The sequence below is a fragment of the Melozone crissalis genome, unplaced genomic scaffold, assembly GCF_028551555.1.
Source record: "Melozone crissalis strain CALT ecotype California unplaced genomic scaffold, PUWL_Pcris_2 ptg000034l_1, whole genome shotgun sequence".
Lineage (NCBI taxonomy): Eukaryota > Metazoa > Chordata > Aves > Passeriformes > Passerellidae > Melozone > Melozone crissalis.
In genome coordinates this window covers 19948183-20092361 of record NW_026535812.1, presented here as the reverse complement: position 1 = coordinate 20092361, position 144179 = coordinate 19948183, and the positions used below count along the sequence as shown (strand labels likewise).

The following is a 144179-nucleotide window of genomic DNA, read 5'->3' as shown; positions in this document are numbered from 1 at the left end:
GGACAAGGTTTCATGTGCCACATGAGATAAGCAACAGGCTGGGGCGGAACTCTGCAGGAAAGGCCTTTTGAGGATTCACTCCTTGCAGAAGTGGGTGTTGGAGCAGGAGGAATTATGTTCCAAGAGTGTGATACATTTAATTACATTTGCTATTGTCCAATGAGGGTTTCAATTCAGAACAACAGAAGCATTTTTACCCAGTTTAGGTTCATCCAACTCCTTAATTTGTAGCATTCTCCATCAAGAGCATCAGAAGCCAATAAAATCAAACCTACCTGAATTCTACAGAGCTCAGCAGCATCAGGAGCTGGAGGCAATGCCCCCACCTGGGTCTGTGGGGGTCCTGGTCCCACTCTGACACTTGCTGCAGAACTCAAGCAGTTTATTGAGCTGAGACTGGCCAAGGGCACGAGTGTCACTGCCTCCTGCTCAGGAAACATCCTTGCTACAGAAAACATGGGCAGCAAACAATCAATTAGAGGAACAAATAAAGAGTTCAGAGCCAGGACCACAAACACATCAGCATTTTTTTCTCTTGTGTCACCAGTGTCACCTTGTGCTTCCTGAGGGTGTGATCCTGCTTTCAATGCAGAAGCCTTGGTGAGAGCTGCATGAACATGGCAAGGACAAACCCTGTGTGCTCAACACTGCCAGAGCACAGCCCAGGCAGCTGAAAATGCTGTTGACATGGGGAGAGATGCAGGAGCACACCTGTAGGTATGTAGCACATATGTCAGCATCAGCACTCACCTTGTTTATGAAGGATTTCATTGAGTAAAAGATCTGGCAAAACACTCCTTGAGTGATTCCAGTCTGCAGCACACACACCCCAGCACCTGCCTTCTCTGCCCCCAGAGTGTTTTATCTCACCACACTGGTGACAAGTGTTCAGTGCCACAGGCTGTCAACCACCCACAGGGAGCAGTGGTTTCCTCACCATTGCCCCTGTGCCTTCCCAGGAGCAGCAATTCCTGCAGGCTCCCAAAGCCCCCACATCTCACACAGGGGCATTCCTGTGTGGGAGCACAGCACAGGTACAGGGGCCTGTGATAGCAAAACATCATTTGTTCAGATCTCTGCCTTCAGGGTGAACACCGAGATGCTGCCAACAGCCAGAAAAATTTGTGATCTAATTTAGAGGCAGCCAGGCATGCCTTTTCTCCAGGCTCTTTGGAAAACAGAGCTGGGTTTCCACTTTTACATCATCTAGCTTTTTTTTTTTTTATTTTTTTTTTTCTTTTTGAAGTACTAGACAGTCTTCATCTGCCCAGAGCAGCATGCTGAGACAGAAATGAAGGCATGCTGTTGGCTGGGCATGCAGCCTCATGCTCCCACTGGATGGCAGGTCAGGCACTGGGACACTGGGTTTGGTGCTGGCAGTGCTCAATCACAGCCACTAGAAAGGGGTGAGAGTAGGAGTTTACAGTCAATTTTTGCCACAAGTGCACCATTAAATGTTTAGATGGCTGCTCTACAATTTTCTGTGCACTTTCTCCCTAGTCCTTCACGGCAATACAAAAAACGTGGTTACAATGAGTGATAGGAGATTTCAGCTGCAATTTTAATACACAACATCCCATTTTCCCTGTTTAACCCTGCCTCCTGTGGAGTGTTAGAGATGGGCTTAGCCATATCTCACAGACAGAATAGGGATATTTTTCCCTCCTCTTCCAGAAAATTTCTGGGTAAAATCTGCTTCTTCCAGTCGGGCTAAAACTACTGCAAGAAAGTCTTTCATTGTGAAGCAGCACTTGGAAAGGTTTCCTAAAAGTCACAGGCTGGGACTGAGAGTTTGAGCTCCTGAGATTCACACTTGGCTCTTGCACTGAGCTGTTGTGTGTTCTATGGTTTTGTTCTCCTTTCCCCCTGCTGCGCTTGGACACTTGACAGAGCCATCTCTTCTCCTAAAGGGAAAAGCTTCCCCTTTCCACTTTGTCTTCCCAGATTTGTGTCATCTTTGCTGGCTAAGGCAATGCTGGTTTTTGGCCATCAGCACCTCCCGGCTGCGCCCATCACCAAAAAAATGTGAGTTTTACTCACCTCTACCATCCCTGCTGGCTCCCCTAGGATCCCCCCAGTGCAGGGGAGAAGATGTGAAAATCCAGAGCCAAAAGTGAGTCCTGAAGATGAAATATGTGCCACCAGCCCAGCTCCTGGTTTCCAACACATGCACAGGGAGCACTCAGCAGGACGCATTGCTGCTTAGGTCAGGATAACCCTTCAGAGGCAAAGCTGCTGTTGGGGAACCTGCACCCCTCTCCCTGAGTTAGATCCAGCTTGTACAAGCAACTGCTTCCATGTCCTGTCTTTGGGGCTCTCGAGCAGATATTCACTGAATATTTGGAAAGAAAACCCCAAAGCCTGCCCCCCTTGTGAATACTTATTCGCAAATAAGTACTTGTGAGTAACTATTTGCAAATAAGCCATCTAATAAAAATGTTCCCAGGCTTTTTTTTGCGCTGTTGCCCGCCAAGCAGCAGCAGCGCTGAGGGAAGGCCGAGGCGACTTTCGCTCTGAGGCGCGCAATGGCAAAGGCCTCACGAGTGAGAAATGAGGGTGAGCCAGGTGCTCAGAAGCGGCTGCCTGCACCTTCAAACAGCCTCAGCGGTGACAAGGGGCATCAATCCATCAGTCCGTCCACCCATCAATCCGTCTGTCCATCCATCAATCCATCCATCCATTCATGCGTCCGTCCCTGAGGCACCCGGCGCGGTCTCAGGGCCGGGAGCGGCGCGCGGGCGCCACCTGGCGGCGCCGGGCGGCCATTGCAGCGCGGGCATTCCCGGTGTTCGGCATTCCCAGCGCAGGGCATTCCCGGGATTCGGCATTCCCGGGGTTCGATATTCCCGGGGTTCGGCATTCCTGGTGTTCACGCGGCATTCTCGCACCCGGGAAGAGCCGGGACACGCACAGGTCTTCCCCCGCCTGGACAAAAATGCCCTCGTAATGGTGTGTGTACGGCCTCAGCCCGCGCACACGGCCGCTGGGCAGTTGGCAGCTTTCCGGAGCCACCTTTAACTATATTATTTACAATACTACCGGCTAAGTTACCGAACTCTGATGCCCCTTCTTGCCTTTCACACCTGTGCAGGATGGGGACAGCGCGGTGACACCCAATGTGCTGTGTGTGACACCCAATGTCACACACAAGGATGGTCACTGTCACCAAGCAGGGTTTGGCTCCTGAGACAGACACCAGGGAGAGCCAGTGCCACCTGCACTGTGTTTATAAGGGACTATTCCCGGTGGCTGAGCTGCTCGGCTGATGCTGGGCTGCGGCACCGGGCTGGGACCAGCATCACACGGTGAGCCTGTGGCTGTGGGCTCTGGCACAGGGATGAATTCAGTGCTGGGCATCAGCAGCTCCTCTGGAGAGTCACTGTGTGAGCCCTGGAGAGCCAGCTGAGTGACAGAAACTGACTCGAGTGATGCCCATTCCTAGTTCCCAATGGACTTTGTCTCACGCACAGAGTGCCAGAATAAGAGCACCCAGAAATGAGCATTGCTGGCATTTGTGTTCTGGCATTTTGCTCTTCCAGCAATTAAACACAGCAATACCCCCAGCAATACCCTCAACACTGCAGACACGTGCAAGCAGCAATCACTGATATCACCTCCCCGCAGGAGCTGCTGACTGCTGCCATCCCCTCTACTCTTCCACTTAATAAAACCTGACCAAAACCAAACAACACAACAAACCGTTCTACATTGCTTGAACAATCACAGCACACTATCTGAGACACACCTGGCTGCATCAGTGCTTAAATCATTTCAGTAAAGATAGTGTGAAAGATATTGGTTCAAGCTACTCACCAGTGATGGTGAGTAACTGGAATTGTCCAGTTCCAGAGGCTGAGGGTCAGATCCTCAACTGAAGGACTTGACAGTGCAGCACTGTTGTTTTTCAAGGTGAGAAGAGATGAAATGGAAACTGGACACTCATATTTAATTCTCAGCCATTCCCTGAGGCTCCCATGGCTGATCTGAGGCCCTCCCCAGCCCCACAGCCTGGACAAACACGAGTTGCTCCACAGCAGTGCAGTATTTGTGATTATGCATGACTGGACCTCTAGTTCAGTGTCCATCAGTGGGATGACAGGTGACTGCTGCAGGGGCTCGTGTGAAGCTCTGGTATGTGAGTTAAGCTGGCCACAAACCTTTCCCTGCCAGCTCTCTCCCATCTGAGGGAACAGACACATCACCACAGTGCCCTGCTGCCAGCCTGGGAGAGCACAGGGACGATACAGGATTTGCCCACAGGCTGCCTGCTCCCTGTGTTGGCACGAGCTGGAGCTGATGGGAAGCCATCAGCCTGCTTTTGCAGATGCCTTGTGCAAACATTTACATTTCTCTGCAGACACCATTTGGTTTTATCTGTCTGCTTAAGCTTTTCTGTTGTAGCCAGCTGGGAGGGAAGAGGGTGATCCCAGACCACACCAGGAGGTGCCATGGATGCTGCAAGCTCACAGCCCAAGGAGGATCCCAAACAGGGAAGTCTGGGGTGTTCGGCATCATCAGGGACTAAAGGGGTGCAAAGACAACAGGACTCAACACTAAGGTCAAGTTGTACTCTTGAACTGTGTCTTACTTCAGAATTGCTTTTTGGAGAGCACCATCCCTCTCTCAGTGCCTCCTGATGGTGATCTGGAAACCAGGGATGTTCCCTTTCACAAGTGGATGACAAGGTGACAAAAGGACTCTACACCAGCAGTCACTGGAATTCCCAAGCCCTAAACCTGTCTTTATTTTCTGTCTGCTTTCCACCAGGAGAGGCAACTTAAAAATTTAAATCTCACCAAGGTTGAGTGATGTAAAATAAAAGCTTCCCAGAAAGTTGAATTCATGAATTTCAGGGAAAATATTGACATCTCAAAATATATTCTTATTCACTATTAGGAGAAAAACAAGCTTTCCTGTGAGACAAAGTCACAGAAATGTTCTGTTTCCTTGATATTGAGCCATTTCATTCTGATAATGTCAAAACATCCTAAAATATTGTCTTATGCAAAATAGTAAACAGATCAAGCATTTCAATAAGGCAAAATGAAATTAATTTACACAAGCAAGTAAAAATTATTTGTTTTGACATCCTCCTTTTAAAATTGTCAAATTACCAGAAACCTGAGATTTCAACACTCACAATGCAAGGTGACTCTTCCAGACTGTTTTAGACCAGCTCTTCACACAACAGCCAGACTGACTTCAGCCCCAGCAATATCCGTGTTTTGTTATTTCCTGGCCCACACTCCATTCTCCTGGAGGCCTGGGGTAAGGAGCTGAGCACAGCTATGGTGTGTGTACAACGCCCATGCTAAACCCCTGGGCTGCCTTTGCTTTATTTTCTGCAGGTCCTGTGACTTTGCCTGGGCCTGAGCAGGTAAAGCTGAAGAAACCAGCACCCAGGTGAGAGCTCAAAGGGAAATTGTGGCCATGGGAAGGAAGAACCTGGAAAAGAATCATCATCATCTCTGTGGAATCACCAAGAGCAGGCTTGGCTTGAGACTGGGAACTTCAACCTCGACTTCTGAAGCTGTACCAAACCACCCAGTCTGTGCTAATGTGTAATTAGGAGTGGGTGATTTCTTGTATTGACATCTCTTTTAAACCAAGCTGAAAAGCTCATCCTGTTAGAGTCTGTCTGTCAGCATTTCCAATTCTCTCTACGGTTACTGCTACCTAAGAAGCTTCAGACTGTGATGATCCAGGCCTCACCTTTCATGTAATTTTCAAGCATTTCAGCTGCTATGAAAGAGCTGAGATCTGCTTTTTGATGCTGCAAGACATGGCCCAAAATATTCTCCCTGTGTCTTTTCCTCCTAAGAAATAAAAACCTCTCCCCACCTACCCCAGTTTGTGCCCCATTTTTAAGAAATGCACAAAGCTTCAAATCCCACAGGTGGCAAGGCCAACCAGCTGCAATGCAATGCAGGGCTCCAAAAAATGAGGAAAAATTTTAATTGTCACAAAACCAGTCAGCAGGCAGCCTGGCTCCCTGCACACATCACAGGAGTGCCCCTGCAGACCATTTTGACAAGGGAAGGATCCTCTCTCTGACATTTTGTTTTCCATCCCCCCTGGCAGCCATGCATGCATGCAGCACCTCCCCTGTCTGACCCACTGCTGGGACATTAAATGGTTTTTCCATCTTCAAAAGGGATGGCAAAAGAGAGAAAAAACATTCACTTAATACATTTATGGCAGGTAACCCAACCCATCAGCCAGCCTGGCCTCCTTAGGGAAGGACCACAAAGGTCCAGATACATTTTTCCCACTCTGCCCTTTCATAGTGGCTTTTTCCAACTTCAACACTTTGTTTTACTTTTCAGGTTATTTCTTCCTGACCCCATCAAGCAGTGCCCTGAAAGACACAAAAAAAGATCAGTTTAGAGATGACAGTTTTAATTCAAACCATAATCTCTGTTTTTATAAATGCCTCCTCTCTAAGTTTCTTGGTTGTTTGCATACTAAATAGCCTGTCTTGTTTTCACTTTGCCACCTCTTTGTATTATATTATTTTTACAGCTGACAAGCACAGCTAGGCTATGAGAATGCTGCAGTGTCAAAAGCAGATTGAATTTGCTGATTGCTGGAGTTCTTTGTGCTGCTCACACAAAATTCCTTCTTTCCCCTATAATACATCTGTTGTTTGTATATTCGATAAAGTTAATATCTGTGAAATCAGTCATTTCCCCCAGCTCTAAATTATACTGCAACAGACAGAAGATTGACTTCATTGTATTGACAAGAGAGAACTCTCAACACTTATTATTTGTGGGGACTTGGAGAGATTACAAAAGCACACAGAATGGCTTTATCTGGGGAGTGTATTTCTGTAAAAGTTGATAAGGTGATGTATGCACATTAATGTGGGAATAGTCTTAAACAAACTTCTACCTTTCTAATATTTTTGGGATGAAGAGCTAAAGAAACAGCATAAATCAATACATCAACCCCTTCCTCTCTTCATGCCAGTATCCTCTTTAACACCAATCTCATGTGCAATATTTATGTCTACATAAATAATTCAGGAACCAATTAATCCAATTCTTTTATAATTACCTCTTATAATGGCATACAGTCCAAATCCCAGCAGCTTAATTGCTACTTAGTGGAGATATTTATGACACCAACACTAGTAAAGAATATAGGCACTCTCACTTATGTCAATTAGGGACAGGGCTTAAGCTACTAAACTCCTGATTTGGATTTCAAACACCTCTGGAATCCTGGAATTTGAAGGCACACAGGTTTTCACTTCAGAGCAAGAGGCTCCAGCTCCCCTATTTCACACATGTGAGGCTTCAGGAGTCAGCCCTCACCTACTGCCAGGTGAGAGCCCCAAAGTGCTGCCCTGTCCCCAGCTCTCCCAGCAGGGCTCTCCTGGGTTTGTGCCTTTCCTGCCACACCTGACCACACCTGTCCAGGCTGGCTTCACACCCCTGTGAATGCATGGGCACAGATCACCCTGGGCTCAGTCTGTGCTGGGTTTGTGCCTTTCCTGCCAGATCTGACCACACCTGTCCAGGCTGGCTTCACACCCCTGGGTGCATGGGCACAGATCACCCTGGGCTTGGTCTGTGAGCCTGAGTGTGGCAGCATCTCACATGGGAATACTGGGATGCACAATGGATCCTGCCCTAAGGAACCACCCTCAGCACCAAGCTGGACACTTGACTGAAGGACACCACTCAACCAAGGGAGAGCAGAAATGTGGAGATCTGGGAATGTCAGAAGTGAAAATTTCCTGTGTCTTGATTTAGAAGTTAAGGTCTTCCCACTTCAATTTACCAGGCCTGGGAAGATGAACGATTTCCCCATTATCCCTTCAGAGGAACATGTGAGAGACAAACCTTGAAAAAGGAATGAGTGTTTAGTGGCCTACCTAATCTGGTATTTTACTCAAGTGAGGAGGATATTTCCTGAGCACAGTGTGACACGCACTGCCTGCTGTAAAAGCATCTTGTGAGGTTGTCTCGCACATCCCTTAAAATAATCCTCCTTGGAATTCCTGTCAGGGATGTTTTAAGCAACCTGTAACAGGATCAGCCAAAAAAGGCACTGATTTTGGGGTAGACAGAGGCAGTGTGGTGTTTTTGAGAAAGGCTTTATCTGCATTTGGCTGCATCAGCCTGGTTTGCCTCAGCCCCAGAAACCCTGAAGTTAAGGCAGCACAACAGCCAGAGGATTGAGGCGCTTTGGATTCAAGGGACTGCATTTAGATCAACCTGAATGCATTTTTGATTGATTTAAGGGAAAATAAACAGTTCTTAAATGAAAAATGAACACCCACGTGTTGGCTGGCACGGGTTTAAGTACACTCATAGAAAATCACTCCTTCTCCCAGTGCAATTTTCCCTTTGTTACTAAGTTCTAAAATGTTAATGGCTTTCAACTTGCAAAAACACAATGCTCTGAAACTTTGTCCTGTTACTTGTAAAGTGCATTGCATCGAGAACTATTTGGTAATTAGAGGGAATGTGCATTTAAAAGCTTAAGAATACAGCTTCTAACTGAGTCACTTAGTTTTTATGATTGCTTTTACCTTTACAAGCAGCTGAAGGCATCCTCTGAAGTCTTAAACTTGTCCTAATCAAATGTTTCAGTCAGTGTATTTTCATGAGACCTGGCAAATTTATTCCATTATGCTGCTATTAATGGTGGATATTTATGCATTGGGATGCAAAGAAGCAACTCCTACAACTAACATTTCACTAAGGAAAGTTTTGTAATTACACCAAGAGATGGGGAATTGGGATTCCTGGGTTTCTGCTGAGCTGTGGGACAGACATGATGTGCTACTCCTTTATCCACTGAAGGCACAGTAGTGTTTGTAAGGAATAATTGTGAACATATTTGATAAAAGGGTGACTTCCTTTGGCATTTAATTCCTTCACCTGCACGCTCACTCCAGGGCACGTTACTACTGCTAAGGTTCTTAGAGATCCTCAGAGCAGCTTTATTGGTGTTTATGGGTTGTTAATGAGTTAATCCCTTTCTTTCTGACCCAGGTCACAAAGCTGAAAAGCTGAATTTGAAGCAGCAACACTGGATAAGGGGTAGAACAGAGAAGCTTATGAGGAAATCAAGGAGAAATTGACTTGTTACTAAAGGTGTTTTCAAATAAGTCCTTTTCATTTGGGGACAGGATTAATTTTTTTTTCTGGACTATCCAACTTTTCAGAAAGAATGAAACCACTACTGCTCCAAGACCCAAAGACTGAAAGCTTCTCAATTTCTAATACAATATTAGAGATTTTTTTGTTCAATAAAAAATAAGAACATCTGACCTCCACGCTGCTAGATCCTCACTCCCAGCACGTGGTGAGCAGGCAGGGCAGCAGGATCCCCTGGAGAGCAGCAGGCAGCAGAGGGACAGAGGGACACAGCTCCAGGTGCTGCACAGATCCCAAGGGAAGCTTAGAGGGAGCATCCAGGTTCCTCTCCCACATCTGCAGAGAGCCAGGAAGCTCCAGCCAGGGATTGTTCTGATCTCAGCCCCTGGTTTTTCCTCTGTTTCTATAAACCTGTCCCCAAGGACAAGGATATGAACAATTCCCTGGAGAGTCCAGGGCCTTTTAGCCTTGCTTGTTCCTCTTGTGAGATCCCCATCAGCAGCGGTGCCACGCCAGGATGGTGCTGGGCCACTGCAGACCTGGGGCCGCTGCTGATCTCCAGGGCCTTCTCCTGCCCTGGGCACCAAACACTCAGGAAAATTCAAGATTTGGGAACAAAACTGAGCCCTCTCAAGGCTTCTAATGAAAAAAAAGGCAGAATCCCATGCTAGAACAGCCTCTATCCTAGGACAGCTCTCTAGTGACGCCTCTCTGATCTGCCACATGGGCAACCCAAGCTTTGGCTTTTACTTGTGTAGCCTAGAATTCAAGGATCTGTTGGGTTGAAATTTCCCATGGAAACAGCTCTATCTGGCTGAAACCTTCAACAAAAGGCTTTGCAGAGAAATATATTTTATTCAAAGGAGTGTCTTGAGTTTTGTAAGTGCCCTGACTTTGGTGGAAGAAGCCTCCTCTCTGAGCTGATGGTGATTTATCTGCTCTATTAAGTCCAGTGTACAAAGCCCTGGTGCCTTCAATGGGACCAGAAATTAGACTGTCTGTGAAAAGGCAGGAATGGAGGTTTCACCTCAGTTGCTCTGATTTAAATGCAGAGAAGCTCTTGTGGCTCCTTTTGTGTTATCTCAGCTCTAAAGGAACAGAATGGGGAGCAGAGCTGTGCCATAATTGCCTAGGCTGAAACCAGCAAGTAGCTCAAGCAAAAATATTTTATCATGGAATTCCCAAGTATATTTGGGAAACTACTGATTAATTTCTCAAAAGCTACTTAATTTCTTTTCATTTAATTTTAACAAAACCAACAAATAATAATAATAAAAAAACAACCCATCATTGACCACTCCCCCCCAACCCCCAAAAAACACAAAACAACCAAACAAAATCCTTTGCCTCTTCTCGCATTAAGAATATACTTACCTGAACATGCGTATATTTTTTCCTCACAATTCTCTCAAGGTACAATTTGCCCAACAATAAATACCTGTGTTTTATCCCCTGTATTTAACAAATAAAATTCTATGGTAATTTCACAATCAACAATGCCTCGTGTTAGGAATTCCATTATTAAATCTGATTGAATATGATTAAATATGGCTCATGCTTTCCAAAATGGGTTGCATGATGGATTTAAATGAACTCATTAGTGGCTAATGCAGCAAAGCACTTTCTAAATGCTAATGTTTGGCTGCCTTTGGCTCGTTAATTAATTTGAAGATTGTGTAATTATGGGAGCTTTCGATTAGCATACATCGCTTCTTTTTATTCCCCAATGACAGTTGTTTGTGTGTAACTATTGGAAATTCAATTATATTTATAATAAAAAATAGGACATCAAACTGCCCAAACAAGCATACTCTGCAGGGGACAGCATCTTTTCCTTTAAAGTCTCTTTATTACTGTTATTTTCAAAAGGAACATGGGCTCAGCAGCCTTCTCTCAGCACAGAGAAGGGAGAGCTCAGTACACAGCCCTGCCAGACAATTACACAGCCCTGAAGAGCTGTGCAGGATGTGTGAGGGCTGGATATGGCTTGGGAAGAAGCAGGAGCAGAGCCTGGCCTGGTTCCTCTCTCTCTTCCCTCCCCCTCTTTCCTTTTTTTCAAATTTATTTGTGTTGTACTTTGCTTTTAAAGGCCAACAACCCCGAAATGAGGCCCAAGGGGCCCAGGCAGAGGAGAGGAGCTGGTCTGTGTGTGCCAGGGCAGGCACAGCCCTGGGCTCCTGCTGGATGAGCAGAGCCACAGATTGATTCCAAGGATCCTGCACCAGCTGGCAAAGAGACACCTGTTAAACTCTGCTGGTGTTTTGGGCACTGAATGCACTGGCAGCTCCACTGTAAATAACACCACAAATGGACATAAAGCAGAAATAGCCTCTCAGGCAGATATTAGACACAGGGATGGGGCTGTAAATGTAACAGAAACAGAACAGAGCCAAGTGTTGCAGTCAAGGCTCATGTCTGTAACAGAGACAGGGTTAAAAGAGCTGTGGATTCATGAGTCCTACAGGGATAACCCATGTCCAGGACCCCTGGAGCTGTAAGGCACCAGAAAGTGGCAGAAGAAAAAAAGAGCTGAACCTCCTGGGGACATTTTTGAATGACAACAACTAAAAAAATGAAATCAACTCCCTCAAGCATTTATCCCATGCTTTTCAAAGGCACATCTGATTTCACCAACAAGTCCCATGGTTGCCTTCCCAGCACACACTGAATTCACATCAGTCCTTATCATAACAGGAAACTTGTTTGTTATCAATAGATTTTGTTTCCACTGAGTACAGGGTTCTCTGCTGTAGCTATCCAGGGCCACCCACAGCTGGATGGAAGGGCATCACAAGTGTAGAAGCCAGGAAAACAAACCTTGGCATTCATTAGTATGCACAGCACTGCCTGAAAGGAGCCTTTCTCTGCCAGCAGCTGCAGGAGCAGCAAGGCATTAACATATGGAATAATTAAGCCAAATAAGTAACTACTGCATTTTCTAGTGAAACAGAAAAACCTCATTTTCTCAGACAGCTTGCATCTCAAAAACATCCAATGCGCATCACTTAGATAAATCACCTGAGCACTGTGGTTTTTAAATCGCTATTAGCCATGGATGCTCATCCTGTGCACTTCTATATGGATATATATATTATTAAAAAATGAGCAACTAGGCATGATTTAATAGGTAACATCAAAACCTCAACACTCTCACCACATCTTCCTTCAAGGGAAAAAAACAAGGAATGACTTTGAAGAAGGACCTGTTGGCTGGGCTGAACCACTGCTGCTTCCAAAACCAGAATCCCTGATCCATTCAGCTGCCAGGAAGCCCTTGATGGGTGTTAGTGATGACCTGCACTGAAATGCACTGAAATGTCACCTCCTGAGGCACCTGGGAAAGGGAATCCCTGACTCAGCAGCTGAGTGAAACCAGCAGAAGATGCAGGAACAGAAACAGGCCCGGGAGGAATAGGGCTGGTGAAGGGTGCAGGGAGAGGCAGCTAACAGGAAAATCAACAGAGCAGGGAGTGAGGGGGAAGGAACCAGCTGTCACAGACATCTTTTATGACAAATCCTTTCCTTAGGATTTTTCCTCCTGAGAAGCTGAGAGGCCTCAGGAACAAAATGTAAACATTGATTATCTGCTGCTGTGGAATGCAACAGGTGCATCTGTGATTGGCCCATGTTGATGTTTCCAATTAATGGCCAATCACAGTCAGCTGGCTCAGACAGAGAGCCGAGACACAAGCCTTTGTTATCATTCTTTGCTATTCTATTTTTAGCTAGCCTTCTGATGAAATCCTTCCTTCTATTCTTTTAGTATAGTTTTAATGTAATATATATATCATAAAATAATAAATCAGCCTTCTGAAACACGGAGTCAGATCCTCGTCTCTTCCCTCAACTTGAGAGCTCTGTAAACACTGTCACAACCAGGCTCCCAGGCAGCTCCTGACACCTGCAAAGTCTCTTGGGCTGATAAAAAATAAATGAAACAAAACCTAAAACATGCACTTCAACCATGGCATTGGCACCAGGAAAAGGTGCAGCACAGTTTAACAGGACAGCACCAAAAATGACAGAAAAGCAGTGGATTTTCATGCAGAACTGCAACCTCTGTCTGAGGTTACACCAAATGTAATCAATGTTTACAGCCAAAGTCACAGAGATGGGTGTTGGGTTTTTTGTACTGAGTTTCCCAGAGATTTGGCTGCTGGATTTAAAGTCAGCCACCCTAGAAGTATCTATAATTCCAGGAGGGAAAAAGCCTTCCACCTTCCTGGGGTATGACATTTATGGGTGAGAAAGGCAAAACAGAGCATTGCTGAAATCCCCCTCCCTGCTGCTGTCAGAGGCTGCTCTGCTGTTAATGCCATTAAATCCTGCACTGCTGGCCACAGACTGTGCCTCAGGGAAGAGCCAGCACTCCTGCAGGACAAATGATGCAAGGAAACAACAGGAAGGCCTGGAAGTGCACAGCAGCCAGCTGCAACATCCAGCTGTGCCTGTGGAAGTTCCCCTGTTGTTCTGCAAAGCTGACAGCCTGGTACTCTCCCTGAAATCCTCACCTTCCCCTGCATCCCCCCCACACCCACACAGACACCTGCACCTGCTGTAATTCCCTGTGGAAAGGCACTCCATCCACCCTTCAGCTGGAAGGATCATGGTCCCAATGCACCAGCTCGTTTATCTGCCTTTCAATCTCCTTTTTTCCACCCTTGAGGCGTGCTCCATCTTCCCTTCTGCAGACAGGGAGGGCCTGCACACCATCATTTACCCAGGGATGAGCAATCTGACAGTCTAATCCTAACTTCTTAACAGCTGTGTTTATTTACTTAAGTAGTAAATTGTTTCCTCTGAAGCACAGAGGGGCTGGTTTGAACAGACACACATCTCTGCAGTTGGGGGAGGTTTGGTACTTGCACATGCTTTCTCTTGAAACTGCACATTTTTCCATCACTTTAGGATCTGAATTAGAGGCAATCTTGGGATCTGAGCTTTGTTTTAATGACTCCTCTGGCTGCTGCTTTGTATGGAGGGGAAGGCAGGCTGGAAGTGAAGCAAATTGGCTTGCAGGAAATGGGAAATAATCACAATCACACCACTTCAGCTCTGAATCTGCCTGACTACACTTGCTCCCATTGCACGGCAGTTCTGCGTTGGCCATTTGCAGCTCAGTTCAGATCACAGGAGCAGTGGCAGCAGCACATTGCCCACACTCACCCACACGGGACAGCTCTGCCCAAGCAGCATCACTGCAGGTCAGAAGAGCTGCCAGGATACTTTAATGAGTCACTCACCCACACCCTGACACTCAAAATCCAGCCTATCAGTCCAGATCAAGCTGGGTTTGTGTTTCTGGAAACAGCCCTCAGTACGTGGTGGGTCCTGCTGGGGCAGCAGCACTCCTGGGCTCACAACAGGCTGGGACTGCTCAGGAACCTGCACAGAGCACTTACACTCCTGCCCTAACCCTGGGAGAAGGAAGCAAACCCAAAATCTCACAGCTTACCGTGAACCAAGCACTGCTGCAGCCATCCCAGCTGGAACTGCAAGTGTTAGAAAAGAGAGGAGAGGCAGAAATGGGAAAACAGCACATCCTTCCTGCTCAGCAGCAGTGGGAATTTCTTCATGTTAATGAACATGTACCATGATATTTGATCCCGTGCTAATAAAATCTCCTCTTCTGGCATCCACTTGTCCTGGGGATGTGGAAACAGCTGGAAATACAGCACACACCTACCCTCTCTATCACCACTGGGACTGCTGCATCCTTAAAGCCCCTCTCTCAAACAGGGCTGTAAAAGAAGGTGCATTTTCTCCGCACTCCCCATGGCAGCAGCAGTCTCAGCTGAGCAATGGCCTCTACTTAGTCTGCAGGTGCCTGGGGTTTTTCAGTTCTAAGACATGGTGTGTGTTTAAAGCTGTTTATTCACAACAGATTTGGTTGTTGTTGAATCCTTATGACTATGGTCTATTTAAGACAAGTCCTTCTTAAGACAGTGGTCAGAAACCAGGAATATGTGGGTCTCCATGAGACAGAAGCAGCCCTGTCTGAAATACATTTTTATCATATTAAAAAGCATTTACTGCTGAAAGCATGTTTAATATAGAGCAGTTAACATTTTTTCTCTCTTCTTTGTAACTACTACCAAGGTCTTAATGTATCACTGGAGCATTTCCTGAATTCACTTTTGTTTTGCTTCAGTGGAGGCCCTGCTTCCCAGGGGCCCTTCTCCACTCTCACGGTTTCTGGAACATTTCTGTCACAGTGCTGGTTTGGCAGCAGGCTCCCAGGTGGAAGCCATGGGCAGATACAACCTCAGCCTGGTCCTCTGTCCTATTCTGGGGGAAATTTTGAGTTTAATTCTTAACTTTGCCACAGACCTGCTGGGCAGCCTTGGACAAAAACCTGTCACTAGCCAAAAACCACGAAAGGGGAACACCACAAAGGTTGCAGAAGGGAAAAAAGGTGTTTATGTAAAACTTCCAAAAACCAGGGGGCTCATTGCTGGGACATTAGCCAAGCAAAAATTATAAATTGCTATAAAATACTGAGCTACTTCTCAACAGTTATGGCAGAATTGCAAAACCAGAAATCTTATTTTGTTTTCTGTTTCTCCCTTCCTTGTTTCAGAGATCGTATTTCTTATAAACAAGATTCTTATTTCAGTATTCATTAGATTGTCTGTCAAGGAGAGCAGCTGGTGTTGATAAATTGATTAAGACACTCTGAGGATGGTTCAGCTTAAAGAAGAAAAGACACAACAGATTTCAAAGACACAGAAGGCTGCTGTGGACAATAAACAGCTTTCTTGCCCCCTCACATTCAGGGTGGACAAAATGCTACATTTTTAATTGCACAGAAGGTTCAGGTTGGAGAGGAAAGTTGCTTACCATTAAGGTTATTGCAGTATTTCAATAAAGCCTTGGAGAGCAGCCTGGCAGGACCAGGAATGTGCAACTCCCCCTGCCCTTCCTCACCTATACCCTCAGACATTTCTCCCCACCTTCCTCATCACTTGGTGACTCCTGTTATTTTCAACAACAGAAACTCCAAAAGCAAAAGTTATTCTGCCCTTTATTCTGCTCATTTACAAGTCCTCACAGAGAAAGTGGAATAAACTGGCAGAAGAGCTGGATAGAACTCCTGGAATTCCTATATCCATGTAAAAAGTGATCCAGCTGCAAATGCAAAGAAAGCCACAACGTGCTGATTTCAAACTAACAGAGCACTATGGGCACAGAGTTCTCATCCTTATTGTTTCTTATTGTCCAATTCAAAGGCACAATTTACCTGCAACTAGAAAAGCCTTTGATGGAAACACTGAGTCGATTTATCCACCCAGCCAAGCAAACAGCAATAAGCGAGGAGATAAATAAATAAATGGGTCAACAAGTATTTTGCTCTTGAATGCCCAAGGTTAGAAATCATATACCTAAAGCCCCAAATTGGAGATCAATCATTGTCCAGACAGCAGCACCAAACTACATCTCTATACAGCTGACATTTCCAAGAATTATTGGAGAATTTCCTGCTTGAACAACACACAGGGCAAAGTTATAATTTGTTCCCTATGAAAACTACATTGAATGATTTTCCCACAGAATTAGCTGCAGGAACCGGATAGAAATAAATAGGATAAAATAATAGAATATTTAATTCAGCACACACAGCAAGTTTTACCAATCTGAGCATGAGATGGTAAACAACAGAATTGCAACTACACAAACTCCTACTTCTGCGTCTTGGGAATTGGCTCCTGGCTTCAAATTACTCACTGCTAGAAAGCAGTTTGTTCCCATCCACCTAATCAGCACCTGGCTTTTCTGCAGTGTTCAAGCAAGCTGAAGACAGATGGACTGCAGCCACAGAAAGGGAAAGAACTGCAAAACTTCCAAGTAACTATTTAAGAAGTAAACTAAGTGCAATTCTTCACTATTGTCCTGTGGTGGGAATTTGCTACTTTAAAAACGAATCATTTTTGAGAAATTAAGGGATATATGTTAAAATTACTGTGGCTCCCAAGTAATATGAATACATGATTATTGTGTCATTAAAAAAGGACTTTTCCCATATTTTTAAAGCAGAGAGACCCAGTGCAGCCCAAGTGCAACAGCCAGCAGACACTGTGCTCCACGTGGCTGCAGGAACTGCAAATGATGCAGCAGCACAACTCCCTGAGCAAGAAAGAGGCTGTGGGGACCCAGGGCAGCTTTGGGGAGCCCCCAGCCATTCCACATGACACAACCCCCAGATGTGCCCCTCTGCCTGGCATTTATTAAGGCAGGCCCCAAACCTTCAGATATTCTTGTCAGCAGAAAGCATTTGAAACAAGGAAAAAGGCACAAATTAAACTAGATGGAGCCTGCAGATGTCATGGATTCCATCAAGGCTGAGACAACACACAAGGAGGAAAAGGTGCCTTAGGCTTGTGGCATGAGCACTTCAGCATAGGAAACTTGATCTTTAATGGATGGATTTTTGATATGTCAGAATAAAAACTCCTTCATCCACCCACATCTCTTTTCAGCAGTGCTGCCCCTAGGTCTGCTTGCACTGAAATAATTGGGAATTTCCCAACAGCATCACTGCGAGCTGGGCCCTTTGATTCTCTAATTGGGAAGGCAGGACACTCAGTCTGAGCTGTCACCAGTCCAGCGAAGTCTTGAAAATGTTCAAGAACATGCAATTCAGAAAGCTCAAAATACAGCATTCTCAAGGTTCAAATCGGGGCACTCAGCATCTAGAACAAGTCTGAAAAACTCTGTAGAAAAAAAGAAAATAGTCTGCTGAAAGTACTCAACCTCTACCAAGATGTCTTGACTTTTTTTTAAGCCAAAATCTTGACTTAGTAACTGAAGAATTAATCTGGAAGCAGAACCTTTTCATATGACATATCTCTTAAGAAAAACCTGTCTTTATTAATCCTTGAACCAAGCCTTTATGGCACCAATTTTCAGTTAGTCAGATAACCAGAAAGCCTCTGCACTGCAGAACTCCTGGGTCAGCTTTCCTTAAGGACAAAATACAAACTGGGGCATCATCATTCTCTACAGAATCATCAATAAATCCCTCCCAAATTATTATTCCATTACAGCTGCCCCGTGCTGACATCAGCAAACCAAAGATATTGCTCTGACTTCCATTAAATCATTTCCCTGTGAGGTAGGGAACATGGATTTTATGAATACCTGAGATCACAAGCTCCTAGAGAGTTGTAAGAATCAGGCTGTAACTAAAGACCAAAGGGAAGATTTGGGAAGGGAAGGGAAGCAGGGAAATAAAGCACCTACCTGGAATGCTGTCTCCTCTTCACAGGATGGATCTGGCCACCACTACCATGTGAGAGCAACATGTACATAACAAACACTGCTCTGTGGTTCCTGCATTTGCACTGATGAAATATCAGCTCACACTCTGTCTCAGAACCATGAAACTGCTCCAACATTGCTGCCTCAAAATCCAGGTGATGCAGAAATCCTGCAATGTGCTCAGACTCCAGGTGAAGGGAAGGCAAGACTGGTTTTACACTTGTAAAACAGATTCCCTCCTCTGTTTTCAATTCATTACAGGCACTTTTCAACAGCAAGTTTCAAAATATTAGAATCAATTTTGATAGCATTACTGAGAAAGCTACTACTTTTGCATATAGAGCAAATCAGCAATCTACAAGAAAAAGCAGCAATCTCACCATAAATTGGTGACACATTGAAAAGAAACAGTGACACATTGAAAAGAAACTGCCCAGGCTCCCTCACTTGGATAATGACATGACCCACAATTCCAAAGGAATTAAATCATTATATGCATGATGGATGTGTGCTATTTCACACGTGAATCTGAATGGTTTCACACATTTATCTGCAATACAGTAACACAAACAAGGCAGCTCTGCACAGCCAAACTGAGTCACTCTGCACCACCAGATCCCCCCAATGTGAGATTCCATCACCAGGGAGGAGCTGCTCCCACGCCTCCAGAATCTTCCACACAGCTGCAAGCACCCCTGGAATCAGCTTCTGTTCCTCAGGTGTGGGGTGAGGGGAAGATGGAGCATGTAAAACACAAAATAATTCAGTTCCCCTAAATGGAACAGCAGGACAGGGCGGAGATCCTGCAGCCACACACTGCATTAGCTCCTGCTGCTGTTTGCACCTTGTCTTATGTGAAAATGTGCCAAACCAAATAGTAAAAATAGTGTTTCAGTCTGTCACTTCCCCAGCCTAATGATCTGCAAATCTTCCATCCCAAGCACCTAAAATTACTGGTATATAACATTCAGCCAAGGTAATATCAAAATATATTTTATTCTGGACCTCTTTCAGATCTGATTCAAATTACAGTTGTCAAAGCAATACAATGCAAAGGGAAACTGCAACAGAAAATGTGCCTAGAAGGGATATAAGGGCCTTGGGGACAAATCATTGTGATGTAGAACCAAAATACATCATAAAGTGTAATTAACATGGTCCAGGACAGTATAGAACATCTATATCAGTCTTCTTTAGACAATAATCATGAAAACTGAACAATAAAAGTCCTTTAAACAAGTACAAAAAACTGTCATGGGCTGGTTTACACTTTTACAACAGTTGTAGTTTAACTGGATAACTGAAGAAATGATGCAGACATTTTAATCCAGTGCTATAGGTAGGCTCACAGAATTAGACCCAAAGGATTTGTAACTCCAAATGAAACCATTACAACTACAATGTCAATGTCAGGAGAGAGAGAAAATTACTTCTGTATTCTAGAATTACTGTTCTGCACACTGCAGTCTGTTGAGGACAAGATTGCAAAGTACACTGGACTAGCAACAACATGCAGACTGTTTTCTTGTATTTACCCACAAATGTCAAAAAACATTATGAAGTAAAAATGAATGATTATTTAAAAATAAAAAAAAAAAACCAACAAAAACAAAACAAAAACATGCCTCAAGTTATTGTCAAGCTTCAAACTTAAAGGCAGAGAAAGCGAATTATGTACTCAAAACTACTGATCTGAAGCACTATTAACACTAAATCTGCAATCCACTCGAAATGGCAGATTCTCCTGGTTGGTCTGCCTCCCACCAGACTGACAGTGAAGACAGTCACACTTTCACAGCTCGTGGTATTTCAGAGCTTGCTCTGGAGGGAGAAGTGAAACTGCTCCATGTCTCCCTCCCTACGGAAAATGTCAGGGATCTCGATGGAGATTGACTGCTGTCTCCCGAAGCCGCATTTGCTGCTAACATGCCACAATGTTGCTTCTGCTTTCTTCAGGCGTCTGGAGAGGGTGGGATGATCCCACCGGGGAATGGCTCTACAGGGCTTTGGGAAGGGAGGAGCGATCCTGCTCATCAGCCAAAAAAAGGGAACTGGGCTAAATCCAGCAGGCCCTGCTCTGGCAAAACCCCACGGGCACTGGGGACCCTCGGCTGGAGGGGACGAGGCTGATTTTATCCACACCGGGGTTCGGCACAGCCAGCGCTCGCCTGGCGAGGGTGAACCGAGAGAATGGGATTCCTGGTGGAGTAAAGATTGGAAAAATCAGATCCCAAGGCTCCCCTTTTCTCTGAACAGCCTTGCATTTCCAGGCTGAACCCCCCAGTTTGCAATGAAGCTCCTGTAGCGAATTAAAGGTGTCAGCTGCTGAGGTGGCTCTGCTGGCACACCGGCACGGCCGCCCTGTGCCGCCCACTGCTCTCCCTAAACACAAAGGACATTCCCCATCAGACGCCCCAGCATGAGGTAAGCAGTGTAAGGAAAAAGGAGTGCTTTCTAAAATGAAAATCAATTAAAATTGGTAGAAATCTTTGGCCTTTCTCTCAAGATGCATTAAAGTGTCACGAAATCAAGAAACATGCTTCGAAATGCCATGTCGTTCTGACTCTGGTAACTACTACCTCCCCTCCACCCAACCCAGAAAAAGAGGCACTTTTAGTGTTTCATATAAGAATTTCCAATCATCTAGTAGACATGCTAAATAACCCTGCACAATGGTAGTCCCAGAATAAACTCAGTTTATCAACATTACAAAGAGTCTAAAAAAGCTTTTATGAAGACCTAGATATTCTCTTAACTACACTAAAAAGTCCACTGGTTGGGAATCTTTACATCAATTTAAAAATGCAGAAAAAGGTGAAGTAAAAATAGAAAAAGACGAACTCTACAGAAACCTGGATCTGGTCATGCAAAAATGACAAACGGGATTCTGAGATGGATGCACAGAAAGACAGCGAACTCAAGAGCAGTTAATTTCTTACCCCATTGTTAATTCTGAGCCCAGCTTTTCCCCTTTATCCTCTGTTTGGATATTTGCCTGTTATCTTGTTGAACTGATAAAAATGGGAACGACTCCATCCGTAAGACTGAGCATGCACGTGCACGCTACACAAAGTCAGGGCCTTGCTGCCATTTGGCTTCCCCTTTGAAAGGAGCAATCTGGACAGTCTACCCCACCCTGGAACACGAGGCCTTTGTGCTATTAAAACCAGCAATTAACGTCAGGGTTCTGCGGTGTTTTTGTCTGGTTTTTGGTTGGCGGGGTGGCAGAACGCGGCGCGCGGCGGCTCCGGGCGAGCGGGAGCAGGAGCAGCACTGTGGCATGACAGCTGGACAGCTGGACAGCTACGGCCAGAGCCGGGCTCGGGGACACTGCCTGGCCTGGGCACCCTGCCTGGCCCCGTGGCAGCGGGACACCTCGGCTCGGGGACGCTGGCCTGGCCCCACACTCCAGCCCACGGAGCCAACGTTGCTGACAGCCCTGCCTGGACACGCTGGAGCTCTGGTGCTCTCTATTTCTGAGTGGGGGATGCTATGCTGAAGCAACTGGAATTGCAACCAAAAAAACAGCTGATTGAGAAAGAGGAAAATGGCAACACCCTAAAACATGGCTGTGTGATTTTGCAGCTATGTCACAGAATTCCACCACAATTCGGTTTAGATTGGCTGAAAGAATCATCCAATAGCTTTTATGAAAATGAATAAACTGTCCGTATTAAAATACAAAAGTACTATCAAGAATCACTTCTGACTTTCAGATTTAAATTCAGTGCAATTGACAAATGCATTGCTAAACGAAAAATGCAGCTTAAACATACTCAAAACATTTGTGTCTATTCCTGGGAGCACAGTTTAAAATTATTGCACAGAATTTTTTTTTTATTTTTATTTTTTTTTTCATTAAATGACAGAGGTCAGCCACAGTCATGGACCTCCAGCAATAAAAGCAATATTTCAAGTGCCAGACACTCAATATATTAGGTTTCCTACATATTGTAACTCACAGGGTAATTGCTCTAAACATTTGCAATATGTTCCAAAACCCTAAAAATAGCTGGCACAGAACCACCACAGATAACTGTCTTTATGGATATGACTTGGTGTTGGTTTTAAATGCTGTGTATGATAGCAGTATAATCCTGGGCTGTATATAAACCATGTATTATTGTTGACTTGTCTTAACCACCGGCAAATTGCTACCCTACCTTAGCCAAACTCAGACTTGCTTCAAGTCATGTTTATTTCATGGAAATAGCAGAAATCGATGCCTAAAGAACAATGGTTAAATGTCAAAGCTGCATTATCTCAATTAAATGAATTTATACTTAACTTGGACAGGGGAAAAAGAACCCCAAATGAATAAAAAAATAGGTTAGAGACTAACAATCATAAGTCACAAAATTAATTGTGATTGAAATAGTGTTATAAAACCAATAACTTTGCAAAGCTCTGTAATATAAATCATTCCTTAAGTAAAATGTCTGTGACATAAATTTGACAACCTCTCTTTTTATAAATTTACACTCTTGGAATCTTATGCAAGACATGATGCAACCTTTTCGACTACACATACGCATAAACACAACCTCATGCTATCATTTACAAATAAAATCACTATTAGTATACTTTTAATCACATGAGCAGAAAAAGGTTTGCCATATACATCTGTCATTGTAAGAAAAATACTTGATATTGTAAACAGAGTAAAAGACACTATATAGTAGTGATTGTTAAAAAAATAGCAGCTTACATCTACCCTATATTTGGAAAAAAATGTAGTCACAAGATACAATAAACTGCAGGACTGGAGCAGCAGGGGAATTAGTGCAAGTATTCATCTTTTAAATAAGCTGAATCACTGCTATTAAAATAAACTTGAAGCAAGTCCTCTGTTTAAGATCTTTTTTCTTTTAAATCTAAGGTAGTAAACATTTTGCCCCTTAATGGCAGTGTTATCAAATATATGCCAAAGATTTTATTTTAATAAAGAAAAATTACATGAAATACTTTTAATACTGGAGTTTGGTTACAATTATACATCTAAGCTCCTACAAATAATGATGGGCAACTCTCAAAGAAGCTGTGGCATGAACCCTTGTCCAGAAAGATCTTAACCACTTAAACAAAATCCCCCAGCTATACTTTGCTCCTTTTCACAATAGTGCACAATTTAACCATATTTTACCTATGGTCTTAAAACAACAGAAGATGCATTTTTCCTCTTTATTTTTTTCTCCTTTTTTTTTTTTAGCATCCCTGTTTGTTTTCTTTTTCCTGTGTTTTTGTGCCCTTCTGTTCTTACTTTTGGCAGAATTATGTCCCAAATAAGAAATTACTGCATTTCAGCCATGTCACCAGAAAATCAAACATAGCATTATACCCATTTCCATCCTGCTTTGTAGATGAGAAGGATGTGGAATATCACGCTGCAAAGAAGGGTTTTTTTTTTTTCTTCTCTCTCCCTAATCCCTTTTCCACCCTCCCTCTGTTCACAAAATTGTGCTCTGGGAGCCACAAAATGTACCAAACATTATCAGGTTCAAACTACCTCTTCAAAGAATGCATCAAAACATGTTTCAAAGAAACGCCTTTTTTTTTTTTTTCCAAGGTGAAAAAATATAAACAAGAAACTAAATCACTCCCTTACTTCATGCATCCGTAAACTTAACCAAAACAAAACAGAAAACCCAATGTTTAAAAGCAAAGGAAAAAAAACTACTGCTGCAGATTTCTGTAAGTCCATTTTCTCTGTATACACAAACTGCTCAACTACTGAGAAGGAAAACAAAAACACCCCACAAATCCACGTGAGAATGGATCTCATGGGGGAAGGGGTAATGAAGGCTGCCATTAGTATCTTCTGATTTTGGTATGTATATGGGTCTGCTCTTGTATATGGTATATTTCTCTCTCTCTCGCTCTCTTCTGTTTTTCATATCCAAAAACCTTTAAATGTTATTTTGGGGCACAGCAGATTCCAGCACTTGGTGAACAGGATTCACAAGCTGTGACAAAACTCTGTCATCCTCTTCAGGGTGTAAATTTTTTTTTTTCTTTCTCCTCTTTTTCTCCTCTTTTTTTTTTTCTCCTTTTTTTTTTTTTTTTTTTATATACAGTATATGTATATATTTCTTTTACATTTGGCTGTAGTGGACTGGCCATGGTTCGATTGGGACTATAGCAGTACATGGGTCAGGGACAGTCATTTTGGCTATGTACACATTCATAGTCGGTCCATGGCTTCCAACTAAGAGCGCTATTTCCGGAGGTCTAGTACACAAACCTGCAAAGAGAGAGACACACATGCAGCAGCTGCACAGCACCACGGGCTCCCACAGCTCTGGGGCAAGCATCACAGCAAAACCTGACACGTGGGGTCTGCCAGCTTCACCTTGGATCCATTAACAATGATTAAATAATATCAAAGTGAACAGGTGAGCCATTAATGAACTAAGGCACTGCTGCCTTCAGAATTACAATCAGAGCAGCAACAACATCTTATGTAAGCTGTTTGCCTGTTATTTAATACTGTGAGGCTGAGAACTGACTCTAATTTCATTTTATATTTTTACAAGTACTAAAATACTACAATACTAAAATACTAAGTACAGAAAAACGTTAATGGTGTACAAATTCCAGTTTTAGTCTTCCCAAAATCTCCACTAAGTAGTGCTTAGATTTCCATATTTGACAGAGCCAGTGCTGCTGGGTCTGTCAGATATAGTAAAAAATAACCACACACAAGATAACACCAGGTGCAAGCACATTTAAAACAGAGTGGAGGAGAAGGGCTTTTGCTAGGGAACAATATAGAACAAATTAAGCCCAACATTTTTTAAAATATCAGAAACTAAATGAAAACAAATCTATTCCAAGTACAATCACCCTCTTGGGCCAAATTAATTGGAGGACTGGAAAGGTTACACAGCATGTATAAAAAAGGGTCATCTGGGAGAGTGATAATCAATTTCTGCTCAGGATATGCCTTGAGCTTTTATCTTTTTATGATATTGTCTATACTTACAAGACTAAAATTATATAAAGAGCAATCAAAATTAATTCTCTGGAATTCAGGCTTCTTAAAATCCAGAACTTCCTATTTTGTGATTTGAACGCTAACAGAACAGCATTACTTACCAGCAAGGAGCATTCAGGAGGGAATTGCTTTGGCACCTGTGCTAAGATGCCACCTGAGACTCTGCACTGCTGAGCTGCCAGGATGGCTTTTTGCTGACGCTTGTTAAAGGAAGCTACAGCACTTCAAAACACAATTCCCTTATCGGCCTTATTTTACTTTAATTTTGCTTTTCCTTAGGCTCTCCTCTTTCTTTGCCAACCATGGTGAGACAGAGGCAAGCAAAAGCCCCAGGGCTGTGCTCCTTATGGAGGCCCTGCACATTCCCACCCCACTGCAGCTCTCTGCAGGGCAGTGTCAGAGCAGCCAGGAGGAGATGCTCCAACACCCTGCAGTGAAATGGCAGTGGGAGCATCCATGATTAGTTAAACATGATTTTATTCCCTGCTTTTCCTAAGCAAAGTAAGCAGACTGATATTTATATATAGCTGCTGACATTTTTAGGAACTTTTTAATTACAAGCATTTGGAAATCTGCACTTTGTTTTGCTGTTGAATGTAATGCAGAAGGTATTTTATTCCTGTCATGCATTATAATAATATCACCTACACTGAGCATCTTCCCTTGAAAAGGGCAGAGAAAGAAAAACAAATTTGTTTCCAAACCAGCCACACTGAACACCCTGACACAGTAAGCCTCAGAAGGAACAGAAAATATAAATTGGAAATATCTCCACCTTCTGAGGTTTTTGGACTGGAATAAAGATATTCTCATTAAAATACCACAGCAGGGTTACAGTTGAAAACTACAGCTGAGCTGGCTGTATTCAACCTTCAGCTAGAGAAGGAAATTTTGTCTCCAGTGTTGGCTAAAAGATTTCCAGAAGATGTTTGTTATTGGAACACCAGCCAAGTCAAGCAACACTTACTGAACCATCTGAAGCACTTGCTCCAACTTTGTCTCCTGCTGCATTCCAGCAAACCTCAAAAATCCCTCCTGTTCCCCGATAACTGTGAACTAGGGCACCTGTCTAAAAAAGGGACAAGGTAAATAATTAATACAACAAAATCAAAGTGAACAAGCACAATTTGTACATGTAACATTTCCCCACTGCTTTGAAAAGCTAAAATTCTCAGAGGAAAGTGGTCCAGAAGAGATTTGTGGACAGCCTCAGCACCTTGTGGCATATGGCACTGCATCTTGAGCTCCTGTGTTTGATGGGCAAAACTGGGGATGGTCACAACTACTTCCAATTACTAAAATGAGCCTTTGAGAAATTTATACCCAATTCTCAGTAGCCAGAGATTGCATCATGCCTGACAACAAGGTCTTTAGACTTTGAATATAACATGCCCTTTTTTCCTGCCAGAAACACAAAACAAGTAATAGTGTCCTTTTTGAGAAAGTTTCATAGAAATACTTTGCCATCATTATCTTCCCTCACTTTGCATTCTCTTGTTTGTCAGTGAAATTCAATGAAACAGCCAATCAGATTAGTATGTCTAGACCCAGTCATCATTTATCACAAAAGCCCCAGTTTTATCAGGAATTTAAAGTTCACAGTTAACAAAGACAATTTTTGGATGAAATATATTCTTGGAGAAACTTTTTTCAATGTGGGGTTTTGTTGGTGTCAGAATTTTTGGTTTGGATCTTTCTGGCTTGTTTTTATGTCTTTTTGGTTTTTTTGCTAAGACAATGTAAAGACAAGTATTACCTCACCACAGGCAACCATTCAAAGAGAGAAATTAAATGCACAACCATTAAAAGAAATAATCTCAGAACAAAGAGAAAACCAGTGTGTTAGCAATGACAAAGGTCTTTGTGGCTGAAGTATGATGGATAAGCAAAGTTTGGAAGGATGGAAAAGACCAAAACACAAACTTCTCAACACAGACAAGAGCAATACCTGTGTATTCCAGATGTGCACACATTTATCAAAGGAGCCACTGGCCAGGTACCTGCCATCAGGACTGAAAGCTACACTGTACACAGGTTCTTGATGTTTTGTCAGAGTATGAATACAAATTCCTCTGTCTACATCCCATAACCTTACAGTAGAATCAAAGGATGCACTGCCAAGGAAAAAAAAAACAGATTAATTACATCTCAATTGAACATATGTTTTTGTTGCTAATACAAATAGAATATGATAAAGTATCTTATGTACTTCAAAACACTCTGTGAACTTACATTTATAGAATGTGAGGTAAAAAATAATGTTTAACAAGCATTTAAAACCAGGAATAAATAGTACCTTGCTAACATAAGATTGGCATTTGGATTATTTGTTCCTGGTCCTGTAGGACTCCATTTGATAGTATAAATTTCTTTGTTGTGTGCTTGTAAATCATGGACACAACTGTCTTGTTTCATACTCCAGATCTATGATAAAAAGGGAGGAAAACACAAATAAGTTAGCACAATATTGTACTAAAATACATTTTACATGTTTCTTCTGTATCATTTGCAGGCTGACTGTTACCTTTAGGCCACTCAGAACATTTGCTATGATTGCTAGGTTTCTAGAGTAATTATGCCAAGTTTTATTCTAGGACCTCTCATTCTTTGTGTTCTAAGTCCCCAGTGAGGTTAATGAATAATAAAGGTGCTGCCTGTAGAAACCAAACTGCCTGAGTGAACTGCAAACCCCTTGAAAAGTGCAGGGATGAGAGCAGATGCTGAAATGAGAAGAGCAGTATGGAAATGTTCATGCCTGAGTTGATAAAATACCACGATCCTATTTTTAAATGAACTTCTTGCTACACAGACTGAGTGAAATAAAGGGATAGTAGAGAAATTTTCTGTTTTCATACAAATCCAGAGACACAAATACCACTATGGCATTTTCCTGACATATTAGTATTTGCATTGCCAGATTTCAGTGTTCAGTACTTCAGAGAGGTCATTAGAGGACTCCAACTCCTGTATGATCATACTCAACAAACAAAATAACTTTATTCTATTAAGAGTTTCCATGGCTTCTACAGAAGGGATTTGGGAAGGCTTTTATATGACAGAAATTTTATATGGTAGATAACCACTTGAATGTTATTTTTAATGTCTCAGTAATGCTTTTAGTTCATTTTTTGTTGGAAAAAGCTACCAGGAGCATGTTTCAGCTGCAATTGAGGTACACGTGTAAACAAATGGTGCTTTTCAGAACTGCTGCTTTGCTGAAGAGGAAATTGATTTTCAATGTGCAGACAGAATTGAAATTGTATTTCCAGTTTAATTGATGGGATCAAAATCTAGCTTCTCTTCCCAAAACTAGCATGGATGAAAGAGTCTGTATCAGCTGCCCTAGTGTTAAGCTGTAGATAGAAACTGACCAAGTAAATAAATCCCTAGGCACCTTCCATGTGCTTCCAAACCTGGTATTTATTCCTTCTGCCATTGAAAAGTAAGAGATCCACAAGTGATTAGTGATGTGTAGACTTAGCCTCCAGCACTTGGCTTTTGAGCTAATCCTGAACAAAACAATAACATTCTTTCCAGCCTGGGCTCCATTTGAAACAGCCACCAAGAAGTTAATTTACTGAATCCCACAAATGCTGACACATTCCCAGTTGTCACCTCTGCTCCTGGAGAGGGCAGCAGCAACAGCAGCTCAAGCTCCAGACTGGAATTCATCACCCTGGAGTTTCAGCTGTTTAAGTATTAAATACCTGGCTTAAGCTGGCTATTTTGACTCCATGCACTGCCAGTGGAAAACAACTGATGCTCTCAGGGGTTTCCTCAGCACACTTGACTTAAGACACTTAACTTAGGAAAGGATAACTTGCTCTTTAGCACTGCTAGACAGTGCTGACTGGAGATGTCTAGACATCCAGCTTTAGACTGGAGGCTTAATGCTTAAGTGTTTGTATTTAGATAAGGTGATTTCCCTTGCCAGAGCCTGACCGTGTGCCAGCAGGAGGGATATGTGGCCACTCATTCAGCCATTCCCTGATTAAATAACAGTGAGCTGGATGGAATTAACTGTCCCAAGGGTTACCAGCAGGACAGTGCTGTCAATATAAAAGATGCATCCTGAAACTCTATCAAGCACAGTGCTAAAGGTCCCAGCGAACGTAAAGCATCTGTGCCATGGAAGCAGCACAGGCCTGTCAGGCATGAACAATCTCATTTTTGCTGGTGGCAGGTTTGTAAGGATGTCTGGAGTGCCCTGAAGCCACATGTGTAAGCTGCAGTGTCCTCTGCACTCACAAGTTTGCCCCTGTTCTACAAGAAAGCAGACAGCTGTGAAACACTTGGAGGACAAGTGTAGGTGTGATTGAAAACTGCAGAATGACTCCTGATGAACTGGAAAAATGCAGGAATGCACATGGCCTCAGAAGAAACAACATGCCAAAGATTTTAACTAGAAAGAAGGGGAAAGCAGAAGAAAACCAGGAAAAGAGCAAGTCACCCATTCCTGAATGTGCTACCTGACATGCATTCCAACTTCATTCTTTTAACCAAAAGCAACCATCAAGCGTGACAGCTTAATGATTAATGACCTGATTCTGTTCACAGCTAAAAGCACCTAATAAATCATGCTCCAAGTCTCAGGCTGGCAGCCTGTAACAAGTCCTCTGGACCAAAGCTTGGCCCTGATTAACAAGGATTTCTAGGATTGCCTAACCTTGTTACATTAAAAAAGAACGAATATAGGACAACACAGCAAGTACAGTGATATTGCTGGGATGTCCAGGCTAATGGGAATGCATTCCAGAGCCTACAAAGACAAGGGCCAGCCCACAACTCCCATTACCTTTAGAGTCATGTCATCAGAGCAGGATGCCAGCAGATTACCAGTTGGATCCCATTTGATTGCATTTACTTCATTCTAAAAGTGAACAATGAGAGTTAGTTGGAGTCCTCCCTTCCATTACAAAATGATAGCTTACAAAAGATAAAGCTGGACAGCAGTTATGAGCATTTGCATAATTGTCAGGATTTTAACACTTAATTTTTATTCATAGCTTTGCCTGCAATAACAACTAACAGCTTTTTGCTATCCATTTATCACATTTCCCATGCATTCTTGTACACCACCTGATAAAGTTTTGGAGTTACCATGCTGCTTCTCCTAAAGCTCACTCTTGCACCCTAACACTAGTAAAACAAGCTGCACATGGAGGAGACAATTATTCTGATAATCACAGAGATTGTGATTACCATAAGACCTTAACCACAACTACCTATGTGTGCCTCTACTGGCTGTAACCAATTACACCAGTGCTGGATACTGGTAAGTTTACTGACTCCCAATCTCTCATAAATAAAAACATCACAGAGCAACCCCCTTTTTGCAGTACTTACTGTGTGACCCTGGAAGGTTTTGATGGGCCTATCTTGTCCTAGTTTACAAACATGAATACACATGTCTGTACTGCAAGAGGCAAATGTGTTGTTACTCTGCCAATCAACATCTAATGCTGGTGCTAAAAGAAAAAGAAAGATATTTAAAGCTATGGTACACACTCTGCAGGAATTTGATGAACAAATTTAACATGCACCACCTTGGAATAAAAACCAACAGGAAGCAATCGTTAATTTTACAGCAGTTCTGAAGATCTACACTATGAACAGTAAGAAATGCAGCTAAAACAAGTCTTACACAAAATGGAACAAATTTAAAATAAGTCATCATAATATGGAACATATGTGAAATCAAAGTTATACAGAAGACAGTGCAGCAGGACATCAAGCTGTAGTTAAGTCATCTACAAACAAATCTCAGGAGTCAGCACAAGGAACAGGTTCCCACAGCTTCACACATCATCCTGCATGAGCTCATCTCCACCAGCAGCTCCTGCTCATGGATGGGTGAGGATTTATTTCCTTTCTTAATTCCAGCATTGTAAGGTGTGGTAACTTGAAGCTTAATCATGGGCAACATGTTCCATTTGATCAAGCCAGCTATTTATGGCAGACAGCACAGGGAGAGCTGCTTGGAGCAAACGCTGAGTTGATGTTTCTGACTGAGCTGATGTTTCTGATGTTTCTGTCATGGCTCTGGAAATGTGGCACGAGCAGAACAGGAGTGGGAATGAGACATGTTTCTTAAAGGAACTTCAATGGCACGTCTGCCATCCTCTCCACTCTGTTTCCAGCTGATTCTGGCAGGATTGCTCAGCATGCAGCCCACAGAGCAATTTGTCTGACCTCCTGCACTGCCACCCCAGCTGGCCAGGGAACAGCTTTCAGCTGGTTTGTGGCCAAACAATCTGGGACAGGGGAACAATGGGATACAATAGGATATGGGGTGGGATCTCTGCAGCAGGAGGATGACAAATGCAGTCCTTAGGTGAGAAACACTAATCCCTGTGGCATGCCTACATGATTTGTCTGCCAGCACACTCCAGAAAGTCAGGAATACTTGGATTATTTGTCTCCTATAACTTTGTTGGAACTGCAATAAAACTGTGAGTTATAAAATCAGAACAAATCCATCTTTGTTTACATTCTCAGTATTCCAATATGGGACTATAAGTAACCAGACTACCTGTAGGATTCTTAAATTATGCAAATAAGCACCACAAACATCAGATTTTAAAATTTATTTTTAAAAATAACATTTTTGTCTTTTCAGATGACAAATCTGAATGATGAAATCAAGACTTACCAGAATGAAAAGGAAACTGCTGCTTGGCTTCGCCAGTGTGGGCATCCCAAATAATTGTGGTCTGTGTTAAACAGATAAATAAACAATAAACAAACTTGTACAAATTTCCCCACAACTACCACCACTCACAAGTATGAGAATACCTACCCTGCTCACCATCACCCAAACCTGCTCTTGATTATACATTTCTAGAGTTTGATCCAGTACTAAAAGAAATAGTAGTAGATGTACAGAAAACAGTAGAAAATTTAAGATTGGATTAGAAAGATGTTTAGCCACAACATTTTGGGGTCTAGAGGGAAGAAGGAATTTGTGGGCTTTTAAACAGTTTTATCCCCTTAGTCCTATTTATATTCTCCCAATCCATTCCACACACCTATTTTAATTTCAAATACTTGTATATTCAATTTGTAGTATCAGCTACTCACTCGTTCCTAAGGAGATGTTATTAACAATTAGTCACATACTAAAAAATTTAAGGGTGTAATTTCATTCTATGTTGTTCTCTGCCAATACTTTCATAACCTTCTGGTTAAAGAAACCTTACATGACAAAATCAGTATCTTACCATCAGTATATTATATGCCAATAGCCCTGCCCTACCTCAATGACCAATGAAAATTTTAACATCAAATTCAATGGAAGCATGAACTGACCACACAAAATAATTATGGAAAAGGAGCCTAAGGTTGGGTCACTCGCTCTGCTAAAGCAGAATATTTTTCAAAGCATAACCTCAGTTTGTCTAAGAAGTTTTATTGACTGAATGAGGTTTCTATTTCTTCCTTAATTATTTCCCTGCAAATGAAAGCTGTACTTCCACAAATATTTAAAATTTGGCATAACCATCACAGATGCCAAAAGAGTAAACACATCCTTTCCATGCTTTGAGACATTAAATTTTCCTTCCTTTGTGCCAGCACAAGCATTTATAAAGCTGGCTAATAAAGCAAACCAAGTAAAAGCATGCAGGAAAAGAAAAAAAAGGAGAAAATGTCCTACTTTACAGTGACACTGTCAGTTTTAAGTGGCTGTACTGAGGTTGCAGTTTGTCACTCTAAGAGAGAACCTGTGCTGACTTCTGCACCTTGAATCAGTTACAGAGGAAAAAAATCAACTCTCCTTACTCTTGCTATAGTCTATTTGATTCTCTGAATTCACTTTAAGTACATTTCCCATCACTCTATGCCCTTCCTACCATTCATACATAAAACCTCTCACACTAACAGCAGCTCTGAACTGGAAGACCTTGTAAACCTGAATTTGTTTAGAGATGTGAAATAAAATAGTCATACAATGAGCTCTGTGGCATTACACAATTGGCAGCCCCCCAGTGACATATATCAACTTCCCTATGTTCCAGCTCTAATCTTTACAATTATTCTCAGGTTTGACTGACATCCAACTCAGCCTCGACCTACCCCTCTAGTACAATTTTTTTTCCTAAGGCTTTGCTTGAAGTGCTTCACTGAATTTAGATGGTTTGGATTTAGAAAGGTTTAATGTTTCTGGTTTCAATACTCTTACTTTCCAATTCAGACTAACATAAATGGGAAGAGACACTGAAATCTAGGAAATTAAAATATCTCAATAAATTGCTATAAAACCCAAGGAAACATAGCTATAGCATAACAAGTTCTTTGTAAGCACATATTTACATCCCAAGCCTTTAGTTTCATTTACTTACTTTGCATAGTTTTGCTATTTTGCTTACAGTTAGATTAAAACGGTGAAGGAAAGAATTTTAATTTTACCAAAGATTATCTCACCTTGTCCACTCCTGCACTTAAAATGAAGTTTCCTTTCTTGTTCCATTTTAACGCAAATATAGGACCTTTATGTTGCCCTAAGGTGCTGGCAAGATTACCTGAAAATTTATATTGATATGAATACATTAAAAAATAAAAAAACTATGCCGTGAGCCACAATATAGGAAAATATATCGTAAATTAAAAAGTATTTTGCTTACCATCTTTAGTCCATATCCTTGCAAAGCCATCGTAAGACCCAGTTGCTAGAAGTGTACCTTCACTCTGCCAGCAAAAAGGTTATTTGTTTATTTATTTTTGCTGCTTAGGTCAAAGCTAAAGAGCACAGAGGAAATTTGAGGTAGAATAGATAGGATAGGATCTATGCATAGGATTTATGGTATTTTACTGGTTGAAAGTTATTAGAAAGGAGTTCCTGAAGTATAAATGAAGTTACAACGCTGATCAAAACAAACATTTCAGGTGGTGGCACAGAGGCCAGCGCTGCTGTCAGTTAACCCGTGGCCATGAGGGGCTGTGAGCAGGGTTCTCCTGGGAGCACTCACGTTCCAGTCCAGCGAGGTGACGTCCTTGTTGCTGGGCACATCCTGCCCGCCCTCCCGGATGCAGTGCCGCAGCACCAGCTGCGTGGAGCCGCTCGTGCTGTTCTCGCTCAGGTTCCAGATCCGCGCCGTCGAATCGCCAGACCTGCACAACACCCGGGGCACAGAGATCCTGCTGCTCACACACGGCCATCCCCTTCATTTCATGGGGACAGCCACATGTGCCATCATAATGACAGGCTGTAATGTTGTATAACGAGCAATATACCATACACCAGTGATATACAATATGCTAATAATAGGCGACATTATAATAGATGCTATAATATGCAACATTGTAATATATGGGACAATATAATATGTATTATCTATTGTTTTACCTACTATTTAATAAACGGTATGTAAAATAACAGATAGTATATATTATATATCATATATCATATATATTATATATCATATATATGACATATATGATATATATAATATGTAATATATAATATATAATATATATAACTATAGCCTTATAAAGCACTATATATAGTTTTTATATATATTACGTATACACATATATTTACATTTTATATATATTACACATACATTTTTATATGTTACATTTATATACTTATATATTTTATATATATTACATATGCATATATGTATATACATACATAGTATGCAATATAGAATAGATAATATAGAATATAATATATATGTGCTACACAATACGGTATGTGATGTATACTATATTATGTAAATATATAAATTATAATTATACTAATATCTAATATCTATTACATATAATGATACTTACATATTTATATAAATATAAATATTTATATTTATACTTATATATATTTTTATATATTATTTATATATGGTAGCTGTACATTATGGTACATTGATTTTATTATATATTAATTAAGAATAATAAATTCAGTTTTAAAGCACTATTCTCTAAAGAACAAACATCGTAGCATTTGATGTTTGGGGCAGGTGTTCCCTGAGCCTTCTGTCCTTCCTGTGCATAATCATCAATAACAATACATAATAACAAAAATAACAAAAATAATAATAACAAAAATAATAACAATAACAACAACAATAATAACAATAATAACAATAATAATAACAATAACAATAATAATAATAATAATCTCCAGTGTGCCCCAGCACAGACACTTCACACACACACATAGGCAGTGCACATACCCTGAGGCCAGAAGGTCACTGACGGGATTCCAGGCACAGATGAACACTTCGGACTCGTGGCCACGCAGCACCACTGCCTTGTTGGGAGGGATTTCCACATCTCCGTCTACTTCCATCATATCTGTGTGATTATCTGTATTATGGGAAACAACAGTAAAGAGAGGTGGATTTTACTATTTTGGGACGTTGTGACTCCTCTATGGTTCAGATTCTTCTGCCACAAGTGCAAGAATTCACAATTTATGTGATTCAAAAATTTGACAGAGCTGTCATGCTCATTTATTTCTTCAGTTCTAATTAATGAAGCACTATAAACAGATGGGGAGTTTCGAAAATGTGAGAAAGCTCTTCGCCCCTGTAAACCTTCACATCCAAATGGATTTAAATTTGGAGTTTCAGAATCAGGGCCAAAAGTGAATTTTTTGCTATGCTAAAAAATAAATGCTGTTACAAGTACTCTGTTTTTCAGGCCCAATACTGCATAGTACAATATGTTACTAGTCTAGCTTGTGCTGTAGAAATACATGTATAACACATTCATTTTCAAAAATCTCTTTTCACCAATTGCAGTCAAACAGGTTTTAAATTGACATCTCCAACACTCCATTTACAATATTCCTTTAATGAATATAATCACATTTGTTGATAGAGTTAACATAACCAAGCTTCTCAAACTTCATCAGCAATTACCCTGGAATTATGGCAGTGTAACTTTCTGCATGGAAGTGAGATTGAAACCATATTGTTCTGTAGAATATACTGGGGGTAATTCAACTGACAAAACAGTTTTCTTGGCATCTACCATCAATCATTTTCTATTATTAAAAATAAATTCACAATGAGTGCAAATGCAGAATGTAAGGAATGCTGCACAGTTCACCTGCTCCATATTTATTCACTGTGGTTAAAGAAATCATTTCACAGCTATTGCTTAATTTAGCATTAAGAGTTTCTGTCACTGCTTGTGCATGTGAGAAAATAGAAAAGGCTATTAAAACAGCAGTATTTTTTCAGAAAGAGCACCACATAAAGCATTGCTTCAGTCAGAGGATCGATGCCAGTCTGAAGTGCTGTACAGCCAGCAGGGGTTGCTGGTAGATCACATTTAACAGGGCTGAGATTCGAGGTCTACCCTTCCTCTAGCCAGCTCACAGTTATCAATACTCCTTTGAGATTTTTAAATTAAAGCATCAAACTAGAGACCTCATTTGTTTCAGCCAAAGAATGTATTTCTAGTTTTTTATCATATATGCTAACAAAAAAAATCTAGTAAAATCAGGCTGTAAAATTTGTACATGGCTCAATATTAATATTCTCTCAAAAATGCCATTTCTTCAGGTGTTTTTACAGAAAGAATTGTAACTCCCACACTTAAACACGCAATTCACACTTCCAGAAGAGTATTTTTAAAATCACAGTTTAATGCCTGACTCCGACTTTTCCATCCTAAGTCTCATTGTAAGATGGTTCCTTTGAGAAGTGATGACAAACAGAGATCAGTTATTTCACCAATCACAACTAAAATGGAATTCATGAATAAAGCAAACCTGAGAGCAGTTGCATTGAGCAATTTTGAACAGCAAATAGTGAAAACTGATATAGGTATAAGAGACAAGGGACACAGGGCTTGTCCTAGTAACCCTGACCTCGGTATCACTAGAAGAGCCAGATACAGCTCTTGGATCCGTGGGTTTTACAGAACTTTTTGGAAAGAGTTTGGAGAGCTTCACAAGCAATACTCAGTTTTAACCAGCCATGGATTGGCAGACTCCTTTCCTCATTCCTTGTACAGGACTCAATTTTGTTTTTCTTTTTATGCAAGGGAAGACTGGACTGTGAATCAATGAATTCAGAACTCTGACTCCTGCAACCCCAGATATCAAAAATGGGGACAACCAAAGGTGAGACATGATCTGTTCAAGTACCATCCATGATGAAGGAACTCTCTGCAAGCTGAAGGGTTACTCCAAACTCCACATTTTTACCTCATTGTCTACAAGCTCATACAATGATAAACTAGGAAATGCTAAGCCAGCTTAAAGCAATTTCTGTCTCAACTTACTTGCTATAGTGTGTGCTCCATTCTCCTCTCCATTTGCAGTATTTTCTCCATTTTTCGCTGATCCCTGTTGGTTGGTGGCAGCTGCAGCTGCAGCAGCTGCTGCCTGCTGTTGTGCAAGTTTGTCTCTGTAGGCCTGTTGTCTTGTCTGTACCACATCAGGCATCACTGCATCTATCAGTGAGAGAGACTCTATCGGCCTACCATCAAACAAGGTACCATCCTAAATTACAGCACAGGGAGAAAAGGGAAAAAAAAAGATAACACCAAGTAGGAATTAACATTACGGGCAAAGATTCCAAGCAAAACTAAAGAAAACGTTTTGATTTAATAGAATAAAGTGGTTTACATATGCTGCTGGAAGTGATATCTCATCATTGTTGTGGTCAGGACTGGAATTTTAGTCTAAAGTTAAGTGGCCACCATAAATATGCAAAAAAAGCCACTGCAGGCCTCTGGGAGAGCCTGTGGAATCAGAAGTTACTTGCTTTGAGTTTGCTGAATTGTCTGCTAAAGCAAAAAAATTCTGTAAGCTATCTATGAATATGATTTCAAACATGAGTGGCTGCAGCAAAATCTAATGGTTTGTTTGAAGAGAGAGCTGCAAACATTGCAACTCGGGTCACTGACTTGTGAAGTTATAGTCTTATTAGACTAATACTTTCCATAAACATATTATCTGGGGAGTTGACTAGTTTTCTTCCTTTTTTTAAACTGTGCTGGCATGCTTTCAAACAACAAGGAAGAATTTTATCCTGAAATGGACAAGACCCAGTTAAAAATACTCTTATACATATGCTAGGGCTTTGTAAGGATCTATTTTTAGGGACTAGAAGGATTCCTTGCAATAAATATAGGGTCTTCTTCTTCTACTCCTATCACTTTATTTTTCTGAGGTTTCCTAAGGGAAAGGATTTGTTTCACTAGGACTGTGAAAACCACACAAACAGCAGACATAAGGGAGACTGGAAAGTGAGCAGAATTAATGGGGGAAAAAAAAAAAAAGGTTCCTTCAGTAATCTGACTGACACACAGAAAGGCTTCTCACCTTCCAGGCACAAATGAGAATGGAAATTGAGGGAGAGTGTCTGCAGCATCAGGCAGGAAGATACATAGCTTTCTGTACTGCTGGAATAACCATTTAAACATCAAATTTAACAGATCCTGCTCAAGATGAATTAGCCAGCAGAGGCAAAAGGCAAACTGGCATATACCTTCAGCCTTCCTGCCACAAATTCAAACCCCCTCCTTGGAAATCCTGCCTTTGGGCTCACATTACTTCACTGTGATGACACAAGAGCCCAAACAAGAGCTGCACAGTGCTCTCCCACCTCCCTAGTGCCTAACAAACCAAAAAATGAAGAGATTGCTGGTCTCCATTATTATCCTACTGCACTGGATGCACTAGAACCTTAGAGAAGAGTAAGAGCTCTGCAGACAATGGACCTTTAAGCAGTGAGCCAGAACACCATGGCTGGTGTTGTGTGGCTGCCCTGGGCAGAATCCACCCAGTTATGTCACTCCACTCTGGTTCCACCACTAGAGTTATGGGGAACACCAGCAGAAAGGAATCTGAAGTAAAAGTAAGTAGACAGGGTACAAGAAAGTTAAGCAAAAATACTGACATTCAAACTTACTGCAAAGCAAGGACACAATGCTCCTGCAGGCAAGGCCTCCTTACCTCATTAATACTGACTTCTGCCTCTACATACTGCAGACCTTTCTGGATGATGGAAATCAAAGCAGCTGGTGGCACCAGAGCACCATTTATATTAGACTGGCTGATATGGCTCTCTATACCAAAGGTAAATGCTGAATGGGAAAACCCTAAAGACAAGGCAAAGACATCAGAATTGATTTACAGACAGACAATGCTACTTGCTGTACCACAGTAGGACCTTCTGTTTAACACCTGAGCAAATTATGCAAAGTAAAATGCTACAGAATGCTTCTAAACTACCAAAAACCTGTCAAAACACCTTAATTCCCTTATAGTTTAAGCGTACAAAAGGAGAAAAGCAAAGTTCATATATAAACACAACAATTATTAATAACAGTATCAATGGCAAAACATTTGTGCATGAATCAATATAAAATATACTATTCACTACAGCATTTAAATGTGTTTATATATTCACCAACTATGTGTAAGTATTGTATGATATGTAGTATTTAATAAAAATATATGTATCCAAGACACAAGACTCACTTGCTGTTTTCACTCACTGATTTGATACCCATGAAAGTTAAATGGATCTGTATGTGAACAGAATTCAGCTCATGCTGCAATGCTGCCATAATTGTACACACACTGCCATTTAGAGCTACATCAGCACTGTGCACTCACTGATAAAGAAGTGGCAAACATGGTGCAGCAATGGTTGTTGCTTGCTATTTATTTGATCACCTTGAAAAAGTGAATTTAAGCTACAGAAAAATAGTTGTTTCAGCAAGTTAACTATTGTCATGGCATTTTTTCTTAAACCACTTTATTTTTTTTCCTTTTTCCCTGTCAGGTAAGCAAGAAGCTGCCTTCAAACTTTCAAATGAAGATGAAGCAATTTTGTAAGTTTGGCTTCTATGACAAAAGCAATCTGCAACTGGAACAAGAGCATGTAGCAGTTTTCAGAAAATTCAGGCAGAAAAATGAGGTTTTGCTTTCTTTTGACAAGCAGAAACTGTAAACTCTGCCATCCACCATTGCTTCTGGTGCTCCTCTCCTCAATTTGGGAAGTCCATGAGCAGTGGACATATGTTGCATCAGTCAAATGCATTTCCAACAAGCCTGAAGCCACCCATCAGCAATCACTAAACAAAAACTACGAATCAAAAGTTGAAACAGTAAGGTAAAATATGAAATATGTATATATTTTCTTATATATCTATAGGTATATACATTAAAGCTGATCTCTTAAACTCCAGTCTTAAGATAAAAGTGTATTTTTTGCTTTAATATGCAGACTTCTTTTACATACTGCTGAGATCATATTCCCTCCTGCCAGCTGACAATCATCACTTTTTCATTTACTGGGGCATGCCCTGACTTCCAGTCAGATCTTCCCATTCTAAATGTAGGCTGTGTTAAGCAATCAATATCACAGTTGTGAGTAAAAGATGATGTTGTCTCTTACAGAGCTTCACGAGTAACCACCACCACAAAACTCCCTGAAGCCATATGGCTGCATCTAGAAACCCAAACATGCAACACAAACTCAAACTGCTGATCTGACTGGGCTGGGGAAGCTTTAAAAATAAGGGAGCACTGCTGCATTCCTGTGTTGTGCAGACACAGCCAGTGCGCAGGGATATGATAGGAAAAGGGATTGTTTTCAAATCTGACAATATTCAAGTGTCTTTTGCTCTTTCTCCTAAGAAGCAAGAGATTCTGGCTACTCAGAAGGATAAGATCCTCCAAAAAAAGGTCCTGGAGGGGATAAGGCTTTTGGGAACCCCAAGGGTTATTCCTGTAAAAAATCTGTGCATCTCTATTTAGAGTCAAGTGATACAAGTCACAGTCACAGTTGGCACTTCTTCCTTTGAAACTCAGCCACATCTGCCCTCCCAGGTCACGTTCAGGCAAGGAATTTGGCTACACCAGACCAGCTGGCAGGAGCGCCAACACTCCAGAACAACAGGAAAAAACAGCATCTTGCTGATCTTTCTATTTTCTTCTTCAAGCAGCCCTGAAGAAATGGTGCAAAGTGCCATCATCACCCCGTGGAGAAGAGATCTCCAGGAAAACGCATTTTAGCAATCGAGTGAGTCCTTGGCTGCTCGACTGCCATCCAAAGACTCCAAATGACTAAATCTGATTAAGTTACAGAAGGTAACTTGGCAGGAATTCACTCTCTTGTTGAGAAGAAACACCAAGAAACAGTTCAGACAGAATCCATGCCTACTGGCAAAATAATTAAATGAGCCTGTGTTTGCTAAAGCCAGTTGCAGATGAAGATCAAATAAATTATGCATTGTTTAATAACCAGAATTGTAAAAACTCACCTGACTCTTGCAAGTATCTATATACCAGGAAGTTAACCTCATCACTGCTTATACTCATCTTTATTCCCAGTTAAACCATGAGGTCACAACAAAGGACACAACCCTGCAAATAATAAAAAAAAGTAGGTCAATTAAATACTTTTAGTACCTAATAAGTATTTCCCAACAAATGCTATATTTATAAAGTAAGTAGCTCCCTGGCAGCATAGACAATGGCTTTATTTTATAATGCAAATAAGTCCACTGGAGTCATTAAAAAGTCATTTGTCTCACCACAAAATAAAGGTCAGTAAATTAAATATTAACAAGCTGGATTCTCATATGATGCAAGTTGGTATGGACTGGGAAACTCTGCTGTTTAATACCAGTACTAAAAAAGGCTTCCTATCACAGGTTTGAAAAGATAATCAAGTTTCATTACATTATGGAACACATTTCTTATAACATGGGTCTCTGCCTGGTTAACAAAGACCAAAACTTGGTTTCACATTGGCATCCAGGAAGCTTCTCACTTTTACATTCTTATCTACTCCAATTCTCAGGTACTCCTGGCTCTAATGAAAAGGTACAGAACAGTATGAGCTACATCACAGTGTCTGTTCAAACAAGCCCAGCTAATTCCACTAAAGATTAGAAAACATCTCAGCCATACCTTTTGGCTTTGCAAAAGGAATTCTTGTTATTAGAAACAAACTTTAAACAGTTCATTTTAGTAACATTTCCCTAGGGTTTCAATCAGTGCTTCAAAAATATTGTTGGGATGTATATATTTACACACACATAATATTTTTCTTGATTTTTGTAATGACAAATATTAAGAAAGACAATTCATGTATATGATTACATATACTTTTGATTTTAAACTTGGAAAATATGAGGAAACAGCAGTCTTTAAGACATGAAGAGACAGAATACAGTATTTTTTCTAACTCAAAGTATCATTTTTGAGAACATTCTCATGATGTCTGAATGTCTGAAAACTCTGACCTTTCCAAGTAAACAAGCAAAAACATCAGCTTTCAGAACATGTTATGAAATAATGTCCACCTCCTTTTCCAATTATCTGTCCAGCACTTTCCATCAGCAACCCTTCCCAGGTTTTTACCCAGCTGACCACCCCATTGCTTCTCCTACACTGGAGTCTGAGATGACAAAGTGACTTTCCTACTGTTATTTGACAAAGTTTTACCTGGTATCTGATATAAAAAAGTACTAGAGAATGACTTTTCCTAAAACTCCAGGCTTCATGGACAGTCCACTTGCCACTGCTGCTCCCGTGCTGAAGCGCTGAATACAAGACACAATTCAACACCTCATGAGCAGGGGCTAAAGGATGAACTTGGGTATGAAAATTAATTATTTGCCTCACACCACACATGGACATCCCCCAAAGCTGTCCCAGGCATGTGGTTACCCAGCTCACAGCCATGCTGTGGGGGAGATGGCTTTAGTTTCTTAAGGAAAAAAAAATAAAAACTGCAGTTCTACTTAAATAATTATCATTTCTAAAGGAAAAAGCTGCCTCAAGACAATGACTTCTAGTAAGTGCAACATGACTGGTACAGGAATGTACATTGATACCAACTCTAGCACACCCCTCCACAGCCCCAGCCCCCATCTGGGGTACAAGACATCCCTGCCAAACTCCACTAAATACTTTGAAGACTTGTTTACTGAGGAGAATGTAAAATGAATGGCATTTTTAGCCATTTCATGCACTAGCAACTAATTCCACCATGTGCAGGACCAAACATTGCTTTTATTTAGCTAAGTTTTGTTGCTATACATGGAGCAAATTATTTTTCTTTAAGACTGTTTTTTACAGAAAAATGCTGTAGGAAGAGGAACAATATTTTCCTTCAGAGGAAAAGGTAATTAACTTTAAAGAGCCTCATAAAGAAGGTTTTTCTACATTATGTACACACACACACAAATGGAAGTGTTTCTTTCACAGGTCTGTCACTGAGTTTCAAAATCTTGCTGCATCACCAAAAAACGATAGATCAAACCACAGAAATCTGATGAAAGTGCTATTTGTCACACAGAGAGGTCCTGAATTATTTATATAAAGAGGGCTCCCCCCTCAAAGCAGAACCGTGCAGGTGCCACATCAATTCACCTGTTACATAGCTGGGTAGCTGAAGGAAAAAACCAAAAACCCAACGTTTTGCTTGTCTGTCAGAAGTGTTGTGCACCCCACCTGAATCAAAGGAGGCTCATTTTCCAAAGCTGATTCTGAGTGTTTTGCACAAGCAGCTCTGGTCCTGCCTGGCCATCGGGAGGTGGCACTGCAGCACCAGCTGTGGCACCCTGGCCACCAGAAAAACACAGAAACAGCCCCATAAATACAGTTTGCCTGATGAGGGGCTTGAAACTGGAAAGCTAAAAGGTACCGGTGTTTTACCAAAATACTGCTTTGTGCACGTTTTCAGTGCTCATTTACATTTTCTGGAAGGGTTTTTCTGTGTTTCACCCACCCCTGGCCCTGTGGCTCGGGCAGAGCCTGGGGACAGCGTCCCACAGCCAAGTGAGTGACACAAGAAATGTCAGAAGAACGAGCAGCAAACCACCTTCCTTCCAACCCAAAGCAAAAGGTCATGTTAGAGAAAATACAGCAGAAGAGGATACAATAATTATTTCTCTTTGACACACTCTGAATTAACACCTGGCTTACAGTGCCAACTCTCACATTGTTTGTGACAATGGACCCATGCATGTACAGATGTACCCCACATCCTAAAAAAATTAATTCATCAATGCTGGCTAATTCCCCCCAAATTCACTATTTCCACAAGCAATCAACTACTCATTTTGGACATTTTAATAGATATTAATATTGCTCATTTTATATGCAGAAAATAAATCACTGAAAAGACACATAAAAATGAGACAAAAGTAAGAAGTTAACATGTAACTCCTAGCAGTTTTACATTTGTAGCCTAATTTGCATAGGGACCATTAAAATATCTTAAAATATTTGCACCTTTATGTCCCAAACCCATTCTAAAAATGTGATGAGATCCTTAAGGCCCTTTTTTTTCCCCTTGCCCTTAGAAACATTTCAGGTCTTCCTCAAAACATTCAGTGGAATTACACGGTAAAGTATGATGCACCCACACTGCTGTTTTAGAGCCAATTATGCTTTTAAAGGAAATCTCTCCCACTTGCCTCTACTTTTGTTTTGCACCCTGGAGCAGGCATAGTGCATGTGAAGCAGATTTCTCACTGGTAAAACCAGGATTAAATAAATCAATAAAATACCTCCATGACAGGTAAAAATAGGATGGGCATGAGAGCTTATGAATGATGCTCAAATTGCTCATGGGACCACACCAGGATCAATATTCCCTGCTCAAAAGAAAGTCCATTTCAGCAGGCATCTTCCCAGGTTTTATTTCCCTTCCCAGAGGATGGGCCTGCAGTTTGTAACACCACTGCTCAGTTACAATCAGCACAACATCCAGATATCCCAGGTAATTTTTAAGACTGCTACAGAAAGTCCCTGAAGTCCCAAAATTTATCAGGCATAACACACATCAGCCATAAAAGCCAACTGTCTATAGTGATGCTAGCTTTGAGATTTACTCAGTAACAGGTCAGGAGCAGACAGGACACACACCTGTACTCTAAACAAACTGACCCGCTCATTCCATGCCAGGAATCACACAAAAAATCATTTGGAAGCTACTTTTTTTCAAAGGAAATGAGGTTTCTTATCCCAGAGACAACCCCAGCTCTGCTTTGCTCCTGGCTGGCAGAAGCGTGTCCGTGTTTCTGTGCCTGTCCCAGAGCAGACTGGGCAGGTCCCACCCCAGCACCTCTGTCCCGTGAGGATCACTCACACACTTCATACCTGCGGCAAAAACTACAACTAAAATCCATTAAAAAGGAGAATGAATTCCACTCTCACCAACACCAGGTCTAATCAGTGCCCAACAGTGCAAACCTGGCTGTGCTTCTGACAAATCATTATTCCACTCCACATGTTTGTGCTAGCTTTGTACTCCTTGTCCAGGTTCATGCCAAATGCTGGAGAACAGATGCCACTCGATATGGCTCCTGGCCTAACAGGATTTTTAGGTTGTTTAGGGGTTTTTTTCCAGACAAACCTGAACTGGCAGAGAAAGTTTATACATCAGATTATTACTGGGTATCTCTTAATCACCATTTGATAATGTATACTGGAGTTACACTACAATTAGAGCTATTGTATCATCAAATAACAGCCTAAGAAAGTGCTATTTCTGAAGTTGTAGCTGGGGTCCAACACATTCCAAATAGGTAGGACAACAGAAAAACATGACAGGCTACTGTGAATACTAATTCCCCAAAACCATACCAATCATGATTTTGGTGCCAGATACGATATGTTAAAGGGAGCAGCTAATGCTCTGGGTAGCTCTGAAGAATGCCTAATGTTCAGACATAAACAGACTGCTACATTTAACCATGGAAAACAGAAGTCTGGCTACAGAAACACTAAAACCCCTACAACAGAAATATTTCCATTAGAGCTTTTATTTTTTCCTCTTTTGCAAGAAATCCAGACAAGTATTTTGCTAGCATATGTGCACATAGACATTTTATCAATTGTTGCTTAAGAGCATTTCTTGGTTTTCATGGCCATGATGGTTAAAATGAAAGGAGTAAAGGGTGCTGTTTCAATCCAGCCACTCAGACCAAATTCCTGGATGTGTGAGGTTTCAGCAGGATTTCTTCAGATACCAAAGCCACCACAGGTTACAGGACTGGAGATTTAAACCACAAAACACTGTTCCTTGTGGCTGCTGTTCTACTAAAGCTTTCTCCAAAAACATGGTGGGTCCATTCCCAATGGCTGAGGAAATTCCTAAGTTTACATCCAAAGAAGAGCTCTGCATAGCCCTTTAAAAATGCTTTATAAAAGAAAACCCATAAAATTAATTAGTGGTTCCTTTATATCAAGCATGCAGTCTACGACTCGTGTTGTACATCCTTCTGTGTAAGAATTTATTAGATACCAATTTCAACCAAAAGAACATTTTGTCACACTGTAAAAAGAAGTAAAAGGTTGACTTTTCTTCCAAGTGTACCAACTACTTGCTCTAAATATGCCTATATTTCCTCTTTCACATCTTCACTTGAGTGATGCCAGCCAATATTGAATTGGGCACAGTGCAATTGAACTCTTAGTAAAGTTTTCCTACTATCTGATGATCTGCAGTTAGGAATTCTAACATTCTGAATGAAAAGAAAAACATTTTTTCAAGTTAAATGCCCAAGTGTTTTCTGTAATATCTCAAAATAGTGCTCTCATTTTCTGCATTTTTACCTGTGCCTTTAAATTGCTAGTAGCTAAATGCCCTTTTGTTTAAGATTTAATAACGTGTCAGATGTGCACTTGCACAAAAATTAACTGTAATTTTATCTTATCAACCTTCTTACTCATTTCTCATATCAGGCTTTGCTAGTTTTCCCTCTAGTCATTTAAACCAGGAGATGCTTCTCATGTTCATTGTTTAACTCTATTGCTTTGCTTTTAACCTCAGGAATATAGCTTAATTTCTGAACACTAAAAAAAAATAACTTTTCCTTTCCTGATCTGAATTGCCTTCCTTAGCTCAGGCGATAAATATTTGTATTCTGTACTTCAGCTTTAGTGACCTAATTTATGGCAACAGTCTCTGCCTTTCCATGCCAATTTCAGAGTATGAAGAATACAGGATGACAAAGTCAGTCTGAAATCTTCTGAAGAAAAAGAATTACAACCCTGAAAGGGAAGAGAAGGAAAAAAAAAAAACAAACAAACAAAACCCACGACAAAACACAAAATCACCCAGAACCTTGGCTAAAAGTAAGTTACTGTCTACTTATCTGAAAAATGCAGCCCAGTCCTGAGTACAGTTACAAAATATGCTGCAGATGAAGCCCATTTGTTGATTTTGCCTAGAGCAAAGTGGTATTTAATTACTGAACTCCAAATCTCCTCCCCCAAGTCCCATGCTGTGTGACCCAGGAGCTGGAATTCCGGATGTGACAGCACAGACACAAGCAACAGCACATCCAGTGTTGTGTTTCCACAGCTATGGCTGCAGAGCTGCAAACTTCTGGCCTTTCTGCAGTTGAAAATACACCTTCCTGGATAGCTATATGGCATCTTGCAGTGATTCTTGGCAGCCACATTTTGTAAATCCCTAGGCTGACCAAAGATACAGTGGTATTGACACTTTATTCAACACTTTACGTTCTTAAAATCTTTTTATTCTCATTATTACAATGCAACACCAGAAGAAATTATGTTTGGGGAAGAGTCTCCTTGTTTCCTGTATCAGAATAATAAAGACATATTGTTTATTAGTATTTTAAAGACTTTTCAACTCTCTGGGTAACAATGAAAGTAGACACAGATGGACTAAAGGATCTCCAGAGGTCCCTTCCAATGCCAATCATTCTGTGATTCTGTGACATCTCTTTAAAGGCACAACTCTCCTGCATGACAATTACAACCTTACTGAAATGGAGTTAATCCTGATACATCCCTCTGCAGATGCAAGTATGTTCCTTTATAACTTAACAGCCAAACTCAGCTGCTCAGAACATGCAATAAAACCTCCAGCAGTAAGTGCTGCTTATGAAATAATTTTTGATATTTCATGAAAGCCATCCCTCCCTGACTCGCCACAAGATCCCAAGCCCAAACATCTTGTTTAGTGAAGGAATTTTAATCACAGAGCTCAGGCTCCTTGATGGAGACAAACTGGGGTTAAGCGAAAACTGTCCAGACCGTTGTTTAAAGATTGAACCACCAGCCTCTTTCAATACTTGAATAACTATCAGAACAAACCAGGAAATACAGCTAAACATTATGAAATGCTCCTGGATCAATTGTATAATTCAGACCAAAGGCATTTTTAGAAAGGAAGAACCTGTGGCTTGATGGGCTGACCTTCAGGGTCAGACTGTCCTACCCACACACAAGTTGCACAGATGATTATGGCAGCAAAACTGGAAATGTGGCATTTGTAAAACTGATTAGAAAGTGATTGGTCCTGATTGATGAGCAGAATTAGCAGAATCACCTGAGGGAGCACTGGTGAAGGTTTGGCCAGCATGGATTACCTCAAGATGACCTGCAAGGTCCAAACTCCAGACTCTGTGAGCTAAATATATCCCTGTAATGGAGAGGGAAGCACCACACAAATGCTTGGCATTCCTCCAGGGACAGACATCTGTCCATCTGTCCCTCAAAAAGGGAAAATCACCTTATTAGAGGGGCATCTCAGGAACAGAGGTAACATCAAACAAGCTCTGCAGCTTCCATTCTTAGCCCTTTAGAAGGAGGTCCCTTTAAACAGTTACAGTCCTCCAGGAATACCTAATTCCAATAAAGACAGACTTCTGCAATCAAAATTTAGACCCTGTCTCAAGAAGGCTTTGTGAAATTGTTCAATGGCTTTACTAAGTGCTAAAATAGCTGCCTGCTAATGCTGCCTGGATCTAGACACAGAACAGCTGCTGCAATCCAGTCCAAGAAAGGTGAAAACTGGAAAAAGCCTTTTCTGCATCGCTGTTTAAAATCCTCTATATGCCTTTTTGGCATGCACCTGGTTTTAAGCATGCAACTACAAGGCTGCTGATCTCCTGTGCTGCATTAAAGCCTTTGCAAGAAATTAATTATGGATGAATGTGGGAGCACACCCATTAAACCTCACTTGGATCAAACTGTGTAAAAAATTCTGAGAAAATAACAGATTGAGAAGAGCCCTTGAGTCAGTCAAAATGAGCCCCATCAAGGGCTTCTGCTGAGACTAAGGAGGGGAGGGGCAACATCCAAAAGTGATTTTCTATTTGTGAACACCACCACTGAAAACAAACGCAACTCCTGTGGTTCAATCTTTTTGATCAAGAACCTGTAGAAATTAACAGCTAAACGGGGTTAAAAATCTCCATACCGTGCTAAGTGTCTGCTCTCACTTGATTTATTCTCATTTTCACTGCTAGAAAACCCACTAAATAACATGGCCTGTAAGTCTGATCAGGAACATTCCATTTTTTCCAATATGTTCTTCCTGATGTTCCCACAATAGATCATTCAGGGCTCTAAGGGACTGTGTCAATTGAATTGAATGATGTGGTCGCCTGCTGGTACATAAATGCAAAAGCAAAGCTGAGGGGGTTTATTTTCAAAACAGGAGACATTGATCCTGTGACAATGTTCCATTACCCTGACTTTATTTCTATTAGAGACAGTGATTACATCTACATCAATTGCTTGAGCTGATGGATACTGGTGCACTAACGGTGACACAGTTTTTCACTAGGCTGCTGCTGGATGCTGATGGCTTACAAAACAAGACTCATTCTCCAACTAATGACACGTATTTCTCCATGGAAAACTGCTGCAGTCTGGGCAGACTTTTGTAATTAGTCAGTTCTCAGCTGTCTGTGGTTTTTTGGGGGAGTTTCGTGTGTTCTGTAAATCTTACTGTGGAATGGTGATTAGTGATTGTATAGCCTGGCATGGATTCTATTTGTTATGATTAAAATATTTACATTGCTACCTGCTGGTAATAAAACAGCAGATGTAGCTCCCAGAAGCAGCTGTGGGAAGGTATTTCTGCACTCCTACAACAGCAGCCCTATCTCGACTGGGGTTTTTCCATATGGCTGTATGGGCTCCTCTTCCCTTTTCACACAGTGTCACCCTTCTGCAGCTTCTGCCCACTGCCCCTGCTATCTCTCCCAAGCTGGTGATCCATCTTCCAGCTTTCATCTCTTCATCTGACATCCGATCTCAGGCCTGTGGCCACACATTTGCCCTGGTTTTCACCTCCTCACCAAGCACTGCCTACACATACTCTGCACTCCTAATCCCATCTCCCCAGAGCATTCATCTGTGTCTCCTTCAGTCCCTCCTTTTTCTATGTTCTTTCATTACTATTCCATTACGACACAAGTTGCTAATGTTTTGCACAAATAAATGCTGCTGGTTGAAAAAAAATTCAATTCATAATCAACAACAGTGTTTTCTAGTCCTAGTAAGCCCTGTTCATTTTATTTGTCCTTGTTTGTTTAGCCTGGTGTCCTGAGTCATGTCCTGAACAGCCTGCAGGAGAAAGGCCATTGTCTGACGCACTTCAGGGTATTTACCAGCATGGGTTCCCTCACTCCTGAGAAGGAAGCTTTTTAATGTTGCCATAACAGCAAGAATTCGAGGTGATTCAGAGTGACACCTGCACAGAGTATCCAAGCACTGCTCTGAGCTCCCAGCACCTGAACAGGTGCAGAAACTGGGACCAGGGCAGGTCTGCAGAGCCAACCAGCACCTCCTCTCTGGCCAGGCTGCTGCAGCTCAGCACAATGTGTTAGCTGGCACCTCTCTGATCAAGTCAGTGCCAGACCGCACATCTAGAATTTTTGCACAACCAGCAGCAAAATAAAAAGACTCCAAATTGTGCTCTGTGGTGTGACTGGGGACTTGCAAGGCTGAGCCTGCAGGGATCCAAGCAGCCCTTGCCCAGCAGCTCTGAGAGCAGTCAATCCTGCTGGAGCCCATGTTTGGAAACACTCATTGGTGGCCACTTCTGTCTGATGGTGCTGGAATCGGCTTTTTTGTCCAAAACATTGTATTTTTTGGTTTTATTAAGGTTGATATCATTACTTGGGTAACTACATTAAATTTCTGCAGGTCTTTGGGGACTGGTTCCTCTTCCCTGGTGCACAACCAAATTAAAACTGAAAGCCAAACATGCATCAGTCTGGGCACAGACTGTGAACACGACCTTTCCCAACAAAGGATCCACTCCCTCATTCACCCTGCCCCTCAGGTCTGAGCCTGAACACTCTCATCTCAGCTTTTTAATCACCCACAAAGTTATTTGCCAGTATAGGTATTATTTTCAGTGTAAAAAGTTGACAGAACTACTCCATAAATAATACTGGCCATGTAAATGGAGCAGGAGAAGCATTTCCTGGAGTGGAAGGATGCTCTCTGTGTGTGTGTGTGAGCATCTTTCCCAACCCCTACACAATTTTTGAAAACGTCAGGGATTATCAGGGACAGTACAGCTCCAGCAGTGTTGAGGATATAAACATATGAAAAAGACAGAGGCAGTGAGGAGGTGCTCAGTGCACAGAACAGGTCTTGAAGAGGCTTTGATCCATTCTAAACGCAAATAAACCCAGCTTATTTCTCCATAGTTAAGCCTAGGCTTTTATGCCTTTCCCATGAGAAAAGAAGTTTTGGAATTATGTACTCTGGCAGAATCTAATTTGGGAATAAATAATTTTTCTGAAATTCCTTTGTGATGCATAAAAGCTGCCAATTCTTTTCCTGAGGCAGATGTCTTGTTGAACACTAACTGCTCTGAGTCCCTGGTTTCTGAAAAATTAAGGATGAAACACAAAACCCCTGTGAGGGAATACCTTAATGGGGTGAAAAAGGAAAAAAAATCCAACCTAACAACCCCACAGGACATAGAGAAGATCCTTTAGTTACAATTTATTGAAATTTCAAGTCAAGAAAATATGAGCTGTTAACAAGGAAAGATAATTTCCAGCTTTAGTGGCCATTAATCACAGAATCAGCTCAAGAGCAACTACATCAGAACCTGCTACTTACTGAAGAGGAGGCCAGATTTCTTAATCTATTTTTAAATTTGGGATGAAGAAAAAGAATACAGCACCCTTTGGACAGGGAAAACAATTAATTAGCTTTACTAACAATGCTGGGGCTTGTTGTGGATTTTTTTAAGAAAAAAACCTTGAATACCTCTGACTTCTTAGAATAAGGTCAGTATTACTCATGAGTTGTGGATTAATGGCAAACAGGTACTGGTGCAGAAATACACTGCAATTCAAACAAGCTTTTCTCCTTTTACCCAGATATTAAACATGCTAAAAATCTAATGCAGTTGGCCAGCAGAATTTGGTATCAAAAATATAGGCTAACATTCATCATATTTAGTACTGAAACTTTTCCACAGCCATGAAACAGATCCTAAAGGCTGGAATAAATTAAATGTAAAATGACAAGTTCTTCTAGCCCTTCAAGAGATTTAAAGACATGTTCACCTCAAGAGATTTAAAGACGTGTAACTCACAACTGACTGCAGCATTATGGATGAATGGAATTCTAAAGAAAGCTTAAGAAAGTTTACTCTCAGATTAAGAACTCAACTCTTTGCTTTGCCCAAGCAGTTTCACATCCACCCCTGTTCACTAAAGCAGCCTGAAATGAGCCTGTGAGAATCTGCAGGTAAATAAGCATTATGAGTGCAGGATCTTGAAAAAAGTGGAAACCCCCCCGCCAGTTTTTGCCAAACCAGAAGTCCCAGATAAAGTGTTTCTGCAACTGGTCACATGAATGCAAAACCAGAATACATGTGAATCTCCAAGAGCCATGTCTGCTCCCACTCTCCTGCACCATCCCTGCCCTACTGGTTGCTGATCTGCAGAAAAAGCCTCCTTTCCTCATACACCATCTTATTCTGAAATAAAACCAAAAGCAACACCAGTATGAAAAAGTGCAAACCGCAGCTCTGGGTCTTTAAGAAGCCATCTTAGAACTACAGCACATTTTTGTTCAGGAATAATCAAACTGCAGCGTCTGAGGACAAATGACAGAAATCAGTTACCAGTGTAAACAGCATCAGGTGCAAAAGGGCAGTACAAAACCATCTTCACCTAGGGTTTTTTTTTCAATAGTTAAAGACCAATTAGCAGGGAAAAAATATTAAATCAGATGTTCCTCATTTTAAAAAAAAGATGTACTAATTAAAACAAATTTAACACTTACAAATTTATTTCAGAAAAGGGGCCCGTGAAGTGGATCAGAAACCAACTGTATTCACTTTGGTGAATTTAAAGATTTAATTTCAGGTGAACTTTAAAGTTAGGCAGCTACATTTTCCAGAAGCACCTAGATCACTTAGATGCCATATCAGAATTATTTCTAATGAAGAATAGGATGTGAAGTTCTTGCCTTTTGTGGTACTTCCTACCAAGACCTATCCCTCAAAAGCTATGAAAGAAATTAAGAAAAAATCACTGTCTGACAAACGTTGGTTTTGGTATTCAAAGAGGCAAAGCTCTTATTTGTTAAACTTAAATATTAGGGAAGGAATACCCATGATCTCAGCCCTGCTACTGGGCATGGCCACTGAGGAACATCAGTGACTGCAGCTGCAGACAGCCCTGATTCACTGTCCCAGGCAGTGACACAGCATCGTCACTCTGCTCATCCTATTTTCCATCTGCAACTGAAAATATCGGGAATGTGAGACCAATGTGGAAATTCCCATTTCTTTTTTCACTGCTCTGTATGTCAGTCTGCAATGGTGGTGTGATTTATCATGAAGTAATAGAGGAATAAAGCAGCAGCAACATCTCAGAGCTGCCGAGGCAGGAGGGAGGGAGGAGTGTGTTCCTGAGACAGCCTGGGAAAGTGGCCAGAGGTGGGGTAGGGGCCACAGGGGTCAGTGCAGAATGCTGCTTTACTTTTACAGAGTGAAAGACTGGGCATTACTCCTGGGTCACCATTCTGTTCTCATGGTCCCTTCAGGTGAGGTGACAACCAAGGGACGAGAGGGGCAGAGCAGTGACCCTGGTGGGCACACAGGCAGCTCTGACAAACACACCTCACCCCCAGGAGCTCTGCAGCAAGGGACAGATTGTTTTCCAAGCCTGCAAGTATCTCTTCCCTTAATTTATACAGTTTTCAGTTTCTGCTTCAGGAACCACCCTCAATGCACACATTCCATCTCTGCATCCCTACGTCCTACTCTGTACCATCCCTCAAACCTGACTGTGGAGGTTTTCATGAGCAAACCTGTACTGTCTAGGTATTAGTGCTGTGTATTTTGGCAGAGACATCTCCATCCATATTAGCTATACCCAAAGTTCAATAAGAAGTTGTATTGATTTTTCCCTTCAAGCATATATATATTTGATGAAAAACTCACTCGTGCCTCCAAAAGTTGCCTAGACATTAAGCTGATCCCTCTTCTGCCTTCAGCATCTGCTTTTTTTTTTTTTCCCCCCCTCAAAATGAAGCTGTATCAAGGGTCTTTTGACAGAATATTAAGAATAGCATGTATGGTGAAGTGATATGTCTGTAATACATGGAACAGGCACAAGACACTGTCATTGCCATCAGCCTCCTTGACCAGATTTTCCATACCCTGCAATACACCTTTTTTTTTTTACTGGGAACTGTTCCAATATCTGAATCATCAAGACAAGCCTTTTCTTTCACAGAAAGCTCTGAAAAATAAAAACAAGCTTCTTTCCTTGCCTGTAGAAATTGGAATATTTTGCCTAACTCAAATTATCCCACACTAAGGACAACTTTGAATAAATGCCAAGTTCTGATACTTCATCAGTGCTTAAGTCTAAAGCCATATTTATACTACTGCAAAGGAAAAATTCCCAGAGATTGGATGATTGTGCCTGCCATAACACAGCCCCAGACGGCTCCTACACATTGTAAAGTCACCTGCATCTCTAGAAGTAATCGCATTGTTGATCTTAGAAGATTAAAGCAGCATACCAAATATTCCTCTTGCTAATTTGGCACTCTACAGAAGGTGCAACTGGTAAAAGGAGCCTGAACACACCTGTACAAGAATATATAATGACATTCAAAAATATATTTTAAAGTCGTTTAAAAGAACACTATTTTGCTTTTCTGTATAGCACATGGGATATAAAAAAGCTATACTAAAGCAGCCTGTGGTATATAAAGTTTTTGTTTTGTGAAGGAATCATCTTCCCAAGCTGTATGCAAAAACCTTCCTGACTGCCTAACCCATACATAAAAACCTTAAAATGTAAAGCTGGTGGCTTTGTACAGTAGAAGCAGGAGAGTCTACTGAATAAACTCTTATCAAATGGGCTGAGAGTCACAAGGGATCCAATTAAGATAAAAAGTTCAAACCCAGGACATTTCCTCTTCTTTCTGACTGTTCAGGCCAACATCAGACATCTGTTCTCACTAATTTTTTAATTAATCCCCTTTGAAGCAAACTATTCAAAACCTGACAATACCTCATCTGTCTGATAAGGACCCCCCTCCAGCAGAAGGTGCTATTTTGAATTAAAATGCTCCTCCACTGATGCAATTGGAAAGACAACCACAGCTTTGTGCAGAAAAACAAGTTTTGCTGAGTCAAGCTAAAGCATTAGCAGAGATGGAAATACACCCTGCCTTGTAACTGCAGGCCACTATTACACAGGCAGCTGCACTGAAATGGGCTGCAGATTGTCCCACAAGCGACCTCTGCTCTGCTTTCTGCAGAATTAACCAATCTCAGGAGCTGCTTCTGCTAGCTCAGTGTCAAACAAATTACATAGGATGGCTTTTGACAAAAAGAAACTCGTCATCTTTGGTTACCTCTACCTCGCCTCAAACAGATTCTATGCACGTAAAATTCTGCTCACCCATTTCCAGTAATGGGAGCATTATTTGAAAATAAAGAGATGATAGAGATGAAGAAGTCCATGACTTCTCCAGATGACATTATACTTTAATAAGTACTGCACAAATTGCTCACAACATTTTGAAAAATTTTCAGTATTTCTCAGACTCCAAAGAGCTCCCATCATCTTTCTTTTCTTACAATATTTATAAAGCTATGATGTTTTTACTTTGCAGAATTGCCATTTAACATTCTTGAGTGATGCTACTCAAACCTTCCCAAAGCCATTTCTCTCCTGTAAATCTGAAAGCCCATTTTCTGCCACTCCAAGACTTAGAAATTCTAAAGTAAGCCTACATGCATGAGTGGTGCATGCTGGAGGCATTATGGATTTACAGGACTGGAAATCACACAGTGTGAGCAGTGCCATGCCCAATTATTTTAGATAAACCAACCTAATGCCATGGCAGAAGGGAAAATGGCTTCAGTCTTTATTCACTCACAACTTCCAACACCCTTTTGCTACTTTATCAATCCAGAGATTTCTCAAGCAAGGACACCCCTCTCTCTCCTCAATATCTCCAACACCTTATTTGTTTCTTAGCTTGACCAGAAAACCCAAATGAGAAGTTCTTGTGGACCCCACCTTGTTTTTAGAAAGTGCACATGGATACAGATCAATCCAGAAGAATATTTAAACATATTCCAGCCCAGCTGCCTTCAGCTGCCTAAGTGATGTGTTGGAGCAGAGCCAGTACCACACTACCCTGCAAGGCCACAAAGAACATCAGCAATATCCTTCTCTGCCTTGTGGGGGCTACTTGCAAGGTAAGGTTTGTTAAAATAAATTCCCTCTGTCTTTGAGTGCCCTCTAATGACCTAGGACAGCACACAGAGAGTTTGCCAAAAATTTTAAGGGACTGCAAATTAAAAAATTTAAAAAAAATAAAATAAAAGGAAGGGGGTGCAGGGGAAAGAAAAGACATCTGCTACACCCACAAGACATTTGTTAAATTATAGTATATATTAAAAATTCTACAGATACAAATGTGGTCTCAGTTATCTCCTGCTGAAAGAACAAATGCTCAATTGTGCTCTTGCACAATACTTGAGCATGGCTGCTGATGGCCTGGTGCACAAGGAATTTTCCCTTTCTAAGAAACAGTATTGATAATCTCATCTCCCTTGTAACTCCAGCCATGGAGAAGAGATAAGTAAATATATCTAAGGTAAGTTTCCAAAACCAAACAAAATGATACAGGGATTGCAGTTACATACATTTAAAGAAAATAACTGCAAAATCATGACTACATCACATTTAAGAAGACACTAATAAAAGCACATGGTCTGGATATTTGCCCTCTGAACCACACACTTGTGTTTTCCTTTAGGAAGACAAGACTTTAGCACTTGAAAAAAAACATACTATAATCAAAATACAGTAATTTTACACCCTTTTTTAAGAACTGATACACACAGAGGCAATAGTGACTCCACACTTCAAGAAGACAATACAGTTTTTACAATGTGTTTTGACAAAAGGTCTATTTATTATTATTTCCATGCTGTGAATTGATGTGTTATATCATAACTCTCACCAAAATGAATATGGATTTACACATGAGACACTAACAGCTCCAAAAGGAGCTGTTAAAGACCACTGAATAAAAGAACACTTAATGTAAGGATTCAGTGAACTGCAGAAACTGATACCTAACAAATACTGTAAATGCACGTAATACTAAATTGTACCAAACTACAGTCCACTTTTATGACAAATAAATAGATAAATCATTGAGTGTCCTTACCAGAACTACTCTCTGAAACCCCACAAAATTGTGATGTGGCAGCAGTACAGCCCTTGGTATTACACCACCTGTAACACAAACCATATTATGATAGTTTCTATCAATATTTATTTTAAAGGATGAAAAAAGGATAAAAGCTATTTTTCTACCAGTCTTTTTACTGAAAGAATTAAAACAACATTCAGTTTCCTACTGATAACAATATATGCTTAGTTAAGAAAATAAACAAACAAAAATTAGAGACCTTAATTATTTACACAGAATTTATTTTAAAAAACAAATTACAGTCACAGTTTCAACTCCATCCTCTTCTCACTCTTAGTTGAAAGCAAATCCCCACCACAGAACAGCACAGTAGCTTCAAAAGAATTTCTGTTCTTTTTGTCTGTCCACATTGACAAAGGGGAACTTCATGAGACTCCAGAAAAAGTTTACAAAGGGTTCAGTATTGATGCAATAGATATTGCAGTGTTAACCAATACAAATAAAATGATTCAATGGGAAGATAAAAACCAGGAACCACAAGGCCATGATCAAACCATCCAGTGTTTTCAAAAGTGACCATTCAGGAGCTGAATTACACACCAACAAATTATAAAGAGCCAGTTGTATGAACAATCCTTAAAATACCCTCATTAAGTTAATTTCTACAGGTGACTTCAAAATTAAAACATTACACACCTGTGATCAGGATAATTACTGATCCTGAATTTGTGTAACATGCTGATTCCTACCACCAATATTCATTACAGATTAAATCATTAGAAAGTGATCTTATATAAACCAAAGGATTAAGGAGAAGATTTGAAGGCAGAAGCACAGGAACACTGTCTGGGCACCACAAGAAAAGAATCCACGTGTCAAAAAAATGCTGTTTGAAGCAGATTGCACTCAATAGTGCAACAGCAAACTCTGCCCTCTGGAAGGGGATCAGGAAAGGAACAAACAAGTTTTTAAGCACTAAACTCCAGCTATAAGGGCTCACAGAATTCATTACAAGTAACACTGAAACTTCCACAACACCTCCTTAATACTAGGATTAAAACCAAGGAAGGCAACACATGCCTTAAACAGGCCTTACCATTTCAGACTTTCCATCATCCCAAAAGCAGTGACCTCTAAGAAACCCTCTGTTATTTAGTCTGTTGCTAAGCTCAATAAGACTTGAAATTTTTTTCCCCTCTTTTGACTGGGGAGCCACAGGGTATTTTGGTCAGCAATCATTTTCCATGTGTCAGTTCCCAAGAGAATCAAGCAAATTTCTCCTCTTTCCCTCCAGAAAAGCCTCCAACAGCCAAATGCAGAATAATCTCCAAAAGCATGATACCACTACCCTGGACTGGAAAAGTGTCCTGGTCCTCCTTCAACACTGACAGTGGTTCACAAGAACTAAGTGAAAAGGTCCTGACCCTCCATTAATGTAATTTTAATTCCCTGCCAGGCTATTATGTACTGCTTTGATCATTTCTAGAAACCTAACTCTATATGCCAACTGCATTGCTAAAATTTGATTTGGAAAAAACAATCAGAAGCAAAGTTTAAAAGCTTATAAAATTTTAACTCCAAGTGCAAAAGGTCATGAAAAGGGGATGTTGATCCTGCTGGCTGAACAAACAAGACAGAGCAGCAAGTTTCAACTTTTATGCTTTGAACCTTGTACACTTTATGTTTACATTAAGGATTTTTCATTCATTTGGAACAAACTCTGCTGAAGGAAATAACTGGAATTACCCCCAAAATGAAGCCAAACAAGAGAAAGAACCCGGAGGCCCTACAGGAGAGCAGAGAAACACCGCACCCTCAACAGGAGCTGCTTTAAGAGGAATTCCTTTCCTCTCCACAGTTCCCCACAGAAAACACAGAACACAGAATTTCACCATTGCATGAACCTCCCTACAACAGCAGAAACCTGCTCAGTTCCCTCAGCCATGGCATGGAGAGGGCTGAGGAACAGCAACAATTAAATGTACGGCCTAACTTCACAGGGCCTTTAGGAATGACTAAGCAATAAAAGAAATTTTTCAGATGGATCCCGATAGTCAGCTACTTCTGCAGGCACTTGCAGTTCATAACACAACCATCAGAGAATCCAATAAATTATATTTTTTATGTGCTTCAAATTAATAAATAATAATAAAAAATTTAGCATGTGCTGCAGAGACACATTACTTAAAGACCATATATATATATATATGTAATGTTAGTGATGTGAATAGAATTCGTGGCAAAAAACCCTTCACATACAGTGAAGGATATAGGATAAAAACTTCACATTTAATTATATTTCTACCAAGTGATATGATGAAATTAAGCCCATCTCAGGGTGCTCACCTATAATCACAGGGCATAATTTCCATTACTACACCTACTCTTCAGCTGTGAATTGCTTCAAAGTTACTTAGTATTTTATTTTTCTTTCTTACAAGATGCCTATCTAGGTGTATTTCAGAAACCTGAAGAGAATCAAACTGTAAACCTACAGTCTCATTAATGGAAAAAAAAAAAAAGTAGAACGAGAGAGGAAGGAGTAAAGAAATTTTCCAGCCTTGGGGAGAGGACTAAAACAGAAAACACTGCAAAAATGTGCAGGGCTTGAGAGCCCAACATTTTACGTGATGCAAACTTAACAACTGTGTTTGTTACTAAAATGCTCACACTCCATAAGAATTTGTGCATCGTGAGCATGAAATCTTCCCCTCTGCAGCTCAAAATATCTGTGCATTTAAAAACCATCTGCAAAAATAGACATAACTTCCCCACTGCAAAATTAATTAGAGAGCAGGAATTTCATCTCACTACCACCAATATATGTGATGATGCCACATGTAAACACATTGCACTTGCCTTGGCACTGGAGAGCAACAGAGATGGTAAATTTAATAAGATTCTGTGAAAATGTCACTTTCTTGAAGAAGCTGATTAATATCAGTGAAGGTGGAGGATGGGCACCCAAGAAAGCCATGCTGGATTAGCCTGCCACTAGAGCATGCTCCTTGATCAGCACAGAGCCCATTTACCCACTCCATTGGTGGGGTTTTTTGCACAATATTTTTTGATTTTTCTTCTCTTGCATTTCTTTAAAACAAAATCCCTATTGCTGTTATACTGGGACTTAAGTCTCAATTTTTAAATTAAAAAAAAAGGGAAAAATAATCAAAAGGTTTTTTTCAACAAACAAACAGGTAACTTTTTTTTTTTTTTATGACTGACTAGGGTTTTGCTTGTTTTGATTTTAAACCATATGTAGTTAGGGAAAACAAGACGAAAAAGTAAACTATGTGGTCATAAAAAATACTGACGTGCATTTTACAAACTGAATGTGGCCCATCAGGGAGAGAAGAATTACCCACTTTTAGGAAGCATTGTTTACTGCTGCCTTCCCACTAGACCACCTGTTAATAATATTTGATGTTGTTTTCTTTCTGTGCAATGAGTATGACTATAAATGAGATATTTCATCTGCTTGCTACAACTTATTCCCTCTAATGCCTCTATTTCAAAGACCATCCAACCAACAAATGACGCCAGCCTCAAGGCAATGTCCCAAGTGAATGTGCATCTTTGCTGCTCTTCCTTACCCACTGTCATTTCCATAATTCATCCTCTTAACGATTTACGAAGTTGCAGAGGATATTTTCAGAGCACATCATGGTGTTCAAAAAGTCTTACAGCTGACTGACTGCCAAGGGCACATGAAGGAAGCAAGAAGTGTGTGCAACTATTTTGGAAACACGATGCAGAAACTCTCACTCTTTCTATTTGACAGATATTCCAGTTCTTTGGCCTGACCATAATGCATGCTATTTGGCTTCAAGCATTTAAGTTTTATAAGGATTTGCTTATTGAAAAAAAATCAAACACAGGAATAATTTTTTCAAAACTGGAAGGCAGAAGTATTTAATTTTTAAAGACTGCCTCCAAGAGTACTGTTTCATGACTGGTGTTGCAGCTACTACAGCCAGTATTTTGCATACTCATTAAAAATGATGTCTGGAGCTCGCAGCTCTTTTTCCAAAAAAAACCAAAAAAAAACCACTCTTCAAAATGTAAGCCACTCAAAAGCACTGTAAAGCTGGTCATCATTCTCATTCCTGAAAATCATCCATTTTACCATTTTCAAATTTGGTAAATAAATACATTTTTCTTTTCTTTTTCCTTTACTCCCTTGCCACTCTACACAATCTCCAGCAGCTTTATTTAACGCCATCAACCAATATCAGTGTCAGCACTGAGAGCAGAAGGCTGCTCTGTACTTCGTGCCTGCCTCTGAATTCATGACCAGAGATTCACCCTCACCACGCACAGAAAACGAGCAGCCTTCATCTTCCCATTTACCCCCATTAAGTCAGTGCCATCATGTTCTCTCAGGAGAAAAGTGCAGGAGCTGAAACCCTGCAAGCGACAGCAGCCAAGGACACTCAGAAATGAGGTCTGCCCTTGCTGCTCCTGGACTGTGAAAAGGAAAGCTCCAAACTGCAGGGCAGTGACCACGTAATGACAGAGTCTCCCTTCCTTTTGAATAGATATCAAGTAGCTGGGATGGAGCACACACCTCAAACTGGGCTTTAATTTGCTTGGAAATGGATGTAAAAATAGTGGGGCTTGGTCCTAAACTGCATCCAAAGCAGGTTGTATCGTAATTCTGTCATATCTAATTAAAGTCCGTATCACTGATAGAGACTTGCCAGCATAGATACAAACGTCACTTGGCAGCCACAGTGGCTCTCAAACCTGCAGCTGGAACATAGCTCAGGACAGAAAAGTGTAAAAAAGCTACTGATTGAATAGCCTGATTGCTAAAATGTAGAAGATTTTGCTTTATTTCATAGTGTTGTAACACCTTACTCCAGGGAACCACAGGTTCTTGAATTTCAGAGATCCAATTCAATTGGTACATGGAGTTACCACATCAACGCCTCCTGCACTCTGTCAGGAGACTTGAGCTCAGGTTTGTAGTGAAGATAAGCAGGCAGCATTAATCTAGTCACCATTTATACATAAATTACAATTAACCCCTCCAAATCTTAGCTTTAGAAGTGTCATCACAAAAGATTGCGACTGCATCTGTCATCACTAACAGTAAAAAGAAGGTGGCTGACAATATCTTAAATGCAGCTCTTGTAACGTGTCTCTCATCTTCTCACAGAGAAAATCATCTTGGGACAGATGGACTCACAAAACTCTGGTTTGAACAACTCAAACCAGACCCATGCATGCCCATGGTCCTGCTCTGTGGAAAAGATTCTGACAGGGAAATAAGAGTCAATTTTTCTTCAATTTCGCAAGCGCTGCAGCTGTGTATCGCTTTATAATTTAGTTTATTAAAGGCAACAACTGTCAAAACTATACAAACTAATTTGTCGTGCAGCAATTTTACATTATTGGAATCTTGTTATAATCTGACTAACGCACACGATCGCCTTCTAACCATGCCTATAATTGGGTTCTTGGCTCCACAGGCCTGAAGACAGTAATCCAAAACATCTTCCAATTACGCTGAAAAATATGCATGTTTGTGGGAAGCTACATTACTTAATTTTCAGACTCAATGGGCCTTTAATAATATGAGAGGGGGAGAAAAAATGTTTGCGAAAGGACAATTATTTGTGGTGCTACTCAGAAAATTGTGTGTTCATGTAGGAAAACACCATCTCAAAACCTATAAACACCATAGCAGCACTAGCGAGACACTTATGGAACATAAGAGAAACTAAAGCAAAACCAGTAAAAAAATCCATTCAGATGGAAGACTATTCCAAGCCTATACATCCAAACTAAACAAGGATCCCAGCCATTAAAAAAGTCCATACTTTAAAAATCATGTTTATATGAGAGTCACTCATGAACTTCACTTGTTTATTTCCAACACATGAATTGTCTATTGCTCCTGCTCACAACCAGATGTGAAGTTCTTTGAATTTATTGGTAGATCAGAAGCAGCTCAAGACACAGGAACCTTGCACAGGAACCACTGCTTCACATTCTTAGTGTCTGACACTTCCAGAGCACTACCAGGACTGACAGGTAATTTTTAAGATGCCTGAAGAGTTGAGACCTGCTATGTTATTTGACAAACATGGTTTACTATTTTTAATACAAAAGGTTAGCAAGTAAATATTAGAAGGGCAAGCAGGATTGCCCAGGTGCAGATATGCTTTTTACAGAGGAGAAAACACTGAAGTTGCCACAGAATCAAATAGGTTGGAAAAGACCTCTGAGATCATCAAATCCAACCTACAACATAACACCATGTCAACACATGAAATACAAGAGAATTTTTGCAAAATTTTTAAGTTTTAAGAGGGGTTTTTTTATTGCTAGAGAACAACAAAGCATCCATAAACCTTGTCAGATTAAGACTGCATCTTTTGATCGGTTCTCATTATTACAGGAGAATCAACAGGACTATATTAAATACTGCCTGCAATAAGCATACACATAGAGAAAAGATTCCCTTAGTCACAGGGAACTGAAAATAAAAACATGAACTGTCATACAAAAAAAGAGTCAGAAAAATGTACAGGGACAAAAACTTCAAAACAACCCTCTGACAGTCACTTCCAACATGCTTCAAACTGATTCTGAAATCAGAGAATTCAAACCTGATGTGTCCTGCAGAGTTTAAACTCTGTGTGCCTCATTTGGCCCCACACACACCCCTGAGCGCCACGAGTGCATTACTGGTGTCAGCTCTGTCCTTGGAGCTGGACAAACACTGCCAGCTGCATTTTATCAATGGCTTTTATCAATGGACAACAACCTCAAGCACTTCTTCAAATGGCCTGGATCCCAAGTGATGCCTGGAACACCAGCCTCCCCACCTAAGATCCATGCATCTGTGACTCAGGATTTTTGGTTCTCTGCCCAGAGCTGCCCTCTGCATAGCAAAGTACATAAGAACCAGGAAAAAGAAACCACCTTCACCCCCCCCAAAAAAACAACTAAACATAAACAACCAAAAACAAATCCTCAAGCAAACAAACAAAAGCCCTTTGAGATTGCAATCTCTGGCTATCTGTAAGAAAATGGAAGGAGGATGCTTGCTCCAAGGGATCTATCCACAGCTGTTTGATTCACAGCAATGACACTGTGAACTATGCTGGAACATAGAGACAGCTTTGGGGAGACCAAATACAGAAGAGCTCAGCACCTTTGGAAAGGCACAGAAGCTAAAAGCCCCACACAATGTTTCCTCTATCATCAATGCCATGCCCTGCAACAAGCAAACAGCTGCAACTCCCACCCACCCTCTGCAGGGCAGGGTGTTAAAAGGCAGAATGCTGTATCTGCTTGTTGTCACACACCTGCTGCTAATACGGGCTTTTCCTCACACCTGCTACAAATGCTGAGAAGACCTGAATGCAGCAGATGCAGCTGTGGTTGAAGGAGCATGGGGGCTTCCACCAACAGGTGAGCCCCACAGGTAACTGCAGCAGGGTTTTAATCCAACAACAGGAAATAGGACAGAGCTTAAACCTCCTAGGACAGTAGCGAAATGAGTAATGCAAACTCTAGAGATGGTGGTGAACAATGTTAGTTCCCTGTGAGTTGAGCACTCACAGCAAAGTTATTCACACAAGAGGGATGAGATGCAAAGACAACGCACACAAATTCCACAGCTAACAGCCACGGCCCAGATGTCACGGCACTGCTCTGTGGAGTTCGGTGGAATACATTTAAAAATGTTTGGCTATGTGACAAAACACATCTAAAAATATCAGGCATATTTGAAGTACAATGAATCTCTCACACAGTCTTCCTGTCTTATTATCAATTCAATTAAGAATTCATTAAAAGGACAAGTATCACATATGCTTATTAATTTACAGATGAATGTGAGTGTGAGAGAGAAGGCAGGAGACAGGGGGAATAGGTAGAAGAAACAAAACCCTATGCTGAAGTTTGTCCCATCAGAGCAAACAAAAACATCACCTCTCTTTGGTATAGTAACACATGCTGTGAGAAGCAATGAGCACTTGAATGCATGTTTTATTCTGATCCCAAAGGATCAAGCTGCCTGTGAGATGCCCCTTCTTCTTTTATTCCTCTTCATTTTGTCTGTGAGCTACACACTTTCAGTGGAAGCCTAAAAACTGCTCTGTATTCTGCTTTAAACAGAGGATACATATAGGAGTGATGCTGATTAGGACTCACAAATACAGGTGAGTTGTAGACAATGCATCACTGGCTTTCCTCTTAGGCCTCACTTCAAGAGGGAGACTTCCCTCAGTGGTCAAAGTGTTCTTACTTTGAAATTGCCATCCTCAAAAAGTGGGTTTGAAGAGCATACCAACTTTGCTATCAAGCTTTTGATTGCAAAAGCTGAATGTAACCGAAGCAAAAGTTTCAGAATTAAACATATATGCAAAGAATACACAGCATAGATGAATAATAGATGCCTATAAATAAGCAGAAAAATAGACTTAAAATACCCACATAACTATTAATTAGTTATTAATATTAGATCACTGGTCTATTTCCTTTCAAATTAGCCACCCACTAGCAAAATGTCAATTGCAAAACAAGAGACTATATTTATAGTACAACCTACTTTGGGTTTTGAGCGACATGTCAGCCACTGCTCAATTACAATACCCCTTTTGTGTGCCTTCCCAAATTAATACCTCACTTTCATTATAGGCAACTATATGTACAAAAGCCATGCTGGATTTTAATAGCCTTTATTACATCACATAAGCTGGTGCAAACATTTTTCCATCTAGAAGTGTACGCAAAAGAAAATAAAAAGAAGTAGAGTTAAGTAATACACTGGAGTGAAACTGGGTGGGGCACTGGACACAGTGATGCTAGGAGGAGTGAGCGTCCAGGAGATGATCATAACAAATTCCTGGTTTTGTTATTTCCCAGAGAAAGACCAGCTTTGATTGCTGGTCCCACCAGCAGTGCACCATGAGGTGCAATACAACAACCACTCCATCTTTAGACTGGATTTAAATGGAAGAGTCACCAACAAAGTGGAAAAACACCAATCTCCTCTGGCAAAACGTGGCTGAATTGGGGACTTTGGAAGAGGAGAATTACATTTTTAAAGAATATCACCTATTTCACTGAGTTTTCTTCTAGTTTAGGTTTTGTGATTTTCCCTGAAAACAGTTCTCCTCCCTTTATCTCTCCAGATGCCCAACACTGTCTGCAGAAGAGCAGAAAAAGGAGCATCCTGCAGAGGATGCTCAGGGGAGATGGAAAGCTGGCAGGAGAAACCCTGCAAAAACACACTGAATTGCCTCAAGCCTTCTGCTGAGAGAGAAGCAGGACTCATTGTTTCAGGTGTGCCTGCCACAGAGAGAAAGCAGAAATGGAGACAATTACATAGAAACTGCTCTTGAAACAAACTTAAGACTAAGGAACACCATCCCATCAACAAGAGGGGACCTGTATTCATGTCTCAGTGGATAATAATCCATTTTTACAGTTGTACAGCAGAATAATTTGGAATACTCAGAAATGCTGGAAAGACAGATTTGAAGAGAAATACAGAAATCACTGCTGCTCAGTTTTTCTCTTGGTATAAAATCACATCACTTCCCATCAGCTTGCAGGAGCACACTCCTATCAATGTCATTTACAGAACTTCCTTCTACAGCTAACTTTGAATCTTGAAGAAAGAAAAATTAAAAATTCATCCTCCTAGCCTTAAGATTTGCACAAAACCAGGAGGCCTCTGCCAGCTGTTTAATTTCTCCTGTATTTATGCATACCAAAGTACTTGTACAAAGAAATCAATTAGAGCTGTAACTAATATTGCACGTTGCCAATTCACCTTTAACTCCAAGGGGAGTGAAGAGAATCCTGAGTTATTAAGATCATAATTTGCTGTCTGGGAACAGGATTGTCTGTGGTTTTCCATTTCCTAATTTTTTTTTTTTTTTTTTTTAATTCTAAAATTCACTCTATAACTATTAAAAACTAGAAGAAAAAAGTAAGGAAAAGGAAACAAAATCTGCAAGAAATAAATACAAAGCTAGCTGGGATCCAAAGCCACTTTCATCATGTGGGCTGTTTTTATAACCATTGTACACTTTATTTTTTCTAATACATGCCACAATTGTAAGCAAAAAAGCTGCAAGGTACTCAAAAAGAAGGTAGAAAAGAAGACATGAATGTGGTTTCATCCATCCCCTGATAGGCTTTTTCTTTATATATACTAAAAATATTTAAACCTTAAAGAAATAATTTAAAAATGCTCAGGATTAGAGTGGGCTTGACCAGCTAAGTAAAAGTCTCTATTATCAGCAAATTTCACTCCAGCAGCAGCTGTAGGAATCCATGTGTCTTACAGTTATGAATAAAAACTGGAGCCCAACAATCAATAACCAGTTTTGCCTCTGTAGCTGTAACACCAGAACCACCCTCACCCCTTGCTTTTATATAAAACCACACCAAGTCAAGACCTAGTTCATATCTTCTGATTTTTCTCCTATTCCAAATCATTTTACTTGCAACACTCATATTAAAACTCACAAACACTATCAGCAGTGGGAAAACATTATTTTCTTTTTTTTATTGTTTGTTTGAGGGGTTTTTTTGTTTTTTTTGTTACATTTACCCAAGGCAAAACTGGTTTTACAAGGGAAGGACATGTGACATCATTTTTTACGATGATTCCATTTAATCTTAAATAGAAATAGAGACAGAATTTAGAGATTTGGGCATGTTATGGAAATGAAGATAAGTGGTTTTCTAGTAAATCCTGCCTCATACAGATCACTCAAAAAATCCACACAAATTTTCTTCAAATCAAAAAATCAAGCAAACAATGAACACTTTACCCCTTTTGCTGACAGATTAGCATCCTTTTGTAAATAATACATTTTCAGACTGCTATTATGTAGCCCACAGGGTGCATGACACTGTTGAGGGAATGAATTTCCACCAGACAAACCACAGACTCCACAGTCAGCCCAAGGTGGATCTCCTGGTAAGAGGATTCTCTCTCCAAGATGCCACAGAAGCTGCCTTTCCGCTGAATTTAACCTAATTAATTGAAATTATTGTCACTGACTATCCTGTTATATAACCACAGGAACAATAAATCCTTGGCCATCGTGCTCTGCACCTGAATTGCAGCTGAGAAAAGAGCAGAATCCAATGACCCTGTGCACCACAGCATGAAAAGCAGCCAGGGTTCTTCCTGAACACAACCTCTGGAAAACACGTGGGGTACAGGGAATGCAAGGCAGCGGCACAAGGATGAGCCAGCAGTGTCAACTGATCATGGACTTGAACTTCAGCTCCTTAATCTGCCAGAAAAGCTACTCAGAATATACTGAAGATGTTATTTTCTGCCTCAGGTCATGCGAACTGGTCTGTGTGTTCAGCATAGCAACACTGGGATGAGAAGAGGCTCACTGTAGATATGCCACAAGATATTGAAAAACAAAAATAGCTCATTTTGTCATGAAGAAAACTGAGAGCACTTGTAAGCAGTTGAAGGTTTGTAGGGCTTTCTAGGCCCGTCATACTTTAAGGTTTATATATATACACTATAGTTTTAAAAATGCCTTGAAAAGTTAATAGCAGATCTGTTGTTGTTCCCTTTTATATAAAGAAGCAAACGGTTTAAGCATTAACTACCCTTGACAATGCAATTAAATCCTGACCCATTTTCTAGACACAAATGACCTGCATTTTTCACAGCACAGCTGTATGGAACCAAATTCATCTCTATTTACCCTATCCCTCAATTCCATTTGTGATTCTGAAATATAAGGGAAAAAACCAAAATAAAACAAAAGGGTACCAGAAATCAGTGCCTGGGAGGAAAACAAGCAGGTACCGTGCAGAGGAGGGGTGGCCACCTCCTCAGCTGTGATTCCATGACTTGTAGAGAAGGAAAAGTCAAACAAGTCTATGTGCAAAGTTTTTATCACTGTTCTGCACTCTAAAACAGACAGCGAGTGAATTACAAGGCTGCAAATCCAGGATTATATAAAACCAAAAAACCTCTGGCCGTCATCATCTTTACTACTGAGTATAAATCACAAAATGCACTGATAGAACCCTTGTAAAATCTCTGATGTGGTTTTACACACACTTGGATAAAATGGAGTGGTACAAAAACATCTACAAAACACACAGGCAATTAAAAAGCAACACATGATACAAAGGACTTTACTATTTCATTTAGAATGTTGCTGTTCTACTTTAGGTACATCTCTCCTTGCTCAAGGAACCTTCACAACAACTCAAACCAGAGGTAATGAACATTTTTATTACCACCATTTATTTTAATAACCACATCATCCAAAAGATCTCTTTTTAAGATGGGGCCCCCATGGTGCCAAGGTTGCATAAACAGGTAGGACTTCGTTCCTGCGCTGAAGAGATGTAATCTCACCAGACAAGGTCAATAAACAACACCAAAGGTCAACAACAAAGGCTCCTGTCCAGGACTTTTGTTGTTCTGTTTTAACATATATTAGACCATCTGCTACTCTCTCTTATGGACCAAGGTCCTCCAGGTCTGTCCTCCTAGCACACCCATTAAAAAAAAATATATATATTTCCTCTTCTGTGGGAGACAAAATATAATGAAGAGTTTTCAATGATAATGGAAGTGCTGAGAGGTAACACAGCTTTTCTAGAAATTCCTGGAAGTGCCAGTTACTACTGTCTTAAGATAAATACAATGTTGAATATTGTCATCTTTATCTAAATTCAGTAACTTCTCCGGCCAGTGGAATGAAATATTTTTAGCATTGAATGAGGATTAAATGCTAGCCCTTGGTTTATTTTATAAAAATAGCTCGATAAAGAGGAATGTAACAAGTCTAATTGTGTCTGGCAAAAACCAACAATATAGAGGTAGCAGTGAGGGAATGGGATTCTCTTATTTTCTAACCATGTTTCTGCCCAGCCTCCTCCAGGCAGGTCCTTGCTCAGCCCCAGGGAGCCCAGCAGAAACTCAGGCACTGAGCTGCACCAGAGCTGAGCCAGCAGGGAAGTGATTTGCAGGAGCAGGCTGAGAGAGGGAAGGTAAAAGCATCACAGCAAAAGGCACTTTTTTCTGTTCTTGGCTCTGTCTGTTGGGCTGAGTTAGGGAATGCCTTATTAAACAGCATTCTGAAGCTCTAAAAATTTGCAGCCATTATCCTAGTGTGAGGCAAAACCTTACACAGCCACTTCTGCCTGGCTACGATTCTTTCTTCACTCAGCAAATATTGAGTAGGTTTAAGGTTCCCAAAACAAATTATTTTTTTCCTAGGTGTTACTGAAACAATCCATGCAGCTCGCTTAGATTTGACTCAAAGTGATAAACAGATGCATTTCCTACAGTGAAGACCACACTTTACAGATCCTACAATCCTTCTGTACTAAGATAAAATGAGAGAATGAAAAAGCAGCAAAATCCCTCTTCAAAATGCTGCATTTTGGAGGATTTTATGGCATTCACACATTACAGCAAAAACAATTGCCCCCCTCCCCCTTTTCAGTATATTCCTTTCCATTTAACCCAAGATGTCTGTCATGAAATCCTCCTAGGAATTCATAGCAAGTTAGGGAACACTTTGCTTTTTGACAAATCCTCTATACTTAAGGAATGCAAGTGTTTCCTTCACCCAATTCCTCAACTAAGCTTCCTAATTATAGCACTCTTACAGGATTTCAGCATGTGCTGGCAGAGGCTCTGTGTATCACACTGAATTTAAAGCTGAGGTAGCCACAAAACTGCTCTTCAAACCCTCTAAAGCCACGCACATGGCAAGGCTGCACTGGCATTTCTCAGCCCTGACACACTGTGCAGTGAGCTGCTTGTGGAATTGAGCCACATCACCATCTTCCCAATTGTCCTCAGTGCTGCTCAGCTCCCATAAACTGTCCAAGGGAGGGCTGTGAATTCACCCACTTCCCAAACAGGTCCTTTTTCAGCTGACCTCCAGGCGATTTTTCAACTGACCTCTTGGCAATTTTCATGGGTGTAGCCAGAGAGATGTATGAGGCAAAGCTAGATTTATTTTAAATAAATAATTTCTTTGGCATGAACTAATTTTCCTGTGGATATAACACTGCACATACACAAATGCCATGCTGCCAGGGCAAGAGAGTAAGGAAGGAAGTGTGTTACTCTGTGACCCAGATCTCCTCCTGGGATGCCCCAGCTCCTTTCCTTATCCAGAGCACTCCAAACCTACAAACCACTGTGGGTTTTTCACCAGATAAGTGACGAGTCACAAAAATATGTGGAACAATTGACTTCACTTAAGCTGCAATGCTTTTTTCTTCAAAAGCAAGCACAGAGGTTCCTAACTTATGAGTCCTGCATAGCTGACATCTTTTTAAGTTGATGTCACCCATCACAGCTGTAACTTGGCACTTCTAGTAACACTCCGCTCAAGATTTGCCTTTCCTGATGTTTCTCCATTCCTGCACTTGCAAAACGTCCCACATCTATCTTGGGGTAACAACAGAACCTCAGGAACCCTAAAAAAATGACTATTTTTTCCCCAGAGGTTTGCTATGTATAGATGCCACGAGTTCTTTTCAGAATGATTTAGAATTTGCGCACATAACACTCCTTTTTCAAAGCATAAATTTAAAGATTTACGTAACGGATTAAATCGTCTTCCAAATCAGACAAAAAATGAGTTCAGGCCTTGCTTATGTGCTTCTGAATTTGCTGAACTATAATGTTCCTGATCATTGCACTGTTTTCTCTCAGGCTCCAGTTGCTGCCCCACATCTAACCCTGACATTCAGGCACCAGGACTAAGATATTTCAGAGGATCACATGTAACACTCCTTCCTCTTCCAAATATGCCACAATCCACATCCTGCTGTGGACAGACTGAAAAGCAGTCTGATGAAAATGGGAAGCTTTCACAGAGACAGTCCAAATGCAAGACAACCTCGACAGGGTAAACCCTGCAACTGCTTTGACATGGGCATTTTGAAAAAAAAAATAAAAAAAAATCAGTAGTTTATGTAGTTTGCATTATGTTGAAAAGGAAATCCTATATGGACCACCATGGAGACACGTGTGAATAAAAAACCCACAAGCCACCAAACCAAAAAAAACCCAAAAAAACAAAAAAACACAAAGAAAACACAAAAAAATGGCAACAGTTGTTCCTGTAGGCAATGAGGAGGCCAATCTGCTGAGAAATTTCTGTCAGCTCCAGCAAAAGGGATGTTAAAACAAAACTGGATGGGGCAGTGGAAGCAACTTTGCTCCACAACAGCCTATTCACCACAGCTCCCAGTCTGAGTCAAGAACTGGATGTGCAAGAGTCTGCTCACCAGGTAGGGAGGACTTTGAAACAGGAACCTCATAAACTGCAGCAGCATAGGAAAAATCTTAATAGTAACCAAAACTGAACAGTTCAGCAAAAAAGGATTTTGTTTTTAGAAAAAGTTAAACATAAAAGAAGCCAGGAATTAGGCCAGTGGAAAGGTATGCCAACAATCTATTCTAAGCTGCATTTCCAGTCACAAATTCAAACACATAGCAGTTACTTGCTTATCATAAGTAGTATGAGATGTGTACAAGAAAAGGCAGCAATGATCCTGCTTAAAGAGCAGCACATCACCTTGGGGTATCGATGGTAGGAAATATTAAATTGTATTTTATCTTCTATTTAGAGCAAAACCCCAGCATCCCTAATGTGGTTTCCATTTGCTATTTATGTAATTAAGTCACCTCCTCACAGTTCAGATACCCTTACTTACTACTCAGGTTACTTCCAATTTCCAGATGGTCAGTCTCCAGAAAACACTATCTGAGCCACAGCCACTTCTTGGTTAAATCTATTCTGATGGCTTATTAGTAGAATAATTTATCAGCTGTTAAAAGAACATTTGCTACAAATTCATTTTCTATGTAAATAAGGTTCCATGAACTAGGATGGAATTCCAGCCTTTTCAAATTCATTTTAATGTGAAATGCTGACATCAAGTTGTAACTTTGTTTGATTATTTTTTCTGTTTATGTTATTAGCAACCAGTTTTTCTGGCACTCTTTCCTGTTCCAGTTCAATCACTCAGTTGAATTACTTGAACTTCTGCTGAACTGCACCAAAAAAAGGAAAATTAACTAATGCCTCATTTGATCTTGTGACCATAAAACTTGTGTTTTCATTCCCTCTTTAACCTTTGACCATCTATTTTCCCCTTAATTTGTGTGTTATGTACCTGATAGTTTTAAAATTGTTTCTTTTATTCATGGAAAAAGACTCTGCTCTGATGGTTGATCTGCCCTCTGTTCATTTTAACCACCAGTGACTTTATTCTGGATTCTCTTCAGTAAGCACACACTCAAAATCACTTCTTCATAGCCTATCATGTATATATAATTTGGCTTACTGTATTCCCTTTACCAGAAGTGCATGGCTGTTCTCATAAAAAGTGTCAACTAAGCTAGAAGAGAAAACAAGTTAAAGAGAGTGAAACGGCTGATTTTATAAAAGCTCCTTTGCCAGTTTCACAGAATCAGCTGAGCTGGAAGAGACCAACAAGGGTCATTGAGTCCAGTTCCCTGCCCTGCACAGAACCATTCCCAAGTCATACCACATGCCCAGTTTATTACTTCATTCAAATCCTCTCCTTTTCACATTGTTATGATGGACTTGAATTTAACTTGTGCCACTGGACTTAGCTTTTTTTTTAAACAGTTGTTAAACACCTGAACACAGGATAAAACATTTTTAAAACACATGTAGACTGCAATAAAACATGGTCCATCTACAGCCCAAAGAAATTAGGTGAAAGGGGAAGATTTCATGAATATCATTACTGAGGTCAAAGATTCCAATTATGGCTCACATTTGACATCAATACCCTCCATTTGTGTGAATATTAAATTCATGGATGCCAATCCTACGTGCATATGCTCAGTATGGGATTCAAATCCCTTGTCTTGAATAGTTTCTTACATTTGTTCACTAAATTACAATAAGAATGTCACATGTGACCTTTATTTACAAATATGGGTGCACTAACAGAATGACTACAATTTTTGCTTGTAATCACTGGGTGAACTAAAGACTTGGAAAGCAGATAAAGACTTCCAGCCATGCCATCCATGCTGATGGCCACACAGGTTTTTGAATGCCAGCAGGTCTCTGTTTCTCCTGAGTAAATAAAAGTCAGCATCAGCAGTGTCACTCCCCACAGCCTGCAGAATTCCTATTGTTCTGCAGCAATATTCATTATCTCCCAGCATCAGCACTGCTGAAACTAAGGGCAGCTTTTACTTTTGTTAACTTGAACTAACATCAACTTTCTGTTGACAAGAAGGAAACCAGGATCAAGGCCTGATGATACAAGTGACACATTGACATGGTCTCCTGTGAAATCAGCCTTGCTTCTTCTGCAGATGGCAGCATTCACGTGCTGGGACACAAAAGAGCCTGTCCTTGTGTTTTCTCTGTAATATCCTACTACATGTACACACAAAAGTCAGTTCAATTTTTTAACTATGGAACAAACTTTGCCAATGTTGAGAAGACTTTACACTGTATTTCTAATTCTTTCATATAATAAAGCAGGAAAAGGGTAATTTCAGGTTATACAATTTCACCATGGGCATATGGCAGTGAACCCAGAGCACAAACACAAAATCTCCCTCTCCTCTAAAGCAGATGGCATGCTGATCAAGTAAGATATAATCTAATGCTAACTGCACTACTATTATCTATTGAACCAACACCAGTATAAAGCAGTGAAGACAGAAAAAACCTAAGGCAGGGGAGGTAAAGCAGAGGAAAACAATGAAAAAAAACCAGACTAAGCCAGCTGTAAGAGAAGACAGCCCATTGCAGGAGAAACTGCCTCTTTTCAGATATATTTAAGATTTAAAACCTAGAAATGGCAGTAGATAAGGAATAGTAAGGGCCCTCACCCTGTTTTAGAAGATGTTCCTCTAGCTTGAGATACTGGCCCAGTTCCCTTTGCTCTTGCACTGCACTGGGCACCTGCCAGGGGCTAAATATCCCAGCTGCTTAGATAATTACATATTTATGATTTTGCCGAGAATTCTTAGTCAAAGCTTATTTTTGAACTGTAAAATGCTTAGAGAAACAGGAGAGAAAGTTCTCTGAGAAATGCTACTTCAAAACAGAGCCAACACTTCAATTTTTTTAAAGGACGTTAATTTCCATTTCAGTTGATTCATTCAGTGGTGAACTTTAATGGCAGAAATAGGAGAAAAGGGGTGTTTTCCCTCAGTCAGAAAGGGATCTTGCTAGTGTGTTTAACTTGTTCTCTATAAAGAAACAGAAAATTCAAAAACCCTTCCAAAACTGTTCAGAATAGAGTACGTACAATTTTTAACGCTTACCACAGTCTGCACCCTATCACATGATGGAACTTTTCTTTTGTATCACATTATCAGCAGTATTTCATCTTCCACACATAAACCACTAGATTAGCTAATTCATGCTGATCCAATAAATAGAACTGAATAGAACTAATGTATGAACATTTTGAAATATAACTGTTTAGCCACAACCAATTATCACACAAAATACATTGCACTTCACCTTCCCTCATTGATAACAGCAACCACTGATTTCAGAAGGAGCAAAACAGTCCAAAATTTCATGCTGTCAATTATTTGAAACTATTTCAGAACCTGCTAGAAATATTTTTTTTCCTTTTAAAGCTACACTCCATAAACTGTACAACCAACAGCCTCAACAATAAATTTCACGAGCACTTTTAGACCCTACTGTTCAATGTGCTTTCAAGCTTGCTTAGCTTTATGCATGCAAGAACTCCTTATTTATATTGCAAAAGAACTACTCCTACACTAAAAGTTACATGCAGGCACATGCATTTGTATTTCATAGAATAAGGGCCTTAGTCTTGCAGGGTTATTTATTTTGAATCAATTATTCTAGGTTATTGAGGGCAACATCTTTAGTCCTGTCAAGTTTCATAAACTGTGGAAAGCAGGGGTCCCTGCTCTCTGCATGACAACCAACCTTCAGCTCCGCCACCTCACAAAGAGCTGCTCATCTGCAGATGCTCATTTTATACACCTCTAGCTGAGAGATGCCATTCAGCTCCTCTTGAAACAAAGCCAGTTTTGCAATTCCAGTGCAAAAACCTTGGAGCTAGAGGCACAGACCTCCAGCTGCCCTTGGCAGGTGCCAGCAGAGACAAGGCTTCCACACCAAACCCAGCTCTCCAGCTCATATTCCCTCCCTTGGTTGTGTTCCTCTGCATGGGGACATTTCAACATAGTGGCCTGGCAGATCAGTACTTGGATGGCTTTAGCTGCTGGGGAAGCATGGGCTAATAGTTAAATCCATTTATTCATTTACCTGTCTTCTAAGGAGTGTGAAGGTCACAGGACTACCTGAAGGCACCACACAGACATTTGAATTAAAAACTACTTGCTGCAGTCTTGGGGAAATTTTTGCAGACATCTTCCAGTGCCTTCACTTTACTCATTCTCCCCAGCTCCTCCAAGCCCTCCTGCTCTTTCTGAGCTAAATCCCCTGTAGGTAATTACACTGAAAGGTTGCACCTGTGGATTTGCTGGTCCAAGAGACCCAATGCCTGCAGAGCTGTCCTGTCCCATCTCTTATGAGTAGGAACAGTTGACATAATACACAATAGGTGTGTGACACCCTCATACACAGTATAATGTGTTCACCTAGAAGTAGGCAGCACTGAAAATAATGGATGTAAATCACCTACTTGGTATTCCCCCCAAGACTCTGAGGACATGCCTTAGCTGTTGATGACTCTGCTTGCCTGGGGATTGGGTAATTTTGTGCTCACTGCCTATCCTCAGACTTTACCTGTGCCAGCTTGTAATAAACAATAACATTCTCTATTCTCTCCCGCATTAGACCTTTTTAACTGATCAGGGTGTTGATCTTTGTCAAACCACCCATGTAAAGGCTCAGAACCTGGACACAGTGTTTTCCAGGATGCCTGTGAGAAGGCCAGCACATGGCCCAGCTTGAGTCCTTCCCAGCCCTTTCTGGTTACCTCTACCAAATTAAATCCATCCCAACAAGCTGCCATAGGACAGTCACAAACTGGTAGCTCCCACCTTTCTGTAAGCTCCAGGGTTTTGCACAGTCCATTCTGTATTTCTAAATTTAGATATACACCTGTATGTGTGTATAAATACATGCACAGATAAACACACTCCTATATTCCCACATTATTTATGTGAACACACAAACCTGCTCCAGTGACTCGCAAAGGCAGAAAGGCAAACTGGTTTGCTTCCAAAACTCACAAAAAAGCAAGACACAATGGAAAATCTTTCCTGGGTAAGCTACAAGTTCCATCACATAATAAGAAAATGTATTTGCTAAAGCCCTTGTTGAAATCCTGATGTCATCATTTGCTTAGATCAAAGATCCAAGACTTCAAATTTTTATTTCCGACACATTAATTCTTGTGACCACAGAATAAGTACCCAGTTATCAGCCTCTAAATGAACCTTCAAAATCCTAGAAAAGTAGCATTAGACATTTACTTTCCTGCAATTACCAGGCCTTTTTCATTAAGCCTTTGCATCTTGCCTTTGACATTGTGAGGAACATTAAATTTGGCTGGAAAAATGGGAAGGAGAACTTACCCCCACTGAATACAGCCATGCTATATCACATTATCAGTAATTTAATTTTCTAAAGAATTGCCAACAACTACAATAATTTTTAAAGAGTAACTAGCATTTTACCCTATTTGGTTTATCAGTTAACATATACATATATATGCATGTCATAACATAATACGATGCAAAAAATAAGCTTCTTTTAATTACCTTGAAAATTGAAAATCTAAGAAAAGAACAGAAGAGGATGGAGTACATGTAAATTGTTATTTTGGGTGTTTTTACTACTAAGAAATGGAACTGACAATCAGGATTTAAACATGACCAAAAATGCTACAACCATTTCTCAAGGGAATCAGAAGTTAATTTCTTATTCAAATATATGTGTTGAACATGGGCAACCATGGTTAAAGCAAAGTCTTTCTGGGGGATGTACAAAACCTGCTTTTTTCAGCAACCACTAGCCCACACTTTGTTTACACACAGCAAAGAAAAAAACATAATAAAAACCTCTAAAAGTCTTTTTTACTGTATAGGTTTAGTTACAATTACTTTGGGGATGGTAAAAATGTGTCTAGCTTGTCTCTTAAATCTACATTCAAACTATCTCAAAGTTAATCAGAGGTGAGTAATGGCTTAGAAATCTCTTGAATAATAAAGTATAACAACTTAGAGCACAAAAACAGCCCTCAAAGACAAGAGTGGGGAGTACTTCACTTCACTGCAAGTAACAGTTGAGTATGTTTTATGATCACTGTAACAACTACCATGCCCTTGAGACTGTGCAATTCTGAATTTCTAATATAATTTGTAGGGGGAAAATTAGGACAAAATGCAGTAACATTTCAAGTACAGGCTCACAGTATTTTAAAATTTTATGAAGTATAAGGACTAGGTTAATATGAAATGAGTCATGTTTTTAAGAGAGGCAGTAATACAGATCAGTATCTTAAATCATAACTAAAATAACACTCAACCACTACAAAACAAAAAGAAATCAGAGCAGCTTTTTGCTGGAAAAAGGTCAACAACAACAACGAAGATTTAACAATACTAGAAAAGGCCGAGAGCACTGCTCATTTCAGGACCAAGAAGTTAAAAAACCAGTCTGAGTGACCAGGTAAACACTATTCTTTCTCACTCAACAAATCCATTCCCACCTGAAGTTCACCTCAAATTAATATAAACTCTACTCATATAAACTCTGAGCCTAAAAACCAGACTATTAAACAACATATATTCTTGGTGCAGATCTTCTGATTTCAGAGGTATATCTGCTTTACTTTGTGACAAATATATTACATTTCACTCCATGATGTCTTTGGGAGTTAACAGAATTGCTCACTACCTCAAAGTGAAGGAGTTACATCCAAGCAAATTCTCTTTGAGCATCATTTTTCCTCACAGGGCAACGACAGTGGAGTTGCAAAGGTATAAATAAGTGAGGCTGTAATTGATTTACATATTCTTTAGATCCATTTCCACATGCAAACCAATGGAAATCAGCTCAGCTCTCAGATCCAAAATTGAGTTTTCAAAGCAAGTGGTTCAAAACATTACCCCTTTAACTTCTGTACTGAGCACAACAAGAGAGAGAGGCTTTAAATACAGAATTCACCCTGGCACTTTATGCATTTAATTCTTAAGGCTAATGCTGAAGGTACCACTCTTGCACACCTCAACTGTGACAACACAAGATACCAAAACTGCTAGAAAAGAGGTTGTCTGATCAAAGCTGAAGCAGCAGGTTCCAGTCCTTCCCTTCAGGCCTCAGCTCTGCTTTCCATGTGCACAGCTATCAGGAAGCACCAGCAAACCATAAGGATAGCCTGGAAATATGAATTTGCAGCAGTCTGCAACACTAACATTCAGAGATGGAATAAGATTGCCTTTTTCTACAGAAGATTTTAACTTCACTGGTCCTACACTGCCAAATGGGCTGAAGTAAAATACACCTGACAGTGCAGAGCTGGTTTGGGGTTTTTTATTTCTGTTAGTATTGAAACAAACTGCAGAGAGCACCCAAGTGGGGGCAACAGAACCTTCAGCTTGGATAGAGCTCACCCCAAACAGGTTCTTGGCCAAAAGAGGAAGCAACACCAGTTACCAACAGGATGAGCTATGTTACTGTCGAGTCACACTTCTCACTTCAAAATTAACATGCTGCCCTACTTTCCACAGGATAAAACCAGGTGCAATTGTAATATTTCTGTCAAACAGCATAATGGTCTAGATGTTCCTTAAAAAATGAAAATAATCCACTTGAATAGTAAAAAGTAGTTATTCTAAATACACTGTTTGCAGTGTAAGCCTGCTAATGGCAGGTGTGCAGAGAGAAAAACCACACCACCTCTAGTCAATTAAAAATGTACTTACCATTGGCAGTGCATTGATATGCAGAAGTTTTCCTTTCGGGTGTCTCTTGCCACAGAAGGGTGATGCTGACAGAAAAATAAGGAGACAAAATAGGAAATGTTAGTATTTATTATGTTGAAACCACAGGTACTGACACATAAATATTTTGAAAAGCTCCAAACAAAAATCAACATTCCAATGGTATGACTTCCAAAATGGTTACATCCACTGTGAAGCAGTAAAAGAAAAATCTGTTTTCCCAACACATCTTGCACGAAATAACTCAATTTACGTACACAGGTGTGCCCATGAGCCCAAAGAGTTACCAACTCCTGCAGTGACCTCAGTAATTAAAGAAAACAACCAGCTCACACTAATTGCTAGCAATGCTTGACAACATGTAAATAACATAAATCTTCCTAGTGCAAAATTCAAGAGAACTCTTGTCCACCTTTAAAACCCAAACAAAAACATAATCTAAACAAATCCACACTCTCCTACATTTTAATAATTTTCTTTACAGGTCAATAGTAATTTTATGCACCCTACAATAAAATAACTAAGTGTGAGCACACAGCTTTTGATGTCCAAATATGAGGTAACTCCATCCCCTACAACATGCATTTTTATTCAGCAGTGACAAGTGATTTTTATCCACACTAATATTCCTGAGTGGTTGCCCTCTATACAAATACTTGCCAGACGACTTTTCTTTAGGACATAATCTAATCACCCACTCAAAGAGCAGGAAGGGTGACAGATGGACATGGGTGACTAATGAAGTATTACCAGACTATTTTTAGATTAAATTCTTTACCAAGCATCTGCAACCTGTGGTCAAAAAACTTTTACTATGAGTAAAGAGTAACTATAGTTTGTGGGACTCATGATTAACACAAGGTTCTCACGTGCAACTTTCAAGCTCAACCAGCAGGAAATCATTCATTATAGAGCCATTTTTGGACCCAGCCCAAAAAAAAAAAAAAAAAAAAAAGAAAAGAAAATGGCTGCACCATTTGGGCTTATTTTATTCTTAAAATATCCCACAAGGCAGGCAGTATCACCTTCACAGTGCAAGCAAGAGGTACTGCAGAGGATGCTGAGGAATGCAGGAATGCTGGGAATTGAAAGAATTTGCAAACACGCTCTTATTTCCTTGCTTAGTAGTACTTGTGCTGCAGAAAATATGTAAATAGGCTGAGTGAAACTCCACTCCTCAAGAGGTACAGTATCCTATGCAAGGCTACTCAGAAAGCTTTTTTTTTCCCACAGCCAGAGCTGCTGACCAGCTGAGAAGATAAAGCTTTAACACCCGCTCTGCAGACCCCATAAAAACATTATTTGCTTATAACGAGAGTTTTCCTTAAAAGCAGAACAAAACAGCAACCAACCAATATTCTCTTGAGAACAATCTAAATAATGGTAAAAGCTGTGTGCAGAGAAAGGCAGAGGAGGGCCCTGCTTCTGAGTGTGACGCTTGGTTTGGGTTATTCCATTTGGGAAGGAACATTGCAAACATAAATAAAGGGTTGATTGCACAGATATAAACCATTTTCCTCAAGGAAAAAAAAAGGCTTTCTTCAGTACACACTGCCCAAACTGTCTCCTTCCAACACCTCTTTGCCCTTGTGCAATCTCGAGTGCAGTACTTATCATCGAAGCCAGAGAGGGAAACCTTTCTGCCTGATCCGTGGAAGAGGCTTCTTGTCCTTTGCTTTACATCTAAACAGGGCAGTGACACGGAAAGAAGCTGGAAGCAAAGACTCAAGAGAGCAGAGAATTAGAAAAGAAAGGGTTCACTGACTTCACTTCATTCCTCCTTCAATGTTAATTGGTTGTAGGCTCCAGTTTTAAATAAGGGCGCTTGAAGCGATGTGTAAACATTTAGAAAACTCTGCAATGTCCTTCTTCAGAATCAATTGCTGAGTACAAATGCCTCATCAGCAGCTTTTTTCCTTTCCAAATTTATCTTATTGGATTTTGGCATGTACCTTGAAACAATGCAGGTGACAGTTATAATTTATTGATTTCAGACTATCTCTCACTTTATATTGCACTGTGTTACGCTGATTTAAACAGGTGCCCAGATGCAGTTGCAGCTATTCTACATGACACTTAAAGGGCATCTGGTGGATTATTTTTAAGTTGATAAGGCACACCTGGGGAATGCACAGCAGCTTGTGAGTTTGGATCCTTCATCTTGGAGGGGCTGGGAATGGCTCACCACTGCCTGATGATGTGTTCAGCATCAACTGAAAACTGCTTCACTCAACTTGAAAAGAAAGATTATTTTGATGAACACAGTGTGTGCTCAGAGCCAGTGCTTACCAGCCTTGCCCACACCAGTTTTTTCTGCACAAAATGACATAACTGATGCCCATATCCCTTGGAGATCTGGGGCCAAACACTTGGTACAACACCCAACATCATCTCCCTGTGCAGAGCATCCTACCCTGCTGGGGTGTACAGAGACAGTCACACCCCAGGCCTTAAACACAGCCTGCATGAGTCAGGCAGTTCTCACCTGCAGGGCTAAAACCAAACCACCTTCATCAAAGCAGCAAATACCCTTCCAGGCTGCCTGCACAGATTGGGCTGCTGCTATCAGCCAAGCAATAATCGTGTGGTGCAAAGGAAACCACAGATAAAAACAACCCTGGCACCAGCACAGTGACAGATCTGGTTATAAACACACAGACCAGATGTGCTCTGATGTTAGTCCTTACCTGCTTCCAAACACAATCGGTTCAAAGCAAGGATTTCTCTAAATGCTACTTGCAGAAATGTTTAACCATTTCCTTCCAGAAATGCTGCTATTGGTGCTACTTTCTCCTTCCCAGACATTACACTGCGTATGTGATATGGTTAAAGCAGTGTTTTTTGCATGAGCTCTGAATTGCTCCTGTTCCCCATGTGAACTTGTGCTTCTTTCTAATCCTCTTAGGATCACACTGTTTAAACTACTTTCTGAGATTTTGGTGCTATTTGAGTTCTAACAACAAATTTAGCCATGAGATGTTGTGCTTTCCGAATCACAGAAGCCTTCTAAGGACACAGTATCTTTTCTTCTAAATTATCCTTGAGTATCCTGCTTTTATCTGAATTCAGTATCTGGAAAAAGTGTCCCAATCAAAGCAGAATTAAAAATAACTAAATCCTAGATATTCCCCTCAGTAACTAGGCTGCAAAAACCACGAGACAATAACTTTAAAAGCCTAAATTGAAAACTAATCACTCCATTGAATCCTTCCTTTCATTTGGTTAATAGGCACATACAAAGCTAATGGTGATTCTACCACTGCTGTGCTTGGAACATAAACAGAGAAAACCAAAGTTATTTCTTTTAATCACAGTTCCACAGTGATGTATGGCAATAATTTTTTTTAAGCAATTCAGCACATCTACAACAACATCTGCTTTTCAGATCTAAGAGAGAGGCTAAACTGAGACAAATACCAGCTCAGAAAATTCAGGAGAAACAAATACATACAAGTGTGTGTGGGGGGGAGAAATCAGCACCACACAGAAGATATCGTTAAGAAGTGTCATTACTTGAAAGTGGTAGGTAGCAATAGGGTTCCTAGTGACAAAATAACATACACAGACTGCTCCTGCACTTCACTCTGGGAGCAGGGCGTGGGCGAGGATGTTTTACAGGAAGCACTGAAAGTATGTAAGACCTGCCCAGAGACATATCCACACAAACTCCTAAACTCTACCTGAAACAGCTCTTCTCTGTCAATGGAGAAATTTTTATTTTCTGATCTTTGTTCTTCTACCTTTATTCCATCAAAAATATAGAAAAGCCTGATGTAAGCTGACCTTCCAGATGTTTCAAAGAAGAAATGCTTAACTTGTACATTCATATCATATTAAAGCTGCACAACTTTCCACACTTCAGGAACACTCTTACATAGAACAAGAACCTGTATGTCCATGGACATAAGTGAATCAACTGCTAACACAAAGGGTATCTGAGGGGATAAAGAATAAGAACTGGGCAAGCAGACAGCACTATTCTGGAGAAAAGTTCATCCAGATGCAGAAACCACTCATTGCAAGCCCACAGATTCACTGTGCAATGAGAAACACAGGACAAGTCAGACCAGGGCAAAAGAATACTGCAGAAATTTAAACACCAATTTCTGTAACAGTCGAAAACTGAGGCAATCACAGAAAATAGCTTATAGCCCACTGAAAGGGAAGAAAGCTGAATTGCTGGAGAGGAAACCAACTCAGCCAGCTCCATTAAAAACCCATAATGCACCCCAGTAATCTTGTCAATACCAATCAGCTGGTAGGAAGGCAAGCAGCACTGCAGCACCATTTCCCTTGCAAGCATTTAAATGAAATTCATTAGCAAGTAATCCAATTCACATAAACTGGAAGTTAGAAGGTCCTAGAGAATGAAGTTAAACCCAGTCTAGACTGGGAAAGAGCATAAGGAGTTGTTACCCAAAGCACTCTTATGCCAAAGGACCTTAGAGCACTCACAAAACCCCGACTGCTACCTGCAGGATGGGGGCCCACCTGTGAAAATTCAAGGTAGTTTCCAATTTATGGAGTTTTTCTTCCAACAATAGCAGACATGATGACTACTGACATATTGATCAAAACAGCAGCATATTGACAAATATTTTTCTGTGTTTTTAATCTAGAACGGAGTTTTAAATTTACATTCATCACTGGAATATTAATCAGCTAAAACAACTTGTCAAACTGGGTGCTCTTAGCAGACACACTTCAAATAGGAAAGAGAAAAACATTTTTCCTTCTCTAAAAAAAAATAAAAGAATAAAAAGCTGATGTGTAACAATTAGGGGCCACTGTTATTACAGATTTCAAATACATACCTAAAACACTGAACCGAGACACAAAAAGCCCAAAAACATGAAACAAAACAATTTTAAAAATCAGAATATTTTTTCCCATTCCTCAGAGCAAGAACAGACATATTTCCCATATATTAACTCAGTCTTCTGCAGCTCACTAAATGAACTCAGCTGCACTGGTGGGTGAGAACCCTTCCATTCTCCACTCAGAACTCAGACCCAGTGAACTCAGACAAGCTTACACAGCTGAAGGAAGGCCACAGCTGCTTTTACCAACATGGAAATGTACTTGCAGGGAACTGACAGATGCAAGGTTAGAAGGATTTTTCAACTGGTCTCCAATGTGGGATATGGAATCAAGCTCAAACTGCTTTCCTGGGAAAATCACCTTCTTCTGCTAACAGTGCCTGCCTCATCTGTGTTTTTAGACAGATACTGTGTTTTCAGGACAATATTCTTCTGCTTTGGGATTCACAGTAGCCATGCAGAAGAGCTTATCTAGATTATGGCAAGCTTAATTTACTGAATTGATTAAAATTATGTCTCAAATATGCCATGTCTTGGTGAGGTGGGACACACATTTTACACAGACATCACATTTGGAATTAGGCTCAAAATGTTTACATAAGGAAATCTCCCCAAATAACAGAAGGACTTGACAATATTGTTATTATTTTCAACCTCAGTGTGTGTAACCACCATGGGAGCCCTGCCTGGGTCTCCCTCAGTGTTGGTTCCACTACCAACTTTAGTTCTTTGGGCACCCAGAAGTCAAACAGGGCATTCTTTCAAAGACACAGCTCAGATGTCAATTTGCTGCCAAGCCAAGCTGAGGAGCTGCTGAGGACATGCAGACAATACAGAGGGGCTTGGTTTGTGCTGCAGGAGGTGTTTGCAGACAGCCTGACGTCAACAGGCTGGAGCTGCGGCCACTGACCCTGAACGCCGTGCGCACCCAGCGCTGCTCAAGCGACTCTCCCTGTCTGAGGACACAGCAGGAAGCCTGGCTGCCTTCTGCCTGCCCACTGCAGCAATCATTCCCAGGGTACCTGCCCTTCCAGCAAAGGGTCAGGGTTAAAAACAAAGGTATTCCAAAATGGTCTTAAAAATCTACCTTGCTCGCGATATTGGGCGATGGTGACAGCATAGAGGCTGAAGAGTTAGGATTCAAGAATTAGGATCCAAGAGTTAGGATCCAAGAATCCTTTAAAATAGCCCTCAAAATTATAAGTTACTTTTAAAACTCAAGAGCACTTAAAAATCCACAGGTATGAAAACATTTTTCTGAAAACTTTAAGTTGTACCAGAGGCCCAAAAGCAAAGTTTGTGGTGGAGCTTGTGCTCATACACTCCAGGTGTTCCTGGGATACAGCTCCACTAAAATAAGGTGTTTATAATAATGGGTTCCAGATTCTTCCTAGAATTATTATTACTGTTATGATTTTGTGCAAAGCCAGAGAAAAACATAAGCCTCTCACACTGCCAAAAAAACGGTAACACTGAATAACCTGAAATCATCAATTAAACGCATCAAGAAATAACTTCTTTCTTTTATTTTTCAAAAATACTGGTCAACAAAAGCTGCTGCACTTCTGCTTACAGTGCCCTCTCATTCATTCAGGAGTTTCCATAACTGAGTGACATCTGAAGCACAATGTACTGAGGCAGTTGTATCACCTTTCCAAACTACTACTGTGTCTGGGTCATATTTTCACACAAATAACCTACAGGAGAAGTTCCTCCTGTACAGGTAAACCCTGTGACTAAGAAGCAGACATGTTGCCCAAGACCAAGCAACACAAGGATTTTTTCCTTTTTTTCCAGATCTTCACACCATGCCCCCAGTAGACAATACCATTCCTACAACCTTTGGCCTCTGCTCTTTCCATGTCTCCATCACTTCTCCAACAGAGCAATTTTGCAACCTCACATGAGGGCTCTGATTCACAAAGAGTTAAAACCTACCTGGAGAGGGCTGCCCTTGTTCATGCACTGTTTATCCAGCCATCCCTGCTAAAAGGACAACTTATTCTTACACAGCAGCTACTGAGCTGTGACAAATTGCAGAGCAGGGAACAGGAGAAAAGCCTGTGCTGCTCATTAGCACGGAGGCTTTCCTGCCCCTGAGAAGGGAAACCTTCCCTGCAGCAGGGGCCCAAGTCACACAAGGCAGAGGGACAGCACACTCATTCCCAAAGGAGAGCTCAGAGGTGTGAGGCTTTGGTTTAGTTTTAAGCTCAAATCCCATCCTAGCTAAGTTGTAATTGCTATTGTGTGGGGAGACCTCAGTTTACCCTCATCTACCCTCTCCCAGCTTGGTATTCTCAACACTTCCTTTCCTCTAAAAACAAAATTAAGTTTTCTTCCACTCAGCTCTTGAAGCATCGCACTGCAGGGCCAGAGGAGCACAGAACTGGCTCAGAAAAGGAAGAGGGAACACAGGCCTGAAAGGGAAGAAATGCAGGAGCAGCACTGCCCTATAGATCCACCACCAAAATACATGTTGCCAAAGGATGTCTGGACAGAGAAAGGGAGCCCAGCACAAAAAGTTCCCAGCAAATCCAGAATTATGTACTAGGTACAAGCTGTACCACACACAGAGCACAGGCACCAACTGTGTAAAACAGGTATCTGTTATTCTGCTGTCTTTTCAAACCATTTGGATACCAGAGACTAACTGTGTAAAACAGGTATCTGTTGTTCTGCTGTCTTTTCAAACCATTTGGATACCAGAGCTGTTTGCCTGTCACACTGACAGAAAAGCAAAATAGCTGCATCAATATTAGACTTGCACATGGATTAAGAGACACCAAAACCTGTCCCAGAGAATAAGGAGCTTACAGTACAGAGAAACATAGCAAAATATTTACTTTAGCACTATGGTCAAGGAGAACAGCATCTATTAAATAAATGGACTAAAGTCATTAATCAGCAGCAGCATATTAAACTAATATAATCATGCCACTTGTCCTTTGTTGTTTTTTTTTCCTTAACAACAAAACTTAAGCATGACCAAGGAAAACATGTATTTGATTCATCAAAGACAACATATTCAAAAGAACTGAGACTTCAAGAAACAAAACCACAGCAGAGAGGTTTTACAAAGATCATCAACTAGGCCATGATTAATTGGTAACAACCTAACAGTGCCATTATTCAAGCATCTCCTAAGCAGTAAAGAGGGTTTAGCTGTATATATACACTTGAACTAATAAACTATGTACCTCCAGGACAGACCTGGGTGGTATATCCTGAAATTAAAAAAAAAAAAAATCTCCTAAAAATACTGTTTCGTTAGCATTTCAATTATGTTGGTTTTCCTGCTTGTAGGAAAAGGTTTTACACTCATTTTCAATAGGGAAAAAAAATCCTAAGCAAACTTATTTTGTTGCCAAAATGAGTGAAGTCAATATTTTTGTTTCACTGCAAGTATTTTCTGTTGGATTTCCTACGGTCTTTGCAGCTGTACAGCTCAATTTATGTCCCTTTGAACTTACGTGTTACACATACAGAGCAGCACACAGCAGGTGTTTATCCTACAAACAAGTGAAAGTGGGATTAGATAACCTATTACGTCACTTCACAAACAATTTAAAAAGCAAGAAAAAGAATGCTGATGTTAGTTAAGGGATCAGTCTCAAGTACAGCTATGTGACATCACCGACAGGAGAAACAACAGCAATTTCACAGGAGCAAATGTTAACGGCAAGAGAAGACTGAGGTTTGTCTGGTAAAGACTGGGTAGCTGCAAATACATTTTAAATAACCAGGAAAAACTTCCCCATAACAAAATCCTGCAGCTGAAGACAAGTTAAGAGAAACTCTCTCGGTGCCATGGGGCTTCTGTTATTTTAAACAAGAGCAGTAAGGACTCTGGAAGGAGTAATTCTGCCTAAGGAGAAAGATTAGTGTTTAGTGTTTGATCTAACAGGGCTTTTCCCTTTCTTTACTTTTTGATTCTTATCTTGATTGTTTCACACCAGGAATCTGAAACTGGCTGAGCTGTGCATCCTGCAAATCTCGCTCAAACTGGAATAGGCCGGGGATAGGATTTCACCGGTTGGGAATTTCATTTACAGAACTCTGCCTCTGCAGTCACCTACAGAATTCTCATTCTCTGTAATTGCTGACAGGGCTTCATGAAACCAGTGGGTTTGAGACTTTTCTTCTATTTTTTTAAGTCAACTCACATTTATCAATGTGATCTACTAGACTGGTCTGAGAAAGTAACAAACTCAATACCTTCTTGGTCTTTGGGAAAAAAAAAAAACAAACTTCCTTAATCTTTTGTCTTGTTAAAGATGGAAAATTTACCCACATCTTAATATTAAAATATGCCAGGTAGGTACCATCATGGAAAAGATTTGCTTTTGATGTGGTTTTTGCTGCTCTGATACAGATTCACTGAAGCATCCACAGACCAGCCCAGTTTTCATTTTTTAAAAGGAAAATAAGTGATGAATGTTTATGAACCTAAAAAAAAAGGAAAAAAAAAAAAAACCAGCTATGCCTCTATTTTCCATTTGAACCTACAGATATTGAGTTCTTTTTACTGATGGAGAACAAACAGAAGCCTGTAAACTTTACTGCTTTCTTCTGTGATCATGCTAACACGCACTGGTTATCCAAGGAAGCAAGTGACAAATGCTCAGGGGAGGATTATTGAACACACTTGTCAAAAATACTCCACCTAGCAGAAGTATTTCCCTCAGCGTCAAACACCAAATACTGGGGTCTGGTTCATCTCCAAACAGAACACTGTAGATATTATTTCAGTCACACCTAGTCAAGGGCTTTTCTTCCCTGTTTTTTTGAGGATACTTTTATGCCATACTTTTCCAAGTCAATGGTAGAATGTTGAAATGGAACAATATGAGGTATTTAGCACTAATAAACACACAGACCCTATACAGCACAGAGTAATAAATGCACAGGACTTGGCAGCCCAATAATGATGCACCAAGAAGTAATAAAAACCCAGGTTTACAAGCTGCTGCACTTCAGAAGAGACTGTTTACTGTATCAGATAAAAACAAGGTTCAATACATATATTTTTTATTGTATGACACAGTACAGCTGCAATCATTTATCAGACTTTTTCTTGTGTCTTATCTTTCCTATCACTGCCTAAGGAACAAGCAAAACCTTGGATTTATAAAAGCATCTCAAACACTAGCACTTCTGACCCATTTAACATATACCCTTCTTTTTTTACACTAACTTTACCCAGAAATAAATCCACTTGCCATATTCTCCCAGGAATACTACTACTGGACTGATTTTGACACCTTTTCAGAGAAGTCTCACTGACCCTCCTTGTCATAAGCTGGGTGTGTTCGCCACCTACACACTGGCACTGCCTCTCCCACAAAAACAAAAAGGATGCAGTTTTGCTAGCAGCATCTGCAGACTAAACAAGCTCCATTTAAGAGCAATTAGCACTATTTGTTCTTTGGTCAAGTTAAGATAATTTCCATGGGGCATTTTTAGCTAATCCATTAATTCAGATTCAGAAAACTTCACTAGTTTTATCTTTCTGTTCCTAATATCTTCCCATAAAGCAGTAAAAATCAAACTACACTCATTTACTTTAGCCTGCACATGAAGAGTTAATTTTTATAACTGCATTGTGTAACGACTTTACTGAAAAATTCTTAACTGACTTGAACAATTGCCAGTCCTCAAAACAACACTTGCCAAACATTCTTACCAAATTTTGAAGAGAGCGTTTGCCAGAGACCATCCATGGGCTCACGGGGCAAAGCTGAGTGCGGATGAAGGGAGGCAGCCACAGGGAAGTGCAAATAATCCATGCCAGAGAAGCAGCACCAGTGTGAAGTGTCAGTAACACATGGATGGAAGTGATCTACAAAGCCTCCCATCGCTGCATGGAATTCCTCTGTCCCAGCACAAGCTGCAGAGCCATACAGGGTAAGATAAGGAAATAACCCTGGATTCCAGCAACGTGCTGCAATGGAACACTGCAGCAGCCTCTCCTGTCGGGCAGGGCTCCATACTGCAGGGCCAATCTGATTTCACATGTGACTCTCCATGTACAAACATGTCACATCCCTCACGTGACACGCTTTAGGAAGAGAGGTGTACTTGCCAAAGCATTGAAGCCAACATCTGCGTTTCTCTTGACTAACAAACCAGAGAGACTCCTGCCCACCCTTAGTCACCAGCAGACTTGACCTGGTGAGGTCATTTCAGCAGTCCTATCTCAGCCACCCCACCCAAACCCTCCGGAGGCTTTTATTTTTCTCTTTTAAATTAACCAGATCTCTTACAAAGAAGAACTGTGGGCACTGCCCAAGATGATGAGGAGCTGAGTTGCTCATGGCCAGAGAGACCCAAAAAGCCAGAACTGAGGTAGGGTGAAGTTAAAAATTCTGGTAAAGAAGATGGTATCCATGACATTATTATTATATATGTTTAGAATTAAGGAAGATTAAAATAGAAATCCCTACAGATACCACACAGTAAATTTTAAACCCTGCTGTTTACTATTTTAACCAAATAGAACAAAACACAACCAAATGGTGGTGCCTAAAGAGAACTGGAGGGCTGTGTCTCCTGCCCTGAGTGCTGCTGCCTCACAGCACCAGGGAAGCAGAAGAGAGAATACTACAGAAGCTTTTCTGTTTATTCCATTAAAAAACAGGCAGTTCTTTTCATATTTGCAAAGAATTTCTATTTAAAAAAAAGATGAGTAAAAAATCCTTTTGCAATTCTTTAACTGAAATTCTTCAGGGTTTTGAAGACAGAACCCACTGCAGATATAGATACTATACAAATATCATGTCAAAACTGAGTTCGGATTTTAATTTGAAATTCAATTTAAAATTTTGGCAACCTGCACCATAACCTGATTGACGCCGCTAGAAAAAATATCAGATAAATGAAATAATCAAGCAATATTTACAGTTTGAAGAAAACTAAGCAATCAGTGGAACTGCTGGAAATCACAGGCAGAGTGTTCATGAACTAAAAGTGTTAAGTGGCCAGTTTTTACAGTGGCACAGAAATTATTTTTAATACCACAACTATTTTGCATTCAAGTGGCTTCAGTGCTTTGCATGTGCTCCAGACACACAAGGATAAGAAATTTATCTGCCAGTTATGAGACTACAAACCCCCACTAATTCCAAAATACTGAACAAGAAAATCAATTCATTTCACTTCTGTCAAAAAAGCACTTCTCCCTAGTTTGAAATGCAGAAGTCTCCCTCTTTTATCCAGTACACTGCAACAGTAAAGCAAGTGAAGATTTTGTGTATTAGATACACGCCTTCCTCTAAATGCAGTTTGACACAATAAATTAGAAACACGCTATTCATCAACATGCAACTTCCTAAAAAGTCATAAAATCTCAAATAATTTGTATAAAGGTTATGTGCTTTAACAAAAGCAGAGCAAAGCAGTAAATCAGCCTGATTAGCAAAATAAATACCACTTCTACTACAACAATTCAATCTTAGTAGCAAATCAAACATTTTAATAGATTGCAGCACAGTTATTTTCTCAACAAAGTTTGATTTCTCTAAATCCAAAGCAAAATTACAATCAATTACTTCAAACAAGGGCTTCTACCTGTTGATTAAATTGTTTTCCCTTCGATCCACCCTGGGCTTAGCAGACATTTCTTCTGGTATTAAATAGTCAAAGGTGTAAATTAAAGACTAAAAGAGCTCCTTAAAACAACATCTATAATCAGCCTTGATGTTCACTACTTTCAAAAGAAAAAGATTTTGAATAGGGCAGCACTGGGTAGTCCCTTTGTCTCTGGATGGAAGTCAGTGAAAATAGATCCAAGGAAAACCCTAGCAAGGCCTAACCCACATCCTGAGGTGCTTGGTGCTCCTTTGGAGGTAGAAAAGTGAGCACCAAACAAACAAATAAAGGAAATTCAATCATTCAGTCCTGGGTGGGATGGTTCTTGTTTGTTTTTTTAAGCTTAGCTTTACCACTCAATTCAAAACCAGCAAATATATTGAAATAAACCACAAAGTTGTATCCAGACTACAGTAATCTTCAGATAATTACACTGAGAAAGAAAGAATGAGAGGGCAGTTGCCACAGGAAGTCACCTATATTAATTTTGCCTGCAATTGATTTTGAATTTAGCATGCATTCAAAACTAAGTTTTTACACTTCACTTCTGTAATTCGCTCCAGCAGTGCCACACTGGCTCTTGCTTCTGCAGGGAAGCATTCCCCACAAGTTCACTGTGGGTATCATAAAATCTCAGCTCATTGATAATTAACTTGTACATCTCATCCAGAAGTTTCTTTACAGTGCCTCCTCTGTATCCTTTCTGGAACATCAGTAAGAAACACCAAAGACTGGACCAAGAGGGTTGATTTTAACTACAAGCCATGTCAGAAGAATAATAAAGTTGTTCCCGTTTGCACAGTAGCAAATAAGGAATCAATAACATAAAATACATACATTATAAAAGAATAAACCTCAGAAACACTTTCTGAATTTAGATTTCACTGTCTTTACACACTTCAAAAACATGAAAGGCCCTGAAAGATCAATACAACCCATAGGAATCTAAGGTGCAGAACTCCATAATTCGATTTTTTTTTAATATGGTAAATTGTACAGTAGCAAAGACTGAGATAAATCAAAGAGATCTCCATACAAGGAACAAAAGAGGTTATAAACCCAGAATTTAAAAACTTCCCATATCCTCAAATAGGGAATGTGGTGCAAAGAATTTATTACAGAACTTGTTTTCTAGTGGGCATTCAGGTATTTCTTATCTCAAGTAAAAACTTCTATTAAAGTAACATGATCTCTAAGGATTTATCTCTGGGCTTTCTCCCCCACAATATTGTTAATTTTTAATGAGCTTTCTGAAAATTCCCTTTGCACTGAATCTCACTGGCTGGGGATGCCAAAGGACCCTTTGATCAGCAGACACAACCCTTTTGCTAGTTTTGGAGGGATTTTACTCATGGAAACTACAAAAAAATCTTTTGATCACGGCACCAAAACTCAGATTTCAGATCACTGCTGGTTCGGAGCCATCGGGGTTGGTGTTCTGCAGAGTCATTCCTGCATGGAGCAGCTGGGCTCAGGCTGGAGTCCCCGAGCAGAGAGGGCACTGAAGGGTCTGGGAGCCTGGAACGGCATTTAATTGTCACCCTGGCTCCATCAGCATCCTGCCTGATTCACTTTGATCCAGCTCAGTGCCTGAGAAATTCCCAAACAAGGCAGAATAAATCTGCCAAGCCCTGCTGTACGTCCACACCACAAGGACACTTGCTGGACTGTTTCTAAGAATGGGACACCATTTGGGAGAGCTAAGAAAACAACTCATTAGAGCACCAGGAGAAAATCCTTTTCTCCCAGGACACTGCTGTGCCATGGAATAGAAAATGCTATTAAACAAAAATGATCAACTGCAAACAAACGGGAATAATTTGCTGAAGAAAAAAAATATCTCGCAGCTAAGAGATAATATAAATTACCATATGCAGACAGCTAGGATGCCAAAGGAGCAGGGGCCTCACTGCCCAAAAAATAAATCAGCAAATGCAGTAAGATGGTTAGTGACTATGTTTTGATTTTAGCAATAGAAATCTAAAATAATCCAAAATTGAGGATGTAATTGCCAAAAGGAAGAAACAAACAACACAGAAAAAGAATAATCAAGACTGGAGAAAAACAGATTATCAAAGGCACCTGCTATCACAAGAATAGAAATGAGATCTTCAGAAGCCCTGAAGGACTCCTTGCAGAAAAGAAACAAGAAAAAGTATAAAAACCCCAAGAAAGCGATCATTACTGATTTGATCATTTTAGCATACAAACAGAGATGTACTAGGGACAGTAGAGATTGCCAAAGGGAACAAAACTCAGAAAGGTGGAGGGGTATATTCCTGTACTCCTCTTGCCTATGCCATGCCAGACACATTCCCCTTTTTTCCACTGCATCCAAACTCCTGCAACCTGTTGGCTCTGCATTGCTGCCACACTGCCAGAGCACAGAGCTCCAGGGAAACACGGGCATGGGGGAGTGAACACCTCAGAGACACCAAAGCATCATCTCCTCAAAGCTCTCCCTGCCTGCTCTGGCCATGGCCTCGGCCCTGAGACAGCATCATTGCTGTTATTGCTGTTATTGCTGTTATTTATTCCCTCAGAGCAGCAAACACTGCCCATCCAGACAAAGCTCTCTGTGCTTTCCTGCTTTGATCAGAGATGTTCCTCCATCCCTCACCCTTGGCCCACACACACTACAGAGCACTTCAGGGCCTCTCTCAGAGATGGCACTCCCAGAATATGGGCTGATAAACACACCGAATGCACAATGCATTTGACTCCCACATATTAATTATGTACCTCTAAATCCTAATGATTTCTGTAATAATTTTCTTACAGAGTTTACAATTCCCACAAAAGGAAGATCCCCTTTGATGTCTGAGCATTGTTCTGTAGGTATCAGAGACACAGTGTAAATATTGTTTTACAACAAGCAGAAATTCTATAAGTTTCTACTCACTTGCAAGATGATCAAAACAAGTGAGAAGTTCTAAGGAGAGAAGTTTGATTTTGTTCATTCACCCCCTGCATCTAACAGCTCCTTGAGCTCCTGCAGGAGCTCCTTAAGCCTTTGGAGAAACCAGAAGATCCTGCTGGGAAGGGATAGGGAGAGTGCACATTATTTAATAACCAGAAACTATGTATGTATGAGAGACCTTTCTGGTTTTATTTTTGGCACAACTTATCTGCTGGTAGAAAGACTGTATTTTAACACTGAGAGGAATGTAATGGGAAATTTATTTTAAGAATACAGTTCTAGCAGGTCATAAAGATTGTATCATTATCCTCCTTGGACAGTAATTGGCAATAAGAATACATGCTCTTCTTTTAGTTTTTGTTCATTTGATGAGTTGAAAGAGAAATGCTGTTCATCCAACATGCTGTTTATTTAATATTCAGCTTTCCTGAACTCTTCTTATGCAAAGCACAAATGCTGACAATCAATTATTTCAGTAATCATAATTCAAGCTCAAATTTTACACTCTGTAAACACATTATCATGACCACCACATTATGCATTTGAAAAATTTCAGTTGCAGCAACCCACACAAATGAGCACACTGCATTAGGTTTACAGTAAAATTCTGTTCTGGCTAGACATACAAGGGGTTTTTTCATAACAGTAAAATGAATGAAGCACACATAAATGCTGAGTATTTTTCTATGCAGTGTACAAATGCACACATTCATAGACAAACAGTCATGGCACTTGTTTCAAATATTGAATAAAAGTGAAAAATATTTATACTTGTCACTAACAAGAAGTTATTGCAAATACTGGATTTTATGGTTTTAAAATTAAATTATTGGGTACGATAGAGAAGTCAGAGGAGAGCTGCTGTCATTTTTGCAGGAAGATTTCCTATAAACTTCATCAGGTTGACAAGAACTAAGTTTTCCCAAAGCAACCGGTAGCTCTTTGGAAGCAATCTAGAACGCCCTCACACTCAGTGGGTGGCCTAATACATCCTGAAATGTAAGTCTATAATTAAATAAAAATTTGCAAAATTCAGTTTAGACTTCTTATGGGAACGCTTAATGCACATATAATTGGGGTGTAACACACTCTGCATTACATTTCACTGATAAACCACAACTTTTCAAATCAGCGTTTCATGGAAATGCTTCGAAAATAGTTTGACGTTTAATGCTGCAAATAAGAGTAAAAGGCTAAGCAGGGGAAAAGTGGGGCTGCTCCTGAAGGGGGTGAATGATTTAGTGGCAGCAGATGGGAGATAAGGCTGAGGTTCCTATCAGGGATTATTTGATCTTGACCCACGGGACCAGATGGGCTCTGTCCAAGGGTGCAGGGAAGCAAGGTCACAGCAAGGCCACCACTGTCGTGTCAGAAAGCTCAGGGAGATGGAGGGGTCCTCAATGGCTACAGAAAGGCTGGTTTTCTGCCATCCTCAAATGAAGACAGAGAGAAGCAGAGGGTATTACCACAATTTATACCCCACAATATGGACCCGCCCAGTCTGGGATGTGGCCAGTGGGACGAATGACCACCAGATAGGTGGAAACACAGCTGGGCTGTGTTCCCTCACATTGGAACAGGTTTCCCAGAGAAGATATGGGCGCCCCATCCCTGGAATTGTTCCAGGCAGAGTCCAAGTCAGAATGAGATGGTCTTCAACGTCCCTTCCAGCACAAACCATTCTGTGGTGACCAGGAGATACCTGGGATACTGCAGCCATCCCTCCTGGGACCTGACCTATCCAGCGACTCCACCAGTGACCCAGAGGAAGCCCAGGAATGCACTCTCATCAAGCTTGCAGGTAACACCAGTCTGGGGGCAACCAGCAGCTACTGAAACCTGCCTGAAAGCAGGGCTGGCATCCAGAGAGACCAGGAACCCTCTGGAATTCTGCAAGGACCAATGCAGGGCGTGGCTCCAGGGAGGGAAGAGCCCTTCCATCAAATCCAGGCTGAGAAGAACCTGTGGGTCATGGCCAAGCAGCAGCCAGTGGTGCTGCGTGCTCTCGGACATTTTGTGTCCTACAATGGTTTATTCTGTCTATTCACTGCTGTTGGGATATTTCACTTTGAAACCTTAATGACATGGTTTCAGCAGTTCTTTTATAAAATAAACCCTGGTAAAAAAAACAATGGCAGCACATCCATGTCCAGCAGGTACTGCTCTGGATTTTTTGTTCCCAAAATGTGCACTTTGTCTTGAGAGAGCCAGTGCACAGCCTTCAGCAAAACAACTTAAAATTGTGATTTCTGCATCTATAATTAAGCCACAATTGGCACTTTAAGGGGCATATTCTACAGTTCATGCTGCTAAAATAAATACTGTGTGCATGAAAAACTGCCACACGATGAGTGCAATGAGCATCTATGCTTATTTGCCAAAGGAGCTCCTTGAGTTTGTATTTAATTCCAATTCGTTATCGAGCATCTTAAAAGTCAAGCAATTGCAAAGTCCCATAAATATATGTGACTATTTGAGTTTGCATTAATACAGTACTTAACATGCAAAACCAAATTAATTTATTTCCACATGCATAAACCAGAACAGGTTGGAGAGGCAACACACACTCACACAGGCTTGGAACTGAGCAAACTGTTACAAATTTACTGGAAAAATTGTATACTGGGCATATGTAATAGGCAATTTGTTAGCACATAATTGCTATTTCTAACCTAAACCAAGGCAACTCTATCCAAGAAGCATGTTCATATAAACACTGTATTTTATATATCTATATGTATATAGGCACAAACACTCTTAAATATTTTATATAGAAGCACACTTTTGAAAAATGAAAAGCAAAGCATGGTGGGGACATAAAGAGCCCAGCTTCATTTCCCCAAAACACCAGGGGAGCTAAACATGTGCACCCACACTGTAACCAGTGCTACCCCCAATTATCTTCTGCCAGGAAAAAGAACAGCAGCTGCACAGAGAGAAAGCTGGAGATTTAAATGTGAACATCTAATGGGAGAAAAAAGAGGCAACAAACTTTAAAATTACTGTCTTCCCAAGCTTGAACAGCAGCCCTACCTTCATCGCATCCCACCTTGCCAGTATTCAAATATGTAACATTCACCACACATGGGATGTATTTTAATTGTATGGTGACATATTCTAATTGTGTGAGCATAAGGCTTCTAATCAAACCTAGATAAAAATCAGAGTCGTTAAAAGGAATTCTCTTAAAAATTAAGGTTTAAACCACATCCTGAGGTTAAAATTTAATTTGGCAGGGTGATGCTTACAGTGCTCCTAGAATTTTGAAATACTTGCAAAATTCTTCCCTTTAGCTAAGTATCTGCTTAGTACAGAACTTCTTCCTACAATGGAATTCAATCTTCTAACACAAAAATATGAGAAAAATATCATAAACATTCACAAACCGAGGTCATTAAAAAAAGACTTTATGACACATATCTGAGCAATACTTGGCTGATTCCAGAAATATTCTATGAAAAAAATAGTTGTGTTTATTTTGGACATCACCCTGTATTTTCAGGTGATGCCTTTAGTCTTTGCATTATAGTAACCACAATCTCATGTAATGATCACTTTGGAGGAAAAAAAAATTAACTAAAGCATATAGCTGGCATATTTGCTGAAAGGCTGACATACACCACCATTCCATTTCCACTGCTCTTCAAAGAATCCTCTTAACTAAGTCTGCACAATCAGAGCATTTACTCTTTAAATAGCCACAAAGAAAAGCAAGATTGTTTTACTTCTTGAAGCCTCAGTGTACATTCCAAGGCTCCTTATACTTTCAGCAAATGGCAATAAAAACCAAAGGTATTCTTATTTTGAAAGTGTTTCCAAAGCCTTAGAGAATCTGACTCTACATCTTCAAAATGCTCAAGTACATGCACAAGATGCACAATGCCACTTATTAAAAACTCACATTTTTTGCTGGTGTACATGCCTCTGTCTTTACATGGATTTAACTAGGTGATATCTAAGTTCAGCAATTCTTTTTGCTTAGCATCAGTAAAACATGGCCCATTCCATCCATCCATCCAAGTTTTTTGTTATCTCACACTTGAGCTTCTGCTGCCCCTGATAAAGGCAGACTCACCCCACTCAGAACCACTTAAAATCCTTCTGAAAAGGTGACTGGCTTTTGTCTTGCCATGCCTCTTTGTAGTCCTGCACCAGCTTCACCTTCTAATGCCTCAAACAGAACTCACTTACCAGGCTCCTCTTTTATAAGCCAAGAATGGCCTTTGCATTTTGCTTATCACTGATTTGGTACCAGAGAGCAACTCCAGCTCCCTCCAAATGGCTAATGATGCACTTGATGCATTTTCTGATGAGCATCAGCATGCTTTCTCACACAGTGCTCATTATGAAAGCTGTTCCTAAATTCACAAGTCTCCTTTCAATCCCTTTTCAAAAGTCTCCCTTTCCATGTCAGCTCAAAAACTGAGTGTTCAATAGCTCCAGGTCAATTTTTCTTCCATGAATATATAATGGCTTTCTGAAGTCACATCAACTTTTAGCATTACCATGTCCTCAGGCAAAAAAGTCTGCAGGAATATTCTAGGAAAAAAAACCACCTGTGTTTATTTTGGATATCACTTTTTAGTTTCATTTGACGCTTTTAGTCTTTGCATTAGAGCAACAGCAATCACTCCCTAATTACCTTCACCACAGTGCTCCCCAATTTACAAATCTCTCCCATCCCTCCCTCAGCTGTTAATGGGTTCCTGCCACTCAAACTGGAGACTACTGGACTGCCTAATGAAACTCCTGCACTGCCAGTTCTGACTGTGGGGATGGCCCAGCTTGTAACCCCAAGCAGACACCTCGCTAAGTTTCTAGAAAAGACTTGAAAATAAATCACTTTGGGGTTTTTTTTCTCACCAGCAGGACAGGCTTCTGGAATTGTTCTGCCTCAAGAACATTAGATGCTGAGTCCAGTGCACAAAAAAAGGTGTCAGCAATACTAATTTCTGCTGCCAGGAGAAGAGAGGTGCTCCGTGTGACCCAGATGATGGCAGCAGGAGGGGACACAGCGAGGGACACTGAGCACTGGCAAATCCTCCCCGATTGCTGCGTTATTCCATCCCCACGCCTCGCCTCACCGCTGTGAAAAATGGATTGGATTTTCTCTCAAGGGCTGAACTTCACTGGGGATGACGAGGTGGCTGTGACGAACCAGAAACCTGCAGGGAAGCTGCAGACCTGGCTCCTGTGCACTTTGGCAGCAGCTCTAACACAACTGCTGTTAGAGCCTAATCTGCCTCTGGTCCAATTCTTTATTCTGCAACAGCAGGAAAAAGTCATCAGTTCCTGCTTTGGGTAGCAAAAGGGAATGGCTGTGTAAGGAGGTTCAATGCACATGCGTCCTTTAATTTACTAGATGAGCAACTTCCACATGATACAGCACAGCAGTAGTGTCCTAATAATTTCATATTTTTAAGTCAGGAAATGCATTTTTGGTACAGATTTGAAGCTGACTGAGACATAAATTAATGAGATTCTCTACCAGTGGTTGTATTTCCTTTGAGCGTGAACCTGTAAGAACTTTGGTAAACACACTGAAAGGTTCTATGGTTTCACTGCTTTATGGTTTAATAATTTTATATCCTTTTCTGAGATGTCTCGCATCTGTTTACACAACTGCTGCCTACTGAGTCACAGATATTTCCAGAGCCCCAGCCACACTAGACCACTGTTATTTTTCAGTCTCCAAAAGAAGCAAGATAATCATTAACTACAGCAGCAGGGAAAATAAAATCCATGCTGCCTCACTAAGTTAACACTGCACATCCAATAAAAATAATCATTTAAAAAATTATAAAATCATTCAAACAATTTTATCTTTGACGTTTCCCCATAGTTTCTCTAACTACACTTAGCCATTTTTTCATGTTTCTCTTAACAAGGCTTGCATGAGCTGACCTAGTTTATTTGCACTCCTCCCAAACTGTGAAGTAGAATGTGTTAACATAAACCAAATGGTCCCAGTCACTTTGAAACAAGCTTCTCCTCTGCCAGCTACTCACCCTCTGCCACCTCTGTCTACTGCCTTGACACTTTCCAGCCATTGCTGCCACCTCCTTTGTTCTCAAATCCTGCCTGATTTTTACCCTGAGGGGTGACACCTTCTCCCTGGCAGCCCCAAGCAGTGGGGTTCCCCCTTAGAACGGATTGCTCCTCACCTCCAGGGTCCCAGCACCAGGTGGGAATGTGCTGCCAAGAGCTGCTCACCAAGCACAGGGTCCTGGCTCTGCCTGCTCCTCCCCTGGCCACACTTTGCTTCCCAGCCCTTGCAGCTGCCATGGGATAACCACTGCTCCCATCACATCCTGCAGAGACCAACTGAACACCGAGCCCATGGGAGCAAGCCCAGCTTGGGTTTAGTGCCAGAACATGGAGGAGAGGTCAGTGCATCACCTGTCTATCCCACAGCTAAACCAAGAGGGAGAGCTTCATCCACGGCTCCAGCAGAAGCGTTGCTGCCATCCCTGGCATATGGGATTACTCAGGTTACTATTTTCATATTCACTAAGGCTGTAGTCATGGTAAGGTAACAGCCCAAAAATTTCATAATATGACATGAGGTGGGGGGAAAAAAATAATTAACAAAAAAGAAACAAGTCACAGCAGTGAGGAAAAGGCACATAAAACATTTGTACTGTTGTGGCTTTGTTCTGCTATTTAGAAAAAAAAAATAACACTAAACAACCTTGCAATAAGCTGCCTGAAGCAAGCTATTTTTGAGTTTCCTCTAGTTTAATGACTCCTCATTTCCTCACTCCAGAGGCATACCTGTAAGTGCCACAGGCCAGAGAGGAGCAAATAAGCACCTGTGGTAGTTAGGAGCAGAAAATGCAGCAAACACTCGCCCATTAAGTGCAAGCCTGAAGGACAGATTGTGAACTGCCAACAGGGGAACCAATGAAGAAATTATATGGAGATGTGAGAGTCTGCCACTCACACAAAATAACTTTCATTTCCTTAAAATTACCTTAACTGCACACTCCTGTGTTAGAAATTCACATGCAGAAATCATCATGGAGTTTGTTTCTTTACTAAGCAAACTCCCTCGTACTTATTCTCAAGTTTCATGGAAGTTGTTTCAGCTGCTGTGGTTCTAGAGGACAGCAGATAAATCCACAGGAGCTTGGAACCATGGATGACCAGCAGGCTTAGAACACAAAGGAACTGTCCCTAGTGCACATGGCTGCGACTGTAAAATACACCAGTATTTACTGTAAAATACCTCTCCCAGCACTCTTGTGAACAACACATCAAATCCACAGCAACAGATTGGTCCACCATAGTGGAACTGCCAGGTTAAACTTCAACATGCTTTTTCCTTTAAGTGTCTGAAGGCTGAACAGCTAGAGAAGGATACTGGACAAATAGACCTTATTCCAGTACTGACTATCAGAGACCATTTCCTCTCACACTCTGCACTGCAATAATTTGAAATTCTTACAATGGCAAATACTTTTGCTTGTATTGCAAGGGTTTCAGGTTTTTGTTACAGATGTGAACCTTTACCCATTCTCTCTGCAAACACACCAAGGACTTTGGCTAAACCAGGTCAAGGGCTGAACATGAAACACCACATCAAACCACCATGCAAGGCAAAAGGATGAGCTGGTACAAAATTATGTTGCCAGATTGGATTTGCACAAAAAAACCCTAAAGGAGCAGCTGTGATATGGCACACACGCGGTTTGATCAAACACTGCTGCTCTCCAAAGGCAGGGTATCAGTTGTGCCCTTGCTGATTTCCTGGTAATAAGCACAGTTACAAAAAGCACACTCACCCATTAGCACAGAGATGGAGCTCTGGCCTAAGGCCAGGCTCGCTTGGGTTTTTGTGTCCTTTAGGTAACCAAAGTATCTCAATCTCCCCATCAGACTGAAAACAGCACAGAGAATGCAAATAGGATTCTCATTTTCCATTTGGCCACCTACAAAGCAATTGCTGCTGGAAGCATGAGCTGCCATGTAGAGACCTCAGATACCTGCCCTCTGAAACTGTACGGTTGAGTACAGATGTTGCTCAAGACAATGAAAAAATACCAGAATCTCCCACTGCCACACAGAGCTTATCACTTCCAGGAACACACAGCTCAATGAAATGCAACAGAAAGTCATCACAGACCAAGAACACATCCAACCACAAATCCAACACCTGCCCCAAGTCCAACCACACTTTGCTGCACAAGATGTCACAGATGTCACAAGCAAGGAGAACTAATTCAGTTCCCTCCAGACAAACAAATGACTTTGCTGGACTGAACAGCTCAAAGATTCAGAGTCTCTCCACTTGCTACTCTTTCCTTAATTCATTGGGTAAACTAACACATCCCCTCCCCTTAAGCCATAACTAAAAATTGTAATTAACAAGATGATGACATAGGAGGTCTTAATCAGTACTAATTCTTGTGTTCTTGCTTGCTGAGAAAAGAAATTTCATTCTGAATTTTTCTCAAATAACTGCAGCCATTCAGCACAGCCTCCTGAGATTTTTGCTTTCAGTAGTGTTATAAAAAAACAAGTTTCAGAAGTGAAATAATAAAATAAAGAAATAATCTAATGAACAGGAAGCCAAACTTCTATGGCAGCTATATAGGATAACACAAAATTACACTGCAGGCACCAAACCTGCACCAATGTCCATGCATATTTGCCACTTTTTAAGGGAGGGCTACCAAAAATCTCTTGCCTTTGCAGTAAAGTATAACCAATCACAGTTTCTCTGAAGGATCACAGGTGTGACGTGTCTGAAACTAGACAGATAAATGACAAATGGGCTATGATGACTACATGTATCAAATAAAAAGCAACAGAAATGCTCTCCCACAAATACACACATATTTTAATCTTCAATACACTGAAGCGTGGTACTGCAACTGTCAATACTCCATTTAACTGGGTGGAGGCTGCTGTTGAATAATGCAATGCATTAGCTCCCAAACTAGATTACATTTTTTGCTTTAAAATGTAACTGTTTTGTCCAGCTCGACAAGGATGAGGACAATGAGAAAGCATCCAAAAAACATAAATAAAAATTGCCACTCCAACTTACTGTTCCCAGAACACACTCCAAAAATAGAATTGTCTACAAAAGCAACTATGTCTTAGATTATTTAAAATTCTGACAAATGGGCAACCAATCATACATGCTGCCTCTGATGGGGAAGATCATATTTTAAAAAATCCACAAGCCCAAAGGTGGAACTACAGTATAGCTTGTATACCCACACTACCTCGTGTCTTCTAGAAATTAATGCAGTGAATTAATTTAGGCAAGAATTCCCGTAGCTCTCAACAGTTTTCAATGAAACCATTAAATGTTCTGCTCAGCTGAGTTCACTGTGAGCAAACACAGCGCTGAAAATTTCACGTTCACTTCCCACTTTGAAACCTGTTACTTAAGTAACCAACCTTGACCATTCATTCCAAGTAAAAAAAAAAAACCCTCTGAAACTGGCTAAAAACCCCTGAAAGTGACACACCCAAAGCAATCCAAAAGGACAAAAAGTAACTTCCTTCAATTGTGGTGTAAAGATAAGGTACCAGTTAGAAAACACACAAATTTAAGTTATTTTAATGATAGCAAAATGTTTCACGTTCCCTCCGGCAACAACCCCCAAATGATCAATCTTCACACCCCTTATTTCAGTAGCTCCTCGCTCCAGGGCTGTTCCCAAAGCCAATTCAATTCTTCCCATGAGCTGTTTTCCTTTCAGCGTTACCTTTCCCTCCCCACGCCTAAAACACACTCCAGTGTATTTCTGTCAATGCCTGCCTGACCTGCTGAGGAAACATAGAAATTCTCTCTTATCAGATCTGTCCACAAGCCACTCAAGCCGTGACAAGATTTTCTCCCAGTAAAGGCTGGGATCAAAGCCAATGGCATTGTGAGCATGAACAGGGACACGGAGGAAGTCAGAGCAAGATGGGACGTCTCAAACTGAGGCACAGCTCACCACCACGAGCAGTAAATGAAAACAGAAGTCCTTTCTCCTCTGGGAGCCATTTATTTTCATAAGACACGAAGCCTGATTTTAAATTGTTCTGAGTCACAGTCAGATCCACACTTCAATGCATGCAAGATGATTAATATCGCTTGAGAACAAGGCATTATTTTGAGCTTCAGAAAACAGCAATGTGAGGAAACTACACCGGGAGACACCCAACAAAGGGACAGATCTGGTTAAAGCTTAATTTCTTCCCTACAACCAGGGTCCTAAGGAGCTTTCCTTACTCCTGTGTGTATCAAAATCCCAGTAAGAGCTTGCTCTTCTGACCCCAGCAGGGTTAGAGATTTAAACCCTCTGAGGCCTTAAATCCAGGCAGCAATGAGAACAGCTCTGTCTAGGTGTTCCTAAAATCCTCACCGTGGCATCCCTAGAAAGATAATCCTGGCCATGTTTCTAACACAGAGGGTTGCTCTGGTTGACCCAAGCTGCTGCTGAATTTCATGTGGAAAAACTGCCTCTGAAAAACACCATTATGAGGACTTCACTTAGGAAGACTGATGGGAGTCCAGGAATTTTAATTGCACCACACATTATATTTCCGCACTATTTAAATAATTATTTGCATATAATTTATTTCAATTATTTTCGTGCCTTTCATAGAAGTCAGGGTGTTTTATTAAAAGGTAAAATAAATACTATTTCACAAAAAGCAATTTTACAGGAACCTCACAGTGAATTAATTTCAGGGCAATATAATGAACAACAAAATAAAAATTGCCCCATAAATAATGAAGTCCCTCAATTTTCCCATGCCACCCCACTCCAGCAATCATACTGGTTCACTAAATAATGCTGGAATTACTACAGTAATTTTCACCATTCAAATTAAACAGAATGCAACCATTTCATTTACACACACAAATGTCCACAGAACAGGAGAGCAGACATCCAGCCTGCAGTCACAAAGTCACCAAGTTTTCAGATCTGTTTGGACAATATTCAGAATCTTACAATTGTTACACCTCAAAACACACCTTTTACAAACGTATTAAAAAAATAAAAAGTTCAAGCTAGAATAATTCAAGGTTTAAAAAGAAAAAAAAGAAAGATCTTGCCCTGCGCCTCCTGAGCTGCTCACAGTTAGTTTTTGTTATAAAATTTCTAACAATAACCTTAGAGAAAATCATCATGCTAACACTAGGGTCAGAATGTAGAAGTTGGTGGATGCTCCACACCACAAAGAATCTGGTTTGGCATCAGACTTTGATAAAGTTGAATGGGTTTGGGGAACTGGTTGCTAAACTGGAATTGGATGAAGAATGGGGTTTTATTCAGGAAAAGCCAACACTGGAGAGAGGGGACGGGTAACATTATTACCATCAAAACCAATTTCACTCAGGCAATACGGAGGGGTTTGAGTGGAAAACAGCACAGCATTATTTTACAGGGTTTTTTGTTAAACAAAAAAACCCTGAATACATATTCATGAGATAGGTGGTGGCCAACTGAATAACTTGCAAATTTCAGTACATAAATACAGCAAAAAACATCCAGCAGTCTACCTTAGAGTATTAAAAAACCCCAAAACCAAACAACAAAATGAAACATAAGAATTCTGTTAAACTAGTCAGAAATATACCTGATGCAATTTCTGAGTTACTCCTTATTTTAACCAACTTTGTTGTAATAAAGAGAAATATTGGCATATATTTGTGGAACTACACTTTGTGGCACTTGCACCTTCTATTTTATTCTTGCTCTAACAGGTAAAACCAGTGATCCTGCAAGAACACACAAGCAGACACAATTACCTTGTTTAGGCCACAGGTGACCAATTATGAGAGATTCTTGTCTATGTGTCCCGTGGAAATAGATTCAAAACATTCTTCAATATACTGGGATTTTGTTTGCTCATGTTTAACAGACAAAAAATTATTCATTTACTTTTGGATTTAAATCTAAGCTATGATTCTGCTCCTTAGCAGCTTAGAACTACAGTGCACAGAAAGAGGGTTGGGTGGTTTTTTTTCACTTTTTTAGAATTTTATTGAGACACATTTTTATATAAATAAATAACCCATCAGACAAAAGAAGACCACCAAGAAAATCCCAAGTCCTACTTTATCATAAGCATTAGTGATCTTTCAAGGCCAAATCCTGCAGGTGAGAAGGAGACAAAAACCTTCTAAAATTTGGCAATTCCCCTAAAATTGTCCCAACAACAGAGGGAGCTCCCCACTGCTGGGATGACACTTGCTCTGGACATGCAGCTCTCCCTTCCACCAGCCCAATACACACTCACCACCTAAATAAAAGTGTAATTAATGGCCTGATGCAAGGCTTTTCCTTGCTATGCCTAGTCTCTCCTGGTTTTCAACAAGCACAAGGAGATACAAATCCTAAAACACTGAACATTGTTATACAACTGCCTCCTTGGGAAAATACATTTGAAAAAGTCTCTCAGCATTCTGCTCATTTCATTTGCCTTGCTCTTAGCCCTCACTCCACTACTCTTCTTCTTAGCTCTGAGATTTATTAACTTGAAAAAACGTGATTTCAGTGTTTCTACTACAGCAATGCTCACCAGATGTCTCACATCTCTATTTATACAACTCTAGAACTGGTAATAAACATGACTTTCTTATTGCCACACTACATTTTTTAATGAGACATCATGCCTTGTCTCTGTTTACCAAGAATTACGTTGGCCACAACCAAGTCCTTCTCCCACATTATTCCAGCACATAACAAGAGCTTGGAAGGCTGAGTGGAAACTTGTTCCTATACATGAAAGAATTCTTAATGGTTAAGGATTGGCATTCCCCTCCCTGCGGAGAGCAGGGCTCCTCAGAGGTGTGCAGGAAGGTGTCTGAGGGGAGGGAGATGCCTGGGAAGGCATCAGGCATAAACACTCAGCCTTTCAGAGCTTATTTCCACCCAGGTCCCAGCCACAGTGACTTTCACAGGGCTGTGCCAAAGACATTTGTCCAAGACCAAGAGCGTGGTTCCTAAATGACGTCAGATGTCTGGGCAGGCAGCCAGCTTCCTATGGAAATGATTTCAATATTGCTGGACTTCAATCTAATTGCATTTATCATATGATTATTTATGTAAGGAGCCAGCAGCTTGTATAGGTAACCTGTATTCTTGAATCTAATAAAATAAAGTATGTTTTGAAAATATGGAGAATGAGATAGATTGAGCTAACCAGAAATCATATTAAAGTTTCATGCCTTCCTTTAAAGCACTTATTCCAGAAAGGAACAGATGTTAGCCAAGACAAATACCATCCTTGCTCAACTGGGACTTGGAAAGCCTGATGCAAAGTACAGTATTTTTCTCACCTGAAAATTTACAATTATTCCATACCTATAATTATACACTGAATGTAAAATCTTGCCCCCTATATTCATGCTTCACAGCAGGTTCTCACTGCCCCAAGGCTTTGCATAAAATTTGTTCATTTATTCCTTTTGTGACACTTCGCTTAAATTTTTTCTGTAACACACAAAAATCTTCATCCAACCCAGTAAGAAACCAAACAAATTTGGAGACAGTTATGCCACATTCTGAAATTACCATTTCTCCTCCCAGACAAGGTAAAATCAGTAATTCCATGCAGAGTTTTCTCTCTCTATCCCTTCCCTACTGTACAATTTTTTCACTGAAGTTGTACCTGCACACAATAAGGCACACGTAAACCCCAGGGCACTGATGGGTGCCTGTCCCACGTCAGGTGGCCGTGTCCTGTAAAGCACTCGTGACCCTCAATCAGTTGATTGTTAACAGACAGAACAAGGAAGCTGGTGAAATTCCCACCACATTAAAGCAGGACACTGAACTCCGGCATTCATGGAATCTCCAAAGGGAAGAGCAAGAAACAGAATTAATGCTACTTCTCCCCTTCCTCTACACTCTTATGGCCCTGGTCTCCTCTTCCAGTCCTCTAACGGGAAATATCCCTCTACAACACCCCAGTTCAGATTTCAGATTCTGGCAGGGTGTTCCCAAGGTCTTTGCTGGCCTTTCTATCATCCCTCTCTCCTAAATAACAGCTCAGAAGTTAGTGACAAACAACAGAATAGCACTAAAGGCTCCATCCTTCAGCAATGATTTCAAGATTCACTGTTTGTCTGAAGGACTCTAATAACCATGAGCAGATTCCCTTTCTGTTCACTGCAAATCTCAAAACCTTTCTATGGAAATCTCCCTTTTTTTCCCATAAATTAAATTTGGATCATTCTCTAAAAATATAAACAGGAAACACAATAGTAAAAAAAAAAAAAACAAAACACACAAAACAGATTTTCCTCTGTGGTATTTTTTTGGACAGGATGTATTTGCAGCAGTGTTAATCACTCATCACTAGGAAGTGTACAGTGCAGGAACCATGTGTGAAGTGTTTGAAAGCATTCTGAAATTTTGGAGAAAAGTGTTTGTTAAAAATATCTTGTCATAATTTGTTAGGTATGTCAAAAATGTTAGGTAGTATTGGTGTATTTTATTTCCAAGCCTGTTCTGCTATTTTTACACTTTTGCCTGCATACCAATTAAGGGGTTTTTGTCATTTATCGCTATTTAATACTGCAACACACCCTCTCCACAGTAAGCGGTTCACCAGTCTGAACAGTCTATTAGAAATGCAAAAACTAAGGCTGCCTATGTCAGATTTATGTTTTACACAATAGCCCTACCAACAATAAAAAAACCCCAAACCAACAAAACAAATCCAAAACAAAACCAAGCCAAAAATATCCCCTGCTGACACAAAGATCATATCTTTGCCAAACTTCAAGCACATGTTCTCAAAGAGGAAATAAAGCTTTTCAAGAAAAATTTTTAATAGGTAAAAAAAAAAAAAAAACCCACCAACAAAAAACAACTGAATAGTTTTTCTCATTGCTATTATCACAAAAGCTGACCTATTCCAGCTAATTTGGCAAGAAAAGGGAGCCCACTCAATACAAACCTTATCACACAATGTTTTGGCCTACTTATAAAAAATTATTTGTGTTCCAGTTTCCTCGGCGGAGTTGTTTTTACAAAGCTTTTCCCCACTGCAGCCACATTTCCACTGGGACCATAACCAGAAGTGATCACAAACAACCGAGTTTCCGTGAGGGCCGTGACCCCACTCGCAGCTTCCTTTGTCCTTGCTGAGCCACCAGCTCTGCGATGGAGGCAGAGGGATGGACAACCCCATGCACAGGGGAAAAAAATATGCATTTCCAAGTTTTGTCAAGGATTTTGTCAAGATTAGGCCCAAAACAAAGTCCCAAAGCAAACCCCCAGAAAATTAGGAATCAAGACCTACAATTCCAGATTGGTTTTTGCCTATGGAAAACACAAGCCTTATTTGAAAATTCTAACACAGAACACCACCTCTGATGGCGCCCATGTTCAGTTGCTGCAGTAATTTTGGTGTTACCACTGTGGGTGCATGGAGCAGCTCACACATATTTATTGTCTGACTCCTCTGGTAAATTAGTGTAAGCAATTTCTGTGCAGTAGAGTCATCTTTAGTAAGTTGTAATAAATAGGGCTGCACAGCATTCCATAAGACAACAAAAGGATGGCAGATCCAAATACAGCTCTTTTAAAACAGTTCTTGGCTAAATAAGAAGTTAGGAAAAACACATAATGGATATAGCTTAATCCTCAACCACCTCACAACAGGCACACAAAGGACACTTCACAAGTAAACACAGAACAGCGAGCATTTCAAAAATTGTCCAGTTTGGTTTATAATTGATTTTTTAAGCCACATTCTGCTTTTGACTTCAGATATTTTGAGACCAGTTACACAGGAGGAGAAAAAAAAAAGTCATTTTAGCAATTTATAACTACACAGCCACACACTTTTTAAGAGCAGGCCCAAGGCTGTGTGCACAGATCTAACTCTGCTTTCTCCACACATCCATTATGCAATGCAATGTGATAAATATGTAACCATGGAGGCACACAGTGTGTTGCAAACAGGACACAGAGCTCCTGGGTGACCCAGGAGAAGGCAGGCTACACCACATTCTAGCTGTGATTCCCTCCCCCCATTTCTTTTTCATAATGGTCAGGCACTTGTTCTGCAGCCTTTTTATACCATCTCCTCTCTGAGGTATGTAAATAATTTAGTCAACAGCAATGCATTATGCAATTTATTTTCAGCCAACAGCACAGCCTTCGTTAGGTGCAATTCATGGGAAGAAGCAGTTAATTATGGTAATTCATCTGCAGACCTAGGTGAGCAATTTCACTGTTATTCTGCTATCCTACTTAATATGCATGTGCTGTATGAGAGCAGTTAAATGGCAACTTTCAAGGCTGACATCCCAAACCCTGATTCCATAACAAGCTTTGAACCCGGGCTTAAGGCAGAGCTACAGTAAACAGGGCTTCTGGGAGGCGAAGGAGTCAATTTACACAAAACAACTTGCAAGCTCAGGGTTTAAGGTAGTCTAGTGAATAGACCTCTACCAGATCCTAGGAATAATTCTATGCTATTGTATTGCACTATTTGTGGAATGGTATGTGATCATATAATTAGAGATCATATAGTACATTCACACAAAGAATACTTTAGGGCTTGCCGGGGAGGGGGGAGGGGACCTCTTTTAAAAAAGAAAATTACATTATCTGGAAATTCAGAGCTAATCTCAACAACTCAGAAATGCTATCAGAGAGCTTTTTCTTCACAAACTTCAGAAAAAAACATTTTAGGTCTGATTTCTGCTCGAGGAAGAAACAGCTCCAAACAAAACCAGCTGAGGCTTAGAGTCATTGAGGTGTTAAAAGCCTAAATAAAATATTTAGGAAAATAGACTGAAATATGTGCAAATATTAAAAAATGTAATAATTTCTAAAATGCAGCTCTATGATTGCAATGACAGGGAGGCAAAGACAGCATTTGGTTCAGAAGCAACACTGAAGAAGTGCTTTGAACAGGTGTAGGAAGAATGCCATGGGTTTGGAGGCTGAACCTGAGGAGGGAACGAAGGGCAGGTCCCAGGGAAGGTGGCAATTTCCTGGAGCAGAGCTGTGCTCCAGCACGGCCTGCTAAACCCCTGTGTTGAGGGGAGGGCTCCAAGCTCTTCCCCTGTCCACCTTGTCCAGAGGCCATCGCGAGTGTCCTCGCTGTGTCCTGCCCTTGGGGTGACAGCCTTGGGCGGAGAGCCCTTGATGCTGGGGCTGCTCTCCACTGCAGCTCACCTCCGCCCTGGTGCAGCCCTCTGCGGGCTCCACACTCCGGTTCAATGACCCAGCTTGCGTAACCTCCGAGAGCACACAGCTACCGAAGGGCAGGCTCCTGCCAAATCCCTGCCCTCCCCCGGGAAGCACATCAAATCCTGCACAAACCGCCGGAGCTCCACGCGCTCTGCATGGAGAGCTGGCACCCAACTCAGCTCTGCGCGCACGGTGCTGGTCCTCAGCCACAAACCATGCCTGGAAACCTGAAAACCCCTCCTTGATTAAAAGATTAAAGTCACAAAAACCAAAAGAGTCACTGCTTTAATGGCAGAAGGCACAGAGTTTTATCGTGAGCATCCTGAAAATTTTATCGTGAGCATCCCAAAGAATTTCATCGTGAGCATCCCAAAGAACTTCATCCTGAGCACCCCAAAGGTCTCAGTGCAGCACAGGTCCAAGAAGCACAGTCAGACAGTTTTAATTCAATCTTACATGCCTTGATACAGCCACAGGATGAAAGCATTAGTGGTCTCTAGTTTGTTTATGACTGACTGCATATGCTAGAAGGTGTTCTGCCAAAACCCATTGCTAAAACAAAAACCAGCCTTCCGATGGCACAAAACTTCACAAACCAAATAAACAACACATTGCAAATATTTAAGGCTTCCAAGCAAAGGCTACTTCCATAAAGTCCAACATTGAAACTGGCAACAACACATTTCAGACACTGAAACAAATGACTGGCAAAAAAACCCTGTCGTCCTCAGCATTTCAAATGGTTCATTTTTCTGTTATCCTGAAACACTCAGGGCACTCAAATTATAACTGAGCAAATACACATATCCCTTCCTATTTAAAACAAAACAAAAAATTGGAAACATTAAATTTAAATCTTTCTGCTTAACCCAGGACTAGAAAACTGTCAGCGCTGAAAATTAGTTTCACAGAGCCTTAATGTGTCTGAAAATGGCTTATTTGCTACACATGACAAGCAAATTCTGAAATAAAGGGAAACCCTTTCCCTCAACATGCACACTAATATTTTTCTTTCCTGAAGGTTGGATTACTTCCAAAGAACCTGAATTGACTTCAATGGAGCGATAATATATTTCTTAGGAAGAACATGCAAACTGCCTGAGATCACAAGAAAATGGTTCAACCAAGAAAGGGCTTCACTCAGCTCTTCTAAATATACCAAAGAATCACACTTAAGTGATATTTTTTTAAACAATTAGGGCTTGACTACACCAACAGCTATATCAGCTGATATATATTACTCTAAACAGGAATGAGACACTTTCTTCCTGGAGTCATTCCAAAAATAATGTGAGCGTACTGTAAATTCCCACTTTTAACTTCAACCCATGTTGCCAGTGTGTGTAAATACATCTTTGCAAAGTTCAAGGTATTTATTTAACTGCTAGCAGGACTTTCTTTGCAAATTAACCAGAGATATTTCTCAAGGTAGAGTATGGTGAAAAGTCACCATACAGAAGTACAATTTATAATAGCAAAATCCAAATGTCTACAACTTTAGGTATTACTCCCAAAGTGAAGAGACTCCCCAGAATTACAACACTCCCTAAAATTTCATTTTTTCAGCAGATGAAAAATGTCCAAACAACATATGAAAAAAAGATAATTTAACAGTGAATGTCTGCTCATCGGTGTCACAAGCACAGCTGTGACAGCCAGGACCAAGATGTGCTTTAGACACTTATACCCACAAGGAAAACATTGACCAGAAATCAGTGTCCTCAGACCAGGAAAACACCACTGGCTCCCAGTAAAGGGCATAAGAAAAAGATTTTCATAAAAGCTTGTAAATTAGTTTATAGTTAAACTTATAAACAAGAATCATTTAGGAAGCTATAAAGGAAGACTCACCCAAATGAAATTAGATGCACATGGCAAAGATTTTTGTGTATTTTATGTATGGGTGAGGCCGAGCAGTCAGTACAGCCTGTATGCACAGGCTGGCCGAGCTATCAGCTGGCCCCCTGCACTCTGAGGAGGCTCTGTCTGATTGCACAGCTGAGATAAGGGGCTCCTGGCCCACCCTTACCTAAACCAACCACGATCACTCCAATGGCTCAGCCACAGCCTCCACAGTAGCAACACCAGTGTTTGTGGAGCCAGGCTGTAAACTGGTGCAGCAAAACTACCTGGACTTTAATCCCCTCTCCCCACCAAAACAGCCTTTGGGTTAAACACATCCTTCCAGAGATGATGTTTTTAGGACCCATAAATCTGTCTCAGCGTGGCAGTACTCAACATACCACATTAGAGGATAGAAACTCTTTTGTGCCTCTGCGCCATCAAGAACAGGGTCAGCTCAAGGGTCCCATCACCTCCCTTCCCACCCCCAATGCTGGGATAAGTGACTGCTTGTGTAGCTGTTCTCCAAAACCCATTCCTGAAGTGGCTCCACCAAGAAAGTTCTGCCTTTCCTCACTCCCAAAACTCTGCCAGGGTCCAGAAAAAGTGCAGGCATCTTAAAACTTCATATGAGGTTGCATTTCCACATTACTAAGGACAGAAACATGCCTAAATTTATGAACCAAGTAGCCTGACTTCAACATGTCCTGGCACTAGTAGAAAATATTTCCAATGGGAAGGACCACGTTCTGTCCAACAGAAAACTAGAAGACACAGACAAAACCTATAAATTAAAATTGAGTACCTGCTTAAACTGAAAACTCCAAGTAAGCAGAGACTGAAAAATTAAACAAAAGCCACTTTACACTGCTACCTACACAGCCTTTCACCAGAAGATCTCGGGGCACTGAACTGATCTGAAAAAGCTCCTGTTAAGTATTAAATCACTGGTGCATGGGTAAATTTGTCAATCCATTTGCAAAGGTCACACAGTGGCAGAAATAACAGATAATCCTGACACCAGCTTTCTGTCCCAATCATTATGTGGACAGAAAATCTTCAGTGATGTAAACAAAAAATAAAGTAAACACAGTTATCTGTCACATACTCGTATATTAGGTCAACTCATAAAAGCAAAATTGTGGGTGTGGGGAGTGGAGGTCTCTGGGGATCCACCACAGAGCTAGACAGGCCTGTGGAAATGTATGAGAGAATTTATACCCAGAAAGTAATTCCATAATTCCCTCTATCAGGCAGTTCCTATGAAGGGACTGTGTGAACAAACTGCAGTCACACTCAAGAAAAAAAAAAAGTCTGAAAACCTTGAGCAGTAACCCACAGAATATATTCCACTGCTGTATTACACCCACATTAGGATGCCAAAAGTTTGCCATTCATCCTGCATCGAAATGAAAGCAGTATTTTACAGACTGCCTGCAAGCCACCCAAACTGGGGATGTTTTCTAATACCAGAGAGCAGATGGACACACAGCTGACACTGTCGACACACACTCAAGATTGCTACGAGAATCTCTACCAGCTTGAAAGCTCCTACCACCTTCCACGCCATTACAAATGAAAGCAACTTGGTAATACCTGCTGTGGAGCTCTGACAATTCAAGATCATTTTGCTGAACAGTCCTGTAGAGGTATAAAAAACACTGCAAGCACCAGCTTCCAAAGAGGAAAAAGCAAAACTATATGCTGATTTAAAAAACAAAACAAACCAAACAAAAAAAAAAAAAAAAAAAAAAAAAAAAAAAACAAAAAAAAAACAAAAAACAAAAAAAAAAAACAAAAACCCCCAAACCACAACCACATTTATTCTACAAATCAAAAATACCGGACCAGACAATGAACTACACAGCCATTGTTAAGATGTACTAAAAACAATAACATAATAAAAATCACTGTAGGCAGGGAAGACTAATCTTTCTGCTCTTCCTTGAGCAAAACTCACAGCAATTTCAATGGAATTCTCCCCCAGATACAGCTGGATGACTACATCCACAGCCTACACGTGCCAAGTCTGCTCCTGCAGCCAGTCTCTACTGCATCCATCTTAGTTACACTACACATATCCTGATTATAGGGATTTATAAACAGCATGAGTAATTTAGAGGTGATCCACAAAACTGTGACTTTAGTACAGTGAGGTTCACTATTATTGTCTCCAGTGTCACCAGCTTTATGGTATATGGTAAAGGACTTACACCTGCAAGACTTTCAAGCAAATATCCTTTACTGACTCTCTCAAAAGCACATTCTCCATTCTCTCAGTCCCAAGCACATCCACTCTGGAGCCAGAACACCAGCCTGCTATCCATAGGTTTTGCTGGGAAATGAGGTAGGAGAGAGTTTATGATCCATTAAGTCACCTGTGTTTATTTTCTTAGGTTTTGGACAACAAGACATGAAACAGAAATGGTGTTTGGACATCAAGCAAGAGAGTGTTTTATCATGCAGCTTCTGGATGTGAACCCTTTAGAGACAAAGCTCCGAAGTCGCAGTGCCACACAGGACAAAGGCGCCTGTGCGCACGTCCCAGCCCGCAGCCTCAAAGCCCTGTTTGTTCACCCAGAACAATGGGGCATGTGACTTGTCAACACTACCCACAATAAAAACAATAAGATAAGGCTGCCACTGATTTCACCATGACTGACTTTGTTTTCACTAATTTTAAGTCACAATGTCAATAAAAACTTCTTGCATAAAACCCCTTATTTTGAAAAGCACAAAGCCAACCCCACCTTGCGCCGAGGTTTTCACTCCAACCTCCTCAGCTTTTCGTGTCTGTACTAAATGCTCACACCAACTCCCTCCAAAGCCTCCCTCCGACTTCATCAAGAGTTGGATCAATGCTTTATGCCTAGAGCCAAGATTATTTTTATCACAGAAGAGCACTGCCAAAATTTGTCCTCTGCATTTCCTGCCCTGTGTGCCCATCCCAAGCACCCATGTGCCCACAGGCAGGCAGGCCCCCACTCACCTCCTGCTCGCTGCCAGGGGCACACACGGGAAAATGAAACTTCCCCAGCAGGTTTTGCTCCACCACCGACTCAGGCTACATCATCCAAACCCATTCAACCCCTCCAGTTCAAGAGGGCTACCTAGGACTGAGTCCTGCATATAAATTTAACATTTTGAGAAAGAGGAAGAAAGCAGAGAAGACCCAGAGAACAGAAACAAGAAGGCACTAATTTGATTTAAAGGACGGACAAGAGAACAGATGGGGAGGACGCAAAAGAAAAAGTCCAAAATAACAAAAAGGACAGAGAAACCCCAGGGAAAAAAGGCAAAAAACACAAAAAAAAAAAAACCCCAAAAAAACAGGTGGGGAATGATTAGAAAAATCAAATAAAGCCTTAGGAAGGGTTAAGAATAAAATGGTGCAAACTGCCAGTTCACTACACTTATTTGCCACTTTCCCACTAGAGCACAGACAAGGAGGAGGGCCAAGAGGAGAAGGCAGAGCCACCCTGACACTTGGAAGGGGTTAATTCAGAAAGAAAAAAGCAGCACAACCTTGCACCACTTGTCTTTTTATCACACAGGGGGAGGCTCGGGGGGTTATTTTAATTACACAGAACAGCAGTAGGCCCAGCAGCATCAGATTAACAAATACAACTAGGCAGCAACAGGCACACGGAAGTACACTGCAGTTCCAAACTTTCACCATTTACAGGAACATTAACACACATGAAATCTGACTAACCTGATCTCTGAATGTGTTTTTAAAACCTGAGCATTTCTTTCATTTCACCTTAACGAAACTCCGTTCCACAAGCACGTAGTTACAGGGTTACAGGCCCAGGCCGCAGCTGGGTAAGTGGGAGGCACGTTAAGCACAGAATGAAATTTCACATATTCTAACACCATCAATGGAGCTTTCTGGAGCTCTGCAGCAGTGTCCAACACACACAAGCCTTGCTGCTGGCACAGCAGCCAGACCTCAGCCTACGTAAGGGACGTTCTCCTGGCCCGAGTCTGACGCTGCATTTCACATACCCTCCGAGCCTCGCGTGTGAAGTCACCCCTAGCGTCAAAGAGCGAGTCAAAACGCATCCACACTGTTTTCCCTGGCTACCTCTGAAAGTTTCCATCCCTTTATCTTTCATGTAATTTTTCTAAAAACTCTTCCCACCATTTCTCCTGATACGCACAGCATCTCCACAAGTCCCCGGCACATGCAAGCAGTGAGTACCTCTCTAACATGGGACCTCAGCTGTGCTCCAGGCAGACTGATGGGAAAATTGAATTTGGTGCTTTCACAACCAGCCCACAGAACCGCACAAAGAGAGGGCTCATTTTTTAAGACAAAAGAAAATAATACACCTAGGAGGGCTGTATTGTGCCCAGGCACCTCAATGGGATGACCCAGCGGTAAAGAGGGCTTTTTGTTTTATTTTAATAGAAGAGACTCTTAAAACTTAATTGCTAACGTATTTAATGTATATTATATGTACTGTAAAAAAGAATCTTACAAAAGGCTTTGATGAACTAGGATAAGTAAAAAACAACCTTGCACACGTAGACAGCAGAACCAACTAACATGGATTTTGCCAACAGCAAGATAACATTGATATTTCTAATGTAATCAAAGGCCATTCACAATCTGCCCTGGAAGACATTCACAGAAATACAAAGCATTTTCTTACAAGTCAAACAACTGTGACAAATATTTACTATAACGGCAAAAAGATGTTAAAAAAAAAAAAAGAAAAATAAGTTGGTTTCTATTAATCAGCTACATTTAGACATCCGTTCCTGCTATCAGATCAAGCTCATCAAAACTGCTTAGTAGGTTGTTTCATTGTATTTGTGTGCAAGTTTTGTCACAACTCAACATATTGAAGTTTCATATTGCTGACTTTTTTCATGCCCACAATGGTAGATACTTACAGTCTAAACAACATACCAGATTGTGAAATTTAGTTGTGCCTTCAAAATAAAGTGGAAAATCAGGTACCATGTCAGCATCAAGAAAACATTCATATTGTTCAGCAAGTACAGACCCCACTTATATAAACCCCAGATTTGTTTCACGAGCAATGGGAAACAGCTAATCCATTGCTACACAAGATATGTTTCTACCACAATTTACTTGATGTCAGCATTAATAGATGGTTTGACCAAACCGTCCCTCATTTTCCTTCATCCACATTTGTGCTAACTTTGCTTTATAAGTACATTAAAAAGTATAAAATCTGATACATTACAGAATCACAAACATCATCATGGCAAAAAATTTGTATTTTTAAAAAGCACTGCCCAATTAAAATTTATCTCCAGAAGTCTGCATTTAGGAAAGTGTGTTTGTGTTGATACACAAGCAGAAATTTCTGCACTAGAGAAGAATGTGAACATCCATACAAAAATTAGTGGTGATTCATTGTTTAGCAGTTGTCTTCCCTTTACAGCACACTGCAGACTGAAGGACACGTTGCCAAACTGAGAGCACCAATACTTCCTTTAACCTAATATAGGACAAATAAATACACTTCAACAGCTTCTAAATCTTGCACGTCCTACTTTTTTGACCCAGATCTCTTGTTATTTCCCCCATAGGTCTATGCAATATCAAAACTATTTTTTCCCCACAAATTTAGACATAACCTAAAAGAGGAAAAGTTCTCATGCTTACTGTGAGCTAGAGAGACCAGGAAGCAGGGGGGAGGGTCAGACTCACTCATCTCTCTTAAGATCAATCAGTATTTTAAGGTAAGCTCCTCTCCCAACTGCTGAAATTAATGGCAAAAACGGTCATTTGTCCAAGAGGACTAAGTTAGACCAATATCAATAATAAATGAAAAATAACGACATCTTTTTAATACTATTTTTACAAAACAAAATAGTATTTTCAGAAGTCATGCTGACACTCGAGCATGAATCAGTCTGTCCAAAAACCACTAAAGAGCTATGAAACTTGTTATTCCACTCCTTGGACAGCTTGGGCAACTTATTCCAGGAAATCAAACTGTCTCCTCTCTGCCTGGTACTTTTAGGGAACCATCAGGGGACTCAAATCTGCCTCACATGTGCTCACCATCCATAATACCCCATTCAGTTTGCTAGCAAGGGGTCACCCATGTGAAGAGACTGAACTTTTAACATTGTTAATGTCAAATGGATGTAACTTTGAGGATGGGTTCTCTTTAGGACTCTAGCCCTTGACAGTTTCTGTGGTTTTGGCACCAGACACAGTATTTAGCACTGTATTTTCACAAACAGTAAATATTTGACCCTTAACTCATAACCTTGGAAAAATGCTCCAGGAATAGGCAGCACAGAGATCTTTTCTGCAGCTCTCTGGTTGCCACCAACAGGCACGTAGCTGTGCACAGAGCAAAGTTTCCACTTTCACAGTCCCAATTCATAAAAATCTGCCATCAGCCTGACGTCAGTGGGGCGAGAGGGAGCTCTGTGTGCAGCCAGAGAAGCGACTGAATCATTCCCCAAAGCCACAACGGGTTAAAAGGAGCACCAGCATTACTGCAGGGCCAGCTGCTCGCCTGCCCTGCCAAAAACTAAAACTATTGCCCCACTGGGCAAAACTATTGCCCCACTGAAGGGGAAGGGAAGGTCTGCTACTCCCACCCCACCAGCTCAAACTTCCAGCCATGCACCTCCAGCGATAGGAAATTACACCCCGTGTGTCTGCATATGGCACACGGGTGTGGAGGGGGTCTGTAACACACTGACACTGAGCAGAGATTGAACAGAGCCTCAGATCATAAAACAAAAAATCCCACACAACTGTTTTCTCTGGATGATTCTGATTTTTTACTGCTAGACATTACTAGTAAGCAAGATTGCTCCTCTGCAACATGGAGACTTCAGAATTACAACAATAAACACAAGTCAGAGCACACAACATAGCCTTTTACTAATACTGCTCCCAGGAACAGAAACTACACCCTCACGGGAGTTTGCAAGAGCCTGCAAACCACACACAAGAGTTGATTTTTAGAAATGCTAAGCACACACAGAGACTGCCAACTTCACATGCAACTGCGGGGACTCAGCATCTTTGAAAATAAGACTATTAATATCTTACTTTGGAGATGCAGATGCCAGCTTATACTCTTCTTAAAAGGAGTCAAGCTTGCACCAAGCACAACTACAGCACAAATTCAGGGACCGGATCCCCACTGGCACCGCACCTCCAGCTCCTGGAGGCAAGCAGGATACAGAGAGCACCAGGAAGGGCCATGGGCAGGCACCGAACCACACAGCCAGGCTGACACCCAATCTGCCTGCATTACTCATCCTCAAAAAATGGCGTGTTAGGCCAATAGCATACCTAGGGATGTTGCTTCTGGCATTCAAGCTAACGTATTCCAAAGGACCTCAGTATCTCCACTTAGTACTGAGTTTGGCCACACACAATTATATCCAAATTAAATTGAGACTCTTTTGAAAGACACTGCATATATTGGCCAAGACAATTCCATAATGCTCCCCCTCATCACTCTGGAGCTTCTTTCAGTAAATTCTTCAGAAAGCTACACCAATTCAGAAGACTTTCTGATTTCTACTTCTACAGGTAAGGAAATGCACTCAAAAGTCCTCCCTGCAATCAGCCCATCCAAGAAAAAAGCGAGCAGGTGTGAGCTGCAACACCAGCAATTTCACTCCTTGGCTAGCCAAGACAGCAAAATCCTACACACCCAAACAATGTGTGAATTTTCCCCTACCATTACACAACCTCCAGCTTGGAATGACCACTTCTTATCAAGGCAGAATTATTTTTAAGGCTCCTTATCAATATAAAAAGCCTAAAGGATGTCACAGAAAGGTAAGTGCTAAGGTACTAAAGACAAAGGTTTCAGAGTGTAAGCTGAGTTACGGTTCTGCAGATCCTTCCGAACCAGAGACACATTTAACCTGAGCTCAAACAAGGCCACCAAGACTCTAGGGCATTTTGTATAAACAAGCTCAGCCTTGTTTTCCTTACAAGTGGGAAGGAAAGGGCCTTCTCATCTTGGATTAGACACCACAAGGCAGAACCCTAAGAAGTTCTCCAGTTTTCATAAAAATTGGCAATTTCCAGACCAGATTTTCAAACCTTTTCACTCAAGCTATCAACTCTCCCAGAGTGACAGCTATGCTGCCTCATTTTCACTGCTTCTTACCTCCAGTTAGCTAATTCAATTTTGCAAAATTAAAGGAAAGCCATATAGTCCCCTACAATTTCATATCAAAAGATATTCCTTATTCCTCATTTCATTGTCACACTTTATCTCAGAAGAAACCAATTATGAAATGAATAAAGCTGTCTCCATCTACTCTGGTCAGGATCACTTGAACCTTTTTCTAGTAAAATCACTTGTCATTTAAGTGACTTTACAGAAATTAAGACCATCTAACTTCATACTTCAGCACTTAAAAAACTGGGCACATTTGGGACAGGGGTAGCTAAATCAACAGCAGAAACACAGAAATGGTTTCTTCATCACCTGTTAATTTGAAGCTACTACATTAATGCAGCAATGCAACTCAAAACCAGAAAAGAGCTGTCAATCATAGCTCCTAATGGGAAGCTCCTGACACTCCTTCACCTAACACAAACACTTAAATTTGTATTTAAAAATGAGCACGCAATGAGTATATTCTCAGAGCAGTTACTTTTTGCAGGAGCCAAACATGCATAATTACAGAGTGTGCACACACACACTTTCACTTCTCTCCCAACCTGCAGCTACTTGCATGAGCTGATGTTTAGGGCACTAAATACAGCCATTATTACACCCTGAACTCGGGGTGCAGGCATGTGCAAACACACACCCAGTGAGGATGGCCAGCACAGACCAGTATCACACCACTCCAAATGAACAACGTGAGTTAGATTATCAATGAGTCACACTTGGGTACGATACATCTCACAATCACAATATTGCAGTATTGACACAACACTGACCTGCAGCACACCCTGTCCTTGCTCTCCTCTCCAAAGCACAGACCAGACCACGCTACCACCACCACCTTATCCCAGCTGGGCAGGGGAAGGCTGGCAGGAGACTTGTGTCTGTCTCTGCTCCGCCTGCCAGCAGTGTCCTCGCCAGCAAGGTGTCAGAATTCACACAGGCACCACAATCCTCAGCAGCTGAGGGACCAGGGGGGCAGAAGAGACAGGCCAAGCAAGCAAAAACTGCAGGGGTGACTGTCACTTGGGATTCCCAACAAGCAGAGGAATCAGTGATGAAAAGGTGTCACACCCAGCAGTACCTCAGCCTTCCCAAGACACTGTACAGTGCTGTTGTACCAAAACAGCACCGGGGTAATGAAAGATTCACATCCTACTGCCCACCACTAATACAAAACACACCCAACTTCTGGGAGCAACTTCACAGACAGCTGCAGAGCTCATTCAGCTGAACGAGCCCAATGATGTTCACAGAGCTGTGTGCTTTACAGGACTTCCTGACTTGTGCACGATTACATCCTTGTAGGATGCGGGTCTTTACTGCCACTACAGAACTTACAACAGCAAACACGTTCTGACTCAAATGTGAAGTCCACGTTCTATTGAATTCCAGACCAAAATGAAGTTAGGTAAAATAACTCAGTGTGCTTTACATTATTCAGATCTGTTCTTCCTAACTTAAAACTATTATCTGAAAACAACATTATCAGCAATTTTGGCCATTTCCCCTAATCTATCCAGAGCCTCTTTTATGCTTAGGGCTGTAGCACTTTTTAGCATCAAACTCTTTCATGATGGGAAAATGACAATGAAGTATTCATTCAAGTATTGTTGGGTACTTAGCGCTTATACCCTGCCTTACAACTTCAAAGCATTACACAAACATCAATAACTACCATATATAGAGTAAAACTGAAAAAGTATTCATATTAAAAAAGAAACTCACAAGAAAAAAAAATCTTAACTACCTGTTTGAACGGGGGCGGGGGGGAAGCTTAAGCAACAGAATCTTCTGTAATTATTGTATTCTTTATGCTACACACATGCGCTATGGCTGTGCGCATTCAAACAAACAAAAACTATACACGCTTGAAAAGTCTTAAAAATAAATTATAAAGCCCAAAAGCCAAACCCCAACTCCTTTCATAGATTTAAATTACACTTCCTTCTCCTTTCCTGAAGCAATGAGAGCTAAGTGTTCTCCAGGTGTTCCCAGTAACAGTTTGGGAGGCAGGCCACCAAGCTCCCAAGACAGAGTACCAGAAAACACGGTTCTCATGGAGAAAAATCCAACTTCTCCCAAGAAAACTTAAGATAGCGACAGTGTACCAGCTCAGGTGACCTTAGGTAAATAATACAAAATGTTGCCATTCCATTAGAACTTAAACAAAGGGAAAAAAACACGAGAGAAAACCACAGAAAGTTTGTTTCGATCAATTGCAGCGCACCACCTGTGCCCTAAGCACCATTAGCAGCCCCTTTTTTTCAATGAATAAGAGCAAAAACCCCTTCACAGCTCATCCACAAACACATACCCACTCACTTAAATTTAAGGACGCACACAGGAGCTTGCAGTCCAGTCCTCATTTGGAATATATTCCAAAAAGCCCACTAACACACATGTCCAAAGGAAGGCCCCAAACCCAACGTGAGCCTCATGTGGACAAGCCTTTGGGTTAATCAGAGCAAGAAAAGGGCACCAAACTGCCCCAAAACCCAGGTACAACCAAACCCCAAACACCAACTTCGCACATGGCGCCCTTGCTGCTCAAGGAGCACAACTCACAACACCCAAAGAGCAGAGACCATCAACAGCAAAGAACCTTTTTAAAGCACACAACGTGCTCAGACATTTATTTTAGCACGGAAGGACAGCAAAGCGAGTCAGACAAGCCCGCAAAACTCTTTTTTTTTATGCAACAAAGACCTGTTTCTCCTGATCATGCCTCCCATGCCTTAACAATAAGGAAGGAATATGTTTTGTGATCCCCTCCCCCATAAATCAGTTAGGAATTTGATTTACACAGACAGGAAAACGAGGAAGTCGAGCACACTGGAGAGTAGTAAAAACTTCACCAGCAAACTTCACTTTCCTACACAGCGACCTACAAACCAAACTTTCCTCTAGACTCACGTGTCATCTGCAGCAACCAGCCCCTGCCATAAAGCACAGACAAAGTTTTGCTGTTCTGGGGATAAAGACAAGCGAGAGAGAGACTTTTATTCTGTCAAGCTGCCTTAAAAGGAAATTCGGTGATGAAAGATTAAATTCACCTGGAACAACACGATAAATTTTAACCCTTTCGAAGGTACAACAATAACAAGCCACATATTTCAGGACTTAAATCCTCCAGCAAGAAAACAGTCCACACTGCATCAACCGTGAGAGCCCCTCTAATTGATGCAACACACAATTTACACCAGGGTTTCGGACAGGGATAAGCCCTGGGAAGGAGAGACGCTGGGAAATGGGGATATATAAGGTTATTTTATGGCCCGAAACGGGCCCGCTCGCTGGCACCGCGGGGCACTGCATGTTCCACCCGAACTTCGCCGCCGAACTGATCAATAACTTGGCACTGGGGGGGACATGGGGAACGGCCCGGGGTGGGGGCGCATCCCCTCCCCAGGAACGGGAGCGGGGATGGGGGAGGGCTCCGCCAGTGGGGGAGGGGAAGGGCCTCCCCTCCCCCACCCCGACCCGGCCCTGCCCCCCCCCCTTCCCCTCCCCCCCCCCAAAGTAAATATGCGGGAAGGGGGGGAGGGGAAGCCGCTCTTCCACACAAATCGGGCTAAAAATAGGCCTCTCGCCATGGCTCCAGTGTGCCATTCGCTGCCGAGGCCGGTGTCCCCCCCATCCCCCCGCTCCATTAAACCTCTTCTTTTTTTATTTTTTTTTAATTTAAAAAAAATGAAGGCGGGTGGGGGAGGGGAAGCCAGCGGCGCGGGGTGGGGGAGGGGAAGGGATAAATATGTGTGTGTATATATATATATGTGTGTGTGTCTGTATATATATATATATATATATATATATATACACATGCACACATATTAATAAAAACGGGGGGGTCACAGAGGCGTTGTGGTCCCATCCCCCTCCCGCCCGCACCGACACAAACAGGGCGGCCGCCCCCCACCCCCATCCCCGGCCCCTGCCCGCCCCCGGGGCTCGGAGCCCCCCGGTTCTTACCTTGCGAGCGGCTGCTCCCCCCTTTCCCCGGGAATGGAGGCACGAGGAATTCACCCTGGATTGTCTCTCCTCCTCCCGTGTGTTTTATACCGCCGCGTGTATATACGCGCACATCCCTGCCTGTGTGAGTGTGTGTGTGTGTACACGCGTATAGTTATCGATTATATATATATGTATATACACACACATATATATATATATGTATTTTTAAGGTGTCCACACCGAGAGGAGGAGGAGGAAAAAAAACACCAGGAAAAAAAAAAAACCAACAAAACCACCACACACACACAGGAGGAGGAAGGAAAAAAAATACCCAGCGCGTAGCGCTGTGATATTCAATTATATCCGAGCCAGGGGCCGGGGGAGGGGAGGGTGGGGAGGGCGGGGGGGGGGGGGGGGGGGGGCCTGGAGATTAAGTCCCGAGGAAGGAGGGGAAAAAAAAAAAAGTAATATGTGTGTGTGTGATTGAGATTGAGGAGGGATCGGGGCGGAATGTGGGAGCTGTTACTGGGGGAAGGAGCCAAGCGGCGCGGAGCAGCCGGCGGCCCGCAGACACTCCGGGTGCCCGGCCGCGCCGAAATGGGCGCCGGCGGAGGGAAGGGAAGGGAAGGAAGGGAGGGAAGGAAGGAGGAAGGGAAGCAGCGGAGCCGGGAGGCGAGGCCAGGCGAGGAGGAGCGGCCCGGCCCGGCCACACAAGCCCAGCGCGGGGGTCGGGAGGGGGACCCGCTCCCTGACGCCTTCCCCGCCGCGCCCGGCAGTGCGGGAGGGGAGGGGAGGCGGCCGCGGGCGAAGGGAGGGAAGCGAAGGGCAGGCCGCCCGGGCACGGCAGGCCCCAGGCCGCGGAGCTTTTCTAGGAAAGACATTAAACTGCGCTGCCAACAGAGCTTATGTAAATGCAGGATGTAACATGGTGGTTTTGCCTCTCTCCTCGCAGCCCGTCGCGGTTGGCGATGGCACCTGGCACCGGGATCCAGCCCCGTGTGGGCACCCCGCTGCCGCCTCTGCTCTCTCGTTTCATTTAATGAAAATAATCCTCCGCAGCACTAATGCAATGTCCTACCTGGGCGCTGCTCATTTTTACAATTGAAATGCTGTTTGTCATCTATAGGGCCGCATTGTTTGTTTTTGAAAGCGAGCTTTGTTAATCAAAACCACATTCGTCACCAGGCAGCCCTTTCCATCTTAAAATGGTTTTGCAAGAGCATTTCACACTCTTGGGCGATGGTCCAGCACTCTCATGTCCGGACATTGGCACCCGTGCAGAGTCCCAATGACCACAAACCCTGCACGGATGCGATGGCAACATCCGAGGTTATCCCAGCTCATTCCAAGGCTCTCCACACACCCCAGCCCAGCTCTGGTGCTGCTCAAACAGGGCATCCACATCATCACACTCAATTTCAGAAGTCGATTTCACCTCAATTTCACTGCAGCTGGCAGTGGGTAAAGAGATGGTCATGAATATAATGCCTTTTTTTTTTCCTTTTTTTTTTTTCTTTCTTTTTTTGTGGATAGAGTATTGCCAGACAACTATGCTAGTCCTAAGGCAGAATTTCTGGATTTTACCTTCAGTCTAACACCTGGGATATACCATAGGCAGATTTTGCCTACCTGAGCATCATCACACAGGCAGATGGGGTTCATCGGCTCCACAAAGCCTTGGGTAGATCACTGGGTGTAGGATCCTCTCACAGTACTCATTTTCTTCAGGGTCAAAACCATGCATTTTTCCTTCCTTTATGAAGGAGAATATTTAAATACAGGCCAAAGTTTTGTAAGGAAACCTAAATCTCTCTAGGAGAGCCAGGAAGCATATTTGTAATTGTAAATCACTTGGTGTCCAGCATTTATTTGTGTAATGATTTTGGTGGCCCAAATGGGCAGCTTTCTTTTCTCACTAATGGTGTGTAGGCTGTCTGCTTTAGGTACGTAAGAGGGAATAGTTTTGAACGCTATATCCAGTTCAGCTCCAAAATTTGCTGAAAGTCAAGAAATTTAAGAGGGGAAGAAAAAGTGGCAAGGCTCTCATTAACACATTCATGCATTATAATCTTAGATCTGTCCATGCTTCTAATGGAGTTTGACCTCTTGATACTCTGATTTATTTCCCAGGTGAAAGAAGATAAGCACTAACAGTGTGTGGAGGAAGGGGAATGGGAATATAGCCTAAGGCAAGAGGAAAAGGGAACTCTTTTGGGGGACTGAGGGACAGCAGGGGCCTCAAGAAGGACGTGTGAGAAGTCCATGAAATGGGAATGAGAGGTGTGACGTTCAGAAAGCTTGTGTGAGAAACGGGGGAGGGAGAGTCCCTGAAGTGTGCGTTGTTTGGCCCTCAGGAACTACAAACACTGTCTTCCCATCCATGTGCCGAGCAGCGACAGCGCGCTGAGCTGGAGTCATCTGGCTGGAGGTTTCCGTGCTCTGGTGTTCTCCAAATGTTCAGTCGCAGCTCTGGGGTGCCAGGCTCTCTTTTTTAACACAATGACGTGCTCAACCGGGCAATTTCCCGAGAAGCTCTGCTCTCCAGGAGGTGCAAAGTGAATTCTGGTGGATTTGTGCTTTAATAGTTGTCCCCCATCTGTTTTGTTCTGGTTTCCCTTTTTTCACGAAGGCGAACACTCCGCAGGACTGCACAAAGGCCCCTCACTCTCCGTGATGGGCTTTAGCCTTTGCAGCTCTCTGGCCCAAATGTGCAGCTGGATTCAGAGCTACAGGGGACATTTCCAGAGTGCATGGGAAGGAGGCTCTTGCTCTCAGAGGTTTCCAAGAACGGATGTTGGGTAACATGGGGCAGTTGAGCAGGTTGTGGTTTACAGCAGATTGTTCGGTGAGTGAGCTGAGCTCAGGGAGTTGGCTTTGCCTTCTGGGAGAGCCACTTCTAAACAATAGCTCTTGTTACACTTCCCTTCCCAAAGTAGCAAGAAAGGTTGGACAAAACCCCAACTTTCAGATGTAGAACTAGAGCAGAACTGAGGTCTTGGTTCATCTCTGTGTTTGAATAAAAGCATGCTTCTGAAGTTCTTCAGTGACAGCTGCTCATGGCCAGTGGCTCCATAATCCCAATGACTGGAAAGTCTTCTCATGCCCATATTTTTAAGACGCATCCTTAAAATAGTTGAAATGACTTGTAACAGGGAGTGCTCGGCCTACCAAGCACATATAAGCAAATATTTGCAATAACTGGCCCAGTGTTTGCACAGCACCAAGCATACTGCCTGGACTCCATAAATAATAATACTTGGCACTTGCAGAGTGGTTTCCATTTTCAAAGCACTTTAGTCATAACCCTTGACACCTATACGGCCTTTTACATCTTTACAAGAATTAATTAATCCTCACAATGCCCTGTGAGGTAGGTATGCACTGCAATAATAACAATAACAACAATTAATAATTCATGCATTCTACTCAAAAATCACTTCAGGGATTAAAATGCATCTGTAATACTTGGGGTTTATTAACATTTTCCAGCAAATAATAAAACCCATGCTATTGTGTTAAATCTATATAATATCTATCCATAAATCTTGTGCAGATTGGAGCGAGACTGAAGGCACAGCGAGGCACCAGCACATCAGCAGGAAGCAGATGGCTGGCTCCAGAAAACTTCAAGCCCAGTCCACACACAACCCAGGTGCCAGAGTGGAGCTCACCACGCAGGGCAGCACGTAAATAAATAGCAGCGAAGCAGGAAGGCTCTTTGTTCATTTTTAGCTCTTGTTGATGCAGGGGCTCCCCAGGCCGGGTGTGTGTGACCCCATCGTGCACAAACAGCACCAGGAGGGTGCAGGCGCTGCTGGGTGAGGGAGGGCAGTGACTCAGCACGGAGGGCAGGGAGGAGCCTGGACAGCACCAGGCAAACACTTTCCCTCCGCGCTTTCCCTCGTAAAAATTACCATAGCGCCTTTGATATGCAGGCAAGCCCCAGTTAAACCTGATATTTAAACCAGCGGGACTTAAACCCTGTTGACTTAAACAGAAGAACCGTCAGGCTCCCACGGGGGAGCTCCGGGCCTGGCAGGGCAGCGGAGGGACCGGGCTCCCCACACGGAGGGATCCCCCACAAAGATGCTTTTGTCACTTTGCATCCCAAAGTGGATTAATGTGAACCACAAGGGCACTTTAATCCTAATGAGCAGGTACACCGACACCCCAGCAATTCCACCAAGACTTCCTCTGGATCAGAGGCACTGAACAGTCCGGCCTAGAGGCCTTCATACTCCTGAGACCTGTTTTTCCCCTTAATTTGAAGGAGATATCAACATTAAGAAAAAAAAAAAACAAACCTCTAAATTATTTGTATTGTGCATACTGACAAAGGAGATGGAGGTTCACTGGTTTGAAGGCAGTGGTTTTATTCCTTTTGAGGCTGCTGACAATGGCTCTTTGCAGGAGAGGACATGCTGGAAAAGAGCTTCTTTCTGAGAAGGCAGCATCTTCTGCCTCACCTTAGCATAAATTTATTGGTAATTCATCATTTATTAATCATATATGGTAAAAAATGTCCAACACTGGTGATCAACATAGCACTACCACTAGATTCTTCAGTTGCTTTAAGGCATACACACACGGATAACCCTGTAGATCTCCATGAGCCAGGGAGGAGTCAATCCAAAAACAATCATCTCATTGATACACTTACCAGATCGATTTGGGAGGCTTCTGCTTCCCAGAATAAACAGCAGGAGCAGAGGAGCAGCATGACCAGGTGAACAGTCCCTCATTCACAGCCAGCTCATGAACTGTGTGATCCAAAGCCATGAAGTGGCTCTTTCAGAAGTTTCAGGACACGAGTTGTGCTGCTCAGAGCATGTTCAGCTCTCACTCAGTGTTCAGGCATGAGAACTGCTCAGCACCTCCCTGGTGCTCAGAGCTTCTGCTGGACATGGCTGCTGGCCCCAGCCCTTCTGCACAGCAGCAATTTCACCTTGCTATTTTCAAAATCTACCACAGGACCCCCAAAAAAGGTCAGGACTGCTGCAGGGTGGGGATGCCTACCAAACAGCCTGGCCTCACTGTTTTATTGCTGCCGACCTCCCACCCAGAGGGCCATCATTCCCTAAAGGCTGTAAGAGAAACACAGATGTGTGTGTGAACATGTCACACCAAGGAGAGCTTCCAGATCAGTGCCAGAGGAACGGAGTTTTAAAGGAAAATAAGAGATGCCCACTGCCTCAGCTCCTTCAAGCACCCTGCACCAGATTCCTGCACCTTGGCTTCTATTGGGCCACATGGTCCCTTTTTTTTTTTGTAGAGGAAAACCAGTGGGTTTGTTGCTGCAGTCCCAGGGCCTTCCTGCCCATGGAGGGGCTGTTGTGTGGGGCAGAGAATGTTCCTGCCCACCTGAGCTCCCACTGTGGTTCCTGGCACAAGAGAGAGGACAAAATAAAAGCTGAATGTCATCCCTCACTATCCACAATCCAGCCCCAGGAGGATTGGTGGAGGTTTCACACGAGAAGAGGAGAAAAATGAGTGAACAGCGTGAAAAGGTGCTGATACAGACGTCACTCTGGGAAGTGACACACACTGACCTCAGAGGGTTTAGTTATTGCAGGTGCAGCACTGTAGCTTCACTGTGAAATGGGGTTCTTACAGGCATGGCAACAAATTTGTGTTTTGGCTTTAATAATTTGCTAAGGATTGGGGTTTTTTGTTGTGCCGGATATTTTTTGGTTTGGAGTTTGGGGATTTTTGCGTATGTAAATATGCACATTTTTTAGGATGGAAAGAAAATGTTACTTCTCAGACAGAAACACTGAAGAGGCCCCTGTTAACTCTGAGGTTATGGCAAAACTCCCTTCACAGCAGGGCTGTAACTCAGATGTTACGTCCTACAGTGGCTGAGCAAATCCAAACTTGTTTTATTTTAACACGGTTACGAAAAAGGGTGTGTCCCAGCTGCTCTGGCATACCTCTGAAGTTTCAAGCAAGACATATCTGGTCCTCGTAGGAGATCAAACAGATTATCTCACAGGCTCAGGATGTGGTTGCAAAAAATTCAGTCTTGTAAGCATCATAGTGAATCATAATGTAATCTACATCACTTGGTGTAATTACTGCAGAGTAAATAAAGGCACAAGTACAAAAGGTATAATACTTGTTATTTACCTTGATCTCTGTCACACACTGTTTTAATATTTCCTGTGAGTCCAAGAATCCAGCCAACCTGAAGGAAATTTCTCTTTCTTGCCCATACTTAAACCCTGCTTTTCTTTCATTATGCCAACATTGTTCTGGTTTTTATGTGAGGGGAGGACAGAGCCAGGACTGATTCTCTCCCTAATCAGAGTCCTGGAAGGCTTCTCACGTGGCCTTCAGCAAGCTGTTTATTATCAGGGCATGAGCTTCTATCTATAAAAAGAGAGGACTAACACGGCTACCAATGGTGATTATATTATTGTTAACACATAATTATCTATCTCACAAGAAATTGGGAGGGTTAATTAGTGTTTATGAAGTATTTTTAAGATGATAATATTATTTATATGAGGGCTATACATTATGCCTTGAAGACAGCAGTTGTTGAAAACCACTTTCTAATTAGATATTGCTAATGATAGTGTCAAAAAAGTGTAGAAAAAATATCAATAGGTACACTTGAACTGGTTTTATTTCTTAAATTATTTGCATCAGCTGCTTTCTTGTAGACAGATATGCTATATCCACTTACACCAGATGCTAAACATTGTTTTCTAGCATATTAAGCATAAAATGAATGATGAAGGTGGCAGTGCCAAAGCACACCCTGCAGTATGTTAATAGACAACTTGCTCCAGTGATTAAAGCCCTTGAAGTCAATAGAGGTTTTGTAGTTGTTGGGTTGTTTTTGTTTCCCCACCCCGCTGGGCAAGGATTCCATCCTGGATCTCCAGCCTTGTCTTTCACTGCACATCACTGATGTGCTTAACACTTAATTAAAGCACACCCAGGATTTATTCCACTCAATCCCCTAGCAGAGGGTGACTGCAGGTACTCAGAGGGAACTGACAGCAGCATGAGCCCAGCCAAAAGGATGACTTCACCGGGGCTTGCCGTATTTCCCCTTTCTTCAGTCAATTATCTACATTTTATTGAACATCCACTTCTTTCAGTTTTATTCTTGAGGACTTCTGATAAGGTATCAAACTTCCCCAAGCCAGCTGTAATCTTCACCCCCTCCCTATGACAGTAACTGTGAGTGGCTGCAGTAGATTAAGCAGCACATTCCCAGAAAACATTTCCAATAGAGACCAAATTTTATGAGCTGTGCAGGCATCCTGTGTAACGTTCCTAGCAGGTACATAAAACACGTCAGGGTATGAGCAAAAAGAAAGATCAGACTGGGTAGAGCAGTGCATTTAGGAATAGCTGTCAATATTTCATAGTGCTTGATGTGTGCCATACCGTGAGACCAAAACTCACACACATTAAAAAAAAAAGAAAGAAAAACAGACACACAACAAAAAAGGAAAAAAACTCCCCCCAAAACCTCCAAAAATAAACACACAACAACAACAGCAGCAAAAAAAACCAACCAAAAAACAAAACAAAACAAAACAAAAAAAAAAAAACAACAAAAAAAACCAAACCCAAATCTCACAGTGGGAGAATGAACTGAGAATTATTTCCTCAGCTGAGCCAATATTTCCTACAACATGGCTTTCTGCTTTCTGTGAGTCAGCCTTTTTGTGCCATGGAACTTAAAATAGTAAAAGTGAGATAACAGTAGGCTTGTTGGAAATAGAAATTTTCAAGGGATACAAGCAAACACACAGAAAAAAAACAACTTTTGGACCTCGAGAGTGGTGATGAGCATGATGGCGATCTGCTGGTAATAGATTACTGCAAGAATATATCAAATAATCCTAAAAAAAAAGGTGACATTTATGTGAGATTGTAAACCATGGAGAATGCCAGGTATGTGGGAAGCACACCGCAGGGAATTCAGCCACTCCCCAATCCTCCTGCAGCACTTAGGGCAGAGAGCACAGCTCCCTGACTTGTCTCTTTCTCGCTCTTTGATAAGCAGGAGTGGTTTCATCCCAACCCCAGCACCTCCTTTAATTTTGCTTATGCTGCTGAGAAGCCCTGGGCCAGCAGAGAGGAACCTAAGGCAAATTCCACACTGATTCCACATAGTTCAGGACATGACTCAATAAATACACACAGAAGAGGAGGGAGAGTATTTCTAGAGGCAGAGTGAAGCAGGGCATGGGCTAGCAGTTATGCAGACTTGTTGGCCACATACACATCCACATCAGTGCTTCTTCAAGGGCTATACCTGCCAGAAATCAGCTTAAAGCTCAAATGAAATGCATCTCCCTCCAAACCCATCACCTTCCTATTTTCCTTACATGATGTGCAGTGCACCCACACAGAGAGTTCCTACTGGGAGCAAAGATCATGCACCCACTGCTAATTCTGCACTGTCAATTAGAGGTGATTAACAGGCAGAAGGGGAGGAGCCCTACTGTGGCCCCACTGCAGCCTGTCTGAAAATTAAGATTGTTAAAATGTACCCAAAATTAAAAAGGCACCTCCACACACCCCAGGTCTTGGCATAGTTGGAGTTGTCTCTTTCCTTACTGGCTTAATGAAGCCACCTCTACAAGTGCCCTGTCCACCTCAGATTTCATCTGCTTGCTCATGGTCCATATGGATAAACTCCCTCAATTTCTCTGTATTTAGGTTCAATATATAACATTTGGTAATTTAATTTGCCGTGGGGCATTTTGCAAAGTAGTGGCCCCTCACAGATCCATAGCATTTGTCTTTTCTTTTTAATTTCTTCCTATCAAATACGGATCCTGTTCTGCAAGGCACCAGGCAGAGGCAGCTGCAGCAGATGTGTAATGTAAGCAAAGCAAGCTGAGGCACGGATACTGCCTGGATTTACACAGCAGGTTATTTGTAAAGCTGAGAGCAAAACCTCCATCTCCTGAGCCTTGCTGGGGGAAGGCTCACTCCATCCAGGCTGTGTCTCGGCACTGAGACCCAGAGTTTCCACGCAAGCACCTTCTTCCCCTTCATCACTCAGGAATTTTTATTTTAAAAAGTCTCCTAGGACGTAAAAAACTTTTCATTTCCCACATCCTGTCATTAAGCAGCTGTACTGCAAACAATGAATGATGACAAACCAAAGCAACAGTTTTAACTGAAGCAGGATTACACTTGGCATTGCTATTTGTTATGTGGCTTACTGGACAGCAAGACAAATGTGTGCTTCTGCTGCCCTTTCCTGCTGCCAGCTCCATCCCCTATTAATACATAATGGCACGATTGCAGAGAGCACCACAGCAGAAAGAGCTGCAGGATGAGACCCCAAAAATTAAATGGTGTCTGGGCCAGCAAGGGCTGGGAGTCTGCAGGCTTGGATAGGACCCTTGGTTCCTCTGGCTGAGCTCTCACCTCTGGCACTGACTCAGTGGCTATCTGATGCTTCAGGAGGAAGAAAATTATTTGGACAAGGCTTCTGGTTCATGGTGCCCTCATACACACACACACAGGGAGACAGCTGTCCTGACCTGGGGGAGCAGCTCACCAGGGAATTGTAACCAAAATCCTGCTCCCTTGCACTGCATTATTCTTCACTGAGTAAGGTGAAAACATAACCAACCCACGCCTGATTAATTATCAGACAGAACTTGCAGAGGTTTAAGTAATCTCACACTTTGCTGGTGCATCCTCCAAAGCCTGCCTGGTAATGATGATATATGGCTGGGAGCAGAAATGCCATTTAGAAACTGGAGGCACAGAAATATTCACCGAGGAGGCTGCCAGCGTTACACAAATGGATGTAGATGTGTAATCACATAATCCTGCACCAACTTGTGAAACAAGAGGCTCAAATCGCTGCAGCCAGCAGGGCCCAGAGCTCCCTCCCCAGCAGGAGGGATGGCAGCCCCTGTGCAGGGAGTGTGAGCCCTTCTGAGGGCTCAGTGCAGCCTGCAGGGCCAGCCAGGACCCTGGGCAGCCCCTGTGCAGGGAGTGTGAGCCCTTCTGAGGGCTCAGTGCAGCCTGCAGGGCCAGCCAGGACCCTGGGCAGCCCCTGTGCAGGGAGTGTGAGCCCTTCTGAGGGCTCAGTGCAGCCTGCAGGGCCAGCCAGGACCCTGGGCAGCCCCTGTGCAGGGAGTGTGAGCCCTTCTGAGGGCTCAGTGCAGCCTGCAGGGCCAGCCAGGACCCTGGGCAGCCCCTGTGCAGGGAGTGTGAGCCCTTCTGAGGGCTCAGGGCAGCCTGCAGGGCCAGCCAGGGCCTGCTCCTGCCACCCCCTCCCTGAGCACAGCCTCAGGCACCCAGGATCCCCTCAGGGGTCACAGCCAGGGCTAGGACAGACCCTGCACACACAGCAACACTGAGCAATGCCTGCTTGGAATCCTTCTTGGGTCCTTCTGGGCCATCTCCCCGTGCAAACACAAGACCCATTCAGCCCAGGTCGTATCCGCAGTCGATCAGGAGTCAATGGGATCATTCATGTCCCAAAAACCCTGTGCATGCACAAGTTGTTCCTTTGGCAGCAGCCTGGAGTGACACTCCCAGCCCCTGCCATTGCAACATTCACACTGTTCCACCTCAGTGAGGTCCACAGCTCTTGGGTAAACATAAGTAAAGGCAACATTATGGCCCCATTTTGAGTCCAAGGTTGCAAATGGTATTTCTATTTACTATTGAGCATCTCTTTATTCATCAGATACATTAGAAAATCCATTAAAGAAGAAATTAGGGATCTAATGACCTGCAGAGTCATTCAAACCCAGTGTTTCAGATACAGGCATCAAATATAGTTCAGTGCCTGCATCTCCTCTTGGCTGATGACTCACTGGAGGTGGGAGCAGCGTGATGAGACAGCCTTACTCACCCTGCACACTGGGAGCACACACAGCCTGCAGCCATCACAGCTGCCCAGGGCTGGAGAAACCACGGGGCTGTGCCATGGGCAGACAGGGAGCAGGGCGAGGGCAGAGAGAGCAGGGAGAGCAGTGAGGGCAGTGAGGGCAATCTGGGCAATAAGGGCACTATGGGCAGACAGCTCACAGCCAAACTGCTGGGAACTGGGGTGGCTGGGAAGCAAAGAACAGCATGGATGGCTGTGGGATGGTTCTGTGTGTGTCTGTGTGTGTGTGTGTGTGTAGAATGGAAATACTTACAAAACAGGAGTGAACTGCAGCACATCTGCCTGGTAGCTCAGTCTGTCCTGCAGGTGTAGCAGGGACAGTGACTTACCTGTGGCTCTGCACTCAAGGGCAAGTTGACAACAGCATTTCACTGTAGCCACACCTGAGGTTGGAGCAGCAGCTCCCCTCCCACAGCAGCTCTGAGCTGGCACATCCCCAGCTCCTTCATGTTCTGCCATCACAGCACTACAGTGAGAGCAGCTTTTCCAATAGGACTTTATATCCCAAGTCTCTTCCTAAAGCTGACACCAGCCAAGTTTCCCAATCTTAAATTTGCAGTGAGCTCCATAAATTCTTTGAGTGCCAGTGTTGTATATACAGCTCTACACTTGAACTGTGGCTTTGTGCTGCTCCATTTCATTAAACAAGCTGAACAATTCAGCAGCTGGTTTTTATGCCTCCAGGCACTTGGGTCATCTCTGACTTTTACTTGTCTCAAAGTTCACGTTTGCAATGAATGGCTTCTCTGGACAATGAGATAAAGTAAATGATAAAATCTTCCCCAATGAAGTGGCTCCCACCAGCACAGAGCAGGGAACAGGCAGGGCTGGCACTCCCCTCACATCACATTTTTGCCAGCAGTTTTGCCATTTTTTGTCCTTCCTTTACCAACATCTGAACTGGGGGAGAGCTGCACCATCCCCAAATCTCCACCCCTAGTTCAGCGTGACAGCAGAAGCCAAGCCACAAATTAGCTCTCCCCTTCCAGAGGCATAAGAGAGTCCTTTTCTGCCTTGGCTGCACAGCAGCAGCATTTGCTTCCCCCACACCCCAGCGAGGAAGGTTTTGCAGCCTTGAAATGAACTGAAAAGATCTCGAGCAGGAGCTCAGCTCAGCTCAGCAGCTTAGAGCTTGTCACACATCACATCCCCATCGCTTTCAGCTGGGTCTGAGACTGTTTTGCAAGTGACTAACGTGGAGCTGCAAAAGATTTAAAGCTTTCTAATAAATGCCATGTCCCCCCTTCACTGCACACAGACACAGACACACACACACTGCATTATTCTAATGCCCTGCTAAGCTTTCTAACTCCTTCTTACATCACACGACATAATCAGCCATTTGGCCCTGAGTCAGTGTTTCCATGAAGCAGAGTCAGTGTAAAAAGCTTTCAAGGCACTGGGATTGTTTTTGCTTCTGTAATGCTTTAAAAATGCTATATCTTGGGACTGAAGACTATTCAGTGAAAACACGGCATTTCTGGATGCCTTTCAGTTCTTGCATCAGAAATGCTGGCGCTGGGAACCAAATTGTTCCCATATTTGAGCTTGGTACCAAAACATCAAGGTTTTGTTTGTGAAGTTTGTAAAAACAAATGACTATAGACTTGAATATATTAATCATGGGGAAACGGAAACAGCTCGAGAGGACTGTCTGGCCTGCTTTGTACTTTACATAAACAGCAGGTCTTTGCTCACCAGTGGCCACATTTTGGGCCAGATGAAAGCAATTAGGATGGCTCACATGTGTGTTCAAGACTCAAGGCAGTATTGGGCATGGCTGTGTTCTGACCAGCTCTGAAATGCCAGAGCCCACGGGTGACAGAATTCAGGGAGGTTTAGATTAGATATTAGGAAAAAATTCCTCACAGCAAGCTGCCCAAGGAAGTTGTGAAGTCACATCCCTGGAAGTGTTAAAAACACATGGATGTGGCACTTGAAGACTTGCTTTAGAGGTGAACATAGAGGTGGTGCTGAGTTGATGGCTGGACTTCAGGACCTTAGAGGTCTTTTTGGACCTTAATGATTCTATGAATCCCTTTAAGAGTCTTTTGAGGATCTCTTTTGGGATCCTCTTCCAGCTGCTCTATGGCAATTATATTCCAGCTTCTCAGCAGACGTGTCCCAGCACCCTTTCCTTATCCTTAGGGACACTTAGGTGCCATCAAATGTGGCGTGGGGACAGGGGTGGCACACTGTCCATGTCATTTGACTGCTGATAAGTATATTTATCATCTCTGCTTATTACATGTTATTACTCACCACTGCCCTGATTTATTTTGCTTTCCAAGGGGAGGAGTGGTGGAAACACTGTCAGGCCAGCAGCAAGGACAGCAGCACACAGGCATTTTGGACTATTTACGTTCATTCTTAGCCATCTCCTTCCTTTTTCTGTTTTTAGAAGCCAGAGTGCAATTTTTGCACTGGTTGCAAAGACTAAGTGACTCCAGTTGTAACTGCTGACAGGTTTAAATGTCATCTGAGAGAAGGAGTGGTGAGGAAGGCTGTGGTTTGAATTTCTAACAGGGAGCAGGAGCTGGTTGGATATTGCTGTTTTGGGGGGATGCTTAGGAAAGGACCAGAAGGTCTCTCTGCTCTGAAGTGATGCACGTAGCCAGCAGGAACAATGTTTTCTGGAAAAATTGTGTATTCTTAACAGAAATCTTCACAAACAGGTCTGCTGTCCTGTGGAAAATAGTAAATTTTTTCCAATAAAAAATGCTTTCTTTTTCCTCCTGGGAAGAGCTCCCAAGCCCAGCCTCATCCCCAGTGAGGCACCATGACCAGGAACATCTTGATTTCCATTTGAAAGGTCATCACATGGTGACACAGGGCTGTGTCTTGGCCCACAAAACTATCCAGCAAGAAAATCTCCCAATCAGAACTTTTAGCTTTGAATTGAAAGGTTTTGCCCCAGATCTTCAAGTTTCAAATTTTCAATTAAAGAATCTACATTCTTTGGGTGGGGATATTGGGGGGGTTTGTTTGTTTGTTTAGGTCCAGTAGAAAGGACAGTTAATAATTTCCCTTTCTCCTTGGGGTAGAGGTAAGCCATGTGTTGTCTCTAAAAACCAAATAATAGCTCCTGAGTGTATCTCAAAAAAAACTCTAATTTTTTTGATGGTTATTATTAAGCGACAAGTTTTATCTGCTCTTACCATCTCAGTACTAAGGGGGAAGTTGAAGAGTTTTCTAAGAACTTCTTAAACTGCCAGTGAAAACCAACATTAGAGATAAACCACAGTATCTGAAAATCAGAAAATAGCTTCTCTCCAGCTGTGTTATCAAGCAGCAGCACAGTCCTGTGAAGTGCATTCATTGTGCAGCGAGTGAAGAAAAAAACCTGGGGAAAACACTGGGAAGCATGAGGTGTATTTTTGGGCACCCATTGATGTGCACAACCTTCATCTGAGAAAGGGAAAAAAAGCTCTTAATCCCTCAGATATATCAGGATGTCTCCAGATTATCAGAATCTAAAATTGGAAGAGATTGAAAAGGTATATGTTTCTTTTATTTTAAAGAAATGTCTGCCAGAGTCTGCAGAAAAGCACTTGGCTGCTTCCAGGGGACGAGCCATGGTCCCTCCACTCAAGGCAGCTCCATGTGTGTGTGTGCAGCCCAGCAACCATGATAATATTTTTCCTGATAATTTACACATGTATCAAATTATAGAATCATTTAGGCTGGAAAAGATCCTAAGAACATCAAGGGTCCTTAAAAACAATCTCATTCCAACCCCCTGCCATGGGGAGGAACACCTTCCACTAGCCCAGGTTGCTCCAAGCCCTGTCCAACCTGGCCTTGAGCAATTCTAGGGATGGAGCATCCAGAGCTTCTCTGGGCACCCTGTGCCAGGGCCTCCCCACCTTCCTCTTTAACTACTGAATACAGCCTTGGGAAAGATAAATATTGGACCCAATTCAGCTCTGACCAGGCACATGTTATGTGTGGACACAAGCCACAGGATCTCATGGACCTGTAAAAGGAATTTCCAGCCCTGGCAACCCAGAGAAAGAAAAAAGGTTCAAGCAGCAGATTTAAGAGCAGCCTGAGCCCAGGGTTATCCTGCATTTTGGAGGCTGAACTCAAGTGGTGAAGGAACACCAGCCTCATCACCAGCAGTGCAGGGCAAGCACTGGCTCAGAGCCATCCCTTCTCCATCAAGGACAAACACAGATCTCAGTGGGGGTTAAAGAAGGCTCATTGTGAAGGCACAGCAAGATGCCACAGGTGTTATCCTCACAGAATCACAGACTCATCAAGGTTGAAGAGACCTTCAAGATCATCCAGTCCAACCATTAACCCAGCCCACCACAATCACCCCTAAACCATGTCCTCCAAGTGCCACATCCAGAGGCCTTTGAACAATTCCAGAGACAGTGACTCCACCATCCCCCTGGGCAACTTACTTCAATGTTTCACCACTTTTTAGGGATTTTTTTTTTCTAATCCCCAGCCCAAGGTTTAGCCTAAGGGTAGAAGGTGGAGGCAAGGACCATGACAAAGGCTTTTTGAAAAACACTGGTGTGTATTTATTTCAGTGTAGTTAGTTTGGAGCTACAGTAGGATAAATGGGCCTAAGACCTAGTTTAGATGTTAAAGGAAATGTATCTGACACTGACTTCAATAGACTAATTCCAGATTTATATTACACTGAGCCTAGAGCCAGTGAATACACAGCACAGTGATAATTATAGAGAGCAATATAGAAAAACAAATCACCATATTAAGAGAAACAAATAGATTCTGGAAAAGTGCCATGTTTTTAAACTGGGCCACAGTGACTCGGCCTGGTTGGTGCCTATTAGATCATCCTCATGTCCAGGCATTTGGTTTCTATATCTTAATCATGTTGAGAAGCTCAGGCAGAAGAAAGAAAAAGCAATTATCTTTCCCTTAAGAGAATGGTGTGTTTAAATAATAATAATAATGATGAAAGGACACTGAGCCAAATAAAAACCACAGCAAAATGAAGGGAAAGGCAGATTCGATCCGACAGGACTTTCTCAGGCTTCCAGAGAGCGTTTTCCCTGCCCTGCAAACCCCCCTCCCCCAGTCTCCCCAGTCCACACAAAGCCAGAAGTTAAAGGTAAACATCTGTTTCTGCTTGCTAACCTTTCTTTCTTTCCTTAGGAGGCTCTCACTGCTGACAAGGGCACTGCACGTATTTCACTCAAAAGATCAAGCGAGGATAAAGGGAGCGGTTTCCTGCTCCTCAAAGCCGCCCGTGCCAGCTCGGTCATGCTGCTTAAGCACGGCCCTTCGTCATCGCCAGCATGAATGAAAAGCCAAGCAGCCCTGGGACACAGAGAGACATCTCTTATAAATCAGAACACAGAGCTGACTCCTGGCTCTGACATTACCAAGCCACCATTTCTGACCTGTTTGTCATCACTCGGTCCTCCAGGCATAGTCTGCGCGAGCCACAGCGTGGAGGAGGGTTGGGAGCCGCAGGAATTCCCCTGGGAAGTGGTTCTTGCCCTTGGTTCTTGCCCTGCATGCAGCAGCAAGCACATCAGCTCCCCATCCCAGCCACATCCCTCCTGCCTCGCCGGGGGCTCCAGTGCTGCCCCTCTGAGCTGCTCCCCAGGCCCTGCATCGCCCTGTTATGCAATGCCAAGTGACATTTCATTTAGGCTGTTTCAGAGGAGCAGGAAGAAAAGACACAACGCAACGCTTTCCAAATGCCCTCAAGCCCTGCTCTTTCCATCCCTATTTTTCATCTCCAGCCGTGGAGCCCTCTGAGTGCCCCTCTCCGTGCCTGGGCAGACCCTGAGCCCCCACTCCATCGCCCTCGTTCCCAAGCAGGGGCGCCTGCCCGCCGGCTCCAGCTGACCCGGCACACCCCTCGCCCTCTGCAACGTTGGAGAGATGAGATCATCCAGAGCAGCTCTAACACAAACATCCTGACAGCCCTCGCTAACATTTTCCACAGGTTTCTCAAGCCCCATTAGCTCTTGCTAGATTCTATCATGCAGCAGTCGCCATAATTAATGGCTTGTGTACTTTTGCACACACGGGTTCTTGTAATCCCTCTGCTCCTCTCTAAACAGAGTCAAAATCACCATCCCAAGGCAGCAAGCATGGTCAGTCAATCCGTAGACTGGCAATCACTTAGAACCTGTTT

The 144179-nt window shown here is 41.7% G+C and overlaps 1 protein-coding gene across 2 annotated transcripts; it reads right to left on the bottom strand.

The window, feature by feature from the left end:
* Window positions 1-24455: 24455 nt before the first annotated feature.
* Window positions 24456-127470, bottom strand: TBL1XR1 (TBL1X/Y related 1). Of its 2 annotated transcripts, XM_054282791.1 has the most exons (17): window positions 127183-127470; window positions 80712-80776; window positions 57800-57867; window positions 41596-41698; window positions 39278-39423; window positions 37600-37819; window positions 35538-35670; window positions 34332-34473; window positions 33987-34050; window positions 33787-33884; window positions 32018-32078; window positions 30712-30833; window positions 30161-30235; window positions 27662-27789; window positions 27314-27479; window positions 26333-26434; window positions 24456-24612 (listed from the first exon to the last, which is right to left on the bottom strand). In XM_054282791.1, the coding sequence occupies exons 4-17, from the start codon at window positions 41651-41653 to the stop codon at window positions 24586-24588; spliced, it is 1542 nt and encodes a 513-aa protein (XP_054138766.1). In that variant the 5' UTR covers window positions 41654-41698; window positions 57800-57867; window positions 80712-80776; window positions 127183-127470; the 3' UTR covers window positions 24456-24585. The 2 variants fall into 2 exon arrangements, with proteins under 2 accessions (XP_054138766.1, XP_054138767.1); XM_054282792.1 differs by lacking the exon at window positions 57800-57867.
* Window positions 127471-144179: the final 16709 nt, after the last annotated feature.

Excerpts from the sequence above, each read along its gene's own strand:
- TBL1XR1 (XM_054282791.1), bottom strand. The coding sequence starts at position 41,653 with ATGAGTATAAGCAGTGATGAGGTTAACTTCCTGGTATATAGATACTTG. Across the intron at positions 37,820-39,277 it reads CAGAAGTCAGTATTAATGAG|GATGGTACCTTGTTTGATGG; the intron begins GTAAGGAGGCCT and ends GCTGTAATTTAG. Across the intron at positions 27,480-27,661 it reads GCCAATCTTATGTTAGCAAG|TGCATCCTTTGATTCTACTG; the intron begins GTACTATTTATT and ends TTTCCTTGGCAG.